Consider the following 143,750-nt stretch of genomic DNA (forward strand, 5'->3'; position numbering starts at 1 on the left):
CTCCATTCCAGGATCCTGGGATCATGACCTGAGCCGAAGGCAGACGCTTAACCAACTGAGCCACCTAGATAACCAAAACTGATATTTTTGAAAAGATGCTCACCATCACTAATCATTAGGGAAATGCAAATCCAAACCACAATGAGATACCACCTCACAGCCATGAGGAGAGCTTCTCTGAACATTTTTTTAAAAGAAAGAAAAGAACACCTGTTGGTGAGAATGTGGGGAAGCCGGAGCTCCTGTCCGCTGTTGCTGGGAATGTCAAGTGATGCAGCCACTATGAAAAACCACACGGCAGCCCCTCAAAAAGCTATCGATACAACTACCCTCAGGAGCCGACAACCCCACTTCTGAGTATACACCCAAAAGAAATGGAAACAAGATATTGAACAGGTGTCTGCACACCCACGTTCATAGCAGCACTATTCGTTAATAGCCAAAAGGCAGAAACAACCCAAATGTCCATGAATGGATGGATGGACCCACAAAATATGATATATACACACAGTGGAATATCAGTCAGCCTTAAAAAGGAAGGAAATCCTAACAAACTGAGGGTTGATGGGGGGAGGGGGGTTGGGAGGGGGGGTGGGGTTATGGACATTGGGGAGGGTATGTGCTATGGTGAGTGCTGTGAAGTGTGTAAACCTGGCGATTCACAGACCTGTACCCCTGGGGATAAAAATATCTTATATGTTTATAAAAAATAAAATTTAAAAAAAAAAAAGGAAGGAAATCCTGACACATTGTTGCAACATGGGAGAAACTTGAGGACGTTATGTTAAGTGCAATAAGCCAGTCACCGAAGACAAATTCTGCATGGTTCCGCTTATCTGAGGTACCTAGAGTAGTCACGTTCGTAGAGACAGAAAGTGGAACAGTGGGTGCCAGGGGAGGGAGGATGGGGAGTTACTGTTTCACGGGGACAGAGTTCCAGTTTGGGATGCTGTAAAAGCTCCAGAGATGGATGGCAGGGAAGTTTGTCCAACAGGATGAACATACTTAATTCCACAGAATTGTACACATAAAAAATGCTCTATGGCAAATTTTATGTTCAATGTGTTTAACCACAGTTTTGGGGTTTGTTTTTTTTTTTTTAATTTATTTTTTAAAAACCCTGAGGGGGCACTTGGATGGCTCAGTTGGTTAAGTGACTGCCTTCGGCTCAGATCATGATCCCGGAGTCCTGGGATCAAGTCCCGCATCAGGCTCCCTGCTCGGCAGGGGGTTCTGCTTCTCCCTCTGACCCTCCCCCTTCTCATGCTCTCTCTCTCTCTCTAATGGTCTCTCTCTCTCTCTCAAATAAATAAAATCTAAAAATAAACAAGTAAATAAATAAAAATTAAAATTAAAAAAATCCTGAGATTTTGTCAAGTGACTAGGGTCTCCTCCACGGTGAGGTGGCTTTTATTTGAACCTAGTAAAATAAGTCCAGACTAATGCTAAAGGAACCCTGGCAGGCGTGTGTCAGTCTCAATCATACCTCCTACCAAAGGCACCAGAGAGCCTGGAGGACATTCCACCATCTTCCCAAACAGAAAAACAATCTGCTAGGGAAAAAACTAACTGTAAGTGAAGAAAGCTGGTCGCAGAAGATCAGGTATCAATGAACAGCACACATTTACAATTGTGTTTTGCTCACTGACACCTTTGCGCTTTCATTCATTCATTTCCTCTTTCACTGGACAAAGAATTGCCAGGCACTGGGGCAGGAAGAAGCAAGAGGAGCCCAGAGCATAGGCTCTGCCTTGGTGAGCTCACGGCCCCGCAGGTCCTTTTGAGGAAAAGTGGCCCAATGTGGGGGAAGAAGGAAGAGGATGACTGAGGGACAACCAGAGAAAAGAGAGGCCGCAGAAGCTCTCACGGGCTGCTTCGAAGCACCTGGAGGGAAACAGAGGAGGAACCTCCCTGCGGGACCTTGTCCGGGGACAAGGTTTCAGGTGGCCTGAGGCTTTGTCTGGTGCCCTCTATAGCTCCCGCCCCACAGGAGGGACCCAGGGAATGTTGACTTGTGACCATGTTATGAGAAGTACCAAGGGGCCACCAAATCTGGGCCTGGGAATGAATTTAAAAAGCAGATCAAGCTGCTCATGCCTCTTGGCCTGGGTTTGGGGGTTGTGGAGAGAGACAGGGGAGGCCCCAGTCCCGCCCACTCCTGCGTGCTGGGAGGCCTCACTGCTCATCCGAGACATTTCAGAGGGCCGCCCCTCTGCGCGCCTCTCTCGTTCCTAAGCCAGCGATGGATTGTTCTCATTTCATTCAGAATGAACAGCAAGACTGAACTGGATCCAATTTCTGATCAGTGTCATTTCTCAGGCTTGCTCAGAAAAGACAAAATCCATTAAACCACCCCCCCTGCTCCCCGATGAGAGGCGCTGAGCTCCCCGTGGCAGCGCAATGGGAGCTCTTGAGGGTAAAGACTCATTTTCTGTGGATCAGTGGCTGGCTTATTGTAGGTGCTTAATAAATATTCAATCATAACAATCTTAATTACTGGATTACATCATGTCTGTCTCAGGGTGGGATATAAATAAATAATGCCATAATAATAATGAGGTTCTAACAGAGGGCTGCTCGGTTTGAGCTCCCACTACTTCGCAGGCGGTTTTAATAAATTTGGGTGGATTTCATATTTCATGAAGACATATCTGCTCACAGCAGGTAAATGCTTTTGAAGATAAGCCTTATTTAGTATTAATGCTGGTAGGACACGTCCTGGTTTATGTCCTGTTCAAGGTGTAATTCAACTCAGTGTGGCTCCTAGTTCTCCAAGGGTTTGATTGTATCCAGTGGCAAGGTGTGTAGCAGGGCTGGGTGTTCAGGGTCTGACCCCCAACGCTGGCTTGAGGGAAGATGCTGAGACAGGATGTCATGATCAGCTATCACTCTCCAACACCGTCTAGACCATCCCATGCTTAGAAAGCAATTGCACACACCATAGTCTTCATCCTGACAGCTTATGTGAATGAGTGAAGTTCTCAGACAGCTAGCAGAAGAGTGCAGGCCCTACGGGAAGGGGAAGCCCCTCCCCCTCCCCCCAGGCATGAGTGCCCCCCAGTGGTGCCCAATCTTCCATTAAATAGAGCCAGACACGCTACTACAGCCACAAAATCTCCTGGTCTTCAAATGCTGCTAACCAATCCAAATTCTTTGAAAATAAAACCATCCTGCAGCCTTCTGGGTCACATCTGGCCATCGGCTGCTTTAGGCGAATCTGGGGCTTGGAGCTGTACGCCAGGGATGTGTAAGCAAAGGTATGGGCTGGTCCCTCCACAAAGACCAGGAAAGAGCCCATAAGCCCCTACCCTAATTGTCGGGCACCTGAGCTCTGCACTCGCTCTATTATCTGCTGGACTCACCATGTGACTTCCATAAATCCCCAAGACCCTGCCCCTTCTGCTGGAAAGTGAAGGCTGACAAGGTTGCTGAGCCTCCCTCGGAAGCCTGCACTAAGAACCAATGTCCCATAATGTGATGGGGAGCCCTCTGCACACCAGACAGCACTATCTGTGACAGCAGAAAGGTGACTAGTGGATGCCCAGGAAGTTGTGCAAAAGCTCCCTGAAGTCTGGCCTCTGGAAGCCTCTGGAAGCCTCTGGAAGCACGGCTCGTCTTGGGGAGTTGGGATCTGAACCAGATAGAGAACCTGGAGGGGAAACGGCGACCTGCAAAGCTGCTCATCTGAGAGTGCAGACTGGCTCTGTCCTCACCTCACAGGTTGCTTGAGCTAGTTCCAGTCCTACTGTAACTGTCCACTTCCTGCTCTGTGCTCTAAACCTGGACAGGGGACTGCAAATGAACCTCCCCTGTTGGAGCCATGGTGCCCGGAGGGCCATCTCGGCATCTTCTGTTCCACAACAGGAAACTGGAGTAAAGGTACATGAGCTGGGCAGCCCATCTGTGGTTGTGAGAACCTTCCACCTGCTTCCCAGGCTCCTCTGTGACAAAGGCAACGCCTTAGGGACTTTGGGATCTACAGGGGTCCAAGAAGCAGTATTTGCCTTCAACAGGGTCATCACATCCCAGCACTGGCCAAAGGCGAGTGACCTCCCCAGCCCTTGGGAGAAAGTAGACAGCTACGGGCTTTCTAGAGAAACTCCTCCTGCACTGGGGTATTTTTAGCCCTACCATCCCATATAGCCATTCCAGGGGTGTTAACGTCATGGGTGAAATTAGCCACACACCTTTGCCAGGCAAAGGTGGCTCCAGCGGGGCTAGCGGAGTTGGGGAACTGACAGGGCCCCACGAGAAGTCTGCACTCAGGTTTCCTGCAAGCTGGTCCAACTATAAGCTTTTGTCAAAAGTAGGAACAGGTTTTCTTCACCCTGCTATAAATCATCTCAGTGGAAAATGCATCATCGTTATTTTTAAAAAGGAAAAATCAACATGCACATATTCTGCTTATAAAACAGTATCTGTTGGTTTTAGGTGTCTTTTTACCTTGTTACTGGAGAACTTTTCTTTACATAACCCCATTGTTACAGGGGTTTTTTTTCTTTCCACGAATAAGCACATTTTTACTTGGTTACTTAATAATCTATCATAAATATTTTCTTATATTTTAAGTTTTTTAATTGTTAAGCATAGCCTTAGCCAACCAGACTCTAAAATTGGACATTTAATTGTTTCTGATGTTTTGTGTACCTGCCAACATTTGTAGAGACGCTGGCCTCCTTGAAGCCACTTAATATCAAATAACCCTAAGTGAGGTTACCAGACAGGCTGGAGTCTACGGGATGGGCCAGGCAGACCCAGGTGCCACCTCCTTTGCCACGTGGCCCGAGGAACAGTCTCAGATCTCACCCTGGCTCTCGCAGAGCCGCCTGACTGCAGAGTTCTCGGACTCCCTGCTGTGTCTCTCTCCTTCCCCAGAGCTCCCACCTCCCCCTCAGCTCACCCTGACCCTCTCTTTCTCTCCTCCCTGCCCCAGGGAATTTTCTAGTTTGTTGGCTTTTTTTTTTTTTTTAATTACTGAACTTTTCAAATGTATACAAAAGTTGAGAAGACAGTATAACAAATGCCCAAGGCCAAAAATCCTGTTTCATGCACTTCAACCCATGTCCCCATATACTGTATGACTTAGAAGTAAACCCCAGATATCATCTCATTTTATTCATAAGTATGAGTGTAGATCTTGCTAAATAATAAAGATTCTTTCTTGAACATACCATTACCACACCTAAAAACAGGAGCCATGGTCCCTGAGTATCATCAAATACCCAGGCTGTGCTCAAATTTTTCAAGTTGTCTCACAAGTGTTTGCTAGGTTTGTTGAAATCAGGATCCAAACAGAATCTATAGGTGGTGTTTAATTGGTGTCTTTTAATCATGTCATCCCACTTGCCTCAACTTCAATGGTTTATGTGAAAAGATATCAGTCACTTGTCCCGTAGAGTTGTCCATACCCCAGTTTTGCTCCTTGCTTCCTCACGGTGTCATTTCATGATTTTTTTGTCCTTGTTATTCTTTTAATCTGGTAGTGAAATCCAGGGTCAGGAACTTGTTCTGATTTAGGCTTGGTTTTTTGACAAGAATACTTCATGGGTAATGTGTATTTTCATCGGGGGCCCGTTGGTGATTGTCATCTCGACCCACTGTTTCGCCAGGAGTTTGGAACTGATAATATTCTTGTTCTACCCTTCCTTCTGTATCAGAGAAACTTTCCTTCATCCATCACTTGGCTCCTTAAACTGTTTTGTATGGTTCACACAGGAAAGTCAGGTGAGGTACTCAACCCTGTTCCCCTTTTCAAAAGAAAGAGGCTGCTTTTTACATCAGGCCACGGAGAGAGGCTTGAGCTGTTATTTTTTTTCAGTATCATTGTGTACTCATGGGCTCAAGCAGTTTCAATGTGTCTCAGCCCACATGGTGTTTTCACACACTGTATCATCCCACTTTTAACTGTGGGGAAGTTCTTCGAGTTGGCCCCTGTTCTTTTGATATCCTCCCGAGGGGTTTCCTCTGCTTGCTTGCCCTTCAGTGTGACACAGGGTTCCAGACTCTTTCTTATACATTTTCTGCTCCAGCTCAGGGAATGCTTGCTTTTTTTAATGAGAAATCCTGTTTAAAGACAAAATCTTAGTCTAAAGAAGATTCATTGCTATTGTATTAGTTATTATGCTAGTTACTGCCTTTTTATTAGGAAATGTTTTCCTTTTTTAAGAGAAAGTATATTTTGTTGTGCTTTCTCTTTATATTGATTGTATGTTTGATTTTTTTATGTTTGATTTTATACAATCTTTATATTGATACTCAATATAAATGTGCAAGTACTGAGTTTTACTTACCATTTGATTTTATATTTGCATCTGTTGTCTCTAACACTAAAAAAAAAAAAAAAGAATACCCTTTCTTTAAAGACTTTATTTATTTGTTTGTTTGACAGAGGGAGAGAGAGTACAAGCAGGAGAATGGTAGAGGGAGAGGGAGAAGCAGGCTCCCCGCTGAGCAGAGAGCCCCTCTCGGGGCTCGATCCCAAGACCCTGGAATCATGACCCGAGTGGAAGGCAGCTGCTTAACCAACTGAGCCACCAGGTGCCCCCTGCTTTCTAATGACATTAACATCCTTACTCATTTGCTTTATGTCTATCTATCTATATTTCTGAGAACAGTGTAACATTTCACTTGAGAGTTAAATTTGTGTAAGGCTACATCCTGACCGCAGATATTAAGTCAAATTAATGTATTTTCAAATCATTTGAAATAATTCCCCTCTGTAAAATTATGCCCTTTACACATTAAGTTCATTTGTTTCATTCTGCTCTAATTTTCAGGGATGGCTTTTTTAAAGTTTTGCTTTAATCTAGTTTTATAAGCTGGCAGGTATGTACCTGGTCCCACACCAAATCTGCTAACCAAAGTAGACTCAGAGAAGCCTGGCTCCTTTTCCTTTTCCTTTACTTCCTTTACCTTTTCCGTTTCCTTTTCCTTTACCTCCACACACCTGTGCCCTCCCTTCCCCGTAGAGAACGATTCCTGGGTTTTTATTTGTCCTATTGGTTTCCTATAATATGAGCAAATATATATATAAATACCCACATATTTGCACGCTCTTCTTTTGAAGTGAATGGTAGCATAAGATCCCGCGGGTCTCCCCCTTGCCCTGGGAATGGCGGAGAGAAGCTCCTCGTGGCTGTCTACAGCTGTGCGGTGCTGCACCGTGAGGTGGAGCCCAGCTCATGGACCTCTGCTCCCCACCTGCTCGCCGAGCCCCTGGGTTTCCCAATCACTGTGAACTGCTGTGGCTCTCCTACCCAGCCCCAATCCAGCCCAGGTGATCAGAAACCTACCACGAGGGCTTCCTCAGCCTGTCAAACCTTCTGTGAGCCTCGACCTGTGCCAAGCGCTTGTGTCCTCTCGTTCACTGTTTGCAACGGTCATGTGAGGGAATGACCACACTGATGTTTGGAGAAGTCAGATCACGTGACGGAGGTCTTGGTAATCTGGCAATGGAACCCATACCTCTTTGAGGCCAAAATCTACAATCTTAGTCAGCTCAGCTACACGGACTCTCCTGGCCGTGCCTCCCAAAGTTCTGTCGAGTTCTGCCAAGCATCACCAAGATTACAGGTGAAAAGAGGTGGCTGGGTCCGCCTGGCACCTGTGACCTACATCCAAAGGCTTCTGGGAGGTTCGGCCGCAGCAAGGCGGCGGGCAGGTGGGAGTCTAACGAGGCTGAGGGCCAGAACTCCTGAATTCAAGCCCCAGCCTCATCTTCTGGTTATTTAACTCGTGCCTCAGCTCTTACCTGTAAATCTACCTCAGAGATGCAGGGAGGACAAAGCTTCACCTTGAGTGAGAAGCTTCTCTGAAACAGCAGCTCCCAGTGAGCCACCTGTCCCAGCAGTGGCATTGGCCTCGCTTGGCCAGTAGCAGCTCTTTCTTCTCGAGGGGGTGGTCCTTGGGCCAGCAGGGTAAGCACCACCTGGGAATTGCTAGAAATATACACTTTGAGGGAGGGCCACGGCAATCTGTGTTTTCACCAGCCCTCCAGCTGACTTGAGAACCGCGGTCCTGAGATAAGGCCAACGCTCCGAGTTTGTAATGCAGGAGGGAGATGCAAGGCGGTAAGGAGCCCCCTCACCACAGTGCTTTGCCACTCACCCACTAGCACACATTCGGGGCAGGGGACAAGAAGGCAGACAAAGTGAAAGTCCTCTTGGAGCTTGCATTCTGGAAAGGGCATCGACAGAGTATAAACCCATGACCAAAGAAGGAGATGGTATGAAGGATAAAAAAACAGAATGGAGGATGACTGGGGCTGAGAGTGAGAGTCTTTAGAGGGGATGGTCCCTGAGGAAGTGACCCTTAAGCTGACGCTTGAATGGGAAGAAAGAAGCAGCCTTATGAAGATCCAGGGCAGAAAGCTCCAAGCAGAGGATCAGCAGGGGCAAAGGCCCTGAGGCATGTTGGAGCTACGTATATGAAGAGGAGCAAGAAGGCAGAATGGCTGGAGCCAGGGTGAGAGAAATGATTCTTATGTCGGTCCATCTCTAAGGTCAAAGCAGTCATACTACTCCTGGATCAGAGGGGCATATGGAACCGTTAAATAGTGACCTTCCTCTGCAGCTGCTGCTGGGGGACAGAGCAGGCAATGCCTGGGGGTGCAGAGAAACAAGAGAACACATTTTGGCTTTGCACCCAGCCCTGCCTTGTGATCCTCTTCCTCCACAGCCAGGTGGCTCTCTGTGTTCCCTCTGCCACCTCTCTGCACTGTAAGGAGAAACAATTCCTCCAGGAGGCCCTGCTTCTACCAGCCCTTTAGTGATGATGGCACCAGGAAAAATATTCAGTCTGGAGATACAGGGCAACCTGACTTTACGACCAGCTCTGCTGTCAATTACACAATTTAGGGCAAAGGATTTTACCTCTCTGACTTCGTTCTCCATTTAGGAATTGGAGATGGGAATGGTCCCTCACTCCCCTGGGAGGTTGTGAAAACTAAATTATACACTGGGCATGAGACTGTTAACCCAGGATCCAGTAGGTATTCGGAAAATGGTAACTATCCCCATTTTTCTTCATCGGCAGAAAGTTTAACTACTTAAGGTTCACTATTTTGCAGATAATGGAAGAACCAAATAGAAATAATAACAGAAGTGATCTAGGAATACACAGTTCCTGCTTAACTTCCGAACTCAGAGCAGTTGACAATGGAGGAGTTGAGACATTTTCACCGTGACCACATCAGCCCTGATCCCAGGAACAGACTGTCCTCAGGGAAGCCGTTGGCAATGAGGGGCAGGGTCACAGCTGGGAGAAGAGCTGCCCCGCCCCGCCCACTAGAAATACACGGCATGAGCCACATGTGTCATTTTAAATTTGCCAGTAGCCACATTAGAAGATTAAAAAGAAATATGTGAAAACAATCTTAGTGATATATTTTATTAAAGCCATAATATGCAAAGTATCATCATATCCACACAAGACCCAATAAAATATTCTATACAGTAAACTTTTACATTCTGTTTTTGTTTTGGGGGCACTTTTGGGGAGCACTGTCTTAAAAATCCAGTGTGCATTTCCCCCCCTTACAGCATGTCTCAGTTCAGACTACGCGGGTTTCGGGGTGCCCACAAGCCCACATGCTTGGCAGTGGCTGCGGCAGAGAGAATGGGTCAGTACTCAGCCCTTACGGTCCAGGAACCAACCCATCCTGCCACTCCTTTTGGGTAGTCTCATAAGCTAAAAATGTTTTTGATGTATTTAGAAGGAAAAACCAAAACAGGAATATTTTTGTGATATGGGAAAATTATATAAAATTCAAACCCGTGTGTCCGCAAATAAAGTTTTATTGTCACTCAGCCACGCCCCTGTGTTTACAGATCAGCTCTGACCATCTTCCATAGGCAAGCTGCGCAGCTGTGACAAAGACCATCTGGCCCACAAAGCTGAAAACATTTTCTTTAGCCTCTTACAGAAAAAGTTTGTGGGCCCCTACATGAGAGAGGAAAGCACACCTCTCCACTCCCCCTGCTCCTCCCGACTCTCGACTTCCGGATCCCTCCAGGTGGAGAGATGGATTTCATAGACTCCACATGCCCTGGTGGCTGACCTCTCTGCTGGCCACCATGACCTTGTTGGTGTTTGATGGCATTTTTACCTTGTTTCCTAGCACAGGTTCTATTTCTTGCGCTGAAATCTTTCACTGGAGAGTCCGAAGCAAAGAATTCTGAAGCCCTTGGCCCAGGTGACTCTCAGCTGACTATGGCACCAGGCCAGTGAGGCTAGGAGAGCAGCAGCCCTAGGGAAGAGGTACCAGCAACCTCAGTCAGTGGGGCGTTTTCCAGCTGCAAGCCACAAGCAGGGTGTCCCCACTCCACCTCGATAAATCCGGCCCCTCTGAGCTAGGCACCAGACACGCATTACCATGTAAAGTCCCTTCACAAAGGAGCCAACTCAGAGTTCCTGGTGAGAAAGTCCATCGGAAGGGAGGGGTCTGATTGCTCTGGCCCCTCAGCAGGTGAGCAGCCCTGTGAGGCCGAGCTCCAGCAGTGTCCCCTACAGTGACGTCCCATCCTGCCATCAGCCCCGAGGATATGCTTTCACTGTGCCGACACTGAGGTACAGAATCCCCTCAGTTCCCATAACAAATCAGTAGCTAAGGAGGTGCCCTGGCCAGACTTTACTCTCTTGCCACGGAGAGGCAAGGAAAACAGGTGGATGGAAGGCAGCCATGTTCCCTGGACTTGGGCTGGGAGCACGCTTTTGTTGGAGGTGGGGGGTGCAACAGAGATATACAGACTGGACAGGCAGACAGACAAATCTTCATCAGCATCCTCAGGACCACTGTTAGCTGAATGACATCCAGGACCTCTGCAGGCCTCAGTCTACTCATCTGTAAAGTGGGGGGTATGAACAGACATCACACTGGGATAGCGTGAGGATTCGATAGAAGAACCCACAGGCAGTGCCCGGCACATAACGCATGCTCAGGAAATACTGGTTTCCTTATCGTGTCTTTGCTTAGCTCCCTGACAGGTGGCAATTTGTGGGGCCAGAACAAAACGGTGCCAGGCCCTAAGATAAAGAGTGTACAGCGTCAAGGTTAATTTAGGTAAAGACTCAGGACAGTGCAGGGCACCGAGTAAAGGTTGGTAAGTATGAGCTAGCATTTATTATTTTGTTGTTATTATTAAGCCCAGGAAATGCTCCACCATCCTGTAGTTTATCCAAACAGCTTGTAAAGAAAAATGAACGCTAGTGAAGAGAAGTCTGCTGAGCCCTCCTAACAAGAGGTCTTGTGTTGCCCCCACTATCAGCTTTTGAACATTTCTGAATAAGCCCGATGCAGACCAGAGCCAGGTTGCTGCAGAAGAAGGTTAGGGAGAACCATGCGCATCCGGGCAAGAGCGAGGCCATTTTCACCCATGCCCTCAGGCCGCTGGGCCTCTCCCGCCATGTTCCAGGGGTTGTGCCGCGAGCTGGGACCCGGGAAGTCACTGCGAGGATGGGCTGCCGTCGCCCGCTGCCTGAGGACAACTTTATTTATGCTCTTGCAGAATGTACACGCAGGCCTTGTTTTTCTGGATGATTAGAGAGCCAGCTCACATAGCGTCCGTGGTTCTACATTTAGAATTGTGTCTTCACTCACATTCTTTCCACGCAGCTCACAGCTCCTGGACTGGTAGAGTGTGGTCACTCTGCCTGGGTCCGGCCCCTGGAAAGAAGCCAGCTCACCTCGCGCTCCTGGTCTGCAGCGGGGGCTGAGTTCTCTGGCTGTGCTCTAGGCGGGGGTGGACCGCACCCGTGTGCCCACCATGACTGAGCCAGATGCGAAGTCCATGGCCCTGGGGGCAGGCAGGGCACATTCTGGGGCAGACATCGGATTCTACAGCGGTTAGCTGGGGTCAGGCCAGCCGGACACCCCCATCGCCCTCCACTTCCCGCCAAGCTCCTGCTCCCAGGCCAGACTCTTGCCGGGTCAACTGTGTTTTATTGTTCTCTCCAGACCCCTCCTGCTGACGCTGACAAGTTCCCTGAGTCACCCCCATGTTTTTCTTTTCTCAAGCAGCCACTTCAAGCAAACACCACGAGCTCCTGCCGCACAGCAAAGCTCACTGCCTCTGGGACCCCAAACCAGGCATGCGGTCAGGCTCTCCACCTGGGAAGAATTAAAAGTAAGCTGGGGAAGGGACGTGCCAAGGAGTGGGAGGAAAACAAGTGAGGAAGACCCGGGCCCTGTGAATGGGTTCAGCTCCTGTTACTCACATCCCAAGCAAACTGCCCCTGTAAAATGAAATTCAGTGATGCAGCCTTCCTTAAAGTCTGGAACAGAATGATTTGGGTGGTGCTCAGATCACATGCAAACTGGAGATGGATTTGTTTCAGGGTGTTATGGGGGAAACATGAACTAGAACATCCAACCTATGATTTTGCAGGTATTGCTAATTACCGCAAAGCTCTGTCTTTTAAGAAGTTGATTTAAATTCTCCTTACAAAAATATAGTAAGTGATGGTACGGATGGTTGAAGGTGTGGGAAAATCATTTAAAAAAAAAAAAAAAGTTAACATTTGAGAAGCTTTGCCATATACAAGCATACCCATGAACATGAATTCATTTGATTTTTAACCCAGCAGAGCTAAGCAGTTTGTCCCTCTTAAAGATGAGTAAACTGAGCCACGGAGAGGTTAAGTGATTCGACTGGTGTCAGATAGCTAGGAAATACAAGGGGCCGGGGCTCCGAGTCTTTTGTGTTGTTGTGTTGTTTTAATGCTGGCTTACATCTCAAGTTGATTCTTGTCATTGGTCAGGTTGGCTAGTGTTGGTTTTGACAAGCAGGGGAGCTGGTGAGGTCGGCTAATTCAAAGGGTTCACTTGGAGCCTTCCTCAACCTGTCTCTGAGTACTGATCAGGGAGCAAGTGTCCCTGCAGTCAGGTCCCAAGTTCTTGGGCAAAAGGCATGTTCTGAGGCCCCAAGGAGGAAAAGGGGCTGGGTAATCCTGCCGGTTAGGGTCTGACACCTCCAACTGCAGGGCAACAAGGAACTGTTCTTTCTGACTTGGTTCAAACTGAAGCACATAGACTCGCATCCCTGTGACCCTGGCCACCAGCAGATTCAAGGCTAGAGGTGGTGCCAGGCCCCAAGTTAGCACTGGGACACAGGTTGCTGGCCATGAGGAGCCCACGAGGGGCTGGGGCCAGGGAAGGGGGAGGCCATCCACAAATAGATACAGAGATACAATGCAATGCAGACTTTCAGGGACTCTGAGCACCTCGCAGAGCAGGGCACCTGGTGGGGACCAGCACCTCTGCTTTCTCAGGCAACAGGCCAGGGGAACATGAGAAAGGGCTCTTGGAAACAATGACAAAAACTTTCGCTTTAAATCCTCGCAGTGAACGGATTGTGTCACAGGGCCAATGTAGGGAGGGGAAGGGGGTTCTCCCAGGGCTTGGAACAGCATGAGCAAAGGCACAAGGGCTGGGGGTCTGCAGGCAGTTTGGAGAGCAGTCAACCCCAGGCCAAGGCAGAGAGTGGCCGTTGGGCCAGCCCCTCCCAGAGCCAGAGAGGGGAGCACTCAGCTGGCAGGACGAGACCTGTCCACCAGCACTTGGACCTCCACGCAACGGGGCCTGCCACGACCCGGCTCACCACGCTGGGCACTTACCTTGCCTCTTCCCTGATTATTTCCCATCCTTCTGAAACTCTCCCCTGAAATCCCAGCCTGGCCTTCCCCCAGCCTGCAGCTGGGCCTGCTATTTGGCTCCAGAAGCACAGCACAGCGCAGCTCCTTACTCGAGGAATGCAGGCCGCGGTCCTCCGAGGGGATGATGAAACAGGCTATTTCTGCCCCGGGACATCAGCAGGCCTCAGGCGGGCACCGGCTCCAAAGCACCCACTATCATGTTTTTTAACGTTTCCCTAAACAAAGGTTTTCCTTCGCACCTTGGGGGGTATCTGTCTTTGAATCTCGGTGCTGAAGTAGCTTTAAGAAATCCTTCTGGATGGAAGCTGGATTCACGGTTAGGGTCCAGCTCAGCGGCAAGCAATTTCTCACTCCCCAAGTTATCTATTACCAGCGGCCGGTCTGGAGGTAAAAATAGCCGCTGGGGCTGTTTGTTTAATCTGACTGTTACTTGACACCACGCGGGTGTTGCGGTGGGGACTGTTTGCCTCTTCCCCACCAAGAACACCATTTGGTTTCCCCCGGCTGGGTCTCTATTTAGGTACGTTTCACGAACGTCCGGCGTCTGGACGACTTCTGGGCACTGATTTTCCCCAGGTGGGCAGGTCTGTGAGAACGGAGAGGTGTGGGTCTTGCCTCCCACCCCGGCTGAACTTTGGGCAGCCCAGAGAAGGAGGGAAGAAGTTTCGGCGGCCAGGCAGAGCCGGGCTGCTGGAGGCGTCAGGGTTCTCTCCGGTTCCCAGGGAGGCCTGCAGAGCCAGCAGCTGGGCCACGCGGAGAGTGGAAGGTAGGCTGCGGACGGACGCTTGGCTGGTTTCTGAGCGGAGGCAGGGAGGCTGGAGCTCTCTTCAGCAGGGACCTTTGCTGGGGGACCACTGGTGGGATGGAGTTCCGAGCCCAGGGGGGTGGTGCAGGGTGGTGTGAGCTGCAAGGGACACACTGGGGGCTGGGGTTCTCGGTGGGCAGAGCTGAGAACTCTGAGTTCTCGGAGTGCTGGGGAGCCGGATTTCCGTGGGGAGCAGGAGGTGTACGCCGAACAGAGTGCACAGTATAGATGTGTGTGACTTTGTCCTTATGTGCGCGTGTCAGGGCACTTTGCTCTCACCCGGCGGGGCAGACACGAGCATGTGGGTGGGCCTAGGTCATGCGTTCCCAAACAGGAGCAACCCCACAGTGACAGGTTCTCAGGCAGGGGACTGTCGATCTTGGGACTCCAGTTTGAGGCTTGGCAGGATCGGGGCAGCTGTAACAAAATGGACGATTGGTCATTGGAACGTTGACTCTGAGAGTACGTGTGTCCTGAGCATGGAGCCCCCCCACAGTGTTCTCCCACACCGTGGGGGTTCTAAACCAGACTCAACGCTTGGCCAAATCTAATATCTTATCTTTCTTTTCTCGTGGAGAATGGATCACTGAGGAAAATACTAAATACGTGTAGAAAACTAGATAACCTTAAAAAAATCATTATTTAGGACTTTAAACCCTTCCCATGGATGCTGATCATGGAGGAGGCCATGCATGGGGCAGGGGGCGCCAAGGACTATAGGGGAAATCTCTGTACCTTTCACTAAATTGCTCAGTTTTACCGCAAACCTGAACTGTGCTAGAAAATCAAAACTATTTTTTAAACTAAATTATAGACAATTTCTTTCAATACATCTAACCCCATTATAATGAGCTCTATTTGAGGTAATATTCTTTAAAAACCCATAAGTATAGGAATCTTGGAGAGTAGACTAAACAAATGTTTGTGTTAAATGAGGTCCAATTCGCCAGCATTTGCGTTCCCTCTACAACAGTGGTTAGTAGACCACAGCTGTGAGCTGAGCACCCGGTTTTGTAAATAAAGTTTTATTGGCACACAGCCACACTTGGTCATTTACATTTTGCCCGTGGCTACAAAGGCTGAGGTCATTTGGCTAGCAAAAGCTAAAACATTTACTATGCTGCCCTTCACAGAAAAAGTTTGCTGACCCCAGCTGTACAAGAACACTCCTTGAGATGGGTCAGTCTGATACCCACACCAAAAAAAGCAGGAAATTTTCCAGCTGTTAAATCAGCCTGTAAGCTGGGCCCCTCAGGATCAGTACCTGGCTCTAGAGCCCCGGCCCCTCCCTGGGGCTGATTTTTCCAGTCTGGCTGGTACAGGAAATGTTCCGTTTGCCACTGGAAGGTTAGCTTTGCTGTGGAGTGTGGCCTGGGCTGAGCAGGGCAGATTGCGCTTATCAGTTTATAAATAGACATCTCCGGGTGACCCAAGTCCAGCTTCTGCCTCTGGGTCTTTAAGAGAACAATTGTGTCTGCTATTTGGTGACCAGAAGCTGGTTGGGATGGAAGCAACCATGACTACTGGGAGGAAAGGGGGCTGGTGGGAGGCTGGGTCCTAGAAACAGGGGCTTGGATCTCCTGAGGACCTGGGGAGACAGGTGTGTGTAGAGGAAACCGGGAAGGCTACAGAGGGCCCCCAGAGTTCAGAAGATAAATGCCTCCCTCCTGGAGTCTTTTCACCAGTATGCGGGCAAGTGTCTTGGCATCTTCTGCGTCCTCACTCCTGACCCTAAGAAGCTCTAGAGACCCTTACAGAAAGGGGAAGCCCCAGGTCTGGAAATAGCCCTTTTCCTCCAGGCTCTGCCAGAAATCTCAGTAGCTGACACCTGCCAGCCTGTGGAGACAGCGCTGGGCCACCTTCTTCCTTGTCTCTTGGGATTTCATTCCATCTGCTGAGGGTTACTGGACAAATGCAAAGGGCTTTAAGAGAAGGTGGCCCTTATGGAGACGTCAGAGTTGACGTTTCCCAACAGGCTACAGAGGATCTTGGTTTTATTTCCATTTGAGGGTTTAAACCACATTTCACCAAATCCAGCTAATCTGTAACCCTGCAACTAAATCATACATTTCATTGAAAAAACTGCTTGTCCAAATACCTCTTAATCTCTACTTGGTCGGCAGGGGTTGCATGACAAGCTGGTGAGGACAGACAGGGGATGGGGAGGACAAGGGATTAGTCAAGGCACACAGATCAAGACCCAAAAATGAAGAACATGGAGCACTGCTGAGATCTGTCACCCCCAATGAAAGTCACTGGCATCATTGCGGAGCATTCCCTGGAGGGGGCTGCGTGCGTGAGTACCACATGTTTCCTGTTCAAGGTGGAGGCAGAGCAGGTTCTCAGCTGACCTCGGTCCCCAGGTGGAAGACTGAAGACCCCTTGGTGCCAAGCGCATTCCCTTCCAAGCCTGCTCGGTCAGTCCTGGAGAGCCTGACCACAGAGTCGGAGTGTCTGGGAATCGGACAGCAAGAGAGTCCAAGGAGCCAATCCACCAACAGCAGCTTTCTTCCCAGGGCTTGACAGACAGACCTGCCTTTCCTAGTAGGAAAGGGCCAAGGGACCTCTGAACCACAGCACGTGGAAGTGGGGAGTTGCTGAGACCTCCATTCTCCGCATGGCCGTCCCTCAAGGCTCTGGCCCAGAGGAGATGAGCACAGCACAGGTGCCCGAGGCCTAGAAGGGCTTCCAAATGCCACGGAGACGCCTGCACATGGTGCCAGCAGGAGCCCGGGGCTCTGTCCCTGGATGCTCTTCCTTGCCTCAGTTGGTCCCTCCTGTCCCTGAGGAGCACCCTCCAGGGTGGGCTTGAGCTTCTGAGGGACTGCAGGGCTGAGCTAACAGAGGAATTTCATGTCAGTCCTGCCTTCGCCTGGAGCTTAAGGAAGGCAAGGGGGAGAGGAAACTCCAAGATCTGCTCAAATGACCCAGTGCTTTCCCCACTCCCTGCTGACTGCGGAGACCAGTTTCAGGCCTTGTGCCTCGGGGCCCTGCCTGAGACAGTGGGCTCCCGCTGGAGCTACCCCTGGGTCTGCCCTCTGCAGGGGCAGCCTGGCCATAGGCAGCACCAGCTGCTGGTCCCCTGTCAGCCCCTCTCTGAAGCAGGTCAAGGCTAACAGCCGCAAAGGTCAAGAGACCAGAACTTAAACCCGCTGGGCTAAAGCCACAGGCCCAGAGCCACTTCTGTCCCTGTGTGTTCGCCATTTTCATCAGGGCCATCCCTGGCTGCCTGCCTCCCACATGCAGAGGAATCTAAATTGTAATTGAACATGGAAGGTTTCCCCGAATTGCTTCGGGTGACTGCCTAGTGGTCGTTTAAGGGGAAACCCCAACAAGCACCAACGCCGAGAAGGCTCAGCCGAGATCCCATCTAAGAGTGAGGGAGCTGAGTGGTTTGCTGAGGCAGAGAAACCAGACGGAGAGGGCACTCACAAGGGCGGATCCCAACACAGGGTCGCCCTCTCCAGCACGCTGGCCAGTCACTGCCTCGCTTATGGTGGCAAAAGGCAATGTCTTCCTAGCAACCCTCGTGCCCCCAACCCTAAATGAGGCAAGATGCATGGTGGGAAGGAGAGCGACATTTACGTATAGCAGCTAGGTGCCAGCCACCTCACAGATACAAATTCATTAGGCCCTCACAGTGACCCCATGAGGCAATACGACTATTGGTCTCATTTTACCGATGAGGAAACCGAGGCACAAATAAGGTTTATGATTTGCAGAGGGCCACTGACAGCTAGCAGAACCAGGAGCCGTGCGGAAGGCGGTCTGGTGTGAGTCCATGCCCTTCCTGCTCTCCTACACTGTCCTGCTCTGGGGATGAGAAACAATTCCAGGGGGCATTTAGTGAGCACCTACTATGTGCTTTACACACGTGCACTCATTTACCACACTCAGTAGTCCTGTTGACCGGTGTTAGTACCGCCATGGTAGATATGGGATTCCTTCCCTCCACTGTCTGCTTCAAAAACCTCAGATCTATGGAGTGCTGGAAGCTTCCATTCATTGAGTCCTTATGCTATGTAACTCTACTCTGGGCTCTTGATAGTTTTTTTTAACCTCCACCTTCACAACCACCCAGTGAGGTGGATATTGCTGCAGATGAAGGATCGGAGACTCAGAGAGGAGAGGTAACATGTCAAGGTCATACGGAGTTAGGAAATGGGAGCCCTGGTCTGACTCTAAACCTCGTGTTATGATGAGCACTGGGTATTATGTGGAACTAATGAATCATTGAACACCACGCCAAAAACTAATGATGTACTATACAGTAGCTAACTAAACGTAATTAAAAAAAAAAAAACTCATCTCATGGGCCTTCCACCACCCTCCACTTGGTGCGCTGGCAGGACCAGGTGGGGGCTGGCAGGCAAAGCAGCCTTGGAACAAGCCTGGCCCCATGAGAACTCTCTCCTTCCACCTCCTGGACCCGCAGCTTGCACTTACCTCGGCCTCTCCTAGGCGATGGTTCCTTGAAGAGAGCAGCTTTCTGATTCACCTCTGCACTCCCCATAGGCATAGCCTGCCCAGAGCCAGCCCAGAGCAAGGCAGACACAGCCCAAACCACAGTGGTGGACAACCGTGGGGCCCAAGTGGCCCCAGAGCCTATGGCCTATCAGCACAACCTCCCAAAAAGGGATACAGTCTCCAACTTAGGGCAGCAGGGCTTCAAGTGTGGTCCCAGGACGGGCAGCACCAGCATCCCCTGTGCCCCAGCCCAACCTCCTGAGTGGGCATCTCTGCAGTGGGACTCAGTCCTCTAACAAGGCCTCTGGGGCCTTCAAGAAGGACCACTGGATGAGAGAAGGAAAGGCAACAAGGTCCCCACATTGTCCTCAAACATAGCAGAAGATGCTCCAAGAAGCTGATCTTTTCACATCAACTCAAGCTGTAGTTTTAAATAACTTTGCCTGTTAGAAAAGCATTTCTCAGTGTTCATTTTTAGAAGGATAACCTGGGTGGTCACATCTGAATTCTTTTTCTTGCCGCTATAAAGCATCCCGTGAGGAATTCCATGAAGAAGACAGGATGGTTATCAGTACCCCCAACCACCCCCACCCCTCCTGTCATGGAAGTTGTCTCTCTTGCCTGGAAGAGCTGGGCTTTCTGCTGCCACACCCCTCGGAGAAAGGACAGCTGTCACCTAGCAAACAGACTTCTCCCATCCACTTCCAACCTCCAGCGGGAAATGAGAAAGCCAGGGACAGCCAGTTTCTGACAAGTGTGTGTGTATGTGTGCCCTCGAGGGGTTTAGGAATTCCTGGGCTTAGGACTTCCCTGACTCTCCACGTGAGACCCCTCCCCAATCCCAGAAACACATGCACTCCTGGCTATGCAGGAACGAGGAAGCTGGCACCCTCCAGTATGCTTCCTGAAGGACAGTCAGGTACAACAGATGTCATCTCTAGCTTTGCCAAAGCAAATGCTCCATGAAGGGAAGAGGAGAGCCACTGAAGTTAGAAGAGAAGGTGTTAAGACAGAAGTTACTGCCCCTGACCCCGGCCACCGTGCATGGGCATCACGGCAGATGAAGATACCCCAGAAACCTAAAGCCTTGCTCTGCCTTGGCTGCATAGGAAAGGCAGAGCCATGTAGCACAGACACCTGAGCCTGAATCCCAGTGCTGGTGCTCTCTGGCTATGTGACCTCAAGCGAGCTCTTCAACCTCTCTGACCTTCCATTTTCCACCTCAAATTCCCTTAGCACCAGCCCTACCTAGCTGGCCTCTGGTTGTGACCGCTGAGCAAGATCACAGATAGCAAGTGTGTGGCAGGTAGCAGAGCTAGATAAATGGGATGGACGCCCGGAACTGCCCAGCAGGGCTGGGGCTCAGCGATGGCTCTTCTAGCTGCGCTTCTCCACCTTTGCCACCCATTCCCATGGCACCAGTTTACAGACGGGGAAATGGGGCACAGACGGTGAGAATGCTGTAGCACCCCTGACCCTGTGGTCCCAGTGCCGTGCCCAAGCCCGGGACACTCCAGGGCTGCTTTCAGGGGAGTGGGAGGGTCCCATACACAGGACCTTGTGTGTGTTGGGGTATGGGCATTAAGAGAGCATGGGACCGAGAGTCTTAAGATGAGCTGCAAAGAGACTAGAAGAGGAGAACCAGGAGTGTGGGGCTGCGAGTGGCCAGGGGGTGGAGTAGTCCTGAGCAAAGGTTCTCAGCCTGCAGGACACATTTCAGGAGCTCCTGGAGGAACCCTCTGAAAACAGGTTGCAGACACCCTCTCCCTCTCAGCAGCCCCGGGTTCAAACCCCACGCCTTCAGGCAGTAAACTTCTCTGGACTCCAGGTTCCTCATCTGTAAAGAACAAGAGCAATGTCCACCTCACAGGGCTGTTGCAAATATTAATTACATAATAAAAAACATGAATCAATGATATTGGAGTATGCAAAGTGCTGGTCTTATGCGAAGTACTCTGTACATGGGGATTTCTCTTATTCATTCATTCATTTGTTCCTTTGACAAAAGTGCAGGCACTGTGCAGGGACCGGGGATTGAAGCAAAGGGAAGGCCTGGCCTGTAAACCTGAGGTGGTCTCTTCCCCTGCCCCACAGGAATCTGGTCAGACCCTGTCGGTCACAGAGGTTGGGCCTCAGGTCCCCAATACTCCACCCAAATGAAAATCCAGCATTCCTGCTACACACAGGACAGCAGCAAAGGAGCCTAACCAGGAACACTACTAACCAGGAAATTCTAACCAGGAAAGCTACTGGTCCAGAGTACTTTAGAAAAAACACTGCAGATCAGAACGCATTATTGGGTCCGAAATCACTTACCAAATTGCAAATAGTTTTTTTTTTTTAATGAGAGAATAGAATGGAATAGAACAGAAGATATCAGAGTCGTACCAATAACCAGGGTGAGTTTTGTGTCATATATTTTCCTTGATCTACAGTTGACCTTTAAACAATGAGGAGGTTAAGGGTGCCAACACCCACCCCCATGTAGTCAAAAATCTGTATATTTTGACTCCCCCAAAAACTAGCTACTGATACATAAACAGTCAATGAACACACCGTTTGCATGTTACATGTATTATATGCTGCATTCTTACAATCCAGTAAGCTAGAGGAAAGAAAATGTAACTAAGGAAATCATAAGGAACAGCGAGCACACTTGCAGTACCGTACTGGATTTATTGGAACAGTCTCTGTATAAGCCATGTTGTTCAAAGGTCACCTCTATGTCTCTGCACAGTTTCTGTGCTGGGATGTAAATATTTCCTGCTGTGTGCTGAGGGAAAAACAAGCAAGGAGGAAACTACTCCTGGGACATGTGTAGCGAGGGGCACGCACATGATTCCCTTGGTGCCCGATGGCCAAAGGTAAAACACAGGTCTGTGGCCTCCGGGGCTCCCTGGGCCTCCTTCTGGGGCAGGCATTCCCTGGCCAGGGAAGGACCAAAAACCTGGTGACTCAGGCTGTGGTGACCGCAGGGACCGACCGCATGACAATTCCTTTCCTCGGCCCTCTGCAGCGTGGGGAGCTGCCCTGAGGGGGCGGGCAGAGCCAGGGTTGCTCTTTGTTGTCCCTATTCGACAGGGATAGGTGGAAGTGAAGTGACTTGCCCAAGACGACCCTGACTTGGTACCGGGTCTCCAGCACTTTCTACTGCCTAGAACTGCCCATTTGATAGCTATCTCATTTCGGTTACTACTGTTTCCAGAATTCAGGGCAAGATGTTCTTGGGAAATATGGAAGGGGTGACCGACTGGCTGAAAGAATGAATGAATGAATGAATGAACGAACGAATGGGTGAATGAATGAAGTTCCGGTGGCAGAGCTATCCTTTCTCCTTGATTCCATATCAGCAGTTCTCCACCTGGTGTGATTTTGCCCCAGGGAACTTCAGCGAAGTCAATAGTGCCAAAGTGGAGAACCCATGTTTTTTACACACAGGTGCATGGCATTGGCTCCATTTTACAGATGAGGAAGCTGAGGCTCGCAGACTTGCTATCGTTTAGCCAAGGTCATACCCAGTGAATGTAGAGGAACACCAGGACCTGGCTCAGACCCAGGAGGACCCACCCTTTTGGGTATTTCTGAAAGAGCTGTTTGTCCCCCTTCCAGAGGCTCCCTGCCCTGATCTGGGAGTAGATACAGCCCCTGGAGTTTGGGTCGGGTCTGGCCCCTGAGGCTGGGACCCTCAGCCTCTGTGAGAGCCCCTGGTGGAGTGGGGCTGAGAAGCCCAGGGGTACCAGGTCGGAGCTCCATCCTGGTGGAAGGGAGCATCCAAAGACACCTCTGGTCCCATCCAGCCCATCCAGCCACCAGGAGCTCCAAGGAGTGATCTCTGACAGCACCTGGCCTGTGGAGACGGCCAGAAATAGTGCTGCAGAAGGCCTTTGCAGAGTGAGACCCCTGCCCAAGTATCCTGATCCAAGCACCGGAGGATTCAAGGCTCCCAGAGCCACTGCACCACACAGCGGCCCACGGGCAGCAGGATGCCAGCCACTGAAATCAGCCAGGGCTACAAGGCAGGAACTTTGTCCCAGATAGTCAGCTGTTAAACTTTGCTCAGCCCCAGAGGGGCAGCTTGCTGGGTGTTTGAACTCAGCCCATCTCTCCACCTCTCTCACCTCCGCTTGCCTCTGTATCTTGCTCTTCCCCTTCCCCCCTGCAAGAGGGCCCCCCACTGGGTGTGTGATGCCAGGTGCCATCACCCTCGTGGTGAGCTTGCTGAGACTGGGCCTGGCCTTCCCTCTGTCAGGCTCCCTGACCTCTCACTGCAGACGTGGGTCATGCTCGGAAGCTCCCAAGGAAATGTCCCATCCAGACATGGCAGACTGGGCACCCAGGCGGGAAGGGGAAGCAAGCCGGGCTGAGTTCCAGGGAGAAAGCCCCTCTCCTCCAGCAGAATGCCCACAGTAGCTGTGATTGCCTGTCCACAAGTAGCTCTGTGAGCCCGGCTAGTCCAGACACGCTGCTTCCTTCAGCCACATTCCCGGGGACTCCTCGTCTCCTACATGCAACAGGGCTTTGAAGCCCCTTGTATGTGATGTGATTCAGGGAGGATTCCGACACGTGCCAGCCCAGCGCTGCCATCGGGATGCCCAGCACCAACCACACTGCGTTCCTGGGGCTGAAGGAAGCCGGCCTTGTCCTCTCCTAGGGCACAGGAGCCCGGGGGTCAGTCTGAGAGCCTGTGGCTTTCCCAGTCTAGCCTCTAGGTTGGAACCATTCAGCCAGGCCAGGATGGAGACCAACCTTCCCACCCTGCTCACAAGTTCCAGGCCCATGGAGCCAAAATGGCCCAAGCAGATGCACCATGACCCAGGTACAGATCAAAGCTGCATTTTCCATGCATGAGAGACGCTGCCAGTGGAAGCCAATCAGAGGCAGTCAGAGGTAAATGTGGCCCAGTACAATCGGCAACTCCCAGCAGCTCCCTGAGGCAGGGCCCAGGTCAGCCCCGCCGCAGCCCACACCTCTAGCCCTGGAGCAGGGCAGCACATGGTAATGCTCTGGGGAGCTCACCAAGTGAAAGGGTGCATGACAGACCTTCCAGCTGGCCTTGCGAGAGCCCCTGTATTCTTCCAGGAGAAGAACAAGGTCTTCCCATGACCTTAAGACTTCTGATTTCCAAGAGTTAAAAGGGGTTAACTGGATAGAGCCATCATCACATTGGGGATAGCGAGGAAGAGTCATCACAGGGCCAGGAAGCAGGGCCCTGGAGCTGAAGACAGGCAATCCCAGTGCCAGCACTTGGCAAGACACAGTGGGTAACCTGGGGGGTAGCCTCAGTTCCCACCTCTGTAAGGTGGGGACAGGGGCCAACCCTGATGGGTTTCCATGAGGAATGAGTGAACGCAGACACACGCAGAAGTGGGCCTGAGGCCTGAGACCCTGGACACGCACCTGCTCTCCACACCCCACCGAAGGACCCCAACTAAGGAAGTCGATGTGGCCATCACCGTTCACCTCGTAAAATATGGACGTAGACAAAGGCATTCGTTCTGAAACTGCCAGCCGAGAGGGCTGTTGGCAATTGCACAGAGAGGTCAAGAGCTTGGCCCAAGACTGACCAGCAGGGCAGGGGTCTGGAGCAAGGCGTCTGCCTGGGCTAGGGTGGGGTGGTGAAGGCTGCATGTGGGACATCTGTGCATTCACGAGCTGGAACAGGGCCCATCGGCACACAGGCAGGGGGCTGTCCTGATTCTCTACACTTAACCGCTTTTCAAGGCATGCTCACCTCCACAGCTCAAAAAACCACCCAGAAAGAAGACCAAAATGAATCAATTCTAATTTGTTAGAGCCTTCTGGGTGTGATAAAGCCAACCCCTGTCGTCTCCACCAGCTTCCTGCCTCCCCTTTACTGAGAAGTGAAAACATCATTCAATTAAGGTAATTAAATCCACCCAAAGAGCTCAGGCTCAAAAACCATACCACAGCCAAGCGGTCAAACCCAGCAGCAAAGCAAACCCCAATGGCTTCCTGTGCAAAGACGGGCAGGGGCCAGAGGGGAGTGAAACGGGCTCCTGAGCAGCTCGTGGGCATCCCTCCCGGTTCTGCGAGGCCCACCAGAACCTTCCTGCCATCTGCCGCCCCGGACAGGAGGGCCCTCTGCTCACCAGCTGAACCATCGCCTCCATTCCCTTGGCTGTCACGGAAACTTGAGCTGAGCAGATCCGCGGGAGGTGATTAGAAACAAAAACCCTCCTTTTCTCCATCACTGCCCTCAATTCCCCCCTTGAACTGCAGCCCAACAGCCCAAAACACACCCATCTGGGCCGGAGCCCGTGATCGAGGGTCAGGGTTGCCTCCCGGAGGAAGCGTGGGGTGACGGAGTGGTGAGACTGAGCTGAATCCTGGCCTGCGTTCTCTTCTCTCCATGCTGTGTGACCCCGAACGACATTCTGCCCCTCTCTGTGTCCTTCTGTCTCCTGCTGGAAAATGGTGACAGTAAGGCCTGCTGGTCCCATCTCATAAGGATCTTGGGGAGCAAACAAGATAATGGCCGCCAAGTGTGTCCTGAACTACAGTGTGACACGCAGACGTGAGTCACCCCGTACTGACTCACTGCACTGGCCTCCTCCGATGGCGGTCCACTTTGGGTTCCAAAAGTTGGTGAGGACCTCCGGTTGCCAGATTTTAAAAAAACAGGATGTCCAGTGAAATTTGAATTTCAAATAAACAATGACTACCTATTTTTAGTGTATGTGGTGATTAATTTTAGGGAGAACTCTGACTAATACGAAGCCTATCCCACTATTACATGGGACACGCTCATCCTCGTGGTTGTTTATCTGCAATCTCACTGGATGTCCTCTATTTTTCATTTGCTCCATCTGGCAACCCAGCCACGACAAGCCACCAATGGCCCCTCCCTTGCTGTGTCCAACTCCAGGACCACACAGGCCTGGGTCCCAAGCCCAGCTCTGTCACTCACCAGCTGTGTGACATGTAATAGTCACTTCCCCTCTCTGAGGGTCCACTGTCTCATCCCAGAAAGGAAGCAGAGAGGGCACAGCTGTGCAGGTGATCAAGGTGCTGGCCCTGGGGGTCTCCCGAGTGAGGCTCTGATTCTGCGGACCCGTCACACTTCTTCAGTTGTGGGACTTGGAGGAGTGGCTGTACGTGGAGCATCTGGAGAAGGGTGTGGGAGTTACCTCCTCCAGCCACTTGCTGTCCTCACTGACTGGGACAGACCAGCAGAAGTCCGGCTGCCTGTCCTCTCGGGCCTGGGCTGGCTCCCACCAGGAGCCCCGTGGGAGGCAAGGAGAACATGGGGTGCCAGGGCTTTCAGCCGTCCCCCTTCACACCACACACTTGCAGCAAAGCTCCATCTTCACAGCTCCGCAGGCCAGGAAGCGTACCAAGCAACAGCAGCGGGGAACAGGGGAGTGATCACCCTGTACCAGCAATCTTGTCAGTCAAAGACAAACCAGGTCCAGGTCGAGGGTCTCACTCCAAGGAGGCCAAAGCCTTGTTGGAAAGACAGATTTACAGCAGATAAACTGGAATAAAGCCATGCCAGTGGTTGAAAACCCTACAAGGAAGAGGAGAGCTGAGGATAAGCAGTCCACACTCGGTGGCCCAGGGAAGATAAAGACACAGCAGGCAGCAAGGGTAGCACTCCCAGGAGCCCAGCCAGGACCCACCTGGGCCCACAGCTCCTTCTCCGGTGCCCCACAGGCCTGGAGCAAGGGAGTGTGGACAGAGCTGGGGCTGCGTGAGGGTCATGCGGAGGTATTTATAAGGGACGGAGAGAGAGAAAATTGTATCTGCAAAGAGCAGTGGATTCCAGGCGGCGATCGTTCAACAGCATCCTGCAGCAGGACCCGGGGAAAAGCATCATGGGAGAAAACTTTTCAGAAGAGTTAGAATTTAGTGATGACTGTGTGAAGGATATTTTATTGCTCATCGGGAGAAAAAGCTGACCAATGAGGATGCGCACTCGCATTTGGTTTGTTTGATATACTCTGATTAAAAAAGCTGACCCTGGCTGGGACACCTGGGTCGCTCAATCTGTTAAGCATCTGCCTTCAGCTCAGGTCATGATCTCAGGGTCCTGGGATGGAGCCCTGCGTTGGGCTCCCTGCTCAGCTGGGAGTCTGCTTGTCCCTCTCCTCCCTGCTGTACTCTCTCCCTCTCTCTCTCTCATAAATAAATAAAACCTTAAAAGAAAATGGCCCTGGCAGTAAGGAAAAACAACGTCCTCAAGTGTCTTTCTTCCAGTCTTAAAACCACAGGACTGCATACACGCCCTCAGTTCCCCCACCATCTTTAGGATGGGTGTTTCACCAGACACTGTACCCCTCCCTGGTGGCTGAACTGGAAAGTCCAGCCCATCTTCTTTTTGCTGCTGTGCAGAATCTGCTCTACCTGAAGCAAGCTTGACCAGCATCTGGCATCTGTGGATGGGGCGTTGGAGGACCCGCTAACTGAGCACCGTGGGTCCAAGCTTGCCTGTACCACACAGGGCAGATGCCAGCGTGTCATCTAATGACACCCATAATTTAGAAAAGGTATTGGTTTTTGACCATTTGTACATGGCCAGAAACAACAACCCAGTTAGCGTACTCAGCAAATACTTGCTGAAAGATGGCCCTCCAGAGGGAATCAGAGTCATCCCCCAGCTGAGTGCAATTCAAAAAACAAACAGGAAAATGAAGAAGTCATGAAGCTGCTCCTTATTTCTCCCCCGTAACCCTGAAACTCAGTCCTAACTTAAAAGGTATATACCATGGTGCAAATGGACATCCTCCTCTGTGCCAACCTGGGAGCCATCTCTAGGACTGATCTGTTCCATCTGCTTCCACTTCTGACCACAGACAGATTTTACAGGTCAGGCCTTGGAATCAAAAAGTAAGTGAAATCCACTTGACTCCAAATTCACTAATGTGAAATTTGTGATCATTCTGGAATTATCCAGTTATAATCGACTTTCAATAAAATAAGTCCTGCTAAGCTAGTCGATAGTGTGAATAATATGACAGAGGTAGAATGATTTGCCTACTCGTTTAACAGATTTTTCTTGTGCTGTGCACTCTGCTCCCCGAGGAGAGCCTGGAGAGCCAGACGGGCATGGACGCAGCCACCTTGAAGCACCCAGGTTTTTGGGAAAGACAAACATTAAACAATGATCGCCCAGTTAACCACTGAAGTCAATTATTACCAGTGCTACAAAGGAGTGGGCATAGCCAGCTATGAAAGCATGTAACGTGGAGACTTATGATGGTCTGAAGAAGCAGGCTCATTGAAGGGTCATGTGAAGTGGGTTCTGTAGCATAGGTAGGAGTTAAGCAGTTAATCGGGGAAAGGTGAAAGTAAAGAATCCCAGGCAAAGGCAACAGTGTGTGCAAAGGCTCTTAGCCACACTCTGGAGAACCAACCATGGGAGGGAAGATAGTCCAAGAGGAAGATGGAAAGGAAGGCTCTTTGTTAAGGAGGTTGATTTTCATTCTTTAAAACTGGAAAGCCATTGAGGGACTCTAAGCCAGAGCCTGGCATGGACAGTGGGAATCTTACAAGCAGTTCCTGAATGCAATGCTGAGAATGAAAAAGGAATAGCCCAAGGGACTAACCCAAAGCAGCGCGCAAGACAGATCTGCCCTAGACTCTAAGAAGTGTGTTTCAGCAGCAATGACAGTGAGCCATGAAGCCAAGCACAGAGTGATAGTTTCCCCAAATGTTCACAAGATAAATGCCCCCACATCCTTCTGCACCCATGTCTCGACTGTGGGCAACTCGAATTGATTTCATCCTTAGCCCCGAGCTCCACCTCCATGGGGCCTCAGGCAGGGGAAGGGGCCCCCTATTCAGTGACACGAAAAGATCAGCCTGAATTTCTCAGATGGTCTTAATCCCCAAGATGCTTCTCAACAGAGTTGCTTCTCAACAGAATTTCTCCTTCTTTTCTCTGCCTCAGTTTGCCCTCCACAAAAATGGAGCATAAAGAAACCCAATTCAGAGCATTCTCACATTTATTCGGTTTCTGTGTTGGTGAGTTAACTCTACAAAGGCAAATGAGACTTCTTTTCAGGGTCAAAGAATTTTCTTTCTAGTTGAGGAGAAAATGAAACAACCATCAATTCCCAAGACATACGGATTTTGATAGGTGACCGTGACAATATGGCATGAGCTCTGGAAAAGGGAAACCCAGGGTAGTGTGAGGACAAGGGACAGCCTGGGAGTCAGGATCGAGGCCAGCCCAATGGTGGTAGACACAAAGTACTCTGTGGGCCTCCAAAGAAATGTAATCCACAAATCTGAGTTCGTATTATTATTAATATTATTATTATTAACAAACTATTATTATAGTTTAATAATTAATATTAATAATATTAATTATAATTGTACATATAATTAGCTAATTAATATATTAATTAATAATATTAATAATACTAATATTAATTATTATTATTAATAAACTACCATGAATTTGATTAATATCCAGGCGCTGTGAGATAAGGAAGGTCTTGAGGAAGCCCCAATGGTCGGCATTTAAAATTTGCATAATGGATTTATTTTAATTAGTTTACACTTCGTTCTGAGTACTCTTAAAATTCTCCTGGGCAGCTTTTTAGTTCTTTTAGCTGCAAAATAGATACTCAATCCTCCTGCCAACAATAAATCAAACATTGGGCTACCTCATGCTGAGTGGATTCAAGTTCTGCCCATTCTCTTTACTGCAAAACTTGAGTTATTAATCCATGTGGCAAAGGGCCTTTGGTTGGATTTGACTAGCAAAAACTAATTCACAACGGGGCCAACCGTATTAGAAATCCCAAAGTCTTAATGCAGGTTCCTAAAGATTTCTAGAACCAGAGGAGAATTAACAAATATTACAAAGGATAGATATTGGCTCCATATTGGTTTTCACCAAAAATGCCTATGTCTGGAATTTTGTTGAGTTCAAGTGCAGATTTAAAAGTAATATATCGTGGTGCCTGGGTGGCTCAAAGGGTTAAGACTCTGCCTTCGGCTCAGGTCATGGTCTCAGGGTCCTGGGATCGAGCCCCACATCAGGCTCTCTGCTCAGTAGGGAGCCTGCTTCCCTGCTTCCCTTCTCTCTCTGCCCATTTGTGATCTCTCTCTTTGTGTCAAATAAATAAATAAAATCTTTAAAACAAAACAAAACAAAAAAAGAAATATATCTTAAAGCCCGCTGTATTACTGACATTCAAAGACATCTTCTGCTCCTGGTGCGTGCTTGACCAGTTGGCCCGTTGGGTCCACTGATACTATTTTTCCTCTTCTTTCTAGATGGGCAGTGATGATAGCAAATATAAGCATGAGAAGAAGTTTTTAAACTACGGACTCTAAAACCCAGCAAGGCAGGCACCTGCAGCCCCCATTGCTCTAACAGGTACGGAACCAACCCAAGGAAACACCTTCCATTGTCATCTACCGTGCTGAAGAGCTCCACTGGGCATGGGGGTTCTAGGGCGTGGGACCAGATGTGGAGCCAACTTCTATGGACCGTCCCATCCGAACACAGGAAAATCAAATCAGAGTTGAAGAAGCCATCTGAATAAAGGTCTCTTTCCCAGGGCACAGAAATGTGGTTCAAGTACTTCCCCTTATCCTTGGTTTTGTTTTTTGCAGTTTTAGTTACCAACGGTCAGCCGTGGTCCAGAAGCCCATGCTCCTCCCTCTGATGTACGGTCAGAAGTCAGTAGTAGCCTAACGCTCCATCACCGTGCCCACGTCATTCATCCCACATCATCTCATCACACAGACATTCTATCATCTCACATCATCACAAGAAGGGTGAGTACAGTACAATAAGATTTTGAGAGAGAGAGACCACAGTCACATAACTTTTATTATAGTATACTGTTATCGTTGTTCTATTTACTATTGGGTATTGGTCATCTCTTACTGGGTCTAACTCGTAAATTTAACTCTATCGTAGGTGAAACACAGTATGTATACGATTCAATACAACTGTCTGTGGTGTCAGCCATCCACTAGGGGGGTATCCCCTAGAATAAGGGGGGACTACTATATTTTCTGAATACCCAATTTGGTGAACATCTTTTATGACTGTCAGGAATTATGACGCAAACCTCAGATCAGTTAGGGTTCTTTGGCCATGCACAAAAGAAACAGAAACTGGACGAATTCAACTGAAATAGGTAAGTATTAAAAGGAAATTGGAGCCCTTGCAGACTCAAGGTGAAGGTTGAAGTTCCAGGCTGGGAAAGGGTAAGCAGACAGCCCTGCCCCTGGAAAGAACATCCGAGCACGTTTCCATCCTACCATCCTCCCAGAAGAAACAGTACAAAGGGCCTGGCCTGGGTCTCACAGCTGCACTTGGCCCAGGGAGATCTCGGCAGGCACTGGGACTTTCAGCCCCACGAAGACTAAACACAGAAGGGAGAAGAAATTGTCCCAAAGTTCTCTAGTGTTCAAAGCTTTGTGTTCAAGAAAATGACAAGTATCTGCTAACAGTGGGAGGGATTTAATCGGCTGGAGGTCATGTACTTAACTCTAAGATTCTAAATTTAAATCTCCAATTATGCTATTTTCATCTAAATGTGCAAGTATAGAAACCCCCGTTTTACCATTACCAAGTACAATCATTGCCAAGATCAAGACCCCAGCACTCAGGACACCAGAAACCTCCCTGACTGTATCCGTAAGACCTCAAGATTCAGAAAATTTGACTCACAGTGGTTGAAGTCACTAAGGTCCCCCACTAATTTGTGGGGGGTCACTAAGGTGACCCCAATAACACAAATTCCAGGACCGGGAACTCAGGCACAGGCTCAGAGCTCAGCAATGCCATCAAGGACCCAGGGCTATTCTGCCCACGAGGCCATCCTCAGCAAACAGACTTCCAACTGTCATTGCTTGTTCTCCAAGACTGCAGAGTAAATGCCTTGGTGTTATGAGTTGAGCTGTATCCCCCAATTTTTCGTATGTTGAAGTCCTAACCCCCGGGGCCTCAGAATGTGATTTTCTTTGGAAATAGAGTCGTCGCCGATGTAATCAGTTAAGGGGAGCTCATTAGGGTGGGCGCTAATCCAAGAGGACTGGCTCTCTTCTAAAAAGGGGAAATTTGGACACAGAGACACAGATGCAAGAAAGACAATATGAAGACACAGGAGAAGGTGGCCATCTACCAGCCAAGGACAATGGCCTGGAACAGACCCTTCCCTCACAGCCTCAAGAAGGAACTAACCCCTCTGACACCCGATTTGGGACTTCCAGCCTACAGGACCGTGAGATACTAAATGTCTGTCCGTTATGTAAGCCGGCACCCTGTGGCACTTCACTAGCCCGAGCAAATGCACACACTCCGTCTCAGGCTTTGTGTCTGCCTTCGAAGCAGGAAGAAACAGCACCAACAGAGTGGACACACAGGGATTACTCCTTTGATCAGAAAGACCAGGACTTTCCCCAACATCTGAACACTTCTGTCTCTGTGACTGGCCCTATGCCACATGGAAAGAGAAGCCTGTGGGGAAGGGCATATGGCTTGCTGGCCAGCCAGCAGGGTCAGAGAGCTAAGGCAGATGCCCTCAGCCTTCTAAAAAGGCTGCTTGGTGCCTCTGGGGAGATGCAGCCCTGCTATTCAAGGCAGGGCTGAGGAGCACGTAAGTAGAGACTTTCACGGAACAAGCTTATCCAGTTCCTAGAACTCGGGGTCCCTCCTTTCCCCGGCATATCCTGCTCAGTTCTCCCATTCATAAAATCAGGTCAGCCTGCCAACGAGTCAGCACTGGAAACTCACTGTCGGGCTGTGGTCAAGACACAGGAAACAAACAACCCCAAAGAAGGCTGGCTTCCAGGACCCAAACACAACGCCACTAACCCAACAGCAGCCAACCTGGGCAGGACAACTCCTGCACCATCCCTGGTGCGGGGCCAGGATAGGACCTGGGACACCTGATGTGCAGACCCTACTCCCTGATGGGAGCCTCTTTGTCCTCCATCCCCTAAAGCCCCAGCAGTGTTGTTGCACTGGCCAGCCAGGCAAGGAGGGAAGAATGCAGTCTTGCTGGCTTCTGCTGCTGCTGTGACCGGGGCCACTGGGTGACAACGTCCTTTATCAGCTAAGGACCCAGAGCACCTGCCAGATGTTCACTGTCCCAAATGTCCACCACTTGGGCCCACTCGGGGGTCTATAGTTGCTATTTTATCTAACTTTTCATGCACTCGTGGACCTATCCTCTGTCTGTGCCCAGCACATTCTAGGCAGTGGAAGTATGTACCCCAGCAATAGTGGTCAAGGTCCCAGCAGAAGCAGCAGCCTGCAGACAGGACCCAGAAGGAAAGGCAGTGCCCCACCTCACACCCATTCGGATGGCTACCATTAAAAAAAAACAAAAAACAAAGAAACACGTAAAATAACAAGTGCCAGCAGGGATGTGGAGAGATGAACCCCGTGCACTACTGGTGGGAATAAAAATGATACAACCACCGTGAAAAACAGGATGGCATTTCCCAAAGAAATTTAAAGTGGAATTATCATATGATCCAGCAAGTCCTCCTCTAGGTATATGCCCAAAAGAACTGAACACAGCAGGATCTTGAACAGATATTTGTAGACCCATGTTCATATAAGAGCGTTAGTCACAGTAGCCAAAAGTGGAAGCAGCCTAAATGTTCATTGACAGAAAAATGGATAAACAAAATGTAGAATAAACATACAGTGGACTATTATTCAGTCTTAAATAGGAAAGAAATTGGATGGAAGTGGATGATCTTTGAAGACATCATGCTAAGTGAACCAGCCAGTCACAAAAAGACATATGCTGTATGATTCCACTCATATGAGGGACCTAGAATAATCCAATTCATAGAGACAGAAAGTAGACAGTGGCTGCCTGGGCCTGGGGTTGGCAGGGGGCGGGAGGAGTGGAGCTGATTGACACCTGATGGGTACAAATTTTCCGTCTGGGATGCTTTAAGAGTTCTGGAGATGGATGGCAGCCACGGTTGCACCAATGTGAATACACTTAATGCTCCTGAACTGTACACTTACAAGGTTCAGCTGGTAAATTTTATTTCATGTCCATTTCACCACAATTTAAAAAAAAAAAAAAAGGAAAGAAAGAAAGAAAAAAAATGAAGGGACCGTAACGGGAGTATAAGCATTAGGGAGACCCTTGCAAGTGGAGCCACTCAGGAAGAATGGGAGCCATCCTGCCCACAGTCCCAGGGGACAAGGGGAGCTGTGAGAGCCCAAGCCCAGGGGAGGGGCCGTCCTTAGAGAGGACTGCAGCATTGCCAAGACCCCACACCACAGAGGCAGGGTGGGGGAGAAATGCCAGGGAATCTGGCTCCTCCCCGCATATCCCACTGGTCACACCCAAGGGCAAGTCAGAGAGTTCAGGACCCCCAGGCGCTGCAGGCTCTGGGAGACTGTGCTCTCTTTTTTTTTTTTTTTTAGATTTTTATTTATTTATTTATTTGACAGAGAGAGATCACAAGTAGACGGAGAGGCAGGCAGAGAGAGAGAGAGGGAAGCAGGCTTCTTGCTGAGCAGAGAGCCCGACGTGGGACTCGATCCCAGGACCCTGAGATCATGACCTGAGCCAAAGGCAGCGGCTCAACCCACTGAGCCACCCAGGTGCCCCAGAGTGTGCTCTCTTGAGGTGGCTCTGGGACGAGCTCAAGCAGCAGACAGACAGCCTTGTGGCTCCTGAGCTCATGGCTCTTAACAGTCTCGTGATGGAACAGGCAACAAAGAAGTCACCTTAATTTTAGAGTATGCTCCATACCACAAAGTAAATAAACCAAACACAGTGAGAGAAAGCAGGGAGGGGACACCCCCTGAAATGTCAGGGAAGACCTCTCTGCAAAAATGACACATCAGAACCTTAAACCCTGTATCAGGCAGCGTTCTCCAGCGTGCCAGAGCCAGCAGGATGTGTAGATACGGAAAGAGACTGATCTTAAGGAACTGGCTCATGCAGTTATGGGGGCTGGCGCGTCTGACATCTGCCGAGCAGACTGCACACCCAGAGGGACCTAGGGCAGAATTCTCCCTTCCTCTGGGGAGCTCAGTCTCTGAGATTAGGCCCATCCACATTATGGGGGGGGGTGTAATCTGCTTTACTCAAAGCCCATTGATTTGAATGTTAATCACATCTACAAAATACTTTCATAGCCACAGCTAGGTGTGTTTGAGCAAACACTGGCCACTAGGGCCCAGCCAGGCTGACACATAAAATCAACTGTCACGGACACCATTACCCATCTGGACCAGAGTGTTGTTCTCACATGGAGCCACTAAACTGGATATCCCATTCATACCCCGCACGTGTTTCTTTTGCAGAGAAAAAAAAAAAAATCCCACTTTGCAATTGCATCTGATCAACAGGAAGCTCTAGTTTTGTGGGAAGAGGACTGCTGTTCCAGAATCGTCCCACGGAGGCACCCACCAGCTGACCAGGGACAGCCCTCCCAGCTGGCGGATAATGCAGGGCAATAAGAAGTGCACGGATGGGTTCAGCGACTCCTCAAGCATCGGCAGCGTGCTGGACGATGCCGACAGGGAGGTTAGCAGCCTCACAGACCGGGCCTTCCGGAGCTTGTGCATCTCAGAGGACACATCCTTCAACGACTCTGACCTGACCATGTCCCCGGACATCACCCGCCAGGTGCTGGGGACTTTTCACCAGGGAACGGTAAGCCACACCCACAGGAAAAGCAGCATCTGGAGCCAGTTACCGTCGCAAGGCACCGAGCATGCGGGCTGGGCGGCCACGTTCCAACAGCTACCCAAGTACGTTCAAGGGGAGGAGAAGTACCCCAAGAGCAGCCCCCCACTGACACCAGCCCAGAGGAGACTGGAAGTGCCCCTTTCCGGCCTGAGGAGCAGCAGCAAGCCGGCTTCGAAAGTGTCATCACTAATTAAATCTTTTGACAGGACTGAGAGCCAACGTTGTGACAGCAGGCCTCCGACTAGTAAGCCCCCAGCTCTCAAAAATCCCCCTAAATTTGCTCCTCTTCCAGAAAGTGGTGTCAACTTCTGCTTCGATTCTGCATTTCTGACCGTCAGGAGGGTGCCTGCTGAAGTCTCTAGCGCCCATCAAATTAGCCACCAGTCTGGAAGGAAGCATGGAGAGCAGGAGTCCCCTAAGAATCCCAAAATGGCCTGTCATGGCTCCAGCAGCTTCCTCCCAACACCCGATAATGCAGCCAGCTCGTTTGAGTCCAAGTTCCCATCCCCGCCCCACAAGCCAGCCCAGGGTGAGCCCGGAAGAGGTAAGGAGTGGCCTCGCAAGGGAACCTTTCTTCATAGTGAAAACAGTGCTTTTGAGTCATGGAACCCCCACCAACCGAGGCTGCCCGAGAGAAAGGAGGTCGCTGACCCTGTCCCAGAAAGCAAAACTCCCAAGCATTACGAGGATGCACCCATGTTAAGAGAGCCCCCTGCCCCTGAACACAGAGTCTCCCCCTGCCAAGCCCAGGCCAGCTGCAGCCAGGAGGAGAAGAGGTTGGCAGCAGGGGCTGTCACCACATCTGGACCCTGGGGAGCTAGGGATCCAGGAGCCCAGGCATTCGCTGTGGAGGGAAAAGCTTCAAGCTCACAGTCTGACCCTCAGATGAAGCCGACCCAGGCCCCATGGAGGAAACCAAAGCCTGGCAAAGGAAGGAAAGAAAGTCTACCAGATGCTTCGGAAGAGAAGAAGCAGGCCACCAGAAGGGGCCCAGCCTTGTATACAAAGCACAATCCCCAGGATCAATTTCCAGAAAACGAGGCTCTTGACCTGCCCATGGACCCCAATGAGCATTATAGTCCTCCTTTTAACATCAGTAAGCTTCTGACTCCCGTCATCCCCACCAAGCATGTCCTGGAGCCATCCAACAGCCAGCCGGTGGAGATGACCCCATCACCCCCAGGACAGCTGAATGGGTACCAAGAGAAGGAGCCCAGTGAAGGTCAGTCTCGGGACAGCTACAGATCCAAAGCCCCCAGCCTGCTGTTCAACCTCAAGGACGTGCGGAAGCGTGTGAAGAGCACGTACAGCCCCTCACCACTCCTGAAGGGCCTTGAGGAGAAAAGCAGAGGCAAGCAAGAACCCGTGAGCAATGGCGTCCTCCTTCCCAATGGGCTGGAGGAGAGCCCTTCAAATGAGCTTCCTAAGGAGAGACCAGCTGATGGCTCTTCTGGGTCGCACATGAGTACCCGGAAGGACCCTGACGCTGACCCCTGTGCACCCTCTTCAGAGACCTGTCTAACTCTTAGCTCACCCCCAGCTACCACCCAAGCCCCTTTCTGCATCAACGGGGAGGGAGCTGACAGAAACAGCTACGAGAAAGACGATGGAGACCCAGAGATGGGCATCATCAGGTCAGGCAAGAGTCCAGACGCCGGCAAACCCTGCCCCAGGAAGCGTCTGTCCCTGAGGCTTTGCAGCAGAGAGCCTGAGGCAGGGAAGGCTGCAGAGAAACCTAAGACCCCCAGCCTTGAGAAGGGGTTCCTGAGATCCGTGTCTCAAGAGACAGAACCTGAGAGAGACGCAGGACTGCAGAATCCCAACTTGAACCAGAAATTCTCCCCAGGGCCCCTCTCTCCCGAAGAAGAAGATGTGTTTTACAGTGACACCCAATCAGATTTCATGCCAGGCTTCAAAAGTAAGGCCAAGTTCAGCACCAGCTCTTCAGACCAGTCCTTTGCCTCATTTGAGGATCAGCAGAAAACGTGGTTCACCGAGAGCCAGCAGGAAGACAGGAGGAATGACGGAAGTGCGGGAGACAGTCGGAAGGACGAGAAGGAGAAAGCGATGGGGAGTGATGAGCTCCAGCACGGTGCCCTGAGTAATGCACCCGCATGTGTGCAGGAGCACAGCAAGGGGGAAACATTGCAAGGAGAAGGGGAAGGTTTGTCTGGATGTAGACCCAGGGGAGCATCGGGAGAGGAGGCTAACTTCAGAGGTACTTGGATGGGGGGAAGTAAGGATACAGCCAAAGAATTTACCCCCTCGCCATCTTCCACTTCAAACAAGCACATACTGTTTGCGATTAAAGACAACACCCTCAGGGCCACCCCCGTGATAAAACCCATCATGCTGCCCCTCCTGAGGACCATGTCATCAGAGGACTCACTGGGTGGCAGCCACAAAGAGGATGACTTGCCAAAGCCAGGCTGGGGAGAAGAGGCTGGTCTTGGTGGCTCTGAGAGCAAGGAAATGGCCAACATCCCAACCCCCGCTAGCATGCAGGACACACACTCGAAGCACACAGCCTGGGAGGGCACGGAGCACCATGGGCGAGTGCCCAGCATGGCCCAGATGGAGATTTCCCAGCCAGTCCCAACCAGAATTGGCCCATCTCCTCCACTCATGGGAGAGGGTGGAGGGCTGAAGCCACCCCCAGAGGAGGCACGTCACCTTGTGGCAAACAAAGGCAAGAACAGTTCCACGGACCAGGGGAAGCTGGATGCTCCAAGCGGTATCCCCACCATCACTTTGCCCCAAGGCGAGGCAGAAGACCAGCCACCCCCACGGCAGCTGGGAATGTGTTGGGAAGAACACACACAAGATTTCAAAAGTCACTTATTGTCTACACCCAGAGCAGGGCCCCCAGGGAGAAGACTGGTGCCCGGGGAGATGGCTGTTTCTCCTAATGCCAGCTCCCTGGATGAGAGCAGCGCGTGCTCTCCTGCCACCAGCAGCATCTGGGACGATGCTTCCCAGGCCCCCACTGAGCCGGGCCTGCTGCCAGGGCTGTCTCCTTACCCCAGTCCCTGCACCGGCCTCTACCCTGCCAGGGTCGCCCGGCGGGAGGACCTGACACACGCCCTCACGTGGGAGGCTGGCTCGGACCCCCAACTTGAGCCATCCGCGGAAGACCTCAGGACCCTTTCTCCAAGAGGTTCAGTGCTGGACATGGCCAGCAGCTCCGCAGGCCTCCCTGAGAAACCAGAGCCCCCTGCTCCACTCGAGAGGGCGGTCGGCAAGCCACCGGTGGTCCCACCCAAAACAGAGAAGGCCCTGCGGCGGGCAAAAAAGCTGGCAAGCAAGAGGAGAAAGACCGACCAACTGCAAGAGAAGCATGGTGAACCCGATGAAGAAAAGCCCTTCCTGGAGGACTGGGAGCGCAGGCCACCATCGCCTGGAGAGAGGCCCCGACCCAGGTTCCCCGAGGTCCGTTCCGTGCCCCCTCCCACCCACCGCCACTCAGTGTCTGCCTTCTCAGAGCCACTCAGGAGGCAGCCTGGGGGGTCCCAGTCCCTTATGCCTCTGGTCCCTTACCCTGCCACCCAGAAGGTCCTCCAAGACCCCCAATCTGGAGAGTACTTTGTCTTCGACCTGCCACTCCAGGTGAAAATCAAGACCTTCTATGACCCAGAGACAGGCAAATATGTCAAGGTCCCCATCCCATCCTCTGAGGGGGGTTCCCCTGAGCCGCCCCCACCAAACACACCTGCTTCTCCCTACATGCTGTATCCCCACTTCCGGGCCCTGCCATTGATGCCGCTGCGCTGCTCCTCTCAGCTCTCCGCCCCCACCTTCTTCAGGCAGGGCCCACACACCCCCGAGGTGGCCGGCCCGGGGTCCCAGAGGGCCCGTGAGGCTGGCATGCCAATGGCACCTCCCCGGCGCTCAGGGGAGGAGCGGGGAGATGCTCCGCGCCTGGGCATCATCTCTACCAATGACCTAGAGGACTTCGCCACAGAAGGCATTTCTTGAGAATTACAGCAGAATAACTCCCCCTCAAATAAACCCAGAAGAACTTATTTCCCCTTTCCCCCAAATGATCAGTCACTTATACACACACACACACACACACACACACACACACACACACACATCAACATGTACTTAGCCATGTGGGATCCCTAACGTCTCAAAGGAAGTGGGGATTGAGAAAACCCCACCTGAGGGGCTTCCTGGGGCTCTCCTCCCTGGGAGCGTGCTGTTTGCATAACCCTTCCTGGATTCTGGATCTGCTCCCCTTCCCCCTTTCTTCTCCCCTCCCTTTCTCCCTGTCCTCCTCTGGCCATGCCATGGGAGTGAGTCCCGCCTGGTTCCTAATGGCCACTCTGCTCAGGCACCCCACCTACTTCTTCTCAAGGGCCAACTCCTGCAGTGAGCCTATTCCCAAGCCCCCAGAAATGCTGCACTGCACTGAGCCCAGCCCTGCCGGGCAAGCAGACCACCCGGCACAGTCTCTCCAGGTCCAGCATGGCACAGAGAAGCACCTCCACCCTCGCTCCCATGCTCTAACCATTTCCAGCTCACTTCAGGCAGAAATGGCTAAGGACTGCCCCAAGGCAACTTTGCAGAAATGCTGATTTGGATAGAATGGGTTTTCTTTACTGAGGAAGATTTCCTCTGAAGGCTATTTTCTGATAAAGAAAAGGCTACCTTTTAAAAAGTGAAACAAGCTTGCAGATGTGGTTCTGTCCTGGACAGGTCTTCCATCAGTGGGCAGTGGCGGGTCTCCACGGGTGAGTAAAGGGCTTTGTGCTGTCCAGGCCTTCCATCACCACCGGCCACACAGGAGCATCACTCTGAACGGAGTAACCTCGACAGCTGCTGCTGTCCTGGCACTCCTCCTAGAGCCTTCGGCACTGTCCCTGCCTTGGCGGATTGGGGCTCTCCATTCACATCAGGGGACAAAGAGGAGGGAGACCCAAGCTCACCATCGTGGCTGGCCCAGAGAACTGAGTCAGGTCCCAGGGGTCCCAATTTCATGACTATTAACCTATGCCCCGTGCTCAAAGGGAAATTGTATTTTCCCAACTCCCAGGCCTTCGGGGATGTGGAGGGAATGTCTAATTCAGGTCAAGGGAGCAAAATGCAATAACCATCTCTGCACCTCTAAGAACAGAGGAGTCCATGAGCACATGCACACTGTGGGCAACTGTGCTAGGAAGGAAAGCAGGCTGCTTTCAAGGGCTTCCACCAAGGGCACCCACTGAAGCAACTTAATTCTTGTGCTATGGGAAAGACGGGGGCAAACACATCTCCCTCCTTGTTTGGAAAGGGCAGCTGTCGCAGCAGCTGCTGGGACTGTGCTGCCCACATGCCCAGGGACCCCACAAACTGCATCAGCCTTGTTCTTTTGGCGAAGATGCTATTTCCAGGCTGGAAAGATGGGAAGGCACAGAACTCACCAAGTCCCAGACTCTCACCCATATGAGGGCTCTATCTTAGTCTTGGTCATGATTTGGATTCGGGATTGTCTACCTATTCGTTTTCCCAACAAGCACAGCCTCACCTTAATTTCTTGATGACAATACTCCACAAATCCTCTGGCTGGACACCATGGTGAGACAACCAGACGAAGAGCCAGGAACACAGGCCAGCAACCATTCTAAGAGTCCAGTTCCCACGAGTCACGCATTAGGCTGCCAGTGGGAAGAATGATCTGTGATCTTGGCTCTCCCACCATGGCTAAGCAGCTTCTCACCTTGCTTTCATCTTACTAAAGATGAAGCGAAACAGTTAGGAGACCCAGACAGGAAAAGGGATAGCTCATTTAAAATTCTCAGGGCCCAGGAAAAGATTTGCCTAACAAAAATAGAAGCCTTCTGTTAAATGAAATAATAATAATAGTAATAATAACAATGTCCCCACAAAGAAAAATATAGTTTCCTTAAGGGGAGCTTATATATCAGAAGCAGTCATCTTCTGTCTTAGAAATAATATACGCTGAACTATTGATCGAGCTAAAAGCATCGAGGTAGATATTTGGAGATCAAGGTCAACTTCTTTGTGAATGCACAAAAGAAAGAGGGCGGCTGGTAGCATGCAGCTTGCACCCAGAGAGCAGGGGTTCCTGGGACACCTGGCTCCCCAGCAGGTCAGCCTGAAGGAAGGCCCCCATCAGTTACAGCAAGGTGCCTGTGTTCCTAGGAAGCAGAAAATGCTTCAAGGGGACAAAACCAATGAAGACTAACTCACCTGCAAATAATGTTCTCCTCTTTCCTTCCTCCCTTCCTCCCTTCCTCCCTTCCTCCCTCTTTTCCTCTCTCTTTTCCTCTCTTCCTCCTTTTCTCTCCTTTTCCCTATCTCTTTCTGTTTTCCTCTGTTCCTCCTATTACAAACATTTTCAGAGTTCCCGTTCTGCGCTGGGCACCTCACTGGTACTAAAGATATGCCATGATAATTAGATCTGGTCTCCACACCCAAAGAATTAAAATCTTACAGAGAAGAAAAACAATTATAGTCCCATGTGGTAAGTAATTTAATAGCATTATCTAAGGAGCACCTGACTCAGCCCGGGAAGAAAAGGGGCTTCCTACAGGAGACGGCACCTAAGCTGAGTTAGGAAACACCAAGTAGTACATCAGCTTATGAAGAAACCAGAAATTCCCCAGCTTTAATCTAGCTATCAAACAAAGATGACGTTTGTGAAATACTAATAGATTGGTCTTACCACATCAAAGTATAATGGCTTAACTAATTTTTAATTACCATTTTTAATCAGCACCAGAATGAAACCAGTGTAGCCTCAAAGGATAGACCTTTATTGATATGTCCCTTCAGCTTCTGAATTAATATTTCACTCCTCCAAGATCCCCCCCCCACCGAAAAAAAAACATTATTTCTACTGTTGCGTTTAATAGGACAGTGGTGAGAACTGTGAAAACATATTATTTGTGGAAATTGTGGGTCGAAGCCATGCCTGTATCTTCTATTGAGTGCACTAGCCCTTCTATGAGTTATGGCCCTTCTAAGTGTTTCCTGGGGAAAGTACATTAATGTACCTCAAGGGTACAATCAAAGGTCCTGGTGCTACTTGGTGGAAAGTGACCAAGAGCTCGTGGCAATCCACATGCTATGTACCAGCCTGGGAACCGGGAGGTCTGAGACTGGCCTCCACCCTCACAGCAAACCTCTGAGAGGTATCCTCGTTCGCAAAGGCACTGAGATGTTAAGTAACTTCTCACAGTCACACAGTCACTCAGTGAGAGGGCCATGCCAAGAACTCAGGCAGCTCTCACTCTCACTCAGCCGACACCCTCAACGCCACCCTCATGCTTCTTGAAATGTGGTCAATGGATCAGCCTCTACATCACCAGGGAGCTTGTTAGAAACCTAGACTCTCATCTGCATTTTCACCAGATCTCCCATTCATTCACATGTGCAGTAAACTTGGAGAAGTGCTGAGAGCCTCTGGCCTGGAAGGGAGAAGATTCCAGGAGCCAAACCCACAGGAAGAGAGGCTTACATGTGGGGCTGGGAGAGAGGCAGGGAGGCTGAGTCACACCCACTATGAGAAGGATGTGCCTAATTACTTCCCAGCTGTGTCCACCTGGCTAATGCAGCCTGGGGAGCACGAAGCTTCCCATTACTGGAAATGCCCTAGAAACTAGTGACCCCTTTTCTTTCTTCTTTTTTTTTTTTTTTTAAGATTGTATTTATTTATTTATTTGACAGAGAGAGAGATCACAAGTAGGCAGAGAGAGAGGGGGAAGCAGGTTCCTTGCTGAGCAGAGAGCCCAATGTGGGCCTCGATCCCAGGACTCTGAGATCATGACCTGAGTCGAAGGCAGAGGCTTAACCCATTGAGCCACCCAGGCACCCTAGTGACCCCTTTCCTAAGACAGGGATGGATTCAACGTGTCCTAACTACATCTCTGAGACCCCAGGCTGCACGTGAGGTCCTGTATGACAATGCTGTGGGTCCAAAGTCTAAATGGGCAGGGCCACAGGAGTGAAATATATGAATGAAACATTTGCAATTGAAAGCGGAGCTGGAGGCAAAACCCAAATTGTATGCAGGTGGAAAGCATTTGGGTCCTGATAACGATGTGACATTAGGCGCAATTGTCTTATGTGAGCCTTCTATGTTATTCAGATATAAAGTCCAAGGTAAGCAGAGAGGGCTCCAGACTGTGTCTCCAGAGCCTGTCACCACTTGCTTATGTGTCCTTAGTGTCACCCCAGCGGGACATCTGAGCAGATGGCTCCACCTTTGAGCGGGACTCTGTGTAGACCCAGAACTGCAGCTGATTCTGGAGGATTCTCTCCCTCACCCGCTGGCTCTCAGACAGGAAGCCAACGCCTGCCTGGGCTTGGCCATCACCTGCACTCTTGGTAACAGGACAGCCCTGGCTCCACTTCCCGTTTACCTCATCAGCCTCCCCAAGTGTGGGAAAAGGGCAGCTGTAAATGGAAAAGATTCCCGGGGAACTCGGGGACACCCAGATGCATCAATACCATCCTAAGCAAGTTCCCATTCAAATGGCCCAGCACTGCCTGGGCCCCAAGTTCCCACCAGCAGAGTCACTTCGGTAGAGGGAAATGAGGAGGAAGGGCCCATCTGGGTTTGCCCATGGGCAGGCACTCCTTCTCCAGGTGGGAAGCTGTGGACAAACAAAGGCATAGCCAGGTTCTAGAACAGTTCAGCACAGCCACCAGACCTCCCAGAGCCAGGCCCAGGCGTTCCCTGAAACTCTGAAAGGAGCCCATGGATGGATATCCTCAGAAGAGAGGAACTAGGGCTCCCTTCCAAGGGGGCAGAGCCAGTGCTCCCAACACACAAGAAGATAACGGGGGATTAAGGAGCTATGCGCATCATCATCACCAAGCAAAGCCAGTGTTGGCTGTGTTCATCATTCATCCAAATGCAGTTTTGTTTTCAAGTCCTCTCACTGTCCTAGCACTGTTCTCCAGCTCAGCTTATTCTGGGCACTGCCACGCTGACACCATTTTCCAGGTCCTTCCATGCCATCAATTCTCCTCCTGGGTCCCAGCCCTGACCTCCATCTCTCAGTTCCATCCTTCCCAAGCTCAGAAGTGTGCCTTGCTCTGTTTAGAGCCCTCTCGTCCCCCTTCATCATAATGCATTGAGGGACATTGTGAGTGTCTGCCATCCTATCTTCTATGGTCAGTCTTATGTTTTCCTCTGAATTTGGAAAATTTGAGGCTGATGTGCTCTTCTTTCACATTTACAAACTCTAGATGACATGGTCAGTCCCACTTGGCATTCCTGTGCTTTCAGCAGCCCATTCTTCCCTGCTGATTAAGACGGAAACTGCCAGCAAGCCAGGTCAAGAACTGACCAAGTGGTCTGCTTCTAGCAGGAATTCTCGGCCAACACTACCATAGTGGGACCCATCCCTGCTCTTCCTTGCACCGGTCGCCTATTGCATACCTGTGTGAGGAGTTTGTGGAGGGCTGATCCACTGCCCCAGGCAATGTGATTTCAATGGCTTCCCCATCAGTTCTGACACACACACGTTTACCATATCTCTTCTGCCAAGTTTGCTGACTTCCCAGAAGGTGGATACCTTCTGATGGAAACCTTTGGACCCATGTTCAACATCACTATTCATAAAGAAAATGCAAATCAAAACTACAAAGATATATCACAACACAGCCATTAGGATGGCTAGTATTTAAAAAAAGAAAGAAAGAAAGAAAAAGGATAACGAGTGTTGGCAAGGATGTGGAGAACCCTTGCTCACTGCTTGTAGGAATAGAAAATGTCGTGGCCACTGTAAAAAACAGTATGGCAGTTACTCAAAAAGCTAAACATAGAATTACCATAGGGGCTAGAAATTCCATGCCTGGGTAGATACACAAAAGAACTGAAAACAGAAACTCAAGCAGATATTTGCACGCCCCTTTTCATAGCAGCATTATTCGTAAAATAGCCATAAGTTAGAAGCAACCCAAATGTCATCAACAGATGAATGGACAAACCAAATGTCATCTATCCATACAATGGAATATTATTCAGCCTTAAAAAGGAAGCAAATTCAGACACAGGCTGCAAGGGTGAACCTTGAGGACACTATGCTGTGTGCAATAAACCAGTCACAGAAGGACAAATATTGTGTGATTCCACTTTTATGAGGTGCCTGAGTAGTCAAATTCACAGAGACAGAAAGTAAAACGGCAGTTGCCAGAGCCAGGGGCAGGGAGGATGGGGAGTTGATGTTTCATGGCTGCAGAGTTCCAGCTGGGGAAGATGAGAAAAGTCTGGAGGTGGCTGGTGGTGAATGTACTTACATGTACACTTGAGGATGGTTAAAATGGCCAGTTTTATAGTGTGTATATTTTGTCACTATTTAAAGAAAAGAACAGAAATGTAAAGCCTTCGACCAACACAAACAGCCCATTCATGTCAAGGCCTCAGAGAAGCACTGGAGTTCAAAGGAAACAGTGTCTCTCCTGGGGAACAAGAACAGACTGGGCTCCATCTTCTCCTGGAGACAAAGGCGCAGGAGCCAGAGGAAGGCAGGTTCTGGGCCAAATCGAGAAGGGGTGGGGGCCCGCTCAGACCCACATTCTGGTGATGGCAAAGCAGCTATGCCTGACTCCAGAGAGAAACATGGAGGAAGGAACAATTCTCCTTTCAAGCCAGCTCCTCTGCTTCCGGCCTTCCCAGCTCAGCACCACAATGCCTGAGCCACAGTCCCCATTCCCACTGCTCCCAGTCTCTTGTCCCCAATTCAATCAGACCCCGAACCTGTGGATTCTATCTCCAGACATCAGTCAATATGCATCCTTCATCTGCACCCCACCACCCCCCTACCCTGACTGCTGTTAGAGCCCCCCCATTGCTCCCACCCCTCGTATGATCCCCTTCCACTCTCCCCACAGGGAATCCAAAGCCCTGAATAATGCCGCACCCTGATCCAGAATGTTCTAGCACTTCCTGCTCACCTTAGCAGAGTCTGCTCCAGAGGAAGAAAATGCATGGCTGCCACATACTGGGACCTCCGTTCTCAGTGGTCTCATCACCTGCCTCCTTGGACTCCAGTCATCCTAGGCTTCTCTGAGTTGACCAAATGGCCCATTTCCAGCCCTTTGCATATTCTCTGACCCCCTCCACAGGAGGTGGAGGAGGTCAGGTCTGCATGTCCTTGCCCATTAGCCTGTGCCCAACAGGAGAGAGTTGGTGTGCAATGAATGCCAAGGCCAGGTCAAAAAACGCCATGCCACATTCCCCAGTCCCCTGAAACATGCAGTCCTCAAGTCTCCAGCACCCATGGAGCAGTCCACTTCCCCTGGCTCACTCTGCTGTAAGGAAGCCAACGCTGACCATGCGGAGATGGTCCAGAGAGGCCCTGAGGCTATATGGAGAGAGAGAGAGAGACCCTGGCCCTCTTGTTCCAGCTCCTGCCTTGTCCGCCTGAGCCCCAACCACCTCACCAAGATGTTTCCAGATTCCTGACCCATAAAACCATGAGAGATAATGAACTAACTGCTGTTATTTTAAGCCACTAAGCTTCAGAGTGGTTTGTGACCCAGCAAGAAATGACGGGAACTCTCTCTTTCTGTCAGCCTCCATTCCCTGTCCACTCTCACCGTGTCCCTGCCAGCCTCCTCTTGTCTAACTCCTGTGTGCCCTAAGTCTCCCCAGATTAGCCTGTGTCCTCTTGGAGGCCGTTCCCAATGCCCTTGCTCTTGACCATGCACCTCATTCTCCCCATCTGCAGGCCCAGGTGCTTCCCCCATCACATGCACAGACTGTAACTGTCTATTTAACTGTCTTCCTCACCTATCCAATGGTTGGTTCTGGAGGGAGGAATCTCGCCTATCCACATCATCACTGCATCCCCAGTGCCTAGCATGGTGTGAGGTCCAAGGTAGGCAACGGGTAAATATCTTGGAACTCAGCAGGATTCTCCTTTTATTTTGTTTTAATATTTTATTTACTTAAGTAATCTCTACACCCAGTGTGGGGCTTGAACTCGAGACCCTGAGATGAAGAGTCATATGCTCCTCCAACTGAGCCAGCCAGGCAAGCCACCCCAGGGATTCTTTCTTTATACTGGAAGAGTGGACTCGAATAAGAAGGAACTTTTGGGAAAACAACCCATGCCATTTTTATCTTTTTTCCTGACTTTCCCACCTAGTTGTTGACACCATGTAGATGAGTCAACCCAATCCCAAACCAGAGCAGTCACTCTGCTCTCCTGACCCTGTATGAGGTGCAGCCTGGCAGGCCGTGGCCCCACAGATGGGGTCTCAGTGACCTGAGGTCCAAGAACAGATGTCCCACAATGGACCCCAAGAGTCAGCGTTCACATTTAACTAATGTTCTTTGATGAGAAATTCACACCTGCCAATAAAAGGAGGCCAAGGCTTGCCCTGTGCTCACAACAACATCCAAAACCCAAATTAGAAACCAACTCTTACTATGGACTCTGAAAAACGATCTGAGAATTTTGAAGGGGTGGGGGGTGGGAGGTTGGGGGCACCAGGTGGAGGGTATTGTAGAGGGCACGGATTGCATGGAGCACTGGGTGTGGTGCAAAAATAATGAACACTGTTATGCTGAAAAAAATAAAAAAAAAATTAAAAAAAAAAAAAAAAAAAAAAAAGAAACCAACTCTTATTTGGTTTGGTGATGATGAAATGAGGAGGACATTAAACAAATTGCATTACGTGAAAGCAGTGAGTGGACCTGAACTCTGTGTTTACTGCCACGGGAAGACTCCGCGGCAGACCCTGGTCTTCTGAAGTCTTTCACATCGTTTGGCTGCCAAGTGGGAAGGCCAGGCTGGAGTTTAGATGGAGTTTAACTCTTAAGTCCCCCAAGGAAAATCAAGGTTGCCTTCCTTCAGGACAAGGAGGGTAAATTCAGCTGGTTGTCCTCTTCTCAATTCCCCTCAATCCAATGAAATCGTCTAGTTTCAGTTCCATAGAGGGAGCAATAAATATTATGACAGGGAAAAAAATGGCTCTAAAATTTAAATAGCATCATGACGTAAGGTGCCCACACATCCAGTTTAACTCTGTCACTAGGATTTGAATATAATCAAGCATGGAAAAGCTCTAGAAAGTCCTAGAGGAGACAATGCTAGATATCTTCATGTCTCAATTTCTCTATGAGGTTTTGAAACAAGGTGACTCTGAAGTTTCTTGGGAAGTCCAATCAGTCACTAAGATATCCCTAAAAGTTTCAACAGCTTCTTTGGAGTGTGTTCTTGAGGGTTCAAGAAGTTAAAATTAGAAGACCCCAACTAAGACCATGAGTTAAAGGACCCCCGAGAACACCATCTTCCCAGAGCACATTATCCTGCTGACAGGGCCGGCCCACCCAGCCTGGGGAAAGACCTTTCCCTGTCCTGTGCACTGCAGAGCAGGGAGGGAGGGGGCAGGGCAGAAGCTGCCAGAAGCCAGAGGAAGGAAGAGAGAAGCCATATGCTATTCCCTCCCCAAATGCCCATAACATACTTGAATCTAATCTGAATCCTCCAAGCTTTGGCAGAAGATGCTAAGGAAAAGAGTTCTTCTAAGTAAGTCTAAGCCCCCTTGTTGCTAGCCTGGGAGGAGATTTGCAAGGTCCAAAATGACCCTCCTTGCACCTTTCTTCTCACCCACCTTCCCTGCCACCTGAGGAGGGACTCCAGCAAACCTGAAGAGATGTGTCCTCCAAGGTGAGGTCCATAGGCCCATCCAATCTGTTTTTTTTTAAGAGATTTTATTTATTTATTCCACAGAGAGAGATCACAAGTAGAGAGACAGGCAGAGAAAGAGGGGGAACAGGCTCCCTGCTGAGCAGAGAGCCCAATGCGGGGCTCAATCCCAGGACCCTGGGATCATGACCTAAGCCGAAGGCAAAGGCTTTAACCCACTGAGCCACCCAAGTGCCCCCAATTTGACCATTTTTATTTAAACCAAGAATCTTTGGAATTTTTCATAGAAACTTGGTATTAACAGAAATCTGCCTAAAAAACTATTTTATCATATTCCACAAGTGAGCTCCTGAGTTTACCAAACATTGAAATCTGCCACTATCCCTACTAAAGTGCGTGTTGTGAAATCATACCTCTTCTGCCTCCCCTCTGGATAGCAGGGTTTCCTCTACAACAAGTGGCAGTTTTTAGACATGGGACAGCAGGCAGCAGAGGACCGCAATCCTGAAGAGAAGGGAAACAGGTAAGGTGAGCCGCAAGATTTCACCAGCCTATTGTCTAGAGACAATTTCCAGGCTTGCAGTTCAGGGAGGGGAAACCCAAACAGAGCCCAGCAGGGTGGATTTGTGGATACACAGATTAGAGTTTCAAGAGTTCAAGAATATCAGAATTTTCAGGGCAGATTTCCCGGGGGGGAGGCTGTCCAGAAAGAAAGTTCTGGAAATCTGCAAAAGGGAACCCCTTGAATCTTCTGTATATAAATATACATATGTTTGAGGAGAAACCACCAAAGCCAGCACAGAATCACTAGAAATGCATAGATAGCACAATTCCCAGAGCTCATGCAAAGTCAAGAATAGTTTATCTCCCACTAATTAGAAGAGAAATGCCTCCTGTGCACAGGGCATTAGGTAGAATCTTCAGGGGAGCATCAGCTTAGTAATGGAGATAAACACATCTTAGAATAAAGACTCACCAGATCTGCCCTCTGGAAGGTGGGTGCCTGGGTGGCTCAGTCAGTTAAGCAGCTGACTCTTGATTTTGGCTCAGGTCATGATCTTAGGTCCTGGGATGGAGCCCAGCATTGGGCTCCACACTCAGCAGGGAGTCTACTTGAAGATTCTCTCTCCTTCTCCCTTGGCCCCTCCTGCTGTGCTCTCACTCTCTCACTCTCTCTCTCTCTTTCTCTCTCTCTCTCAAGCGTGCTCTCTCTCTCTAAAATAAATAAATAAATCTTAAAAAAGAAAAAGCTAGAAGGCAGGCCTCTAAAGCCACAGTGTCCAATATGATAGCCACCAGCCAAAAATGACTGTTCAGTAGCCATATAGAAAGTGTGTTAAGAGCCACATGTGAGTAGCACCTATGCTTTTGAAGAACACAAATTACAGAACACTTCCTCATCAAAGTAAATTCTAAAGAATCCAACGGATTCCAAGTAACTTAGCTGTTTACCAGATACAACCCAACTCTATTTAAAGGAATGCAACAAAATCCAGGCAGCCGACAATATAAAAATCAAAATGTCCACTATCCAATCAAATATTACTGGGCATGCAAAAAAACAAAAACAAAAACAAAAAACAGGAAGATATGATTCGTAACAGGGGTGTGGGAAGCATCATTCCATAGAAACAGACTCTGAAATGAAAGGACTAATGGATGAGCAGACAAGGGCACTAAGCAGCTATTCTAAATTATATATATATATATATATATATATATATATATATATATATATATAGACAGCTCCCCCCAAGTACTCTGCCTTGAAAATTCTGATATTCTTGACCTCTTGAAACTCTAATCTCCATATCCACAAAGCCACTCTGCTGGGCTCTGTTTGAGTTTCTGCTCCCTGAACTGTAAGACTGGAAATTGCCTCTAGACAAGCCTCTAGACAATAGACACACACACACACACACACACACACACACACACACACATTCCAGAATGCAGAGGAAAACATAAGCATAATGAGGGGAGAGAGATGTAAGATATAAAAAATGATCCAATGGAACTTCTGGAGTTGAAAAATACAACAGCTTAAGTGAAAAATATACTGGATGAGATTAAAAGCAGATTATACAATCAGAAGAAAATATTAGTGAACTAAAAGATATAGCAATGGGAACTATGCCAAATAAGCCACAGGAAAAACTTCTAAAAATTAACAGAGTATCAGCAACTTGTGGGACAATATCAAGAGGTTTGCTTACATTTATCTCAAGTTTTTTTTTTTTTAAAGAGAAGAGGGAAGACAAACACTGAAGGAATAATAATAGCCTTTTTCCAAATCTGGAAAGATCCAAGAACTTCATCAAGCCCCAAGCAAAATAAATCTAAAGAAAACCATGCCAATTAATGTTTTTTTTTATTTTAATTCCAGTTAGTTAACATACAGTGTTATATTAGTTCCAGGCATACAATAGTAATTCAGGGAATCCATACATTTCCCCCAAAGCTCATCACAAGTACATTCCTTAATCCCCATCACCTATTTCACCCATCACCCCTCTGATAACCATCAGTTTGTCCCCTACAGTTATGAGTCTGTTTCCTGGCTTATCCCTCTCTTTGTTTCCTTTGTTCCTTTGTTTTGTTACTTAAATTCCATGTAGGAGTGAAATCATATGTTATTTGTCTTTCTCTGACTTATTTCACTCGGCAATATATTCTCTAGCTCCACCCATGGTGAGATTTCATTTTTCTTCTGGCTGAGTAATATTTCGTTATATACACCATATCTTCTTCAGCCATTCGTCATCAATGGACAGTTGGGCTGCTTCCATAGTTTGGCTATTGTAAATAATGTTGCTATAAACATAGGGGTTCATGTATCCCTTTGATTTTTGGGGGGGGGTAAATACCCAGGAGGGCAATTGCTGGATCATAGGGTAGCTCTATCTTTAGCTTTCTGAGGAAACCCCATACTGTTTTCCACAGTCATGCCAACCAATGTTAAAGAGAAAAATTTTTAAACAGCTGTGCAATGGGGCATCTGGGTGGCTCAGTCGGTTAAGCACCTGCCTTCAGCTCAGATCATGGTCCCAGGGTCCTGGGATTGAGCCCCACATTGGGCTCCTTGCTCAGCAGGAGACCTGCTTCTCCCTCTCCCTCTGCCTATCACTCCCCCTGCTTGCTCTCTCTCCCTCTGTGTCAAATAAATAAAATCTTTAAAAAATAAAATAAAATAAAAATAAACAGCTGTGCAAGAAAAAGACACGTTATGTTGAAAATATCAAGGCCTTTTGATCACAAACTTCAATAGAAACTAAGAAAGCAAGAAGACAGTGGAGCAACATCTTCCAACTCTCAACAAAAATACTCTGCCCAACTTGGAATTCCAACTTGGAATCTGCCCAGCAGAAATATCTTTTGAAAGGGAAGGCTGAATTAAGGCTTTCAGACAAGAAGCTGAGAGAACTCATCCCTGGGAAATCCATGCCTCAAGAGATATTTTTTAAAACCAAGATCTTTAGGGAAATGGTGCCAGGAAGGAAAGGAAAGAAAAAAGGAGCCAGATGGACATCTAGGAATCTGGGTTTACACTAAAGAATTATAAGCCCTATAACTGATTAATATGTGGGTAAATTTAAAAGACTTTTGTCTTATATTTAATATATTTAAGGGGAACTTGGGTGGCTCCATCAGTTAGTTTAAGTGGCCGACTCTTCATTCTGGCTCAGGTCATGAACTCAGGGTCCTGAGATCAGACTCCCCACTGAGTGCAGGGCTCTGTGCTCAGTGGGGAGTCTGCTTGAGATTCTCTCTCCCTCTCTGCTCCTCCCTTCACTTGTGCTTGCTCGCTCTCTCTTTCAAATAAATAAATAAAATCTTTTTTTGAAAAAGATAACTGTTTAAAGCAAAAATAATGTCAGTGTTGTGTGGAGTGCACAGCATAAGCAGAAGTAAAATACATGTCCACAATAACACAAAGAGTGAAAGAAGGTAAAAGGAAGAATGTTGTGGTCACGTTCTTATGTTATAGAAAAAGCAGGATAATCATTTTTTGAGAGAGAGAGAGAAAGAGAGAGAGCACCCATGAGCAGAAGGAAGGCAGAGGGAGAGGGAGAACCTTAGGCTCAGGTCATGATCTCCAGGTCCTGGGATCAAGCCCCTTGTCGGGCTCCCAGCTCAGCAGGGAGTCTGCTTCTCCCTCTTGTTCTGCCTCTCCCCTGTTTGCGCTCTCTCTGTCTCTCTCTCTCTCAAATGAATAAACAAAATCTTAACAAACAAAAAAAAAAGAGGGAAAAATGAAACAAGATGGGACCGGGGAGGGAGACAAACCATAAGAGATTCCTAATCTCAGGAAACAAACAGAGGGTTGCGGGAGTGGAGGAGGGTGGGAGGGATAGGGTGGTTGGGTGATGGACACTGGGGAGGGTATGTGCTATGATGAGTGCTGTGAATTGTATAAGACTGATGATTCACAGACCTGTACCCCTGAAACAAATAACACATTGTATGTTAATAAAAATTTAAAAAGAGATGCTTAACCAACTGAGCCACCCAGGCGCCCCAGAATAACCTTATTATTATGAATTAAAGATTGAATTGCAAGGCTTCAAGCAGCCAATAAAAAATAAAATGAGAAGAGTTAATAAGCCAATAGAAGAGTAAAATGAATAAATATTGTATGGCAAGAAGCATGAATAAACTTAAGGTACACATAGAAACACAGATGACTTACTGATTTAATGTTCACAGGAATAAAATCAAGTGGCAGAAGAATAAAAAATGAAAAAAGAAAACTGGAACGGCCATATTCATCTTAATCAAAGTAGATTTTAGGGGCGCCTGGGTGGCTCAGTGGGTTAAGCCGCTGCCTTCGGCTCAGGTCATGATCTCAGAGTACTGGGATCGAGCCCCGCATTGGGCTCTCTGCTCAGCAGGGAGCCTACTTCCTCCTCTCTCTCTGCCTCCCTCTCTGCAAGCCTGCTTGTGATCTCTCTGTCAAATAAATAAATAAAATCTTAAAAAAAAAAAAGTAGATTTTAGAATAAGGAATAAATAGGGATCTTTCATAGTAATAAAGGGGCCAATTAATCAAGAAAACATAACAATCCCAAACGTGTATGCCTCTAATAAAAGAACTCTAAGTAAATGAAGCAAATTAAAGTCACAGTGAAATAGCATGACCTACCCACCAGATTGGCAGAAGAAGAAATCCCAGGCGTTGGCTAGGACACAGAGCAATTGGAATTCTCATGTGCAGCTTGTGAGAAGACAAATCCTTACAAACACGGTATTAGTTATCTGTTGATGTGTAACAAAACACCACAAGACTTAGTGGCTTAAAACAACAAACGTTTATTTTCTCACTGAGATCATGGGTCACAAATGCAGGAGTTAAGTCATGGCTTAGTGGCATTTCTCTCATGAAATTGAGCAAGATGTCCGTTAGGGCTACACTCCACTGACCTTCCTCAGTCAAGGAGTCTAAGAGAAGGTAGAGACCCCAACCCCCAACCTCAGAGGGAACCCCTGAAGATCTTCCATGAAAGCATGTCAGGGTAGCCAAACACTACCTACCCCCAACCCATAGAGACACATCAAAGGCATTACTGAGAAGAGTCCCCCTCCCAACCCATGAAGAGCTCAGGCAGGGCCAGGAATCAGGCTGCCTGGATTCACATCCCCACAGGACTACTTATTCAGTGACTGAGCAGGTCACTCTGACCCTCAGTATCTTCATCTATAGGATGGAGATCATTCTAATCCCAGCCTCATAAAATGGTAGTAAGGATTAGGTGAGTTAGTACCTATAAAGCACTTAGCCCGTTGACCAGCCCCTACTACGTTCTCACCCTTCCAGTTCCCTCTGTCACAACCCCTCACTGCTCAGCAGAGGCCCCGCAGTCTGGGGGTGGCCTGGCAGCAAGCATCCCCCTGTGATCCTGGCTGGGCCGACCAGGCTGGGCCAGGAACTAGCACCCCTTCCTGGATGCTGAGGTCATTCGTTGACTTCCTCCCATCAAGCAGGCATGAAAAAGCTGTGAGAGGAAAACCTCCAGGAGTGCAGGGCCGCACAGCACCAGAGGGACCGCTCCCGATTCTGCTGCGGCTGCAGTTCGAGCCTTGCACACGCAGGAACAGCTCAAGTTTAATAAAGGATAATTCCTAGACTGCAAGACTGAAGGGGAATTGGATTCAGATGACAAAGCGAATGCAGCTTAATTGGAACAAAGTTACTCCCTCCTTCCTTGCGCCAACCCCAAGACCAGAATCAGAGAAGCCGGCATGGCAGGGGTGGCCATGACCTCCCAGTGCGGCCTTGTTCCCGATGCAGAACCGTGGATGCTGCGGGATCTGCCATCCGGCCAGAGCTCTTCTCCTGAGATTGTGTCCTGGCCTCGAGCTCAGGCCCCAGGCAGAGAACTTCCTTAAGCTCCCTGTGAGAAGCAGTCACTGAGGAAGCAGACCGGTGCTGTATCCAAAGCTCCTCGCACAGGCCCTGGACTTTGCAGTGGCTGGTGCGAGAAAAGCCAGATGCCAGGAGGATTCAGTCTCCCACCAAACCCCATCCCCCTACCTGGGCTCCTCAGCCCTTGATGTCACTCTCTGACTTTGTCTCCTTCCACTCCTCCATCCTCCCCAGCAACAGTGACCTCTTGCTGCTCCTCTAATGCTGCAGCCCCAGGGCCTTTGCACTAGCCACACTGGCAATGTCCTTTGCTATGAATGTTCTTCCTCAGAAGGTCATCTGGCTTCTTCATTCCCTTCCCTCAAGGCTTTACCTTCTGGATCAGACCTACTCTGATTACCCTGCTGACCGCCAAAATCTACCCAGTGCCCACCCCGTGCCAGGGCCCCTCCCTTATTCCTCTTTGTTACTTTTTCCTCATGTGTCTCATCTGCTAACATACCATGTACTTTAGGTTTAAATCGTGTTTATTATTTATTGTCTCTTTCCCCTCTCTGATAATATAAGCCACAGAACAGGGATCTCTATTTTGTTCTCGGGTGTTTCCAACGCACCTAGAACATAGCAGATGTGTGGATGTACACAGATGGGAATACATGTTGAAGAGAGAAGGGAGGGAGGGAAGAAGAAAGGAATAGAGACGAGGGAAAGGCGGAATATCTGCGACTGGGTTAGAGACACATCTCTAGGAGGCAGCATGGAGGAGGTGGCTGGTCAGTACCAGAGCAGCAGGAGAAATCCTGGGGAGCAGGTGTTAAAGCGCTAAGCTCTGGCCAGCCACCCCTCCTTACCTTGAGGAGCGGGGCTCACTCTTTAAGAGCCTGAATGAGCCGCTTACATGTAAGTTCTTATTCTCTCCATTGTGATGAAGAAAAATCTAAGGTCCAAACCTCTCAGTGCATGCATGGAGTGGAGCTGGGATCCAAATGCCAGACTGGTCCAGCTCCGAGGCCAGAGCCACTCCATCAACACTGTGGATCTGCAAGGAAGAGCCCAGCCATGTTGGGCCAGCTGCACCAGCGCCAGAAGCGACGGGGAGGAACCCGGAAAGGCATCTGGATGCCCTCTGGGGAACCAGCCTTGGCAAGGTCAGTGCGCTGCCCAGCAGTGGGAACCCCCTCCCCTTTCCCCGCAAGCAGACATAACTACATTCACCCACAGAAATGTGCTTCTCCCCACAGACTTCTCCCTTTCAAGCTGCTTCACACCTGCAGCTCTCCCCCTCCTCCAGAAAAGCAGAAGAGGTTCACTTCATAACTCATTCAGCTCTCAGAAATCCGATGGGGAATGAGGGCATCGGGAAAGATGCATCATGCCCCAGGCAGATCATGCCAGGGAGGAGAATCCCACCTTGGACCCCGGCTTTGAGTCCTGCGGGTTTTGGGCCAGGCCTGGAGGCATGGCTGTCATCAAGGGCACCGCACCAGAAGGTCAGCTTCGCTCAAAGTTAGAAAGCGTGCTCCCTGGGACGTGGGATGGTCAGACAGCAATTGTGGGTGAGAGGCAATAAGGAATCTCACACTGTGTGTTGGGACACCAGCAAATGGCCCACAATCCTGGTCTGCGACAGGGATATCTCCCCAGCTTGGAAAGTCTCCTAAGAATGTGATGTTACAAGATGGTGCTGGGAGAAGGGGAGGGAAGTTAGCCCAGGGGTGTTATGACTCTAGGTTCTCCTAAATGGAGGCAGGGATAGAGACAAGCCTCCTCATTCCAGATTGATCCCATTAGTAAACAGAGATGAATCTTTCCCATAAAGAAGGACGCCGACTGCTGCCATTACTAATCACTGGCAAGAAAACTACCAAATAAGGAAAGGATGGAATGATAAATCTACAGGAGGGATGCCCGACAGAACAATTAGACGTGGGAGAAAAACATTCATTCATAGACGTCACCATCAGGCATGTATTATTAATAAAATAGACATTGAGCTCCGTCAATAATAAAAGGAGAGGGACCCCAGCCTCCCCCAGCCCAATAAAGTCATCCACCATCCCTCAGCCTTGGCATTTAGCTCTAGCTGGTATCAGCTCCAAGACAGGGGAGGCTGTCAGATGATGCCACAGCCATGGAGAGAGACACATGGCTCCCTTGTCCCCCTCCTGAAGGCAGGCAGGACTCCTGCTATCCTGCTGCCAACGCACACCTGGGTCCTCCTTTCCATGCCTTAATGGGCCTCCCCAACTATTGCTGTGTAATAGATTACCCCAAAACTTAGCAGCTAAAAACAACATTTATTGTCTCACAGTTCTGTACGGCAGGAATTGGGCACGGCTTGGCTGGTGTCTGCCTCAAGGTGTCCCATGAGGTTGCCATCAAACTGTTAACCTGGGCTGTGGTCTCATCTGAAGACTCCTGGGGAAGGGTTTTTGCAAGGTGACTAGAGGGGTCTCTGAACCTCGTAGCTATTGCCCTGAGGCCTCCATCAGTTCCTCACCATGTGGCCTCTCCACAGGATGGCTTCATGATTCATCACCTGGCTTCCTCACACACACCCCCACACCCTGAGTGAGCAGTTCCCAAGATGGAAGACACCATCTTTTCATAGCCTACTCTGACAAGCCACATCCCAGCCCAAGTGTCCATCAATAGCCAAATGGATAAAGATGTGATACACACACACAGGTTTATTATTGAACCATAAGAAAGAATGAAATCTTCCCATTTGCAACACCATGGATGGATAGAGGGTATTATGCTAAGTGAAATAAGCCAGTCAGAGAAAGACAAATACCATATGATTTCACTCATATGTGGAATTTAAGAAACAAAACAAATGAACAATGGGAAAAAAAGAGACAAACCAAAACACATCCCATAACTTCTATCCATTAGAAATGAGTTACAAAATCTGGACCACACTCCAGGGAAGAGGATTAAATGGGAGGTGGGGATCCCTGGGGGTCTATTTAGAAGCTGCTTGCCATACTCCCTACATGTGGGTGAGGGGGGTAACAAGACAGGGCTGCCAGGCAGAGGATCCTGCTGACTGAGAGGAAGCCAGAGAGCCAAGAAGGTAAAGGAAAAAGGAGAGAGGAAGGAAGGGAGCGAGGGGGGAAGAAAGGGAGGTTGCGAGGGGGATGGAAGAAGTTCATTTACAAGATGTAATATTTTCTCCCAAGATGTGTTCCATTTCCCCCAGCCATACAAAATGCTCAGAAAGTAACAAGGAATTCAGGAATTTGTGTCAACCCCACATCTGCTCCTTAATTCTCCTATAAACATGGCAACATAGATTCAAAAAAAAAAAAAAAAAAAAAACAGTGAAGAAGATCCTTGGAGAAAATGGGGCAGTAGGTGTGGCTAGCAGCCCTGTCCTGTTATCGTCCCCTGACCTTCTTCTCTCCCAGGATTCCTCCAGCCATGCCCCCATCCCTGCATGCACAAGAGCGACTGGCCCAAGGAGACAGAGCAACAGGGAAAAAGACCACATTTTTCAGGACAAGAATGAGGCAGCCCAACTTGGATGGCAGTTGGGGTCCCTCTCTGTCCTCAGGGCTCCCCCTCCCTACCCAGGCTCATCCCAGAGCAACTGTTGCTCTACCTGGTTCCTGGGAGGAAGGAGCTCAGAAGGAACATGGTCCTCTGGCCCAGGACTAGCAATGGGGAGTCAGCTCTGAAGAGACATCTGGAGAAAGAGATAGACATTAATGAAAGCGAGAGAATAGTCACTCCATCCATTTCCATGAGTAATTGATGACCACTTAAACTGCAAGGGAAGGACAGGGCGAGCTGGAGGTCTGGAAACCAACAAAGCCAGGGTGCTGGACAGCCTCGGTGTGCCCCAAAGATAGGACAGAGGGGCCCCCAATGGCCCTTTTTACTCTGCTCAGGACCTCCCAGAAATCTCACACTCTCTTCCACATCTTGTCCTCATTTTGCTACATACATATGCTTCCCAGGAAGTCAGGAAAAGCCTGGCTAGGGTCAAGTTTTCCTCCCTGTGGCAGTGGAAACAGCAGGTGGCCCAGCCAGGACAGTGGAAGACGGAATCAGACCCACATGTCAAGGGCACCAGAGGGATGGCAGGCAGCCTGGTCTCCCACTGCCCTCCAACATCCTTCCACAGCTACATTGAGGAGCTCCTTTGCCCTCTGACTTCTGTTTGAGTGATGGAGAACCGGCAGGGATGGGGAGCAGAAGGAAAGTAGGCCAGGAATATTTATTCCCCTGGCTCTCTCGCTGGGAGACTGAGGGCTGACAGTGTCTGGACCCCTCTCCCCAGGCCCAGTGCTCCTATCCAGCTGCACTCTCCAAGTGACAGGACCCACTGGTTCCAGTGCCCTCCCATCCCACCAGGCCCAGGGGCAGGACCAGTCCCTCCAGGCTTCACCACCTCTTGTTGTCTTCCCTTTACCCTGCCTACATGCTTGAAAACAGTCCCTTTCTTCGGCTTTCCCCCATCACCTATGGCAGGGTACCTGCTGGACCCTGACTGCGACAGGGGCTGGAGTCTGCCAAGTGCCGGGAGCTCATGGCCATGGGGCAAGAGCGATAACTGGACCGAGGAGAGGAAGGCCCTGGTGACCATGGGCTGAGGCAGCCAGGCATATGCGACGGCTGTGCAGACGTTTCCTGTGGCCTCACAGGCTGGGGCCAATGCAATGCCCACACTCTGGGAAGCCCCCCAGATCCAAGCTTCGGACACCCATTCTGCTCCCAGGGAGGGGCATGATCCCCGTAGTAGCCTCGGAGGGATGGAAGGTGGGGTGCCTGGTCCCCCCATCAGCTGACAGGGAATCAAGCTGTCTGCCTTGGAGTGGGCAGGGCTGAGGGCCTGCCTCTGCCTGGAAAGTGCACCGTCCAATCCACTGACCAGCTCTGCAGCCGGCAGGATGCTCTCCTTCCCCCACCTCCTTGCTTTTTTCAAATGTCATGTGAGAAAAACAAACAAACCTTGACAAGATTTGTCAATCCATGTGAGCATTAGAAATAATATATGGGCAGCACCTGGTAGACTTCCTGGCTCATAGACGGTATCCACCAGTGATCATTATTTTTATAATAACAGACAACGTCAACCCAGCAAACTTTCAGATGCCAAGACTTCCCTGCCCAGGGTAAAGCTGACCTTGGCTCATATGTCCCTTCCGTCCGCTCTCAGCCTGTGTTCCCCACTCTTCTCCCAACATTCGAGTCCTCTCGGCTTTGCTCTTCTTTGCATTGGCTCTTGACATGAAGACATCAACACTCCCGTGAGCAAAATTTTCACACATTATACTGTAAACCTCCAAATCAATTTTCTTGTGCCCAAGGTAGGACCTTGGAACATCAGCTGATGAGTGGATATTTTAGTCTAAATAGTCGATTTCATAGCAGTATATTTAGCAATATAACAATATTTGTGTCATACTGGAGCACTGGACCTTATCATCTTCCAAAAACAAGGTGTAAAGGGGGGAAAATCAAGTTTCTAACTGGAATTAAAACAGGAGAAGTTCAAAACCAGGCACACTGCTACCAACAAACCTCTGGTTTTCGTTTCATACTGGTTTTCATACTGGTTTTCGTTGGGCCAGTCAAGGCATGGGATATCCATCTGTGCAAGGAATAAACTAGTAAAAAAGCATTGGTCAGATGCTGAAAGGAAATATCAATGGAGGGAATACAGACATAGGATTGAGAATTAGCTTCAGAAGCACATTCCAGAAGCTGAACCATACATGCTAATATATGATTCTCCCCAAAATATGTATTTAAGAGAAAAAAAGCACAGACTAAACAGTGTGTATGATACATGACTATGTGAAAAGAGGTTTGCGTATCTCTGTACATCTCTGGGTGGAGACACAGAACCAGGTAGCAATGGACACCTCTACAGAGAGAAACTATAGAGGAAAAGTCGGCAAGGGGGAGAAATACAAGGTACCTTGCTTCCTTTTTTTCTTACCATGTGATTGTAAATTGTAGCATAATGATCCAAATGCAGAGAAAATTCATGCACCCATAACTTGCCACAGACAAACAGACTGGCGTTCCATCTCTTCTTGACAACTATTCCAAAAAGTTAATAAAACATCACCAAAGTCAACTTGACATTCGCCTGCTCAATCCTTTCCAGAATCCCTATCAGCAAGGCTTTTTCACATCAAAGACAATTTCCTCCAGCAAGCACATAAAAAGATGGTCAAGATCACTAATCATTAGGGAAATGCAAATCAGAACCCCAATGAGCCACCACCTCATACCCATTAGGATAGCCACCATCAATTAAACAAATTAATAAGTGTTGATGAGGCTATGGAGAAATTGGAACCCCTGTGTGCTGTTGGAGGGAATGGAAAATGGAGCAGCCACTATGGTAAACAATATGGTGGCTCTTCAAAAAAAATCCAACCTGGCACTCCCATATGATCCAGAATCCCACTTCTGGACATACCTCTGAAAGGATTGAAAGCAGGGTCTTGACAAGACATTTGAATACCTGTGTTGGTAGCAGTGTTATTCACAGTAGTCAAAAAGCGGAAGCAATCCAAGTACCCATCCATCAACGGATGGACAAACAAAATGTGATGTATGCATACAACAGAATATCATTCAGCCTTAAAAGGAAGGGTATTCCAATACAGACCTACGATATGGATGAACTTATGTCTACATCTACAATATGGATGAACCTTGAGGGAATTATGCTCAGTGAAGTAAGCTGGCCACAGAGGGATACAGACCACATGACTCCACTTACATGAGGTTCCTAGAGTAGTCAGACTCATAGAAACAAAAAGTAGAAAAAAAAAAAAAAAAGAAACAAAAAGTAGGGCGCCTGGGTGGCTCAGTCAGTTAAGCCTCTGCCTTCGGTTCAGGTCATGATCCCAGGGTCCTGGGATCAAGTCCCATGTCAGGCTCCCCACTCTATGGGGAGTCTGCTTCTCCCTCTGCCTCTTCCCCTACTTGTTCTCTCAATCTCTCTCTCCCCCTCCAATAAATAAAATAAAATCTTTAGGGGCGCCTGGGTGGCTCAATGGTTTAAGCCTCTGCCTTTGGCTCATGTCATGATCTCAGGGTCCTGGGATCAAGCCCCGCATGGGGCTCTCTGCTCGGCAGGGATCCTGCTTCCCCCTCTCTCTCTGCCTGCCTCTCTGCCTACTTGTGATCACTCTCTCTCTCTTTGTCAAATAAATAAATAAAATCTTTTAAGTTAAATAATATAAAATCTTTAGAAAAGAAGCAGTAAGTAGAACCGGGTTTGCCAGGGGCTGGCGGAAGGGGGAGGCTGTTGTTTAATGGACATAGAGCTCCAGCTGTGCGAAATGAAAATTTCTAGAGATTATTTGCACAAGTATATGTCAAAACTGTGGGGATATACCTAAGACGATGGAACTGTGCACTGCAAAATAGTTAAGATGATAAATTTTATGTTACATGTATTTAACCACAATAAAAATAAATTAATAAAAATACATTTCCTCTGCCTCATAAATGTCACTATATGTTATCTGACAGAGCCCCTGAGAGGACACGTTGTATCGAGCTAATGTTTACTCTCTCTGTGTAACATTTTAAATCATCATGTTTAAATCATCATGAATAGCACATCATGTTTAACTCTTGGTTTTTAAAACACATGTAGTCACTCTATGAATCCATGTATACAGCAGTTTTGAAAGGAGAAAAGTATAGCAATGGCAAACATCAGGGGTTACAGGGGTTAGGGGTGGGAACCGTCTCCGAGGTGATGGGATAGTTCTGTACTGGACTGTAGTATGTGACAGGAAAATACACATGTGATGAGATTTCAGTAGCCACCCCCTCAAAAAATACTAGTACATGGAAAAACTGTTGGAATCCAAATCAAGGTCTGTAATTTAGTTAATAATATAGTACCAATATCAACGTCCTGTTTTGATCATTGCACGAGGGTTATGTAAACTGTGTCTCCGGTGTAAAATGGGCAACAGGTACATGGGAACGCTACTGTTTTTGCAACTTGCATGTAAGTCTAAAATTGGTTTATAACAAAAAGACTTTTTTAAAAGTCTCGAAGTACTCGAAGAAATTGTGCTGTAGTGTAGCTGTCTGGAGACAGATTCTGTTTTATAAGGTGGAAGTTGCAGTTCGACCTCTGTAGGCAGGACGTTCGGGCCTTCCGTGATACCTCCAGGGAGAAATCAGGGCGGGTCTGCACAGCACACTTGGTGCCCCAGGCTCCCTGCAGGCGGTCTTCCGTCCCTTTCCACCTACAATGGCTTCTCCCTCAGAACACAGGGCTCTTCTCCCTCATCAGTCTGAACCTCTTCATCATCATCACCTAGAAGAACTTTTTTTTTTACCCCCTTTGTAGCAGTAATCCCCAAGTGCCAGGCATGGTGCCTCATCCCGCCTAATCTTCAGTGCCCCCACTTTACAGATGAAGAAACTGAGCCATGGGGAGGGCAAGGGACAGGCCAAGGCCCCACAGCCCGTGGGTGCTACAGGGTTCTGGATTCAAGGCCAGGCCCAATGACGCCCCCCAGTTGGGTTCCCACACCCCTCCCCCCACCGGCCACCTCAGCTGCCACCTACAGACTGACAAGCGGCAGCAGGTGCGAGGCAAGCCAGTGGGGATGGGGCGCTCATTCAAGGCTGCCAGGGGAGCAGCTGTTCTCTGAGTCCTGGCGGCCTGGGGCCATGCTGCTCTTATGTTCCCCGGTAGATAAAGTGCTCCACTTAGGAGAAGCTCTCTCCACACTGCAGGGCCATTAGCTCGCTGACTCTTGGAAAAACCATTTGGCCAGTGCTGACAGATACAGCCATTACACCATCACTTAGCCCCTCTCGCTGCCCCATCCAGACCTTGGGAGAGGGAGGGGCCACGAGGCACGCAAAACTCAGGGGAGGATCCTCGGGATTCACTTCCTGGCCACAGGCTTCCTCTCCATCGCCGTTAGGCTGCATTTGGCCAGGCCCGAGTTGCTGCAACAAAAGGAGGCTTCAGGCAGTACGGTTTCGCTGTGCTGCCAATGACCTTGTTCTCCTGAGAGCTGTTCGCAGATGGCCTTCATAAGCATCATCTCCCTTGACCCACACAACCCCATGAAGTTGAAATTAGGATTATTATTTCCACAACACAGATAAAGAAATTAGGCACAGAGAGGTTAGGTCGCTTGCCCAATGTCACACAGCGAATAGTGTTGCCTGTCCCACACTGCTATGACCCCACTGGGGTGTTACCATGTATGGGGCACTGGGCCTCAAAGCAGAGTCTCCAGAACCAGGGGATGGGGCCAGGGCTGCTCCTCTCTGCCAAGTGGAGGCATGAAGCTACCAGAGGATGCGGCCTTGCCCCTTAGGAACACGTGCCCTGTTGGCACAGCCCAGACAGCCCTTGACCCTGTAGGTTCCCAGCTTGGGTCAATTCATCCTGCACCTCCCACGCTCTCTGAATCCTTTGCTGGAGCTGGAGGAGCCCCCAGGCGGGGCTTCAAAGCCATTCAACAGCTGGCAAACCTCTTCCCCACAGGCATCCCAGGATACGGGTTTCCATGACATCTGGGGCACCCAGTCGATCCAGGCCAGGGTCTGCAGCCACAGCCCCAGCACTGCCATGTGCCCAGGTCGCTGCCCCAGTTCTGGAGCCCAGATGGAGCCAGCAGAGTCGAGGGAACCCGCGGCAGACCGTCAAGACCTAAGGAAGAGCACTAACGAGCAGTAGCCCATCTCCTGCACAGAGCCAGGCTCTGAAGAGAAGGTGTTTGGTCCCTCGGGGGCCAACCTCCCAGCTCAGAAGGCTGAGAGCAGATGGCAGACAGCAGCAGCAAGAGAAGGCTCAAGTTTGAGTCCCAGCCTCCCCGGCCCTGTCCCACAGAATGCAAAGAGAAGACCCTAGCTGCTTCTAGGATGCCTAGATGATGATGCTTTCCACCAGCATGCCTTGCTTTGTTTTGAGGTGACTCAGAAAAAGGTGGTTTAAAAGTCCATCTACAGGGGCGCCTGGGTGGCTTAACACTGAGCGTCTGCCTTCGGCTCAGGTCATGACCCCAGGGTTCTGGGATCGAGTCCCATGTCAGGCTCCCTGCTCAGTGGGGAGCCTGCTTCTCCCTCTCCCACTCCCTCTGCTTATATTCCCTTTCTTGCTGTGTCTCTATCAAATAAATAAATAAAATCTTAAAAAAAAAAAAAGTACATGTACAAGCAAGAGCAGGCCCTTTTCTAAAATGTCCTTCCTGGTGGGCTCAGGAATGGATCCTGGTTCTTGCCATGGGACTGAGGGAGCATCTGGGCCTGGCTTGGCCAGGAGAACCGCTCAGGCTGTGAGAAGGAAGCAGCTACTCCTCTTGAACACAAAGACTGGAAATGCCTGGGGCCTACCAGACAGCACTCAGTTCACTGTCCTAGTACAGCACTACGGGGTGTTAGGGCCCCAGGGCCCAGATTTAGAGTCCAGAGCTTTGATGTCATTGCGGGGGGGAGGGCGGATTGGAGGGGGCGGGTTAGACATGGGCAGGTAGCTGGAGATGGCACAAGGGAACACCTGGAATGTTCCACAGCCCTGGGATCCACGAGCTTCTTGGGTATGGGGCCCAGGCATGGGCCTGGGCAGTGTTTCATGCTGCACATGAGATCATGACCAGGGTGCTTGGCCAAGTCCCGGAGAGAAAACCAACCCATGCTGGGTTCTCTGAGGTCTGGCTGTGTCCAAGAGTGGGGCCAAGAAATGGAGCTGTGTTATCATTTTTAAAACAAATATTATAAGTCTCTGATAGCCCCCGTCTCATCCTCTGGTTTGACCTGCCTCCGCCGGGCTTGTTTCCGCCACACCCGTGCCCTTCTGTGCCTCCAGCACGGTCTCCCAGAAGCGGGCACGCTTCGGATCATGCACCTCCCAACTGAGAATGCTGTCCCCGTTCCCAGGGCACAGCCAAGCAGACACAGTTAGCCACACCTGCTAGGACCCGAGGTGGATGCCTGGCCCAAGCCGGCTCAAGCAGATCCCTTCTCTTGGGGATCTAGCAGGGGCTCCAAAACCGCAGTGAACCTCTGCCTCAGGGCCAGCCTGAGCCAGGTGCTCTGTGAGCCGCAAAGCAGTGAGGGCAGAGCTGCAGGAGAAAGACAGGGAGAAGCAGAAGGGCGGATCTGATGGCCCGTGGTCCCTGGCGCCTGGCCCACTAGAGCCCAGGGCCAGAACCTGAGCCGTCCTGAGCTACATGGCCTGCTTTGTATCCTCCTCATAAGATCACTTTTTGACTTAAACTGCCTTCAGCGGTTCCTATTACTTGCACTGAAAGAGCCTTCACAGAGACGTTCTCTTTCCCTTGACCCCCACCCCTGGGCTGTCTACCTCTGCCTCCAGGCACCACGGGTTCCCATCCAAGTTCTCAGGACCCAAGACCCAGCCGGCAAGATGCACACCCACCTCCTTAGTGAATTCTGTGGGATGTGGGAGGGTAAGACCTCCAGGGGAAGGCATGTCCTCAGGTAAGAGCCAACCAGCCCTGTTTCCTTCTTGAGAACATGAGCTTCCTACCTGCCAAAGGCCTTCTAGCCCTTGAGATGTTGTCGGGCTTGGTGGGACAGGAGCTAGCATTTATACTGCACTTCCTCCGTGCCCGGGACCACTGAGCAATTAACTCATGTCATCGTCAAAGAATGCTATGAGCCTGGTTCCATTATCATCCTCATTTTCCATAAGGGAGAACCAAAGCATTGAGGGGTTAAATGACTTGCCCAGATAACACAGCCAATGAGAGCTGGGATTTTGAACAAGTAGGAGCTCTCTAGAGCACTCCAGTCAGGTTCTGAAGTCATGAAAGTTTCTCTTTTCCTGGTGAGGCCAGAAAATTAAGAAGAGAGAGTTTCTGTGATGAGGAACGGTTGGTTCCTTCTTGATGCCCTTCTTGCTGGAAAAGCCGTTTGAGGAGTCCCGAAGTTCCGGGCACCATCAACACTGGGAATCCCTGCTGGGCCTGCCCTTGGACAGGATGGTACAGAGGCAAAGGCCAAGCGTGCTAGCACAGGGGCAGATAAAATGGGGCCAGGCTAACCTCTGCCCCTGCCAGGATGGACCCAGGAGAGGGAGATGCTGGGTGGCTTGTTCTCCCCTCCGCAGGCCAGCCTAGGATAGCAGCCACAGACAGCAAGCAAAGGCAAAACCGAGTGACCTCAACTCTCCCTGTCAAACCCGCACAGACAAACTGGCCCTAGTTACCCCGTCTTGGGGCTTCAAGACTGAGCCCAGTTAATCTCTTTAACTCATTGATTTAGCTCTCCCTGTGTGACAGAGAAGGAAGCCAAGCTCTCTCTTTTCTCATTGGAGGCCACCACCCATGTAACTTTGGAAAACTTGTCCAACCTTGCCGTGCCCATCTGTGAAACGGGGATAGTGCTACTTGCCTTGTGGATTGGTCACTGGGATTAAATGAATGAACCTCTGAAAAGTTCCCAGGCAATGAGATGGTGGCAGAATTTAATAAACGGGGATTATTTATTAATAAGGAAGATCAACGCAATCGTGAGGCCAAGCACTGGGTATTCCTAAATAAAGCGCAACGGAAGGACAGAGAAGGGAGCTTCTGAGCCTCCTGTCCTATCCCAGGGCTGCCCACCTCCCGCTCCCTGCCACCCCCATGGCTGATCTGCACCCCAGCAGTTCATCATTCCCAACAAGGAGGGCTGCTGACCCTGTCGTGACTTCGATTCCTTTCCCATAACCTGAAGTGCATTAAGGAAAGCTCTTCGAAGGGCTGCAACTAATAAATGAATAATAATAATCAATCAATCAATCAATCCCTAGGACCCGTGCCTCCTTCCCAGCCTGAAGCCCAATGGCCTTATTGTAGTCATGTTATGAACTTCTGCAGATGGGACAACCTGCAGGGGCTCTATCGACGGCCGTTCTCACTGCCAGAAAGGAGACTTCACCCAGGACAGTCTGGAAGGGGATCCAGCGAGGCCGTGTTCATCCATTGGTCCGTCTGTCCCAGGACAGAAGGACTGAGTCCCCCAGGCACTGGCACTCAGGGGGAGGCTCCGGCCCACACAGAGCCCAGGTCTTGTCCTGGCATCTGCTCAAAGGTTCCTGAGCCAAGGCCGCAGAGCCCTCCACCTGGAAGCTTCAGAAAGATCTCCAGTTGCGTGCAGGCCAAAGCAGAGACGCATTCTCCACTCCGGCCTGCAGCCTGAGGGCCAGGAGGAACAAAGAGAGACCCTGGGCTCTTTCTGACTTTCTTTTTAACTCTTCTAGATTTATTCGGGTATTTCAACAAACAGAAACTACATCATGCATGGTTACTTTTTGCCTTTGTACAACAAAACTAAGTACTCGGTGTGTCTGCAGATTTCTCTCCTTTCTTTCAGTAACATCAGGCAGACTTTTCGATGTTATCCAGTTTTGCACAGTCACTAGAGTGTCGCCTCATGAATTATTAAATCAGTGCTTCGTGGTAATACATAATTTCTTATCAATTATTCATGCTAATGTGTGTGTAGTTTACTTAATTGTGTTATTGACGATCAAAAGTAATTTCCTGAAAGTCCTCAAGGACACAAAATTTAATCAGCGTAACTACTTCTCAGATGCAATGCTGTTAAGTATTCTTAATTTGCTCAACAGTTCACTTATTTATGTACCTTTCTGGAGGAAATACGAGTTTAATCAAACAATTAGATTGAAGAGTTAGTGTACATAAGGGCTTGAGCTTACAGCGTTCAACCCAACATTCGTAATTACAGGGAAACGGAAGCAATTCTGCCGCTTTTTGGCAAATCGTTTCATCTTGGTACTCAACAAGCAAAATAGAGCAGGAAGAAGGATCTGACTTTTTTTTTTTTTTTTCTTTTTAAAGAGACAGTGTATTTTATCAAATGCTTTGCGGTCATCAGAAACGAGGCGCACTACACTCAGGGAGTACCAGTGGGGGGCTTCTAGGTGGGGAGGGTGACAAGGGGAGCAGGACAGTCTGAAGATGGAACATGTTGATTATAATAACTGAGAGGAAAATAATTGTCATAAAACCAATAACAGTTTGCATGGAAACGCCATCAGTGAGCCGTTCAAGACCGCAACCTTTCAGGTACCAAACCCCCTGCCAGGGAGTGACAGAGCTCACGCTATTGCACATTTTCCCTTGGATCTCTTCTAGTTTACTATCCACATGAGAGAAAACACACCCAGGAGATCAAAACTGAAATCTCTATGAAATTTGGCCCTTTGGAATGAATTCTCTTCGCACCACAAGGAAGCCCTCTTCCCCGTGCTCCATTTCTCCACATACACCATTCTCCTCTTGTTTCCTACCTTTTTTTTTCTTCTGTAAAAAAAAAATAAATCAATAAATAACACCACTGGGGAAGCCCCTCCATGTGCCAGGGACTTGAGGAAAGGTTGTTCATCCAGATGTGTACAGATGTCGGAGATGTTCGTGGGAGCTTTCTCCTGCTCCAAGGACCCTTGGTGTTCTCTAGATCAGAGGACTGCTTTCCACTGGTTAACTGTCCACCAACCTAGAGGTCTGGTCCAGAGAGGTGGGGCCAGCAGGGGCACTTCATTGTGGGAGCCCACACTGGCTCGGTGGCTGCTCGTCACAATGGTGGCCCCAGTTCACGGAGCTGGTGGCCTGTCTGATAGGCCAGCCTCCCTGGCCGGAAGTGCCCAGTGGGGCGCCCCCCAGGACAGGCTGTGCCTTCCCCTCTGCACCCTATGTCTTCTCACCCTCTATAAACTAACTCAGCCTACAACTAATATCCTTCAACAAGAGAAAGGGCGGGGGGCACATTGCTGCTAATTTCGGTGGAGGGCCATAAGAGTTCATTGGGATTACACCAATTTCCTGGTTCTTCATGGAAGGGGCACAGTCCCACTTCAGAGCACAAGACTCAGCCTGGGGCGTCTCTCAAGGATGACCCACGCCACAGTTCTTTGGGTTGGTTAAGACCTTCAAAGGTGGCCCAGGAAAGGGACAGGAAAGTGAGGGGGTGAGCAACTCTACTTCCTTCCAACACTTCTGGGCCCAGATGGAAACCCCAGGGGTCTCACCACAGAGTGGTCTCCGGTGCCCACGAGTTCCATCTGGACTTGTCACCGGAAGCCAGGACAACGCAGCCCCACCGGTAGGACTCCAGAGGTACTCTTCCAGATGCCAAGGGAGCTGTGGGTCTCACTTCCCTTCCTGAGTCCGTGAGGAGGCCCTGGGCTGCAGGCTTCCTTTGCTTTTTGGAGAGTTTTCCACAGGGGCTGAGGCTGGGAGAAGCAGGGGGCGGGGGGAGGGCACCTCGGGCCTGGACACTCAGCACCCTCATACACTCTTGTCCCCCTCACTGTGTTCCTTGGAGGGAGGGTTCTTGTCCTGGCTGCCATCAGGGGGCGCCGGCTTGGCCGCGGGGCTGGGGCTGCTGCTGGCAGAGGGCAGGAGATTGGCCGACTGCAGGACGGCCTCGGAGTGCTCGCGGGCCTTCATGCGCAAGGCGGCCACACTGGCCGTGCGGTTGCTCTGGCAGCCGTAGGTGGGAAGGAATGACAGCCCCATGGGGTCTGGGACACAGCAAGAGCACAGCGGGCCCCCTGAAAGGAGGAAAAACAACAGGCTGCCATCAGTGCCCACATTCTGTCTCCCGGGACATGAGGTGGGGGAGAGGGGGCCAACCGATTCTGTTTTGGTTCAGGATCTTAAAGGGAGAGGTGACATGACAAGTGCTCAGGACCCCAGAGATGGGCCCAGTGCAAGAAATCTGGTTGATAACCCAAGGAATCATCAGTGCGCTGGGGAGACCTGACCAGTCCTGCTTCCTCACAGACCAACTGGGTGGCCTTAGGCCAATGTCTTGGCTTCACCTTCTGCAAAATGGGAAGATACCTACCTCCCAGGATCGTTATTAGGAGCCAATGAAGAAATCCCACACTCCCCAAACTAGTTGCTGAAGCACCCCCAAGAACTCACAGGGGCATTGCAGGGACGTTTTCAACCTTTGAAGACAAAAGGGAGCCCCACCATTTTTCAAGCGGCTCCCAAGTTGCCAGGACATTAATACTCACTGAGCTGCTTAGACCTAATCATTTAATGAACAAAACTGTTAGGTATTTCCAAGGGCCCAAGAGAGTCATGAAAAATTAACAAAGACCCTCAGGGCACTGTGAACTGAGTTTTAAGAACCTCTGAAGGAATCAGTTTGGAAAGCACTTAGCATAGGTCCGATGCGTGGAACGGGGCTTGGGAGCAATGGCGTGGCCCCCGACCTGCTGGCCAGAGGGTATAAACCAGCCCAGAAACACACTGAGCTCACCGCTCTGCCAGGCTCAGTTTGAGGATCCTCCCTCTTGATGGGCCACCCTCAACTGTGCATTTATTCAACGACTCTCCGTGAGCACCCGGCACTCTTCTAGACCCTAGTGACCATCACCAGGAACAACGCAGCAGGACCCAACCTCACGGAGTGCAGGTCTAGTGGAGAGTCACACCGGAGCCCTGAGTCCCTGATACAAAGGCAGGTGGTAACACGTGCTATGGAAAATACAGATGGTGCTTGGCAGAGACCTGAGGGCAACCCATCAGGGTGACAGCCACGGGAAAGAGCACGCAGCCAGGGAGAAGAGCAGTGCAAAGGCACGGACGTAGAACTAGAAGTCACCAGTTCAGGGAATAGCAGGGTGTTTAGACTGACCAAAGCCAGAGACCACAGGTGAGGGCAGAAGCAGGCAGGTCAAGGTCATCAAGACCAGACTGCAGGATTCAGGGCAAGGAAACCTCAGCAGGTCAGAGTAGAGAGTGCTGCAGGCTTCTTTGCATCAGGGACAGGGTGGGAAGGCTGGTGGGTAAAGCAGTCCTCGGGGAGAGTGGCTTGGCCCAACTCCACATCCAAATGAACAGAGGGGCCATTCCTAAGGTGGGGGCAAACAGAGAATGTTGTGTGCGGGGAGGGGGCATGCCTGTGGAGGAGGAGGATGGGGAGAGTCTGGAACCTCATGGTCCTGCTGCCCCATCTGAGTTCTGAGGGGAGAAGAGAGCAGCGCTCAGCAGGGCTGGCACCACCCCTGTTCCTTGAGGGACACCCGTGTGTTCCATCTGCCGACCCCAGGCAGGTGTGGGGGCAGGAGTCACACAGACTTTGCCCAGGCCAGCTTCAAAGCCAGAGTCCCCCAGGGAAGCCAGAGATGGACCACCATGACCCTGCAAGGGCAGCTGGGTGTTAGTGCCTATCCCTAAGGCCTGAGACCTGGGTCCGCCATGCCCACTGGCTGCACGTGGGTGGGCAACCTTCTGACAAGGGAGGGCACCACAAAGCCAGTCCCTCACCTCTTTCTGAAAGTGCTCACCGGCTTTGGAAGAAGCAGACCCAGAGATCAGTTGTACCGGGGAACCAAAATTCCTATTTGTCAAATGAATCCGAATTCCTCCCAGTGGCCTCCAAGCCCTTGCATGACTGGGTTGGCATTGTGTTCTCCTCCTTCCCATGTGCTGGCAAGCGCTTCCTTCACATGCTCCCTGAGCGTCACAGCAGAGCCCACAGAAAGCTGTATTACCCAGAGTTCTCCCCTTTTTCAGATGAGGAGACTGAGGGTGAATAGTAAGTGGCCAAGTGGGACCTCACCAGGCAGGGGGCCTCCTCCTCAACCATTGTGTCCCTCTGTGTGAGAAGAGCGCTCGTTCTGCTCCCGCTTGGACGCTTCCCTGGGCTTAGCCTGTGAGTGAAGAGCCCTGCCCTGTGCCTTGGAATAGTCTCCTCACACCTCTCTCTCTTTAGAGCTCCCGGTCACGTTCCAGTCTGCGCAAATCCCACAGCATTGGCCACAAATGGTAGGAGGATCGTTGATGGTTTCTTGACTTGTTTGTTGTCTGTCTCTCCCCCTTAAGAGACTGCAGACGCCCAACAGGTTAGGTATCTTCCTGTCTCGTTCAGCACTCTGTCCCCAACACCTGGCATAGTACCTGTAACAGGCCAGGCCCTTGGAAAATACCCAGGGAAGGAAAAAGTCAGGGAGGGCCATCAGCCCTAGTGTCCGTTTGTAGGATCAGTGCTCATGAGGCAGCCTCGGCAACATCCGCGGGGGGGACGTTCCCACCTCCTTTCCTGGGGACAGGCTTCCCCATGCCAGGGCCAGACCCCTTCCTCTCCCCTCAAACACACTGGGGCAATTCTCTCTTCCTTTCCAAGCCTGCTCAGAGACAGAAGGACGCTCACCTTCACCAGCCCCCATGGTGGCCCCCTGTCCCCATCCTGGCCACCCTGAGGGGTGTGCATTACTCATCCCCACTCTCCAGGTAAGGACACTGAGGCTCCAGGACTAACCGGCCTGAGTTTGTACAGTTTACTGAGAGGTGGGACCAGAACCTTCTGGCAGTGTTTCAGTCCCCCGGCACAATAACAGGAGGTGGAAACAGAGCTGCGGCCTCCTACCTCAGTTCTGACTGGGGGTCAATACAGCCGGTAGCAGACCCTAGGACAAGCATAGGACAAATCACAAAGGCCAACTTTACAAAGGGAATTCTGAGATCCCAGGTCACAGCTCCCACACCCCCTGGTGGGCTTCTAGCCTCGTGTTATTTCCAGCAGCAGGAAACAAACAGAAAGTCACGCTGGGTCAAGTCCCGAGTCCATTTTCCCATCGGCCCTCACGAAGCACAGCCACACACAAATAACACCAGTGACGGCTCAGCAGGGGAGGGGCAGCCTTTGTGGGGACAGTGTCTGTGCCATGAGCCCCAGGACCCATGCAAGGACTGGGGTCCCCTCAGGTCTCCTTCCCAAAGGGAGCTCATGTGTGAGGGGACCATACACAAAGAACGATGGGAATACTGGGCATTTTCCTCTCTGTGTCTGTTTAGAATCCTTCTCATTTTTCTACAAGAAATGTGAAGTTCTTTGAAAATCAGAAACACTACTTTCAATTGTAAATGAATGTTAAGATATTTGAGGAGGGCCAAGGAGGAGGCTGGGGAGCCTGATCCAGGTCTGTACTGAAAGTCTGAGGGGAGCTTGCCTGGAGCTGTGGACCGTCAGCAGCCTGGGAGGGACCACAGTCCTCAGGATCTGCCCTAGGCAGCCTGCCCCAAGTCAGAGCAGCCCGAGAGGGTCAGGCTGCTTCTTGCCTCCAGCGAGGCTTTGCTCCAATGTAAGCATCCAGCAGGGAGTTAAACAGTCTGTGACTCGGTGAGGAACATGCCACCTACGGAACGAAGAAGGGCCACTGGGACAAAACAGAGCCTCTCTCCCTGGGATCCACGGCCTACAAGGTCACACGGTGGGCTCCCAAGAAAGCCACCGATAACTACACTCTTGGTCCTCGAAACGCAGACTCAGCCATAAGAGAAATACATTAACTCATAGAACCAAGGCTATGGGAAGGGGCAGAGTCTGTGCCCGTGATCTGGTTCACCCCCCACACCATCATGGATGGATGGTGAAACTAAGGACCATGGATGGGGAAACTAAGGACCAGGAACCCAATGACTCTGGGATGATCTGTGGTTAGCTCTCAGGGCTATGCATACAAAGGAGAAATGTTGAATCTTAAAAAGGAAGGAAACTCTGACACATCTGTAACATAGATGGACCTCAAGGACGTTATGCTGAGTGAATAAGCCGGTCACGAGAAGACAAATCCCGCATGAGTCTCTTTCCATGAGATGCCCTGAGTAGGCATATTCATAGAGACGGAAAACAGAACGGTGGTCATCAGGGGTTGAGGAAAGGAGAAAATAAGAAGTTCTTGTTCAGTGAGCAGAGTTGCAATTTTGGAAGATGAAAAAGTTCTGGAGATGGATGGTGGTGATCGTTGCCCAACAAGAGGAATATATTGAATACTTATGAATTATCACTTAGAAAGAGTTAAGATGATAAATTTTATCTTCTACATATTTAATCAAATTAAAGATAAAATAAAGTAAAATACATTGTTATAAATAAAACTGTAAGAGCCAAAAGAGAGTTTGGGTCAAGGTCATCAGGATCATGAGGACTGCCCGTGGCTCTCGAACTTCTTTGTGGCTCCTCCAGTGAATGAGGACCTCCAAAGTCCCTTGGGCCAAGCACTCCCACACCAGCCACATATCACCTCACATCCATGGGCTAATGCCCTCAACCCACCTCTCCAGTTGTGTCTTTGGCTAAGGAAGCAATTCATGGCTTATACAACCTCCTTAAGCTGGGCTTCTGCCCCAGACTCCGCTTCATGCCTGTGGGGTGGGCATTTCCACAGCAGGGCGGCAGACCCTGAGACAGGCATTTGGGCCAACAAGATTCTTTGGCAGATGTCATCCTCCTTCCTCATCTACACCCCAAGTCTGAACTATAGTGAAAGTGTCCTTCCAAAGGGGTCGATGTTTATAGGTGAACTCCTACCCATCCAAACAGCCACATCAAGGAATGCCAACAGAGGCAGAGGAACCATTGGAAATCACTCTCTTTGCCCTACCCTTACTTGGAAGACAACTTGGAAGATGTGCCAATCCAGAATGTAGATATGGGCAAGACAGAGAGGCAATCTGTACAACAGAACAAGATCAAAATCAAACAAAGAGACAAATCTAATATGCCAGGTTTTATCAGGGAAAGGTGTAAAGTCTATGATCTGTGCCCAAGGGTCCAACTGTACGAGAGGGTGGGGCTCAGTGGAGCATGTGGTCAATATGACTTCTCGGTAAGCTCAATGTGACACCATATGGTTATGGGTTGCCTTCACAGAGGCAGAAACTGTGGGGAAACTGTGGGGAAAAGATAAATTCTTTCTCTTCTCTGTCATGGTCAGACCATCAGACTAGAGGGAGGGAAGGGGGGAAGGGAAGGAAAAAAGAGAGGAGGGAGAAGTAAAAAAATGGAAGAAATGTGGCTACTTAGCTGAGGTGACCTCAGGGCACAATGGACATGAAGTAACTGTCTCTGACTATCTCTCTCTTAATGACGGGGGTAAAAGAGAAGAAATGGCCAAAAGTATGAGAAAAACGAAGTTTTTCTTTCTTTACCATCAGATGCTGTACATATGCAGAGGGCTTGCTAGGTTCCTGGTCATCAGACCCTGAAGCCCCCAACAGGACGTTAGAGAATCTTCATGCACAATATGGGCTATTGGACAAGAAAAAGCTTTAAATCCCTTTCAACAAAAAAGAAGTGGTTTTAGAATGGAAGGTGAATTATAAAGTTGAGTCCTTCCAACTTTAACATGTTTTCAGAATTTCAGTTCATGGTGATAGAACTTAAATTGTCCAACCACCAGCATCTCCCTTAACTCCTATCACCCTTTTTTTAACAAAGAAAAAAACGATTTCCACAAACAGGATTCTCATAAAACTAACTCTTGATTTCTTCATGATTCCACAGTACCAATGGCATCACCAGATTTCCCCAAATGCCTCGTGCCCAAATAACTTCAGCAACCCAGACCCTGACTGAAAACCAGAAGTAACAAAATGGAGATTTGTCCTCTGACATGCTCAGGACGGCAGGACGGCAGAAGAACCAATAGTTACCAAGTAAAACCCCAGACCCCAAAGCGCATGCAATTTGTCCCTGAAAAGCCATACTCAAGGCCCTCACTAGAGTATTTAACGATCCTTTCAAGTGCACTTCTGACATAAATGGTTCGGTTTGAAAGACTACCACAAACTAGAGAGAAATGTGCCTGCTAATGGCAGACACACTGGTAATATTGAGAAAAGGCACACAAACTTATGACAGCCAAAAAACTCAAAATGCACAGTAACGTGGAGCCAGCCAGTACTGGGGCAAGCAAGCAAAGGGGGACACCTCAGGATGGCCTGACAGCTCTGACCCACACAGCAGGAACCGCCACAGAGACATGACATCTGAAAATGTTTTGACAACTTCCTGTGACTGTGAGTGATGGGGAGACACTGAGCCAACAACAAGAAGGACCAGGTGCCCCCCTTTATTATGTCAGGGAGGTAACCAAGACCCTCAAGAAAATGTCTACCCCAAAATCGAGTCATCCATTATCAAGTTTCCATAAAATGAGAACCACAACAGGCCTTCTCTGGGACCTGAAAGCTGGATGCAGCCTGTATCTGAGGCAGAAGAAAGGGGAATTTGAAGTTTGGCCCCCCCCAGCTCCACTGTTCACCTGTCATGGGGTTTCTCGCCATCCGTCCACACTTCAGGTTCCTCGTCTGTGAGGGGAGGTGATACACCCACCTTTGGGAGACATTCCATGGCACACCTAGTACTAAGGTCTCTAACAATTACTATTTCCCTCACCTCATACAAACTGAAGGGTAATTCTAAGTCACAATTCACAACTTATTTCAATTACCGATCCATTTTAGTCACCCGCTGAGGAACTGATCTTGTGAGCATTCCCCCAGGACACCCAGGATGACCCATGAGCTCTGCCACAGCTGGGGAGTGTGGGGGGACCATCCCACCAGCTCTGCTCCCAGGCCTGAAAGATGCCCAACCGACCACCGCACTGTGTCCTCGGATGTCCTGTGTCCTCAGCGGAGCCTTTCCCATCAGACCAAAAACGAAAATAATTTATTCTGCCAACAGAATCTTGAGGACGAAGATGAACTTTAAAAGTGTCCTTTTTTTAACTACTGGATTTCCAGAGTTGGGGCTCTAGGTTCCCTCCCTTTTTTTTTAATCTTTCAAAAAGGTATAAATCATGAATGGGCTAAAAATTAAATTAGCTACGATGTAAGTCAGTCCAGTGTGGCATACGGTGATGGTAACTGTGACCAACCTCATGGCCCAACAATAGGGAGCTGAGTAAGTTGGAGTCACCCACAGAGAACACGCTAAAGCTATGACAAAATTATATTATAGGAAGATACTTAGCACCATGAAAAAATTAATCATAATGACATATAATAATGAAATATTAAGTTTAAAAAGTAGGTTAAGAAACAACTAAGTCAGTAGGATTCTATTTTGGTACACATATGTATGTGTTATTGTACATATCCATGTGTACATAATACATACATATATACACATTGTGTGTATATATGTACACATCCATGTACAACCATATGTCGTATCCATGTAGGATTGTAGGTATAACACATGTGAAAATTTATAAGCAGAAAATACTGATAAGTTTAAACATTTTGGTTTAAAATTTTTAATTTCTAAATAAGTTATAAAATATATGAATTCATTAGAGATATATATTTATAGATGGGAAGACAACAAATGTACCAATACCAAATATTCATAGCAGTTGATTCTGGGTACCAAGGGTATGAGTGATTTTATATGTTTCTTTGTGTTTTATCGTATTTTCCACTCTTTCTAGCCTGGCCAGGTATTAAGGTCATGAAAATGGTGTGTCCTTCTGTGCCTTGTGATTTCCAGCCTTCTTCCATTCAGATGATGAGAATGGATGCTCTCCTTTAGGACGGAGTCCCACTGAAATTGTCAAGGAATAAGGGCCATGGCCTCGGCACCCAGGTGCAGCTCCATAACTATTAATGGCCTGGGTCTACACTGACCAGTGAAACTGGGGTGGATGAAGTGTCTTGGAGGAACACTTGGTCAGTCTCCCGTCCTGTGTGGTCCAAGGTTAGCAAGTCCCTAAGCACCCCAAGCATGGGGTACAACCAACCCACCAGCAGACGAACCTCCTCAAATACCACAACCTCTCCCCTCTGGCCCTACCAACATGTGCCATGGCCAGCGTCTGCGTGAGAGCATCTGACCTTAAAACGCAGCCTGAAAATGATTTTGTTTGGAGAACACACTACCTCCTGGACACTAAATTAAAACACACAATTAGATTTCCATTAAGTTACAGCAAATTCTGCTGAATTGATCTAATCGGCCTACATTCCTACATGACATCATGCTTTAAAGGCTTGGCCTGAACATAAATACTTAATGTAATAAATACAGTCTGAAATATTTGATCTTCTTGGCAGTTTAATTGATCTACTATAGAGACTGACAGGAAAAATTAAGTTAGTTCTGTCTCGTCTCTGTCGATAGCACATTTTCCTCATAAAGGCACGTGAACTACAATGTTGGTTACAAGTAAAGCTCTCGCACACTGATTTCTTGATGAAAGTTCAGGTTAAGGGTAACAGAGTTGAACAAGGAACTGAGTGTGTGGATTTATGACACCTTGCACACAATATCATAGTTGATGTCTTTTGATAGATAGATAGATGGTAAATATATTTTGTGATTTGTAATAACAGCCCCTGGGCATGAGTGCAGTGTTGGTAGGTGCCTACCACATTTAAACACAGATTTTTAGATGTTGTAGCTATGCGTGCTCACCGATAATTAAGTGCACAAGGTCAAATTCATACCCCCATATCTTCTACCTCAGAAGGCCTGACATGCTTTGTCCCATCTCCATTTTATGGTTTATATTGCCTTTCACCATGACTTGTGTTTATTATTATTATTATTATTATTATTATTATTATTATTATATTGAGTTTTGTACCCAGCTCACCTCCCAAACTTGCCATAAGCGCCCTTCCCCCACACTCACCCCCACACTCCTGAGGCCAGAACTGAAATGTACCATTTGGGTACAAAGTAAAGACTGAATAGTTGGGGAAGGCAGAAAAGGAGGAGGAGTCTCTCCTTCCTGACTGAGCTGGCATACCTTAGGTCCTCAGAGTTACCATCCCACAGGTTCTAAACTTCCTCGGTACCTCGTAGAGAGAAACAGTGCTCATGGCAAAGTTGCTCAATCTGATTCATGTCAAAATCCCCAGGTTAATTTTGCAGGTTATTCTGCTAGAACTGACGCTCAGTCCCACCCCTGCCTGAACTCCACCTAGCACTTGTACACCCACACTCTTGACATCTGCTCATCTGTTCAGCAAATGCTCCTTGACGGGAGGCACTGCAGCCAAACAGTCCTTGCGCTGGGACAGTCTCAGGGCCCAGCACCAGGGTCCCCTTTCCATTTGGACGTCTTTGTAGGGGCAAACAAAAAATGACAACACCGAGATCCAAGAAGCCTGGCGCAGCCCAAGGAGCAGAGGGACACGCGTTCTGGGCAGCCCGATGTCAGTTAGCCCTCCCTCCTCTGAGTGGCAGCCAGAACTCGACACGGGCAGGCTGCTTCTCCTGCTGCCTCTGGGCACAAGCCAGAAACCTTCTGCTCAGCTCCCTGCACTCCAGGGCCCCATTGATTAGCAGGAAGGGCAAACCCATCAGCACCAATAGGAAATGGCTTCTGGAAAGTGAGTTGCAGCTTTTAAAGCCAGAGAATGACAGCAGGTGCCTGTAAAAGGAACAGAATCGATGCAGGGTGTGGGGAGCTGGACAATGGGACACCTGGGTCCCTGACTTGTCCTACTTCTTACAGATATACTACGTGACCTTGGACAGTCCTGTCCCCTCTCTGGGCCTCAGTTTCCCCACTATACTCAGGAAAGGTAACATACTCTTTAAGAAGATTCCTTACAAATCTTAGTGCTGGGGTTCTCTACCCCTGTCTTCCTGACAACAATTAGGCACGGAGAAGGCTAGGGCTGAACCAACCACTTTCCCCATAAGAAGTGGCTACCTTCTGCCCCTTGGGTTCCCTGCTCCCCAAATACCTATATCCTTACAAACAAGCCAAGGGCCCCAGAAGGCTGTGCTGCTTTCTTGGAGCTGCACACACCTCAGAACTCACTAACTGTGCCTTGGAGGCTGAGAGGCTCTCCCATTGAGGAACAATCCTGAGCAGTTCTGGGCCATGGCCAGTCTGACTCCAGAACTTGGGTTCACCTTGAGGCCATGCCATCCTCTCCTGGGAATGTGGCCCCATCCAACCTCATGCTTTGCCGTTTCCTCAACACACTAGGCCTACTTACCTCAGTGCCTTTGCTCATGCTCTTCTCTTGCCTGGGGTCCTTTCACCCACTGGGCAACTCCTATGCTTCCTTCAAGCCCAACTGAAACATTGCTTCTGGAAAGGCTTCCTCATTCCTACAGGGAAAAATGTCCTCTCCCCTCATGGCTTCCCCCATATCTTCCCAGCCCTTATTGATCTCTATGAGAGCATATGACTGTGTCACATGAGATGAAATTCTTTGTTGACTGTCTCTCCAAGCCCACACTTGGCCTGTCACCCCCTTGAAGTCAGTATGTGTCTAATTCATCACCAGAGGTTTGGCCTCTGCTTTAGAGTCTGACAAAGTGGGGTACTCAGTGGGTGCTGAATGAAGAACAGGAGGGCCCAGTTATTTCTGGGGTCCCACAGATGGCCAGCCCTGCAGGCTGGTGAGGTCAGTCTCCCACACCTGGAGCAGCCTCACCTGCTTTCCTTCTTTAGCCAAACCTCTCTACCATTTACTCTGCACCAGACTCTATATTTGGGGCTGAGGTGAGTGGCTTGGAAGGACCTAGAGGTGAGTCAGATAAGGCCGTTGCCTTTAAAGTGCTTGTAGTCAGAATTGGAAGCAAGGTAGTCTCAAAAACAAACACCCCAATTCATATCACGATACCAGAGTATCCTTGATCTTTGTGTCACTCAGTCTCCAAAGAGGATCTTCAAGGAAGCGACCTGCTAGCATTCACACCTGTGTGCAGGCCCCTCCACTCAAGCCTGGGTTGGCCCTGGGACCAGCTTAAATCAATAGAATGCATCAGAAACAACACTGTGCCTGTTGTGGGTGTAAGCCTCAACAAGGTCTGGCATCTTCTGCTTTTCCATGCTTGGGAATCAACTACCATTCAACTCCACTCCAAGCTCACCACGTGGAGAGAGAAAAAGAGCGCCCAGCCTCCCAGCATCCCCGCCAAGACCCCAGACAGGGAAGGGTGACCCCATGTTGCAGGTGCCAGCCCCAGCGGCCGTGTGAGCACAGACTCATGAGAGAGCCCCGACCAAAGCAGGAGCAGAACCACCTGGCTGCGTCCAGCCAGTCCTTGGAATCAGGACAGAGAGTAAAATAACCAGGCAGCCCTACGGCTGCTTTCATTATACTTGGTTTGGGGGCAAGGAAAACAACACTGACATCTGGAATGGAAATTCTAAGAAAATCCCAAGCCAATCTCCCCAAGATCATAGATACAAAACCCCTGAGCAAAGAACCAGCAAACAGAATCCAGCTCTATCAAAGAAGGAGGACATGTCACATCTTATGTGGGTTTATTCCAGGAAGGCACAGTTGGATTAACACTAAAAAAATCAATCAGTGTAACTTACTGTCTTAATACACTTGAGAAAGAAAAAAATCACGTGATCCCCTCAACAGCAGCAGAAAAAGTATTCAATGAAATTCAACGTTCATTCACATTCATGATTTTTTAAATAATAATTAAAATACAACTCTTAGGAAACCGAGGAGAGAAGAAACTACCCTTACTTGATAAAAGATATCTAAAACAAAACAAAACGAAAAGACAACAAACGTGACTGTGAAACCCTGAGATCAAGAACAGGCCAGGGTCGGTCCCGAAGACCACATATGGTATGATTCTGTTCCTACAAAAAGTCCACGGTAGCAATTGCAAACATGTTCATGACCGATAGAGACAGCGAGATCCATGGTGTCCTGAGGCTGGGGACATTGGGAGCAGGGGAAAGTAACTGCTAACAGATACAGGGTGATGGAAATGTTCAGAGGTTGATCTTAGCGACGGCTGCACCACTCCCTGAATATACTAAGATTCATTAAGCCAAACACTTCAGCGGATGAATGGGACGGTGTGTGAATTATATCGCAATAAAACTGTTACAAAAGAAATGGAATAAGGCAAGTATGCCCGTTGTCACCACTTCTATTCAGTACTGTGCTAGGGGTTCTGGCTGGCACAGACAAGAGAAAAAGATAAAAGGCGTAAGGATTTGAAAGGAAGAGACCAGCTGTCTTTATCTGCAGATGGCCTCATCATACACATATCATAAAGAATCTACCACTAAGCCTAATTACAAGAATAAATCTCCCAAACATTACGTGGAGCCAAAGAAGGAGACGCGAAGAATCTGTTCTCTATGATTTCATTTATATGTAAAGTTCAAAAAAGTCCAGCCTAAATAGTAATGTCTCAGGATGCCTGCTTAGGTGGTGGGCAAAAGTCAGCATAGTGCTCTCATTTGGGGGAGGAAAAGGGGTCCAGGATTGGAGAGCTTCTGGGGTGCAGGCAAAGTCCCGGAGGGTCCCTACATAGGTGCTTGAAATAGGTCACTAAACTCTAGCTGCATGTTTTATGAATTTTTCTCATGAATATTATATTTCATAATAAAACAAATTTTAATGTTTTTTCATTGCCACAACCCAAAGGAAAAAGAGATTAAGGAGGAATAGTGGGGAGATGCTGGAGAGGGAAGAGACGGCCTCCAGCCCGGAGTTCAGCCTTGGTGGACAGATGTATATTGGGCCATAAAGCCCCTGCAGTCCCAGAATCCAGACATTTTGTCTTGGCTGGAGCCCAAGGCCAAGGCCAGTATGAGGCAGGGAAGGCACGTTCTTGACTAATGAAGGTGCCTTGCTCTCTGGAAGGATATGGCCAGACCCTGTCCCCCACACCCTGACACCCTGCCCCTCGCCTTCCCCTGTTCCTTGTACACACAATGTGGGACCAGAACTGCTATTCCAACTGCTAGCAGCTTCTGAGTGCCCGCCTCGTGCCAACACGGAGCAAGTCCCTGGCACATAACAGCTCCCGAATCTCCCAGCCTGCGAGGCCTGAATGCAGCAGCTCCACTGGGGAGGTGGGAGCCGGGCTGTCTGCCTCCAGCCCCTCCAGCATGGGACGGCTGGGGCCACCTCAGCTTCCCAGGAGGGGATGGGATGGCAGGGTAAGAGGAGGTCAGACCTCATTCCCTTGCTCTGCTGCTATGCCCATCCCTCAGGTCTGACTCTAAGGACCAAGGGCCTGCCTTGCCCTCAGGCTTCCCCACCCTCCCACTCACCCCCTCGAGTTTCAGAAAAGTTGGGCGGGATGCCCCCACCCAGTGCAGGAGAGTGACTGTGAGCCCCAAGCGTGAGCACAGCCTGAGTTATGAAAGCTCTCCGCTGGCAGCTGTAATTAGCTTCCACCACACACCCGCTCTCCCGATCACAGGTTAGAGGGAGCCCGGCTAAGTGCACCAGGGAGAGGGGGCCTCCGTGGACTGTGGCTCGCCTGCCCCCATCACGCTTCTCATGTGGCCAGCACTTCCCCAGAACAAACCCAAGCGCCTCCCTCAGCCATTAATAACCTCCTCTGCATTAATGAATTGTGAACACAAGCCTGGCCATTAAGACATAGCAGGAAAATTCTTTGTGTTGCAAAGGCTTTTTCTCTGGACACCCATTACTGTGATGCAAACCCTCCCTGCTGGGGTAGGGAGGGTCCTGCTGCCTTTTTATTTGAGAGTGTCCGTGGAATACTCAATAAGGAAACACACGAACAAACGGCATGCTTGGCCATGAGGGGTCCTCTCTGACTATCCCGAAGTACAAAATGCATCACCGCCCCCTGAAGCCCCAGGGAAGGAATGGGTGTCCTGCCCAGGGAAATCCTACCAGGGACAGGAAGGAACCCCCTCGTCATGGCCAAATCTGGAATGACAAAGGGTGCAAGGGAAAGATAAGTAACAGCTTCCGTAAAGGTCAGGGAGATGGGAGACGTTTGGGAGATGCGTATGTGCCACGGGCTCCTTTAAAGGTGAGTGGGACCCAGGGACTTGGAAACGGGAATAAAGGGATCTGGTTCATGACGACAGTATTTACTGAGCCCCTCTCACGTGCCACACACTGTTCCAAGAGCCTCAGATGTTCTAGCTCCTGTGCCCCTCATCCAGTTCTCTGACTTCAGTCTTGTTACGATCAAGATCTGAGAGAGAGACCCCCCAGTGCTGTACTCAAGATTTACACAGCCTGGGAACGGAAGGATGAGGGTTCACACCAGGCAGGCCACCCCAGAGTCCTTGCTTGAGGCCACTGTGCTGGTCAGCTGCTTGATAATTAAAGGATAATTAAAGGAGGAAACCCCCACAAATGCCTGGTTTTCAACTACGTCGCTCTGTCCCCGGTGGGCAGTTTCCGGGCCTGAGGTAGCCAGCTGCCCCACTCCCTGATGGACACAGTCCCCTGACTGTTCGGGACCCTGCCCAGCAACCTGGAGGCTAGTCGGCCACTCGTCCACCTACGGATGCTTTGCTTGATCAGCCACCCCAGAAAGGCTGTGACCTCCCGCCCTTCGAGGGGGCCACCCCCACCACCCACTCCCCTGGCTCCCTAGTGCCTGAGCAGCCTGCTGACCTCTCCAGACACAGCCCTCCGTGCACACGGCACCTCACACGCTCCCAACACTGAGCCCGCTGAACAAGCACCCCCAGGACTCCAGCCCTGGACCTGGCTGGCAGAAGAGCCCACCCCACCCTCCACACAGGATGACTGTGGCAGAGGGCAAAGCTCTGGAAGATCTCTACCCTCTCCCAGGCCTGAGGCAGGAGCACCAAGTCGAGCTTCAGGGCCATGGCTGTTAATGAGCCGTGTGGATTGTCCACATACTGGGGTAATTTTCAATCTCATCTTGGTTTCCCTGGCTCTCTAGGTGCTTCCAAAACCCAGACCCCTGCTTTCAACAGGCATCTCCAAGGAATGACAACTAGTCCTTCTAATTTTCTAAGAAAACCATATTTCAGAGTTTTCTGCTACTGACTTCTCAGTCTGTGGCCAAAGCTCAGCAAAGTGGCTGAGAGACCAGCTCCCCCTCCCCTTTTCTGGGCCACTTCCCCCCATAATCCACAGACGAAGAAGCAGTCTACAACCACTGGCATGTTCTGGGCCAAAGCCACAGAGCTTCTAGGGCCCAGCCTGTCCTCCCCACTCCCGCTGGGGACCGGGCTGGGTGTTAGCACACAGCTCTGCGTTCCGGGAGCCAGCACTGCAGGGGCCCCGGGAGCTCATTCCCTGTACAACTGACGTCCCTGCATGCCCTTTTCCTTCCCCTAGTGCAGCCTGCTCCAGGAGCTAACAGCCAGTATCCAAGAGCACTCCTGTTCTCAGAGCACATCCCAAGTCAAAGAATTTCCAGGCAAGGAAATAGCCATAAAGCTACGTTCAAGGACAAAGAGTCCTCAAGGGCCACTACTTAGAGGAACTGAGCAAACTGTACCTTAGCAACCCCCAAGCTCTCCCACAAACACCCCTGGAGGGGTGCTTAACATTTCCCAGGCAAGGACTCCACCTCTGTCACAACAATGCCTGGAACCAAAAGACAAGGACCCCAGCTCAGAGTCCTTGGCCTTCTCAGCTTGTTAGCCCTGGGAGCAGTGGCTGAGGTGCTCCATATGCCCCATGGGAGAACCGATCCTGCCCTGGAGCACTGGGAGCCCTGCCTGCTCTTCTCACTCTGGCCAGCTGTTGGCTGTGGCACACGGCAGCTTGGGCTTAGGTCCTCGGGCCCTGGTCTGGGGGGGGGAGCAACCTGGTGCTGTCTAGGGTTGAGCCAGAACCTCGGTGGCCTACACAGGATACTTGCTGTCTTCAGCCCGGGGCCATATGACCCCACTAGGACCACAGAGCCTAGGGAAGGAGACACGAGCACTGGTTTGAGTCTAGGAGCTGACACTGAGTTTGATTTCTTTCTTCTGGATTATTTGCCTGTTGCCACAGCCCTGGAGAAGTGGGCTGGGATCTCCGGGCTAGAAGAGACGGTGGTATTCAGCTCATAGTGGTCCTGGTCTCTGATAGTCTTGGGTGAGTCTAGACCCCTCACCAGGGCTCACACCCAGCAGACTCATAGCTGTCCTCTCTTGTGGGGAAAAAAGGAGAGTAGGGGTCCAAGGTCCCACCAAGAACAGGTGTCCATGCAGAGGAATGCATGACTACATGGTGTCTGGAGGAAAAGGCACCTCAGGATGCTGTGGAGGGCAGCCCAGACCCTGAAGGAGAAACCTAGCTGAATAAGTCATGTCTGAGCAACTGACTTCTCCTCCCGAGCTTCAGTTTCTCATTTGTGACCAGAGGGATGGGCCTAGAAGCCCAGACAGGTGACTTCAAGCACCAACAGACACGAAGGTCCTCCCACTTACATGAGGCCCATCCCCAGGTTGGCCAGCACCCCCCTGGGAAGCCAGGCTCAGGCCACCAGCTCTGCCAGCATCGCTTACCCAGTCACCTGTGGGGATTCACAAAGGTAAGGGAGGCAAGGTCACGGCCCAGAAGTCCCTGCATTGAGCCAGGCAATAGGAAATGGGGCTGCTCCCCTCTGAGGCCCATGGACTTAATTTCTGCAGCCTGGGGGAGCCTGGGAAGAAAAGGTGGATTGCAAAAGACAAAAAGCTGTCCCATCCCACGGTGCCTGGGTGGCTCCGTGGTTTAAAGCCTCTGCCTTCGGCTCAGGTCATGATCTCAGGATCCTGGGATTGAGCCCCACATCGGCTCTCTGCTCAGCAGGGAGCCTGCTTCCTCCTCTCTCTCTGCCTGCCTCTCTGCCTACTTGTGATCTGTCTGTCAAATAAATAAAATCTTTAAAAAAAAAAAAAAGAATGTTTAAAAAAAAAACCTGTCCCATCCCTAAACCACTTAACAAATGTTCCACAGAACAGTCAGATGTTGAACCCCATGGTATCTAGAAACTGACTCGTGGGCAGACACTTATGATGCAGGTCCCAAGCCCCGAGCACACCCCCAGAGAAAGCTGAGCCTACCTGGACTGGAGCCGGGCATTCTGACTCTGAGACTTCCGGCTCAGAACACCCGGCTCCCAGAAGGGCCACCAGATGGGGTTAGGCCCCTTCGGAAGGCATAGACGCCCCCACCAAAACCAGCAGAAGGGCAGGCCATGGACTGCTCTGACCAACTGTGTGCCGGTGTGGCCTGAAGACTGAGAGCCCACATTTAAAAGATGGGACTATCTCAAATGAAAAGCCAGCTGCCCAGCTTCTCCAGAAATTTCAGCAGTGCTGGCAATGCTGCGTCCACACACCCGCTTAGCCACCATCAGCCAGCCTGAGCAGCCGCTGACCCCTGAGTGAGCGAATCCTCCCCCAGCCCCACCTGTGCCCAGCCCCACTGTCTCTGACAGTGGAGAAATGGGTCCTTTCCCCATGTCTTTCTCAAAAATCTCAAAATGACAGACAGACCAAGAGGGCTCTGTACCTCAAGAGAAGGGAGCAATGGCTCGTTAGTATATGGTGACATATATGTGACATATGACTATATGAAGACAGTGCCAACACCCAGTCACCTTGCTCGCTGTCTGCTCGACATCTGAGCTTGCCACCCACCCCAGCACGTGACCGCAGTCAGGAAGACTTCCCATGGCATACACAGGCTGCCCGAGCTAGTGCTACCACAACGCGCAAGGACACACCCGAGTTTGGTGAGCACACTGCGATTTCTGTCACAGCCACGAGCCCTTGCTCACCCCAAGCTCCACTCCCTCGGCCCCCTCAGCAAGGGCAGCATTGAAGGAAAGCCTGTTTCTAATGAGGCAGACACAGGACAGGCCCAGGGGTTACAGTCCAGCCGGAAAAATCTAGGCAAGCGCTGGAGGGGAGTACACACCAGGGACAGACGAAGAGGGGTGACACATTTACATTTACTGACCCCTGCCACCAGCCCCTGCCTCTGTCCTGGATCATAACTCAAAAGACACAAGACTCTGCTCCGTCTCGCTCTCGCCACTGCCCTGGGCCTCCCAGCTGCAGGCACTGTGCCCTACCTGCTCAGTCAGCTGCCCCCTCACCCTTCCTCGAGCCACTGCAGTCCTCCTCCAGCTTGGCTAGCCAGAGAGCCCGGCCACAGGCGGCCACGGCAGAGACACGGGAGTCACATACAACCCATGAGGCTGGAGTGCGACAAGCAAGAACATTTCTAAAAGAGATGGTTGCTCTCAGGAACCGAGCTGGCCCCCACCACAGCAGAGGATTGAGACACGGAATTGCTCCTCTGCCCAGACTGGTTCCTTAAATGATACCGAAGTCCCAGTGGTAATCTCCTTCCAGAAGCCTCCTCCAATTGGGACTCCACCTCTGTTGTTCCCGATCAGCGGACTGTGTCCTGTGAATGTGTTCCAAGGCCACTCTTGGCGGGGGTGGGGAGCGGCTATACTTGGCCTCTGGAGCACCCGGGCCTGGAGCTGAAGGAAGTATAAGGAAGGGCCTGGGCCCAGAGATGGACAGAAGTGAGCCTCATCCACTCATGCCAGCTGTCTAAGCGAGGGGACTTGCCCAGCTACCTGGACGGCTCAGAAGTGTTCTGGGCCTCAAGGCCCCACCTCCTACAGGGGAAAATCCAACCCAGGAGCACGGCTTCCAGAGCCTTGGCCCCTGCCAAGCATCTCCACCTTATCTCTGGGCACTCTCCCATGGACACCCACCATACCAGCCAATCTCCAGACAAACCTGGTTCTCCTGCCCTCTCCTGGAACCCTGCATGTGCTGTTCCCTAGGCCTAAAATGCCCTTCTCTCCCTTCTGGAGGCTCCCCAGGGAAGCTACTTCATGCCCTCATTCAGCCTCCAGAAACCACATTTGTGCCGTGGATTGCCACTGGGTGTGTGTGTGTGTCTGACTTACTAGCTGGAGGGAGACCCCTCAAAGGAAGGAGACCCCAGATCCTAATGCAGAACAAGCAGGGGACCCTCTAGGAGGGGCCTCTCCCACTGCCTATTATCAGGCAAAAGCCTACAGCCTACACCTGTGTCTCCCCTCCCAGACCCCGTGTGACAGGCCCTAATAAGCACAGCATTGCTCTTCAATGCCCCAGACCCCATGCGGATGCCAGCCCCGCTCCCGGCCAGCACAGCACCTGGCCTCATCCCAGAAGGAGTGAGTTCAAGGCCAAGATGCAGAGACGGTGGATGGGCACATTCATCCAGCGGGGAATGCCCCAGAAGTCCCCAAGGAGTTCCTCTTTCTGGGTCTGACCAAACAACCCTAATGGTTTGCAGCCTTCAGACAACAACAGCGATTAAGAACACAAACCCTGGAAAATCACCAATCCTAGCCCTTCAGACCTCTGACGTCAGGAGTCCCCAGGGAGGCAGGTGGGCACGCTGCACAGATGGAAAGGGTCCTCCATCAAGGCCTCTCTCAAACCGTTACCAATGAGAAGAAGCCACCAAATTGTGATAAGCAGAGTGAAGGCAGAGTGGTCCCTCGTGGCACAACCACTTCTGAGAAGCCCTTGGCTGGTGTGGTGACACTTAAAATCTTAGGCCATGTAGAAGTCAAACAGGACAGCGTGTGGGGGAACTGAGACTGTTCACGCCCCTGGCTGCAACCGACAGAAGGGGTGAAGGAGCAGCACTGCCCAAGGTACAAGGATGGGCAGAACTGAGAAACCAGGACTGCCAGACCATCTCCGCGACACCTTAGGGACAGGCCCATGCCCGAGAAACCCCAGCTCCACCCCACCAGCCAGCAGAAGCAAAACATACCTTTCAGGGAGGCAACGTGGGACAGGGCCTGGGCATAGGTGGCCGTGTTCAGGAGGGTTCCCGGCAAGCAAGAGGGGAAGAAAGGTCCTGTGGGACCCACAGTTCTCCCCAGGCTGCTGGAGATAAAAATCACACTGAGTTCCCAATCCTGTGTAGCCGCCAAGCCTCCAGACCTCGGGGGACTCACCCTCCTCACCTCTGCTGGGCTTCCAGGGCCTCCTTCTTGCTCCGGGCCTGGTCCCCTGGGGGCGGGGAGTTGATGTTTCTCACGGGCGGTGGCGTCACCTCTGCCATGGGCTCCTTGGCTCCTGGCTCTTGGTCGGAAGCCCCTCTCTCTGTTTTCCTCCATTTGGCCCTTCGGTTCTGGAACCAAACCTGAGTGGCCCATGGAAATGCACATGCCAGGGAGGCAGAAAATCAGATAGGAGCAAAAACCCAAACACCTGGGTTTCGGCCCCCATGCTCACGGCTCACCTTGCAGCAGCTGCATGGGGGACCAGCCTCCTCTCTTCAAAAGATCTCCCAAAACCGTGCCCTCTGGACTGCAGCTTCAGACCCAAAGATGGGTCAGAAGATCGGTGTAGAAGGCATGACAGGCATTTTTCTTAAATAAACGTTAAATCATAGAAAGTATCCAAATGTATCGCCTACAGTAAAGGTACAAGCGTGGAAATTTTTGACGTATCCAAGTGCGTTTATTTGAAGTGAAACATATTTGCTATGGTTGGAGGGAGGCGGACTCATCATCGCAGCAGTTTGTAAAACACTGTCCTGGGGTTTCCTCAGCAAAAATACTCATTCCCTATTCTCAAAGATTTGCCTTAGGCAGGGAATGTGTCTGGCCTGAGACTCATGAAATCATCTCTGACACGTCATGAAGCTCGTGACTGGCAGCCCAGCACACCCATGAGGCACGATTCCTCTGGAGTCAGCCTGGCCTGGTTTAGAATCCACCCCGACCCTATAAGGCAGGTGAGTCTATCCCTGCTTTACAGATGAGACTGCTAAGCACAGACAGGTTAATTAAATAGCCCAAGGTCATTCAGGTGGTAGGTGGCAGACCCACGATTTGAAGACCGGTGGCCTGGCTAGGAACCAAATCCAAACTCCTTGGGAGTAATAACGATGGCCACCCCCAAGCACTGTCAGCACAGAGACACACAAAAAATGCGGCTCACTGTCTCCTGACACACAGCCATCAGTCCCTCGGTCAACATTAAGCAGCCTTATCCCTGCCACCCTCAGGTTAGGAGGACACTTATGATTCACCTGCCCTAAGTGCCTTCTTAGAGCCTGGTGTGGACTTCCTCAAGCCTTGGCAATCAGGACGGCATCTGCGGAAGGACACCCGCATGACAGCCGCACAACGGGGCCCAAGGTGCTCCCAGAGGTCAGTGAAATCCTACTGCTCTTTACCCAGCAGAACCCCATCCCTCCTCTCCTGGGAGATAATTCTTGGCTTTCAAAAAAGGCTGGGCTAGATTGCCTCCCACTCCCCCGGGGGTAGCCTCTCCTCCTCCTGCCTCACATTGGCCCAGGAGAAAGCCTGGGTCCCGGGGCTGAGCCCTCCACCAGCCTACCCCGCTTCTGAATTTTCATTCTCCTTTAACTGGGTTTCTTTCTTTTTTAATCTAGTTGGCTTTTAATTGCACATATCAGCAACCATTGAATAATGATTTTATCTATATTCTAAATTTAGGGCAGTTAAATGCAAAGCAAAATGCAGACACTTTCTTGTGTCTTAATTGAATGAAGGTCACAGCTATAACAACATTTAATTGAGCTATTTTTCATTATCATATTTTAATGACTTTGCACTGACAGTTCGCCTGCTTCTGAGGAAAGAGCATGATGGAGTCGTTTATTTCCCTATTTAGTTATTGTTTGACAACATCAGCTTCGATTAAGACCCTGCTTTATAGAACATTAATCATATTTGAATGAGCAAGGGGTATAAATGTAAACACATCTCCCTTCCCGCCACCGAAGCCCACGTCCCCACACGGAGGCTCACTAAACAAATGCTTCACAGCCATTGTCTGTTTGCATAATAGCCAACAACAGCCTGAACAACAATTCCCAGACTTAATTGTTACCACCCCTATCTCACCCTTGCACCTTTCAGGGAGAAGTTATGATCTTCCACTTCTGAATGCTCAATAATTGTGTCATTTATCTCAATTTGCAGTTCGGTCTTTAGGCAGCTATTGGCAAGCTAGCATTAAAAAAAGAAGGGATAGACAACATCCTGGCCAAAGGAGATTTTCATTTCCAAATAATAATCAGTTTAATTTGCCCGCATATGACCAATGATTCATGTTCAGATTTAATAATCAGGATCACATAATCTGATTATAGGGGAAATAATTTGTTTACAACCCCCAATTTACTGCTCAGAATTCCATTATCTCTCTTCAGCCATTGGTTTTTAAGAGATACTAACATGACCCAGGGGAACCGAAAGCAAACTATTATATTTCCTACAATTAGATCTTTGCATAGTCTTAACCCCAAGCCCCTACATAAAAAACAACAGAAACAGCATGGAGGAAACCCCATAAATAAAATGAATATATAATTGTGTTCAAAGAATAGCTCTCCCGGAGAGGCAGTGCTGTGAATCTGTTCCTACCACACGCAGGCACATCTGCTGGGCTCGACGGGTTTGTGCACTTAAACGTAATCACCGTGTGGCTTCTAAAAAGAACTCCTGCTTAGAGACGGTCACCGCGGGCCATGCTCGGCTCGGAGGCAGCCCTCTCGCCGCTGCCCTTTAAAGATTTTTAAATTGCACACGTTCTTCGGATCCACTTCACTGAAAGAGTCCGCGTCCAGGGGAAAAGTTGGACATGATGCAATTTCTGGAAAGTAGATCCTATCCTGTTCCCATCTGAAAACATAGTTCTCTGCAATTGACCGGCCTTACCCCAGAGCGGTCAGAGCTGCTTTGAGAATAGCATCTCAGCTCTTTTTTTTTTTTTTTTCCAAAGCAAGGAAATGGATGTGCATTGATGTAATTTAGTACCTTAGAGACGCGGACAAATTAGTGTAGAACATTATCACTAGTTAATTATGAATGACCGATTAATCAACCTAATCTAATATTCCACATTATGTTGATGTTATTAAAGTGCATCATGAAAATGACAGATAGTCTTCATTTGCTTTCTTTGGCCAAATGTGCACTCTGCAGTCATGATGTCAAAAAAAAAAAGTTTGCCAGTTTTAATATTAGAGAGTTAAATAATTAAAAAGAAGGTTTACCTGCACTCTGGCTTCTGTGAGGTTTATTTTCATGGCTAGCTCTTCTCTGGTGAAGACATCGGGGTAGTGTGTTTGGGCAAAGACTGCCTCAAGAGCTTCCAGCTAGTAAAAGGGAAAAATATTTATTGGTGAGAGGCTGCGGTGAGGTGAGAGGAAGCAGATGCCTGTTTCGAATTTGCGCGATGAGTAGGAGTTGAGGAAGTAGCTTCACAGATCAAATGGGGGAGGAAGAGGGAGAAGAGAGCTCTTTGAGAAGATCCCACAGAATTCAAATTATAACGACGGATGACTTAGATGCTAAGACTCGCTAACGCCATCGCCATCGATAGCCAGACATCCATCCACATCGGTGCTCCCCCAAGAAATAAGAATAAGAAGAGAAGCACAAATATTTATGTGCTTTTGCATTTAAACAGATTCCTAGGAATCAAAGGCTCTAAGGGTGGCCTTATGAGACAGAGCAATCCACACAGCTTTCCCCAGAGGACGTAGGAGAACAGAAACAACTTGCAGACGCCCTCACTGTGTCAGTCCCACAGAAACTACCAAGAGGTATTTGAGCCACCTTCATGACTCCTCTAGTTTGCACAGATCTAAGGGAAAGAGCCCAGGTCCAGGAAACACAGTAGGAGGGTCCCCCTTGTAGCCCTTCCATTTATGGATGGCGATACCTTCTACAAGTCAGTCAGTTTCTTGGGCCCCAGTCTTCCCATTTATCTACTGGGATTAAGAATGTCCTGCCTGCATTTCCCAAGGTTCAGATGATATTGCTGGCAAATGTGAGCGATCACTATTGCCCCTTCCCTTCCTATCTGGGATCAGAAGGTCCAAGTCATCTGCTCTCTCCCCAAACAGATTTCTTAACACATAAAGTGTGCAACAAAACGGAGAGATCCAGTTTCCATAGTTGGCTTTATTTTAAAAGACAAAGAAGAGCTGCTTAAACTCTGATATTTTGGGAAGCAGGACAGAGCTGACTCTCAGAAAGGAAGTGCTGTCATTACCTGTTGAAGAGTAAATGTCGTCCGGTTCCGGCGCTGTTTTCTGCGCAGAAACCCATCATCGAAATCTCCTGGAGAGTGGTTGCCAAAGGGTGCAGTGCCTACTGGGAGTAAACTCAGTCAGCCTGATCAGAGGGCCTCCCTGGCCTCACACTGACCCTGGACACACACGTTCGTTGGGAAGCATCTCCAGGGAGAGTCCTGTCTCTCCCAAAGCATTTTCCTCTGCTGCAGTCCTGGGAGCCCCTCCTTTTCCACTCTCTCATGCTCTCTCTCCCCCAGTAACCTTTGACTTTAGGCCCAACTATGCTTATTTTGTAGGGCAGGTGGCAACCTTCTCCCCTAAGAAGGCCAAATCTGCTTCTTGTGAAATTCTGGGCTCTGGGCCAGGAAACATCACTGGCTTGGGGCAGTGCGTTCCCCTGTCCTTTGACTTCCAGCTGCACCTGCGTCCAGTGTGCCTTGATCCCATCCCCTGACCCGGATTCTTTCATAGAAACCTCCATGTCTCCTGTTTGCTCACCTGTTCGTTTGCTTTCCCTTGTTTCTATAAACAACAAAGCTGAATGGCTGGGGGAGGGGGAGGAAAGAAAATGCCAAGAGCTTTCACTGTACATTTCTCCTAGAACTTCAGGACACAAGGAGGTAAGAAATTTGTAAATGAATATTAATTACTGTTGGTCACAGCTCATCAGCACCATAGTGGATCTGTTATATAGATGTCAATTAACAAGAGGTCTACACCAAGAAGCTAGTGTCCTGAATTCCAAGCAGACTTAGGCAGGGCCACTCTCAAAGGGCACCCCACCCTCTCTGGCCAGGCTCATAAAAGATCCACTGCTCTCGCTTCCCTGAAAAGAAAGGCATCCTTTCCACCGTCCTCCCCAGCAGCCTCCAAACCTCCTATAAAGCCAGAACAGAGTTTGGCCCCAAATGTGCATTCAGGCCGTTTTCTGAATATGCACCATTTACTCGACAGTGTGCAATGGCTTCTTAGAAAAACAAATGAGCAAGTTCCCATTAACCAGTGAATGCTGTACCTGCCATGCGCTCTGGTCTCAGAAGGACTATAGGTTCGGCATTAGGACCTGGCAAGCCACACAGGCAAACTCCCTCAGAAAGACCTCAGTCCCAAAGAAGCAGAGTCCTCTGGGCTTTTAAAAATTCTGTCTACTAAGGGGGTCCCTCCTGCTTATTATTCTGCTCTCCACTGCCCCATCTTTTGCCACAATACCCCAGTCTCTCCTGAAGCCTTCCCCTCCAGCTTCTTGTCCAAATTGCACTCTTCTTCAAAACCCTAGTTACAAAGATTTCTCTCCAGCTGTTGGCAACTTCAAAGGGATAGCCTCAAAGCAGCCTTATTTCCATTATTTTGCAGGAAACCAAACTGTCTCCCTTTGATTGGTGAGGATGGAATGCAGACTCTGAGATGCTCCAAACATTCTATCTGCCTCAGCCTTCTAACTTACACCTGCTGGTCCGAAATTTTTCTACAATGTGTGGATATAATATCTGTAATTGAAACACTGTGAGCCAAACTGAATCCTAAAAAAGGCTGATGGGCCATCAAATTAATAAGAACAAACAGAAAAGAGGGAAAAAAAAAACACGAGAAGAGGCTTTTTATTTAAAAATAAGTAGAAAATTTAAAAAAAAGAAATTAAAAAATAAGTAGAAATGTTGATAGTATGAAAATGTTAAACCCTGCCAATAATTAAACAGAACAGAACAATGAACTATTATTTTCAACATTTTAACCAATAAATAAATAAATAAATAAGGTACATAATGATACCTAATACAGTTAAGAGTGTAAGAAAATGTGTGTGTCCATTAACCTTTTGTAGGCACATTAGTGGGTGCAGCCTTATTAGAGGGTGATTTGACAATATTCACCAAAGATTTAAGTGCACATATACATATTTAATCTATGAATTAGATAAAGTGTGCCAAAATAGAAAAAAAGAACATTCCTGGCAACATGATAATAAGAAGAAAAAACTGGAAACAGCCGTAGTTCCCACCAATACAACATATAATGGAATATTACACAACTGTTTAAAAGAAATCAGTAGATCTGTATATATATATAGATAGATATATAGATATATGGATATGGAATAATTTCCAAAAACTATGTTACAAGGTAAAAAAAGCAAAGTCCTAAAGGACATGGCAGTATGATCTCAGCAGGAAAAAAATGCATAAGATATAGAAAGAAAAAGTGTGTTTTTCTTGAAGGAATCACAAGAAACCAACAATAGTGAGTATCTTTAGAAAAAAAGGGGAAAGGAAGGAGGATTTCACTTTTCAATGTGTAGGTCTCTGTTCTATTTGAATTTCCTAAGCAGGTATAGGTAGTACTTTTTTAATTCGATATTAGTACAATTATCTGAGAAGTGAGATGATGAACCATGCTTTGCTTTCTTCTTTATGTCTCTCTAGATTAATAACAAATAAAAATTAAAAAGCTCCTGGACTAAGGGAGATGTCATATTCCAAAGGGCTGTTCTCACCCTTTCCATGTGCAGCAGACCACCTCCTCCTCAGCGCCACTAAACTGGTACAAAAAAACAACAACAAAAAACCCCTTTCTGTAAAACTAGATCAGAAACACATTTGCAGAGGGATAAAAAGGTTCTTAAAGATCCATCTCCTTTTCTTCTGGTCCTAGCACTCAGAATCAGCAAAGAGGGGTGAACGTGCCTGGGGCGTGGGAAGGAAAGGTGGGCCGTCAACGGCTCAGTGCCCTGGGACCATGATCAGCCAAGCCAGGACTCATCCTAAGTGACTTCTGCAAACCCACCCTGCAGACAGGCTTTTCCCCTAAGTTATCTAAGCAGCCCACCACCTGCTAAATACTCACATGTTGGCCTCGCCCCAGCCCTTTAACCTAAAGAATGGGCTATGTCGTACCCATCAGTCCAAACCCCAGGTTCAGAAGCACAGAGATGGTGTGTCCTCCACACATGCAAAGGTCCCTCTGGGCCTGGGGTGTTCTCAGGACATGCGCCTCATAAAACGGGGCAGCATGGGTCCTTGGAGATTAAAGGAGGTAAAGTGCAGGCAAATATCTGATCTTGCCTTCTTCGGAATGCTGACTGAGCTAGTAGGGCTTAAACACGGATCCTTAGCCTCCTTTAGAAAATTCTACTGAACTCTTAAAAGCTTCCATGGTTAAGACAAAAACAAACTTCCTGAGATCCCTGGGCATGCTGGCCAGCCGAGGCTCAGCAACTACTCCTGGTAAATGGAGACAACGTGGACAGTGCTTCACCGCCTTTGCCCCCCACATGCCTCCCTCAATTTCCTGGCCTCCCAAATTCTCCCACCCCACAAATAAATCAAAGGAGTAGGTTATCAAAGCTGAGTCCTGGTATGGCTCCCAGGTATAAAAGTTCTAATATCCCACTGCTGAGATGCCTACTCTGAGGAAGATGCTATTAAAAGTCCAGAAGGTGTGGTTTTGCATTTGTCTGATGCCCATGCAGGGGGTCCCTCCAGGTCCTGGGGGGGGGTGCACCAGAGAGCCAAGCTGTCCCCTTCTCACAAACCTACTCCCACCTAACAATCCAGTGCCAACACCACATGAGGGATCTTGAGGCAAAAATGCCTTCTAAGGCCTGGGGACCCTCAAAGTCTCAAACCCTGGCCATGGGGCTTCCCCTGGGACTGGGGAGTGGTTGGCCACTGGGCTCAAGAAACCCAGTGAGTCACAGGGGAGGAGCCAGGCCAGGGCACTTGGGGTGGTGGTGGGCAGGGCCACCTAGTTCCAGAGGGCAGTGGTGGCCCAGAACAGATGTTAAAGCTTTCCTGAGCAGGACAGCTCCGTCCTCCAAGCCAGAGCAGCCTAGCCATGGGTCCTTCATAGTTCATGGTCGGTGACAGGACGATGAGACCCAACTCCCTAGTCCACCTTGGCTTTTCTGGATGTTTGCAAAACACCGTGAAAGATTGATGCGGCCCCCAGGGCGGGGGAGACCCGATTAGAGGCGTGACACCAGCATCTGTGCTGGGAGGACCCGACGGGTCCCTGCTGTGAAAAATAGCCTGGGGCCAACCGGCCCAGGCGGGGAGGGAGGTGGGAGGCAGGTGGCGACAGGGCGGAAGGCTGGAGTGGGATGTAGGAAGGAGGCCACGGGCACCCGTCCGCTGCCTGGCGGCTGCAACCCTCACGGAACGGGAACCCAACCATCCACCCGCCACGCAGCCGCCCGGGAGCTTTCTGGCCAGTGCCGGTCGGTTCGGAGCAGCCCCAGGAGCGGCGCTTACTCACCCTCTAGCTGCGGCGGACAGTGGAAATAAAACATCGCCGACGGCCGGGTCAGCTGGACCGCGGGGCCTGGGGAGGGTGCCCGCTGGACCGACAAGGCGCGCGTAGCTCCGGCCTGGCTGCAAAATAAACAGCGATAGAGTCTAAGTCTCCCTCTGCCCGCGCCCCAGACTGGCCCTAGTGAGCACTGGGCGCCCTCGTCCCAGAAGCCACCCCCTCCCCCGTCATGCCTTAAACCCACTGTGGGGACTGGAGGCGACAGGGCAACGCCGTCTCAAGCCCGGTCCCCGTGGGACAGCCCTTCGGTTCGTGTCCACCTCCCAGATAGCGATGCCCCCACCTTGGCCCCAACACCAAACCCAGGCAATCTGGCTCCCGGCTCTCTGGGGTCCCCGCCGCAAGCCGGGCACCCAGGCCGCCGCAGCCGGGTCCAGCGAGCGCGCCAGGCCATCTGTGCGAGCGGCAGCCTGGGGCCGGAAAGGCAGCGGAGCCCGAAGGCCGGGCGCGCGGGGCCGGGTGAGTGGGTCCGGAGCCGTGCGTACCTCGGCGGGCTGCGGACGAGGAAGGCCGGAGCGTGACCGCCTCCGGTCCTCACGCCGGGATCGGCTGGAAGCGGGCGGGGCTCGGCGCGGCTGGCGCCCGCAGGACCAGAAAGTGACTCGGGAAGTGGCCAGATGTCTTGCTGTCTGTCTACAGCGCGCGCCGCCGCTCAGCACTCGCCTTTATAATCTCACGCATAATTGGCCTTAATCTGATTATTTCCAGCGCTGTCTACAGCGAGTAACTTGGATAGGTCTATTGGGCCTTACAAATGGCCCACGTGGTGTAAAAAAAAAAAAAAAAAAAAAAAAAAAAAAATCCATCATTTCTCAGCAAACATCAAAAATGTTTTTCTTCTTTTAAAAGAGGATAGAAACAAACACCATTGCCACCACCCCAAAAAAAGGCGTTATTTTTTCAACACTCCACCCACACCCACCCCTCGTCCCATCTGACTCAAACCTTCTCTCTCCGTGAAAGCTTGGATTTGGGCTCGCCCTTGTCAGAGGCCCCGCGTCTCTCGGGCTGCGAATTGACAAAGCGCTGCGAATTGTAGCCAGCGGATGGGTTTTTGGGGGGACTTTTTGCACACGGCTTCCCTTTCCAGGCGACCGTACAAAAGGAAAGTTTGATTTTGTTCTCAGCAAGGGGTCCCTGAATTTATGTTCGTTTCTCAATGCAAATGATATGCGGTGGGACCCTTCGCAATTACTTTTAAAATGCATCCGAGGCAGACACTCAGCGGAGAGAGACCGCCCTTCCCTCTGCCTGGGTGAAAATTAAACTCTAAAGTACCGGGCTGAAATTTTCAAGTCAGGGGCGCGGGATTGGATCAAATCACATAAACTGCAAAAAAAAGCAAGTCTAATGGCGCATAATTGGTTCTGTAATAGCATTACACCAGGATAATAGCCCGTTACGGCCCCCTGCACTATTAAGTGCTTCCCTGGCGGAAAGCCTTTATGATATTAAAGGGGGAATATAATGATATTTTGGTTATTAAATGCGTGTAATTAATTTATGCACCACTGAAAATAAAGTTGGTATTATGACCCACTCAAGATGCATCAGAAGATGCAAGTCAGACAACTGTTGATAAGTTCTGGTGTCTGTGTTCCGTCTAGACTGCTGATTTTATTTTGGGACGATGGCTTCTTGGACAGACTGCATAAATTGAATATTTTATAAACATTCTAATGCTGCGTTCGGGAGCCCTGGCGAGGCGGTGGGTCGGGTCCCAGCACCGCCTGGGATCCAGCCTTGATCTTAAAGACACAGCGTGTTAGAAACAAAAGGCCTGGAGGGCCCACACGCGGACACCGCTGCCGGCGAGGCTTGTGGAACTGAAAGGCAGAGTGCCTCGGAACTGGGCGGCCGATGGACACCCCTCAGGAAACCAGTGAGAGGAAGACGGGGCACTGCTCCAGCAGAGGCAAATTAGGGCCCGGGGCACTTCAGCTGTCCTTCCTGGGCTCAGCCAGCCCCGCGCGAGGAGTCGGCCGCGACACAGGGAAGAAACCGCTGGAAACTCTGGCTCAGTTCAAGGCGGAGAGAGCCCGCACCGCCAGTTCCGCCAGGGTCACCGACTCCGCCAGTCCAGGCGGCGAACCCCAGGGAACACGCCTGCAGGTCTAGGAGGCCCGTGCGGTAGCAGGAGGGGCTGGTCGGGCAGCAGAGAGCGCCGTTTTCCACTTCATCCAAAGAAAGCTGGAGCCCCAAGTGCGGACCCTGTGTCATCCCAGGCCAAGAGGCTCTGCGCACTATCTGTGTCCCTCCCTGTGTCACTCAGAGGACCCTATCCTCTGGAGCTATTTCAAAGAGCCTGAGGCTACCCTGGCGTTCCCGGGTCTGCCAAATCTCCCTCAGGTTCCCAACTGCCCTAGGCGGCAGCTCCCCGCCTGCGCACCCTGTGCGCTCCAAGAGCGGGTGCTCGTCAGGCGAATTGAGGAGGGCTTGGCCAAGATATTCCAGTCGCACCTGGGTATCTGTGCGGGAACCCGCAGCACCAGGCGCCCGGGGCGCCGCATTGGCCCCCAAAGCTAACGAAGTCCAAGCCCCAGTCTCAGCTCTCCATCCCTCGCATCCGCCGGAGCAGATTCCCAACAAGTCTCAGAGATGTCCCGGGAACTGGACACGCTCATCCTGGATCTGAGGGCAGCACATTCCCCGCGCCTACGGACCAGTCAGAACCCTGGACAGCGGCACCGTACCCTCCAGGGCTGCGGAGGGAAAAGAGGCGGGTCCCCAAGGCCCCTGGGGCTCTGGGCTACGCGGCAGTGGGACCCGCCCTGCCGGATCCCAGGTTTCGGGGGACTGATCCCAATCCTGTCCTGAGTCAAACCTGAGGAAGTTAACTTGGGACGCGCTCTCCGCGCTCAGAGAAGGACCGAACTCGGCGCCGCAGCCCCACGCGCTGCTCCTTCCCCGCGGCTCCAGCCGGGAAGGGGCCGGCCGCAAGTCGCTGCCTGACCCTAGCCTTACGAGCGTCCCCGACGCGCCCCTGGAGGGACAACTAGCCAGGCTCCCGGAAAACACCCACCTCGCGCGGGACTTGTAGTCAGCTCGGGACCGTCCGCCTCGCCTCGCCCAACTTCCCTTTCCTGAGCCGCGAGACCGGCTCCTTTCTGTTGGCAAAACAGCGAATAAACAAACAGCCAAGCAAGGTAGAAACGAAAGCCTACTGCAAACTTTGATGACGCGAGCCCCCTTTTTGATTCCGATTGTCTCTGACACTCGGCCTCCAAAGGTGACTAATATGTATTCGCTACGGTCCCCCTCCCCCACCAAAAAGGGCGTTTGAAACGAAAAGGTTATTTTTCCTTAATTCTTGTGCGGTAAAATGTATTTTTCAATTAACCAAATTCACCGATCTGTCCCGCTTGGACACTCTGATAATTTACAACCTAAAAGTGTACTTTCTTTATCTAAAGACCAAGGTGACTGCTTTTAATTTTCTCTAACCTCTTTACACTTGATGTTCACCAGACTCATAATGTTAATTGGCTTCATATACGGATCATCAGTTTAATGAAGAAATAAATCCTGTGTTGCTTTATGTTTTAACAGTGATTGCTTTAATGAGGAATGTGACGTGTTCCAAAATCAAAGCTGCAGGAGACATTAGATGGGGCTTCTATTAAGACGGAAATGCTTATTTAAAGTTAAAACCACGGGTCATATTTCAACAGATTCTTACATCGCTGGCCCTCCCCACCCCCACCTGGGTTGCTTCCAGCCTCTGGAAGGAGACAATTCTGTGGTTGGTCCTCAACGCTCCTTCTTCTCCCTATTTAATTCACAACAGCCACAGAGTCTCCCTTCCTTCTGAGTCATTTTCTGGTTACTAAACAGGCGAGCTACTCCTGTCCAGCAGAGCACAGAGAAGCCAGAATAGGGTGGATTGCTCAACTTTGAAGGTTGTTCACTTTTTAAAAAATAAAACAAAGTGGGAAGAGAGTGTCACACACTCCCTAAGATGTGTGTGCAGATGTGGTTTCCGCGCCCCCCTTCCCAGTGCGTCTCTACCACTGAAAATTCAAGCCTCCACTCCTAAAAGCAGACAGCTCCCCTTTAGGCCAAGTGGGCTGCTGCTGACCCACTGCTCCCTGAAAATGTCTGCAGGGGATGTGCTAGGCTCCCGCCTGGGTGATGGAAATTTTACATCTTTACATCAATTAATAGCAGAGTAAATCTGCTTTCTCTAATGGGTGTTTGATTTTTCTAATTTTAAGCTTGTTCTGTGAAGGGAAAACTGTCATCTCAAAAACACTGAGAGCAGCAATAAAATGTTAGAAATTGGAGCATCTATACCTGAAAGCCCTAAATTGTCTTTCAGTTCAATTATGAGTTATTTTAAATTGATTCCTGAAAAGAATCCCAAATCCTTAGAAAATGCAGAGATTTGAGACTCCAGGTTATGTCTCAACCATCACACATGGTACTCATTTCTTACCATTGTTCTGTTTTGGGGAAACTGGAGGAACACTTCAAGTGCCACTGTCAACATCTTTTGAGCTGGAAACATGAACATATGTTGGATTTGACATCTCAGTTATGCTCAGAAGAGATTTTCCCCAACCTTCCTTTTAAATTTGGCTTAGCAGAAACAATAAACAGTAAACATGGTTTAAAACCATAACAATATCTCTATTTTCAGGGAGGGGGGAAAAAACCACACTGAATTCCTAATTATGTGATTTGGAAGGGTCTGGGTGATTTGTAATGTTGTTTTTATTATTAAATTTTTTTAAAGCCCCCCTGGTGTAATCCCCAGTGGTCACCCAGCTCTCCCAAGGCAGAACGTGAAGCGTAAGCGTGCTCGGTATGGACATCACATATTCTCTACTTGTCAGCTAATCTATTGTCATTTTGTAGTTTTGGAAATTGCCAAGAACACTTGAGTTAGCTAAACATGATAGGATATGGGGGGTGCGGAAACAGCAGCTAATTGAAATTCCAGATAAACAGGGAACTATGAACAGAAAAAATATATATACAACAAGAGATAGATACGCATTTTATTATCTTGGAAATTTCCTATCATTCATTAGTTTTACTGTCATGTAAAAGTAATAGCAACCACAAAAACGCAAGCCAACTTCCAATAGCTTCATCCACGATGACCACAGGACCAAGCATATTCCCACGTGTTTCCCAGGGAGCCTTTCTGCTCAGCTCAAAGCTGTCTAATCCTCCCAAGTTAACAAAGCACCGTACCTGACTCAGCCCCACCACCTCCGTGGTCCCTGCAGAGTCCTGCATACTAGCTTCATAAACAGGGCACACTTGAGAAGGCCACTCATTCTTGCAGGAACTCCTTGACTTCCTCTGAGAAAGGACTTTGAAAATGTCTACATCAAGTGCTGGTGAGGGGGTCCAAAACAGCGCCAGATGATGTTCAGGACAGTGAAACTATCCTGAATGAATCTATGGTAGTGGGTACATGCCATTATACTTTTGTCAAAACCCATCGAATGGACAACACCAGCAAGGAAACCTAATATAGACTATAGGCTATGGATGATTATGACATGTCAACGCACAGCTCTGGTGAGGGGTGTTGATAGTTGGGAGGCTGTGCACATGTAGAACAAGGAATAGATGGGAACTCTCTATAGTTTCCGCTCAGTACATTGTACATTGAAAACTGCTCCAAAAAAATAAAGTCTATTTTTTTAAATAAAAGGAAAAAAAGACAGTGCTGAAAACAATGCCCACCACGTAGTAAGCACTCAGTAAACACCAGCTATGATGGTTCTACTATCATTATTATTATTGCTCTGCCACTCCTTATAGCCAAGCAGGGGACACGTGCGTGGAGAGGGACTCACCGGTGCTGCTTTGAGTACTTATAGATGGCACATGCCTTCTCTGGCTGTCTCCAGGATGGGTCCACGTTGGGCCAAAAAGCACCACCCTGGGGAGAGCTTCTCTGCAGCTCCCCACCCTACCTACCTGGCAGTCGGCCACACTTCCTTGTATTTTTTCCTTCTTCCTGCCTCATTGTCAGGTTTGTTGAGTTGCACTCAGTACAAAGCTATTTTACTAGAAAACTTAAGCCAAGGGCCTTTAAACTGAATCAAGGGTATTTTCTTTGGCCAACAGAAATTTTTTTAGAAATTCCAGTGGAGGGTGCCTGGGTAGCTCAGTGAGTTAAGCCTCTGCCTTTAGCTCAGGTCATGGTCTCAGGGTTCTGGGATCGAGCCCCACATCAGGTTCTCTGTTTGGCGGGGAAGCCTGCTTCCTCCTCTCCCCCTGCCTGCTTCTCTGCCTATTTGTGATCTCTGTCTGTCAAATAAATAAATAAATAAATCTTTAAAAAAAAAAAAAGAAATTCCAGTGGATTGCCTTAGACTGAACATGTCAACCCTGCTTAGCCACAATCCCTACTCTTCCACATGTCCTCCATGTCACTTTTTGCATTTGTGTGACTCACCTGGTTCCTGTAGGCATCTGACTTTCTTACCTCTCACATAAATTCTGCATGAGTCTATCATGATTTTCAGACTGATGATGACTTCTTGTCGAGTGTTAGGAAGAGAGGGGACACAAAGTCCATTGCCTCTTGAGTTCCAGAGTTTAACTCAGTCCAATTCAACAAGCCTCTATCTAGCATTTATTCTGTGTTAGGCACAGACAACACAGACAGGAACTTTTGGCTTTGGGAGCCAGCCCCCAGAGATTCTGGCTAGGAAAGATGAGATAGCAGGAAGAAAGGAATCTGGCACTATCTGGTACCAAAGGAAAAGCCACTGGATTCCCTGGGCCCTCTTTCCCCTGCCCTAGAAACCTTTCCGGAAGGGCAGCTCTCAGAATACAGGTTACCCCCTAACCCTAACCCTAACCCTCACTGGGGGAAGGATCCTCACATTCATGTATCCTTATGCAGCTTCCAATGGAGAAGTGCCCTCCTTCCCCCAAGGCCCACAGATAGTCTCCCCTCTGTCCTCAGGGGACCCAGAAGTCTTGCCAAACCTCAGCATCAGCCTCCAGCTCCCTGCTTCCGAGTTCCAGCTTCAGTGAGAACCCTGGGGGACTAGATCACACATCTGTCTGGGATATGTCCTACAGGTGCACCTACAGTTTCAATTTCTAAGATCCCAACATCCAAGACTATTTTGATGGATCTCCTGGAGTTCCTGACTTGGAGCAAAATCATTTAATAAACATTTGGTTGGTAAGCCTAGCTGACTATTATTAAAAATGTAATAATGAATTGCAAACAAGAAAATGAAACCAATCCAAGGAAATCTCAAATAAGATCCAGCCAAAAATAGAAGCACGATCTCAGTCTCCAAGTCTACATTATCTCACCAATAAACCTAGGAAAAATAGCTTTCAAGGTCGGCTCTTTGGTGCAAAACAATTCCCCATAAGAATGAATAACAGAGCTCTAGAAGGAGAAGAGTGGGAGCAGAGAGTGAACAACGTGCAGGTAGGAACCAGCAGAAACACGACTGGAGGCCATCCTCAGAGCCCAAGCCACAGCGCTGGTGGCTACATTCTCTTTAAAAAGACAGGCTTCTCTTGAAACAAAACACACAGTCAATTGCCCATGCTAAGTGCTCAAAAAATGTGCAGAATGTAATTTTGTAGCATAATATCAAAGAAATGAAATAAGTTAGCTACATGAATGATTAGTAAACACAATGAAAACCTTCCAGTTTCTAAAAGATTTGAATTATGTAAACACCTCCAGTGGGAGGGGAGTGGGGTTTTGATCAGGTAGACTGTCAAATCTGGCTTCTTCCTAAACCCCCCCTTCTCTCGTCTACAAAGTGGGACTGACCTGGTCTACCCTGCAGTTATCCGTCCCAGCCATCCGTAGCTTCTTCTCCACTTTCCACCACCCACACACACAAAGTAGGTACCTCATAATTGTGACTTCCCTGTGATACCTTTGCAAACCTGGATTTGTCGGACCCTACCTCTTCCCTTCGACCAGCCCACTCCTACCCACGATCAGAACCCATGCCTCCAGGACACTGGTCCCCCAACCTGCCCGCTCCACTGTTCCATTTGTGCTGTCTGGTTTTCTCTTCGTGACTTGGTTTGCCATCACCTTGCCTAGCACAGCCAGGCCATGTGTATGCAAGCCGGTGCACTTCTCTGCACACACTAATAAGGTACTCACTGCCTCCCTTTTCTCTTGCCGGCCTCAGTTTCATCCAAATGCAGGCTCTCAGGGTATATTTAAATCCCAACGTAAATATTTATTGAATGAAATTGACCGATGTCTGAGCAAGGCTGGTGCCGGCAGTTTCCACCTCTCAGCCTCGGGACCAGTGTAGACCACAGCGCCCCGCAGGCCAACCAGGTAAGGGGCAAAGCTCAGCACCACACGCTGAGACACACTAGGAGCCTTCCCTGTTTACCTGTCTAGACACTCATTTCTTCATTCATCCCACAAATAACTGTAGAGCACCAGTTTTGTGCCAAGTAGCCTTCAGGGAAGGCACCTGTAAACAAGACCCCAGAGACCTAGGAGATTAGCCTGTCAGGAAAGCCTCTCATAAGCCCTATAGCAGAGCTTGCCAAAGCCAGGTCTCCAGGAGACAGGCTGCACCCCTGAAAAGGACCCCAGGTGTCCACAATTGCCCCCACCATCTCCAGCGGCTCAGCCCAGGAAGTCCCAGCCAGGAGGAATGAGCTCAGGCAGCTGGGGCAGAGACGGACGGGCGTCCCCTTTGCTGGGAAGGCAGTGGTCCCCAGCACAGCCCTTCACCTCCCAGTGTCCCTCCTGTAGCCTGAACGTTCCTGTTCTCCTCCAACAGATGCTCACTGAAATCCATGCTGTGTCAGCCTGATGCTAGGAACGAGAGAAAATAAATGTCTTTTCTTTCACCATTCTTAAAAACTTTTAATATGATATATGTGGTGGTTGTTGTTGTTGTTTTATTTGCTAATATAGTAATAGTAATATAGTAATCAAGTAGATGCTGTGAAGGTAGAGAGCAGGTCAGCGTGGGCTCGTCATGATATCCTAAGCACTTAGCCCAATGTCTGGCACCCAGCAGACAGGCAGGAAAGATCTGTTGGGTGCATAAATGAATAAGGCAAGATCTGCGGGCTCAAGTCTAGAGGGCAGAGACATGAACAGACATTTGGCAATCAATGCCTCTCCCTGCAGTGCAGTCTTACGTCCTTCGATGTTCTCTGGGACAAGTCGGAGCATAAATAAGTACATGAACCAAGAGCCAATCAATCGTCTCTTCTCTCTCATATCTCTTACCAGATGATGCTGCAAACTTCTCAGCAGTCCCAGCGGTCACCTCCAAGGTGGTCAGAAGTGACTCACAGTTTGCAGAGCAAGGCGGATGCGTTGCCCAGTCTTGCAGGAGTGGCTACGACAGTATGGGAGCGCTCTCCTAGGCTGTGTTGCCAACCTTCTCTCACACCCCTGCTGCTAGAGCCTTCCTTCCGTCTCCCCACCATGCAGCCTGAAGTAGTAGAAGGGACATGGCATTCTGTGTCCAAAATCCCTGTTGCTACTTTCCAGCTCTGGAGTCACCTGAACTTTTTGAACATCCGTGTTCTCGCCTGCAATAGAAAATGATTCCCATCGCAGAAGAAGTCATTTATGGAGTGGTAAAGCGCCTTGTGAATGTGGTGATGGCAGCACACATGGTCTCCCTCTCATTAAGCTAAAGGGGGGCGGGGAGGGGAGCGAGTCACAACCTTCCCTCCTGCTCTTCTGCCAAGATCCCAGCAAGCCTGACTTTGTCCCTACCTCCTGCCCCCCACCCCAAGTCCTGCCTCCCCCTGGCAATGCCGAGGCTGAACGCTGCCCTGTCCAAGGAAGGGACGCCTACCTCCTCCCCGTCGGCTGCAATGAGTGGTGTGGTGGGGTACATGGAAATGGAGAATGAGTTTAGGGGAGGGAAACCCTCGTGTCTTACTTAATGCAGAGGTTGTCACCTGTCTATCACTGGAAGAGCTCCTGTGTTTGACCAGTATTGATACTGGCTTTATTTTATATTACATTTTATATTATTTAAAATGTGAAAACAACTGTACGGAATCCAACTGGCCAAGGTCCAGACCCTGCCCCTTCATAGCATCTCACCCCTTCACACAGTGATGATTTCTGTCTGACCTCTGAAGGCATCTGAATTTACAGCCCCTGGATAGATTTTTTTTTTTTTTAAATAGTGGGCTTATGGCTGACTTGCCTTTTACTGTATTCTTCAGAAAAAGTTGTCTAAAGGGAAAAAAATCAATCCATCAATAAATTAAATGTTAAAATGTTTTCTAAATAGCACCTAAGACACTAAACCCAAACCATCAATAATCACACAACCTAAGCATAACCATTATTAATATGTCATTCTATAGCTTGTGATATTTTACCTGAATTTACTGTATGCATACTTTTTAAAGAAAAAAAAATGGGATCATACCATTATCTGTTTTTTTAGTGTCTTACTCACTTAGTGATCATTGTGAATATCTTTTCATGTCACAGCATGTTTCACAATATTCTTTGAGGTTCTATACGTAGTTAGGACTTATGTCCAGGTGCTGTAATAGAAACCCAACATAGTGGCTGAAACAAGACATTTTATTTCCCTTCCATGTGGACAGCCAGTCTGGTATAGTGGCTGTGCTCAAGGAGATAAGCAAGACTTCCCTTAATCTGCTTTCTCCACTGTCACTTTGGTGTGGCCTTTGTCCGCATGGCCCAGGAGGACCCCTCCCCACATTAGCAGTGCAGCTGCCAGGCAGGATAGAAAAGGAGAGCAGATAACACAGCCTTCACTGGAGGCTCATGGCCTACAGATTGCACCTGTTACCTCTGCTCCCAACCCATTGGCCAGGACTGTGGCCACACCCTGCTGATCGGAGACTTAGAAACAGTTCTTATCTTGACATCTATGTGCCAGATACATATCACGGGTTCTATCATTATGGGGCATAGATATTGGGGGACAACTGTCCATTACTGCTACTATTTTACTTTAGGGACTATTACAGGTTATCCACACCCATGATAAATTTTCAGTAGACCAACTATTTCGATCAAAGAATAAGCATATTTAAATTTCATAAGAGCCATTCACACTTCTTCCCATTTCTGCGAAAGGTCATACTCATAAATATTTTGCTTTCTGGCTTCCCTTCGACCTTGAGCACACTTCAGGTCTCCACCCTTTAAAAGGGGACCAGCCTACATGGGTGGTAAACATCAGTGAGCAGAGCCCCCAACTGAAAAACCACATCCATCAGCCCCCTCTAGATGGGGGTGATGAAGTTGGAGGTCCACAGGGTGTCAGGGGCAGTCTGGAATGTCAGGCATCCTGGTGAAAAGGCCTAGGCCAAGGGATGGAAGTCTGGATGGAGCCCCTGATCCTCTGGACAGGCTCTTAGGTAAAGAGGCTGGTTGGAGGCAGAGGTCACAAGCAGGAAACCTTAGGCAAAAGGACAGTGGGATGTGGGCTGGAATGCTGGAGAAGCAGGTCCTGTAACAGGCAGGAAGTTAGAGCATTTTTTTCCCAGGGCGGGGGCGAGAAATATTTACAAGATCAAATACCAGGGGAGTCCAGATCCCAGGCCACAGTCCCACTTCTCCCCAAGACAGGTTCCTCTAGCAGTGGTCCTGAGGACCTCCCCTAAATCCACTGCACAACTCTGGTGGGTCTTAGAGGGGCTGCCACCAGCAGATGGGGCTCTCTATTTACACCCCTACATCCTGGGTCACTGGTCAGCACAGCAAACTCTACGAAAATCTAAAGTCAGATTAGCTCCTGGTGCCCCAAAAGAAGACTGGGGAAGTGGAAGGAAGAAAGGTGGAGGAAATCCTGGCAGCCCACCTTGGGAAGCAGGGAAAGGATGGGGAAGATCTCTGCATGCCCAGTTCTTCCAGCCCAATTTTCTCAGGTTTCTGCTTTCCTTGAGAAAGAGTTACCAAGCAACTGGGCGACTTCTGAAATGACTGCTGTCCTGAAGTCACATGGAGTCCCCCAAACCAGAATCGCCCATCCATGTCAGCCAGAACCAACAGTGGCCATCAGGTGGCACCAAACCGAAGAGGAGGGTAGCTCCTTCCTCTCAGGCAGGAAAGAGTCCTGAGTCAGCTTCCTGGTCCATCAGCAGAGCCCTTTCCAAAACCCTCCCAGCCCCAGCCTGGCCAGCCGTCTTCCCGCCCTTGTCGTTGCCCTTCTCTCTGTGTGGGAAGGCTTCGGACTCTGAGCCACACTTCATCCATCTTCAACTCAAAGTCATCTCTTCAAGAGATGTCCAGGGCCACCAGAGTCCCCCACCCCACTCTCCCCAACTCTCTGCCCATCTCCCGCTTTAATTTCCTTCTTTAGCCATCAACCCCTTCTCACAAGTTTTAATGGTACGTGCTTCGTGTCTTCTCCCTGAGAGCGCGCGAGCTTAATGGCACCGCCAGCCTCTGGCACAGTACCGGGCACATAGCACTTGGCTGACTGAACAAACCCCGCTCGTCCCCGGGCTGGACCAGCCGCCGGCAGCTCTCGGGCCCCTCGGCCACCCCCAGGCAGAACTGTCCACCACCAGAAGTTTGTTGCCCCTGAGAAATGTACCTTCTTCCCACAAAGACAACTTCTTAATTATCCTGCTAATGATAAGCCCTCGCAGTCCTAGCTCTGCACCACCACCATGACAAACCTCAGAGCCTTATGAAGTCCAAGATAAACAAATCCAATATATTTTGTTTTAATTATTGCTGTTTAATGGGCCATAATGAAACCATGGCGAGGGTGCACGAAAAGAGATCATTTAGAGCAGGCGCCGGTACCGAGCTGCTGGGGAGCGAGGGCCTTGCTGCTCCGATTTCATTTACTGTAATCCCGACTGCCTCCCCGTGCCCAGAAACCCATCACTTATTCATCCCTCTCTGCCTTTGGCTCTGAGCCTGCCACCCCAGCAGGATGTCTGCCCTCATGGAGAGCAACCAGGAACACCGGGACCAAAGGGACAATGGAAGTTCACCCTGGGCTGGGTGCTTGGGCGTGTTCCCCATACTCAGGGAGGCAGCGGGCAACTCTCAAAATAATTTCTGACAGTCTGACAAGCCACACAAAAGACATCTTTTTCTGTGTTCTCTCTCTCTCTTTTTAAAAAGATTTTATTTATTCATCAGGGAGAGAAAGAGAGAGCACAAGCAGGGGGAGCTGCAGGCAGAGGGAGAAGCAGACTCCACGGTGAGCAGGGAGCCTGAAACAGGGATCGATCCCAGGACCCTGGGGTCATGACCTGAGCAGAAGCCAGACACTCAGCTGACTGAACCACCCAGGCGTCCCTCTCTCTCTCTCTTAATCATTTTATGGGGTTAAACGATTTACCATACCCATATCACTTATATTCTATTGCATTTCTTTTGGGGTTCTTTTTATAGGGGGTCTTCTCATAGGCACCTGTTTTTCTGTTGGAGGGTTCATAATTTGTCCTGGAGGATTAGTGATTTGTAAGAACTCTAGATGCAATTAAGATTTTACTCTTCTGCTCGGTATCCACTTTGCAAACATTTTTCTTCGTTTATCATGAGCCAGTGGCAGGCAGTGTGTCCACTCACAATCCCAACCAACTGCTCAGTGAGAGAATTAAGGGGAAAGGAAACATCCAGAAAAAGGACAGCAAGGAGCCCTGGAAGCACTCTGCGTGATGATGGCTGGTCCTCGCTGTGTGCTCACAGAGAGATTTCTCCCCACCCTGCAGCCCATCAGCAAATGGAAGAGTGGGGCCCCCTTTCCGTCCTTGCCATCCCACAAGGCAGTGTTCAAAGGTGAGATCTGGGTGCGGGTGTGGGGGCGCCAGCTGCAGAGGAGCTGGGGGAACTGTGGAAACAGCCGAGGCCTCAGGGGACACTGGGATCTCCAGAGCCACACCCGATCCTGGAGCTGGAGTCCTAGAGGAAAGGGCAGGCCCCCTCACACAGGATTTCCAGAGGCAGCCCTCCACTGGTCCAGAGCACACAAAACCTTGAAGGAGCACTGAGGCAAGTCGGGGGCTTGTCTGGCTTCTAACCACAGCCAGGGAATTATTTGAAAACAGCGGGTGGTATGAGTCCTGCCATCCAACCAGTTGAATATCTGGACCAAGCCAGAGGGTCCGAGACACGCCCGGAGGTGTCCCACTGTCCTGGTACCAGTGGAATGAAGCAGCAGCAGGCTCAGGAGGCCCATCCCCATCGTGTTCTGCAAATGGCCAGTGAGCCCTAAGACTCCCTTCCGAGCAACTGGGCTTTCGCTGCAGGATCATGAAGCTTCTGTTTGGGATGGGGGCTCAGGGACACTGGTGGTTGGCCCCAGACTCACAGAAGGCAGGACAGGAGGGTAAAAGCACAGGACAAGGGAGGGACAGACCGAGCTGGGCCAGGGTGAGTCACTGCCAGTGGCCTCCAACCCCATCAGGATGGACTGGCAGGAAAGCAGCCGGGGCTGGAACGCTGGCTCTCCAGTGGGCCCTGCAGGCAGGACTGAATGGGGTGGGGGATGGGGGTGATTGAGAGAGCAGGGAGGGACCAAGCCCAGGGGTGTGGGAGGAAGACTCCGAGCACTCCTTCCACGGCACCCACTCCCCTTTCACCTTTAGGAGCTCCTCTTCATCCCTCTAGACCCGTAGTTTTCAACTGGGGCAACTTTACCCCCACGGGTCATTTGGAAACCTCTGGAGATGACTCTGGTTGTCGCAACCTGTTGAGGGGAGAGGTTGCTGCTGGGATCTAGTGGGAGAGGCCAAAGCTACTGTTAAACTTCCTGCGATGCAGAGGACTCCCCCCAACACACAACCAAAAATCATCCATCTGGCCCCAAGGGTCAACAGTACTGAAATTGAGAGACCCTGTTCCAGACCCAGCTTGCTCACCCATCCATCCCTTCCTCCAGCATGTACGTAGTCACTGAGTGCTAAGAGGGACCAGCCTTAATGACCTCTCTGTTGAAGAGCCTCTCTTCCCCCAGGCACACAGAGGTCCCCTCGCTTTCTCCTCTCCATCCCATGGTCTCCCCACATCTTCATTAAGTAGCAGACATGTCCCAAACCCCAGGTCTGGGCCAGGCTCGGTCCTTCAGAAGAGGGCCCAGGGAAAGAGCTAGATGCTTCTAGCCTGGCCCAGCACCATCTTCTCTGCCACCTTTTATGTGAATAGTGTTTATTTCATCTCCCTTGCTAGAGTGTCTCTCTACTTTTAACTTCCTTACAGCGCATTTACTCCTCCACTGACCCTGAGAGATGTGGCATTTCTGCTCTTTATGAATAAGGAGTCTGCCATTCAGAAAACTTGGAGGACTCTCTTAAAGTCACACAGCCAGCTGGCCAGGGGTAAACCCAGGTTCAAACATAGGACTTTGACCACATTCTCAGTGTGCAAAGGACTGGAAGCCAACAGCCTTCATATGTAAGTCTGCAGGTCACTGAGAAATAATCCTTGAATGGGATCTTAATTTGATCTGGGAACCCCAAGTTGTGACAGATCTCGGAGGTTACCAGAACCTTATCTGTACCAGGCAGGAGCCCACAACAGGCTTGTAGGCAAGGCCTTAGGATGTCACAGTTTCCCTGGCCCTCCCAACTTCTCCCTGCCAAGACATGCATCTCCCCTGATCAGTGTTCCATGCTGCCTGAATCAACAGTATATTTGCTTTAAGAATAGTTATTTTTTTTCATTAATATCTTCATTGTAGCAAAGGTAGAAAACATATGTGAAAAGAAAACAAAAAGCCCACAAGATCTCATGAACCAATTTTGTAACCAATTTTTGTAACCAGTTTTTTTTTTTTTTTTAAAGATTTTATTCATTTATTTGACAGAGAGATCACAAGCAGGCAGAGAGGCAGGCAGAGAGAGAGGAGGAAGCAGGCTCCCTGCTGAGCAGAGAGCCCGATGTGGGGCTCGATCCCAGGACTCCTGACTCCGGGATCATGACCTGAGCCGAAGGCAGCAGCTTAACCCACTGAGCCACCCAGGCGCCCCTGTAACCAGTTTTATAAGCAATTCTTTTTCATCCAATGATGTTGTGAACATCTTGTTATGGGCATCATCTTCAATGTCTTCTCCATAACTTAGACAGAAAAATGGATGGAAGATGGGTGGATGGAGGAAGGAAGAAAAGAAGGAAGGAAAAGAGGGAGGGAGGGAGCAAGGAAGGAAGGAAGGAAAGAAGGTCATCCTTTCACCCATTAGTTCCCTATAGATGGACATCTAGTTCACACCCATTCTTAAATTTTCAAATAAATGATTTCTCCTTGACAACACACTAAAGAATTTGCTGGCAGGAATCTCTTCTTTCTTCTTTGGTTCAATTTTATCTAGGCAGCATAATGCATCAACAGTGGACCACAGAAGAAGACTTCCTTCTCTTTCCATTACCTGCTTGACAGTGGTAGCTTACTAGCAAGGCAAAGTTCTTGTTCTGATTTCATTACACCTCTGGTGATCTCACCTGGGATCCAGGTGAGTGTGTCAAGGAGAAAAGGGAGGATCAGAGACACCTTCTGCTTTACCACAGTGTCTCAGCTGCATGAGGATGCAGGTGCCCCTGGCTCGCTGGCTATGCAAGGTCACAGGTGTGCCAGGAACCTACCTCCCTAAGGTTGATCAGCACCACTGCTCAGCCACCTCCTAAGGCTGACTGCTGCCACCATCCACCGTCCAGCCAGCTGGGAGAGGTGAAAGCCCCAAACTGAGACTCAAGACCCAAGCTCTGGGGGAGATGGAAGACATGAAACTCTTCCTCCTGCTTCTTCCAGATGTGGCCTTGTGAGAAGAATGACTACAGAAGCTTCCAGTTCACTTATTATTGATTCAGTACTATCAAGGGCTGACTCTGTGCCCAGCCTGTGTGGTCCCCAGGGACCCAGCAGCAAATGACCCTGCTGGAGAGGATGACACGAGCAGTAACAGCCCCTCGCAGAATGGAACCAGCCACCCTTTCCTCCCCAGCCAGTGTCATTCCCAAGTCCTCCGCTCAGCCTGTGAGGTCAATCAAGATTCAACATCACTTTGCAGATGGAGAAACCGAAGCCTAGGGAGCGTCTGTGCCTCATCGGTCACAAAGGGAGTTCGACACATCCTTAGACAAGATCTGATGCTCTGGGCTTCCAAGTGGATTTTTTCTTCCCCTCCCAGCTTCCTGCTCCCTCTACTCCATGGAGCCAAGTTTGGGCCAGGGCAAGGCCCCAGGAAGAACTGCCACTCACGCCTGTCTTACTGGCAACCACAACTCTCCACCAGCATGTCTGCATACTGCTGCAGCGCACCTGTGTCTTCTGCTCCTTGACACAGAGGAATCTGACAGCATTGAGCTTGTGGGAGACACAGGAGGGGCTGGAGGCATCGGGGTTCACCTTATAACAGGAGGGGAAAGACACGAAGGCGGAGTGATGAGACGCATTCATCTTGGTAGGGACTGTCCCCTGCGGTAGTTGACCTGGTAGCCGGAGGGCAGCATGATCCAGCCCCTACTTGCTGACATCCTGGGGTTCCATGTGGAGGAGGGGTTTCTGGCAGGCCACAGGTCCCTCTGAGCTGCCCCTCACACTCCACAGCCACCCGGGTGGCCACTGGTGACCTGAGACAGTGGCTCCCACTGGGCACCAGCCAAGAGATGGAGGTGTGAGCCACCTCCCTGCACCTACCCCTCAGCCTACACCTCCGTTCGCCAGGGGGTGGTAAGTATAGGCAGGGCTTTACCTGGGACCCACACCCAGGCACTGGCCCACCTCTTGCTGGCTGGGCAGCCATGAATAACAGTCAAGTGTCAGACATGATCCCTGTGCTTGACCCACATGCTGGGGTCCAGCTGGGTAGGAGTTAAATAGGCTCTTCCTACAGCCACACAGCCTGGGTTCACATTCTGGCTCTGGCTCTTACTAGCTGAGTGGTGTTTTGTGCCTCAGTTTCCCCCACTGTACAATAGGAATAATAATAGCATACTGCCTGCCAAGAACATTAAAGTCACTTGACTTGGTATGGGTGAGCTTAATTAAATAACTCCTTCAACCCTACAGGACCCCAACCTGACCCAGTTTTTGCAAAAGGAAATGAAGGTTAGAGCAGGTGAGTAGATTAACCACGATGTCAGGAGGTCAATGGCAGAGCTAGAACTTGAACCTAGGCAGTGAAGCTTCAGACCCCGTGTTCTTGACCACTCCGTCCTCCTGCTGGCCTCCTGGTGCCTCTGCTTCAGATGTGTAAAATGCAGACAGCACCACCTCTTGGCAGTTTCCGTGCTGGTGTGATCCAAGAGGGGTTCTTGAAGGGCCTCGTGAATGTGCATTGCGGCCCATGGACCGCGGCCGGACAGCATCGCAGGGGCCCCCTTCCTGGCCCACCCAGGCCCCTTCCCGTCGGATTTCTCCCCTGCCTGTCAGAGGGGCCCCAAGACACCCAAAGCACTGTCAACAGAATGTTCCCTTGCTCAGGCTGAGCATGGTTTGTCCTCACTAGCCGGCAGGGGCAGGGGCTTGCAGTCTCCCCCGAGGGGCTTCTTGTCCCTACTGTTGGTGTAGGCGGCCTGCAAAAAGGCCCCCTTCCCTTTCCTGTCCCTCCTGGTCAATCTCGCCTTTGCTACCTTGCAGCTTGCACATTCTTTGTGCCCAGGACCAGAGAGCTCCTGGCCGAGGCTTTCCGCTGGGTCCAGGCAGTCTCCAGGGGTCAATGTCCAAGTGCCAGGGGCCAAACAGGTAGGAGTTAAACAGATGGTCCTTCAGCCCCACTGCGGGGGGTCCAAACTCTGACTCTGGCCCTTATTAGCAGAGTGATTTTTTTTTTTTAATAACTAACATTTACTGAGAACTGACTATGTGTCAGACACTTGGTATTTTATGTGCATTATCTGAAACAATCTCCCCCAATAGCCTCAGAAGTAGGAACTATATTTATCCCCATTTTATATATGAAGAAGCTGAGACTTACAAGGTATGCAGAGATAAGTAAAAAGTCCTTATTATGTACCAATTCCCCTTAAGACAAACCGAGAAGGCAAGTCATGGTTTTCTGCTTAAACAGACCCAAGCCAGCATGTGTTTTTAATGGAAAGACAATCCCAATGAACATTTTATCTTTGAATATGAGCAACAGAAGAGACCTTAAATTTCATGCAGTCGCACATCCGACACCCCAGGTTAGGAAAGTGGAGTTCAGCATCCCTGGTCACCATTATAGACTTGAATTACCAAGGAGACCTCTTCACTGAGTAGCCTTTCGTGCCTCAGTTTTTCCATCTGTACAATAGCAATAAGAATGGTGTAGGCATTAACGGTCTGTTAAGAGAATTAACTCGTATGACTTGGTATAAAGGAGCTGATTTCCTTAGCCTAAGCCAACTTTCCCTTGAGTGGGGCCTTCTCAGTATTCAGTGTTTTGAGGGGGGTTGTACTCCAAAGTGTCCTTTGGTGTTCAAAGCCAAGTCCATACGGTCTTGGGTGTTCCTAACTTCACTGATTCATATCCCACTTTTATAATGTGTCACAACAAATACAGGGCTTACTATTGACTTTTTTTTTTCTATAAATTGCCTTATATTGATAACCCAAAATTTATTTTCATTGAACATTTTAAAGCACTATGCTAAACCACATTATTTTTCTGTTCATGAGGACAGCCTTAATACAGAATAAAAACAATATTCCAATAGCAATAAGCAAATATAGTACTTGGTTTCTAAACAGCATTCTGACTTGCAAATGCTTATGTAAGTTTGAAGTTATTTCAGAATAAAAAGTAAAAAATAAAAGGGAGAAAGAGAGAGGTGCCTGGGTGGTTCAGTCAGTTAAGTGTCCGACTCTTGATTTCAGCTCAGGTCATGATCTCAGGGTTGTGAGATCAAATGAGCCTCGCTCATCAGCTCATCAGCCCATCAGCCCACCTCATGCTCCTGTGCTCTCCCTCTCACTCTCTCTCTAAAAAAACAGAAAGAAGGAAAAAAACAAAAGAGAGAAAAAGAGAGAGGAGCAGATCTCCTCAGAGAAATGGCTGGTTCCAGCTAGGCAGGGAGAATACACAGTGAGCCTGAGACATCTTGCTGTGCCAGGAGGTAAGGAATTGGCCAGAAATGTTGGGAGCATGTCAAAAGGCCACACAACCTCACTTAGAGCAGCTCCTGGCCAGGACAGGGACTACCTGAGTATCAAACTAAGTGAGGATACTAATGGATTATAATCTACTGAACGAAGTAAAATTCTAGGAGTCCGTTCTACTGTGAATAAATATGTAAACAGTGACGGCTCTTCCTTCCAGTAAATGCCAGTAACAAACGTGGAGGGAATGGCAGAGTTAGAACATCTGGCAACCGTCAGAGCCATCATGGACCCAGACAAATGCCATCAGTGAAGGGCAAAAACGCAGGGCAAAATTTGATGAGAAACGGCTGCATAATCTGAAAGAATTTCTTCACAAATTACTTACTGAGCCCAAAGAGGGAAAGACAGAGTAAAGCAGAATGGAGGAGCCCACCACCCCTAGGCGGTCAAGGTCAGCACAACCCCCGTGGGGCCAGAGGCTCCTTGTGCTTGCCCCTGCCATGCCTGAGGGGACACCACACCAGCTCGGCTAATAGTGCTGCACCTGCCCCTAACCGTGAGGAAATTCCCCACAGGCTCCAGTGGAGAGAAGCCCTGCAGAGTCCGGGCTGGGGAGGTCACAGAGGCAGAGGAAAAACAGGACTTCCCAGTTGAAGGAAATTAAAAGGCTGGAGGACCCAGGGCAGGGTATGGTCCTGGACAGGTGGGCAGGGAAGCTGCAGGGGACAGTGCAGGGCAGCCGACAAGATTTGAAGATGAACTTTCCCTTGGGTGACAGTAGTCTAGCAATAGGACACTCCTTGACCTTGATAAGTATACTGAGGATAACGGAGAGATTTTCCTTTTCCCTGGGAAAAACAACAGATGTATTTAGGGGTAAAGAGGCATGAGCCTGCAACTTACTCTCAAATGTTCAGGAGCAAAAGTGTGTGTGTGTGTGTGTGTGTGTGTGTGTGTGTGCGCGCGCGCGGAGAGTGCACATAGCAAATGGGGCCAAAATGTCAACAGTTGGTGAATCTGGGTCAAAGGTCCATGGGAGTTTTCTGTTATTCTCATAACTTTTCAGTCAGTTGGAAATTATCTCAAAACAGAATTTTTTTTTTAAAGATTTTATTTATTTGACAGAGAGAGAGACGGTGAGAGAGGGAACACAAGCCAGGGAAGAGGGGGAGGGAGAAGCATGCTTGCTGCTGAGCAGGGAGCCCAATGCGGGGCTCAATCCCAGGACCCCGGGATCATGACCTGAGCTGAAGGCAGACGCTTAACAACTGAGCCACCCAGGATCCCTAAAACAGAAATATTTTTAAATTAAAGGTATTTATGTACTGACCCAGATTCTCTGCATGGGTCACGCTTGAAAGAATGAAAAGGGGGTATGGCTGACAGGCACCCTGAGGCCCAGCACCCATGACCGGGCACCCCCACTCCTGACCGCACCGCCTGGGCACTGGAGCCAGAAAATCCTGGGCTTCAGGCTGGAGAGGGCTGGGGGAGACGCGTCTGAGCCAATGCATACAGAAGACTGGTGTGGGGCCCCACACGCTGCAGGTGCTCAGTAATGCTGCCTCCTTTGCCCCAAGCCACTCTAGCCCAGAGACAGGAAGCCCTGTCCCCTTCCCGTCCAGAGGACATCAAGTACCAGCTGTTGTCAGAGGCAGGTTGCAGGCTGAAAGGAGGCCCCCTCGCTCCAACTCTGGGGTGGATCTCAGGACCTCATGGTCTTACGTGTGAGAATGTGGCATCCCGCCGCGAGCCGTGCTCACAGTCCCAAAAGAGAAGGAGGAAAGCTGCCCTCAGTGCCAGTAAGAAATAAGACCCAGATGCCAAGAAACGCCACAGCATGGACCACCAGGGAGCTGTCCACCTTCTTTCTGGGGAAGTCGAAGGGCCGCTGACCTGGGAATCCTTCCAAGAAACTAATCCAGAATGAAAGGGGAGAAAAAAACCTTTGTGCCTGGAAAGGTCCATCAGTATTATTTGTAACAGGAGAAACTGGGAAAGAGATATTAATTATGACCCATCTGCATGATAGAACATTATGGGACCAAAAGAGATCTTACCATCAGAAAATATTTTAGAGAAAACATCAAATGAAAAATATATTTATAAAATATAATCTGCCATCTGAATGTGACATCAGAATCTGACATCAGAAAAGTCAGGAGAGAAAAGGACTGCATATGAATACATCTAGAAGTTGTACTTACCCATGAGAAGTATGATCCTGGGTACTGTTACTAGTTCTTTGTACTTCACATAACTTCCCAAGTTCCTCCAGTGAGCGAATGTCTCCTTGTTACCTATGAAATAAAGTCCAGTGCATTCTTCTCATTCCAGGCTTTCTACGATTACTTCCAACCCACCCCCACCACTCCGGTTCCCACACAACCTTCCCTACCCCGCCCCCGCCCCTGCCCCCGCACCCACAAGACCTTCCCTTTGCTGCCCAGGAGCCCCTGTGCATATCTCTGGGAGCCCAGAGGGCAGGAACTTCTCTAGGGCCGCTGCCTGATAGAGGACTGCGGGATGCATGAGTACAATGCCAACCTCAACACCAGCTCCCTTGACATCCTTGCTGAGATCCATCCGCCTGTCTCTTGAGACCCTTACCAGGGTGTTGGTTCGTCCAACTTCTTGATAGTTTATCGAGAGCCTGTCTCCCCTAGGATTAGGGTCTCTGAGAACAGAGTGTTTCAATGGTATATACAGTTGACACATAATAAACATAACCAAATGAGAGGAAGGAGGAGAGAGGGGGAATAAGGAAGGAAAGAAAAGGTGCATTTGGGGGTTTGCTAAATTCACCCCAGAAACACAGAGAGCCCACCCTGTGCCATCTTGATTTCTGCTGTTGAGGATGCCCTTCCTGTCTGCTGCAGGAGACCCTCCATGGCTCTTTCCCCCTGCAACCTCCCCCAGAGGCCTCCCTAGTCACCTGAGAGTGAGGGCATTCCCTAGACAGGCTTAGGACCAGAAACCTCAGTCCCAACATGTGGGCCCATGGGCTGTGGGCAATCTGAGAGCTCAGGGAAATGTATTCAGAGGGGCCAAGGCCGGCTGTCCCTCCCTAGACATGCTCCCTCTGGCTCAGCTGGGACCAGTGCCAAGAAGCAAGCTGTCTCCCAGCCTATCACTGGTGGGTGGCTGCCCAAAGACCCTGCTCACCTGTGACAATGGTTCTCCTCACCTTGCTCCTCTCATGACTGTTTCCAGGCCATACTCTTTCATAAGGAAACCCTCACAGATACCCTCACCCAGACCTAGTGTGCTACACAAGAGGGACCCCGGAAGTCAGACTGGGCCCCTTCCTGTCCACCCTATCCCTCACCCGACTACCTCACCGCAAGCTCCAGAGGAAGAGAAACACACTCAGCCTCTCAGCTCTTCCCAAGAGCCCAGCGCAAGCCCTATTCATGCAGGTGGAAGGGGCCGGTTGATGAGGAAACCAAGCAACCATGGGGGAACCTTAAGATCAGTCTTCTGGGGCCTCTCTTGGCTTCTCCATGCACCATCAGCCCCCATTTGGGAATGTAACCAAACCAACAAGCCCCTGGGCCCTAGGTTTCCCTTACAACCCTCACCACTAGCCCAGCCAAAGTCATGAGACCCAGCCCAGGTACCACAGGAAGTGGGACTGCAGACACCACATCCCTTCTCCATCCTCCAGGCACACTTGGATGGAGCCCCAGGGGTATGTGACATGGCTCTGAAGCTGTGTTGGGGCCACTCATTCGAGGGAGTCCATGTGTGATTGGAGGAGATGAAAGTTCCTCAGAGCAATTGGGCTCTTTTTATCTTTCTTTTATTTTTTTAACAAAGCAGTACAAATATGTTTTAAAAGTCAAATGCTATTCCAAAGCCAGTCATTAACCAGTGGTACCCTATGCCTTGACTGGGGTGGGACTACTACACAGGTGTACACATTGTCCTCAAATGCTGGATCCTTCCCTCCCTGCTCTTACTGCATAAGGAGGCATCAAATGTGAAAGCTCCATGTGCAAGGACAGAGCTGGCAGCTTGATGACCTTCCTGGGGGTCCCCCACTATTTGGAGTCCCCTCCATCCTCAAGGTCCTGAAGAGTAAAGTCTTTTCTCTTGGTTATTCAGTTTTTTCCAGAAGAATCTGCCAATTTCCTAACTAGGGGATGAAATCTGGTCACTGGGATTCTGGGCCCAGGATGGAGAAAGTGGCTTGGCTCTCACCATCTCTACAGGCGTCCACTTGATTTCTATCTTGCCGATGTCTCTGTATCCCTACTCTCTGCTGTCCCCGCTGCCCGAAGCCCACAGCTCCCCCAGTTCACTTCTGCAGAGGATGCACATTCCTGCACTGCCTGGGAAGCAGAAGGGATCTGGCATTTCCAGACTTGGAGGAGATTCTGCCGCATTCAACCTCCAGCGAGCCCTTGTGTCTCTAATTCTGGCTTTCTGGCCTTCTTCAGCTTGTTGTCTTCCTCCCCCTTCAGATTTATTCTGCTAGATTATTGACCCTCCTTCGTCTGTACTGTCTTTTGAAAATATTTTTGGTATTCTCATCTCTTTCCTCTTCTGTTCTCATGCCCTTGTGGACCTACATCATGGTTCAGGAAGGAAGGGAGATAGCTATGACCTCAACCATACTTTCTAGCTAGAGGGCTCTGATCCATTTTCTAAGTTGTTATATTGCTTTGAAGTTTCTTAACTTCTCTGGGCATGAGTAACCACCTTTGAAAGCCAAGAATGATAACTTTTGGCAACTTCAAGATCGCAGACTGCTCGACGATCCAAGTGCCTGGGTGTGTGGTATAGCCAGGATTCAGCTCTGTCTTTGGAACAGCAACTTTTCACTCATCATGGAACAAGGCTTAGGAAATGGCAGCATGGGGTGAAGTTGCTGCACTAATGTTTGATGATGATGCTGAAAGGAGGCCCTAAAAAGAGGGAAGGAAAGCATGCACACTCTGCCCCAGCACTAGGTGAGTCACTTCCCTCCTATAGCCTCAGCTTCTACATCCTTCTGTTAAGAAGAAACCCTATATGCGGGCTGTAAGGACCAAGAGAGTCTTCTCGATGATGAATGGAGAATGGTGAGTGGAAGTGGATGACAGATGGTGAGTGGAAGTGAATGGAGGTAAATGGAGGTGGATGGTGGTAGATGGGAAATGGAGGTAAATAAAAGTGAGTGGAGGTGGGGAGACTGGGTGGCTCCGTCGTTAAGTCTCTGCCTTCAGCTCAGGTCATCATCTCGGGGTCCTGGGTTCGAGCCCCGCACCAGGATCCCTGCTCAGCCGGAAGCCTGCTTCTCCCTCTCCCACTCCCCCTGCTTGTGCTCCCTCTCTCGCTGTCTCTCTCTCTGTGTCAAATAAATAAATCTTAAAAAAAAAATTGAGTGGAGGTGGATGGTGGTAGATGGTGAGTGGAGGTGAATGATGTGTATTGAATGGAGGTGGATGGTGGGCAGGAAAGGAGGTGGGTGGAGAATGGAGGGGAGTGGTAGATAATGAATGGAGTCTGGGAAGCTCTTTCCCATCTCTGAGCAAATGGAAGACTTTTTCACATTCCTATAATTTTCATATCTACTTTCAAAAAATTTTTTTCTCCAATCCGTTGGAAAGAGTAGGGATTTAAGGTTGGCTCTCAGAGGGCCTGATAGGAAGGAGCAGAAAGACGACAGCATCCCACTACTGGAAGACAAGTTCCAAAATAACTAATCCCCAGAACTTAGGTCTAACCCCTAAATTTAGGTCCTAGGGACATATCTGGTTGTTACCTTCCAGAATATAAAGAGAGTAGGTGGCTCCCAGAGTGAGGTCCTTAAAAGCCTCAACACCATCCAGGATCTTGTGAAAAAAAGCAGATTTTAGGTCCCACCCCAAATCTACTAAATCTGGACTTCCAGAAGTGGGGTCCATTGATCTAGGGAGCCCTCCAGGACATTGCAATGCCCACCCAAGTTCAGAACCACTGATCTCTAACACTCACACAAATCGTAGAGATCTTGTCAAAATGCAGGTTCTGAGGCCTAAGGCCCTGTGCTTCTCACACGCTCCCAGGTGATGCCGATGCTGGTGGCCCAAGGACTTCACTCTGACTCGGAAGGCTCTCAAAAATATAATCTGAGCCATGGATTGAATTATAGATTTTTTGGTAGCCACATTTTTAAAAAGTAAAAGGACAGGATGCCTGGGTGGCTCCCTCATTAAGCGTCAGCCTTTGGCTTAAGTCAGGACCCCAGGGTCCTGGGATTAAGCTTTGCCTCAAGCTTCCTGCTCACCGGAGAGCCTGCTTCTCCCTCTTCTTCTGCTGCTCCTCTTTCCCCTTCTGTTTATGATCTGTCTCTCTCTCAAAAAAAATAAATGAAATCTTTGAAAGAAAGGAAGAAAGAGAGAAAGAAAACTCAACACTAGAAGTGGTTTATGAGGCCAAGAAGAAATCATATTGAAAATTAGAAATTATAACCAAGTAATGATGACACACAAGCTTAGAAACTATCAGATCCACCAAAGAAGTATTTAAAGGGAAATTTGTGGGGGGAGGAGTCAAGATGGCGGAGAAGTAGCAGGCTGAGACTACTTCGGGTAGCGGGAGATCAGCTAAATAGCTTATCTAAAGATTGCAAACACCTACAAATCCAACGGGAGATTGAAGAGAAGAAGAACAGCAATTCCAGAAACAGAAAATCAACCACTTTCTGCAAGGTAGGACTGGCGGAAAAGTGAATCCAAAGCGACGGGAAGATCGACCGCGGGGGGAGGGGCCGGCTCCCGGCGAGCGGCGGAGCAACGGAGCAAAATCAGGACTTTTAAAAGTCTGTTCCGCTGAGGGACATCGCTCCAGAGGCTTAACTGGGGTGAAGCCCAGGCGGGGTAAGCGAGGCCTCAGGTCCCGCAGGGTCGCAGAAGGATCGGGGGTGTCTGAGTGTCGCAGAGCTTACCGGTATTAGAACGGGGAAGCCGGCTACAGAGACAGAGCCGAGGAGTGACTCTCAGCTCGGGGTTGCCTTGAACCGGTCACAGGCTCGGTCAGCTCGGAGCGCGGCCGGAGGCCAGGGTGACGGGAGTCATTCGGCGCTGTTCTCTGAGGGCGCACTGAGGAGTGGGGCCCCGGGCTCTCGGCTCCTCCGGGCCGGAGACCGGGAGGCCGCCATCTTTATTCCCATCCTCCGGACTCTACGGAAAGCGCTCAGGGAACAAAAGCTCCTGAAAGCGAACCCGAGCGGATGATTCAGCGCGGCCCCGGGTAAGGGCGGCGCAACTCCGCCTGGGGCAAAGACGCTTGAGAATCACTACAACGGGCCCCTCCCCCAGAAGATCTACGGGAAACCCAGCCAGGACCAAGTTCACCTACCAAGGAGAACGGCGGAATTCCAGAGGAGAAGAAAGCAAAGCACGGAACTCATGGCTTTCTCCCCATGATTTTTTAGCCTTGCAGTTAATTTAATTTTTTTTTCTTTTTCAATTTTTTTTTTCTTTTTCTCTTCTTCTGCTAAATTTTTTTTAACTTTTACCGTTTTCTTTTTTTAACGTTTTTTAAATAGTTTATCTAATATATATATATTTTTTTTCCTCTTTTTATATTTTTTCTTTATCGGCTTTCTTTTTTTTAATAGTTTTTTTTTTCTTTCTTTCTGAACCCCTTTTTATCCCCTTTCTCCCCCCTCACAATTCAGGATCTCTTCTGATTGGCTAAAGCATATTTTCCTGGGGTTGTTGCCACCCTTTTAGTATTTTACTTGCTCCTTCATAAACTCTTATCTGGACAAAATGACAAGGCGGAAAAATTCACAACAAAAAAAAGAACAAGAGGCAATACCAAAGGCTAGGGACCTAATCAATACAGACATTGGTAATATGTCAGATATAGAGTTCAGAATGATGATTCTCAAGGTTCTAGCCGGGCTTGAAAAAGGCATGGAAGATATTAAAGCAACCCTCTCGGGAGATATAAAAGCCCTTTCTGGAGAAATAAAAGAACTAAAATCTAACCAAGTTGAAATCAAAAAAGCTATTAATGAGGTGCAATCAAAAATGGAGGCTCTCACTGCTAGGATAAATGAGGCAGAAGAAAGAATTAGCGATATAGAAGACCAAATGACAGAGAATAAAGAAGCTGAGCAAAAGACGGACAAACAGCTACTGGACCACGAGGGGAGAATTCGAGAGATAAGTGACACCATAAGACGAAACAACATTAGAATAATTGGGATTCCAGAAGAAGAGGAAACAGAGAGGGGAGCAGAAGGTATATTGGAGAGAATTATTGGAGAGAATTTCCCCAATATGGCAAAGGGAACAAGCATCAAAATCCAGGAGGTTCAGAGAACCCCCCTCAAAATCAATAAGAATAGGTCTACACCCCGTCACCTAATAGTAAAATTGACAAGTCTTAGTGACAAAGAAAAGATCCTGAAAGCAGCCCGGGAAAAGAAGTCTGTAACGTACAATGGTAAAAATATTAGATTGGCAGCAGACTTATCTACAGAGACCTGGCAGGCCAGAAAGAGCTGGCATGATATATTCAGAGTACTAAATGAGAAAAACATGCAGCCAAGAATACTATATCCAGCTAAGCTATCATTGAAAATAGAAGGAGAGATTAAAAGCTTCCAGGACAAACAAAAACTGAAAGAACTTGCAAATACCAAACCAGCTCTACAGGAAATATTGAAAGGGGTCCTCTAAGCAAAGAGAGACCCTCAAAGTAGTAGATCAGAAAGAAACAGAGACAATATACAATAACAGTCACCTTACAGGCAATACAATGGCACTAAATTCATATCTCTCAATACTTACCCTGAATGTTAATGGGCTAAATGCCCCAATCAAAAGACACAGGGTATCAGAATGGATCAAAAAACAAAAACCATCTATATGTTGCCTACAAGAAACTCATCTTACACCCGAAGACACCTCCAGGTTTAAAGTGAGGGGGTGGAAAAGAATTTACCATGCTAATGGACATCAGAAGAAAGCAGGAGTGGCAATCCTTATATCAGATCAATTAGATTTTAAGCCAAAGACTATAATAAGAGATGAGGAAGGACACTATATCATACTCAAAGGAACTGTCCAACAAGAAGATCTAACAATTTTAAATATCTATGCCCCTAACGTGGGAGCAGCCAACTATATAAACCAATTAATAACAAAATCAAAGAAACACATCGACAAGAATACAATAATAGTAGGGGATTTTAACACTCCCCTCACTGAAATGGACAGATCATCCAAGCAAAAGATCAACAAGGAAATCAAGGCCTTAAATGACACACTGGACCAGATGGACATCACAGATATATTCAGAACATTTCATCCCAAAGCAACAGAATACACATTCTTCTCTAGTGCACATGGAACGTTCTCCAGAATAGATCACATTCTTGGTCCTAAATCAAGTCTCAACCGGTATCAAAAGATTGGAATCATTCCCTGCATATTTTCAGACCACAATGCTCTAAAGCTAGAACTCAATAACAAGAGGAAATTTGGAAAGAACCCAAATACATGGAGACTAAACAGCATCCTTCTAAAGAATGAATGGGTCAACCAGGAAATCAAAGAAGAATTGAAAAAATTTATGGAAACAAATGATAATGAAAACACAACAGTTCAGAATCTGTGGGACACAACAAAGGCAGTCCTGAGAGGAAAATATATAGCGGTACAAGCCTTTCTCAAGAAACAAGAAAGGTCTCAGGTACACAACCTAACCCTACACCTAAAGGAGCTGGAGAAAGAACAAGAAAGAAACCCTAAACCCAGCAGGAGAAGAGAAATCATAAAGATCAGAGCAGAAATCAATGAAATAGAAACCAAAAAAACAATAGAACAAATCAACGAAACTAGGAGCTGGTTCTTTGAAAGAATTAATAAGATTGATAAACCCCTGGCCAGACTTATCAAAAAGAAAAGAGAGAGGACCCAAATAAATAAAATCATGAATGAAAGAGGAGAGATCACAACGAACACCAAAGAAATACAGACAATTATAAGAACATACTATGAGCAACTCTACGCCAACAAATTTGACAATCTGGAAGAAATGGATGCATTCCTAGAGACATATAAACTACCACAACTGAACCAGGAAGAAATAGAAAGCCTGAACAGACCCAAAACCAGTAAGGAGATTGAAACAGTCATCAAAAATCTCCAAACAAACAAAAGCCCAGGGCCAGACGGCTTCCCGGGGGAATTCTACCAAACATTTAAAGAAGAACTAATTCCTATTCTCCTGAAACTGTTCCAAAAAATAGCAATAGAAGGAAAACTTCCAAACTCATTTTATGAGGCCAGCCTCACCTTGATCCCAAAACCAGACAAGGATCCCAACAAAAAAGAGAACTACAGACCAATATCCTTGATGAACACAGATGCGAAAATTCTCGCCAAAATACTAGCCAATAGGATTCAACAGTACATTAAAAGGATTATTCACCACGACCAAGTGGGATTTATTCCAGGGCTGCAAGGTTGGTTCAACATCCGCAAATCAATCAATGTGATACAACACATTAATAAAAGAAAGAACAAGAACCATATGATACTCTCCATAGATGCTGAAAAAGCATTTGACAAAGTACAGCATCCCTTCCTGATCAAAACTCTTCAAAGTGTAGGGATAGAGGGCACATACCTCAATATTATCAAAGCCATCTATGAAAAACCCACCGCAAATATCATTCTCAATGGAGAAAAACTGAAAGCTTTTCCGCTAAGGTCAGGAACACGGCAGGGATGTCCGTTATCACCACTGCTATTCAACATAGTACTAGAAGTCCTAGCCTCAGCAATCAGACAACAAAAGGAAATTAAAGGCATCCAAATCGGCAAAGAAGAAGTCAAACTATCACTCTTCGCAGATGATATGATACTCTATGTGGAAAACCCAAAAGACTCCACTCCAAAACTGCTAGAACTTGTACAGGAATTCAGTAAAGTGTCAGGATATAAAATCAATGCACAGAAATCAGTTGCATTTCTCTACACCAACAACAAGACAGAAGAAAGAGAAATTAAGGAGTCCATCCCATTTACAATTGCACCCAAAACTATAAGATACCTAGGAATAAACCTAACCAAAGAGACTAAGAATCTATACTCAGAAAACTATAAAGTACTCATGAAAGAAATTGAGGAAGACACAAAGAAATGGAAAAATGTTCCATGCTCCTGGATTGGAAGAATAAATATTGTGAAAATGTCTATGCTACCTAAAGCAATCTACACATTTAATGCAATTCCTCTCAAAGTACCATCCATTTTTTTCAAAGAAATGGAACAAATAATCCTAAAATTTATATGGAACCAGAAAAGACCTCGAATAGCCAAAGGAATATTGAAAAAGAAAGCCAAAGTTGGTGGCATCACAATTCCGGACTTCAAGCTCTATTACAAAGCTGTCATCATCAAGACAGCATGGTACTGGCACAAAAACAGACACATAGATCAATGGAACAGAATAGAGAGCCCAGAAATGGACCCTCAACTCTATGGTCAACTCATCTTCGACAAAGCAGGAAAGAATGTCCAATGGAACAAAGACAGCCTCTTCAATAAATGGTGTTGGGAAAATTGGACAGCCACATGCAGAAAAATGAAATTGGATCATTTCCTTACACCACACACGAAAATAGACTCAAAATGGATGAAGGATCTCAATGTGAGAAAGGAATCCATCAAAATCCTCGAGGAGAACACAGGCAGCAACCTCTTCGATGTCAGCCGCAGCAACATCTTCCTAGGAACATCACCAAAGGCAAGGGAAGCAAGGGCAAAAATGAACTATTGGGATTTTATCAAGATCAAAAGCTTTTGCACAGCAAAGGAAACAGTGAACAAAACCAAAAGACAACTGACAGAATGGGAGAAGATATTTGCAAATGACATATCAGATAAAGGGCTAGTGTCCAAAATCTATAAAGAACTTAGCAAACTCAACACCCAAAGAACAAATAATCCAATCAAGAAATGGGCAGAGGACATGAACAGACATTTCTGCAAAGAAGACATCCAGATGGCCAACAGACACATGAAAAAGTGCTCCATATCACTCGGCATCAGGGAAATACAAATCAAAACCACCATGAGATATCACCTCACACCAGTCAGAATGGCTAAAATTAACAAGTCAGGAAATGACAGATGCTGGCGAGGATGCGGAGAAAGGGGAACCCTCCTACACTGTTGGTGGGAATGCAAGCTGGTGCAACCACTCTGGAAAACAGCATGGAGGTTCCTCAAAATGTTGAAAATAGAACTACCCTATGACCCTGCAATTGCACTGCTGGGTATTTACCCTAAAGATACAAACGTAGTGATCCGAAGGGGCACATGCACCCGAATGTTTATAGCAGCAATGTCTACAATAGCCAAACTATGGAAAGAACCTAGATGTCCATCAACAGACGAATGGATAAAGAAGATGTGGTATATATACACAATGGAATACTATGCAGCCATCAAAAGAAATGAAATCTTGCCATTTGCGACGACGTGGATGGAACTAGAGGGTATCATGCTTAGCGAAATAAGTCAATCGGAGAAAGACAACTATCATATGATCTCCCTGATATGAGGGAGAGGAGATGCAACATGGGGGGTCGAGGGGGTAGGAGAAGAGTAAATGAAACAAGATGGGATTGGGAGGGAGACAAACCATAAGTGACTCTTAATCTCACAAAACAAACTGAGGGTTGATGGGGGGAGGGGGTTGGGAGAGGGGGTGGGGTTATGGATATCGGGGAGGGTATGTGCTATGGTGAGTGTTGTGAAGTGTGTAAACCTGGCGATTCGCAGACCTGTACCCCTGGGGATAAAAATATATGTTTATAAAGCTGCAAAAAAAAAAAAAAAGAAAGAAAGGATGAATCCCCAAGTTTTGTAGCAACATGGACGGGACTGGAAGAGATTATGCTGAGTGAAATAAGTCAAGCAGAGAGAGTGAATTATCATATGGTTTCACTTATTTGTGGAGCATAACAAATAGCATGGAGGACAAAGGGAGATGGAGAGGAGAAGGGAGTTGAGGGAAATTGGAAGGGGAGGTGAACCATGAGAGACTATGGACTCTGAAAAACGATCTGAGAATTTTGAAGGGGTGGGGGGTGGGAGGTTGGGGGCACCAGGTGGTGGGTATTGTAGAGGGCACGGATTGCATGGAGCACTGGGTGTGGTGCAAAAATAATGAATACTGTTATGCTGAAAAAAATAAAAATTTAAAAAAAAAAAAGTTAAAGGGAAATTTGTAATTTTAAATGCATGTATTAAAATACAAGGAAGATTGAAGGATAATGAAACAAGAACCCAGCTCCAGACATTATTAAAAGAATAACAGGCTAAAACTCCAAAACCATAGAGGGAAGAAAATGATTTTTAAAAACATGTTCATTTGGAGAAATAAGTAAAATTGAACCTCTACCTCACACTGTACATAAAAATGAATTCCAGGTGGATTAAGTACTTAAATGGTGAAGTGAAATTTTTAGTAGAAAATATAAGTAAACATCTTTCTGAATTTACAGTAGGAAAAGATTTTTTTAAATAGGAGACAGCAAGTACTGGCATTAAAATTATGATAAATTTGACCGTATCAAACTAAGAATTTATGTTCAATTAACACCTTAAAGAAAGAGCAAAGACAAGTTAAACACTGGGAGAGCATATTTGCAACATGGAAAACCTACACCAGATTAGTATCAAGAACCCCTACAGATCAATGAGCAGGACAAACAACCCCATAAAAATGAACAGGAAAAAATGAAGAAGGAAACAGATATTGAAAAATGTACAATAGCATTTGTGAATCAATGATCAAGGGAAAAGCAAATTAAGATTAGGAGGAGAACGGTGCCTGGCTGGCTCAGTCCAAAAGACATGTGACTCTTGATCTCAGGGTTGTGAGTTTGAGCTTCATGTGGGATGTAGAGATTATGTCATAAAACTTAAAAAGAAAGATTAGGGGGAGATTTTACTCATTTGATCCACAAAAACTATGAAGTCAATAGCATCAGCTGTTGAAAAGAATATGAATCAACAGGATTTGTTATCATTTTCTTGAAAGGGTGATTTTTGGAACAACGGGTATAATTGTATTCCTGGTTATGTCCAGTAAAATATGTCCCAGAGATGGTCTTACTCATGGAATACCAGGGAGCATATATCAGAATGTTGATAACGCAAAAACATGGAAAGAACCGAATGCTTTTCAAGAAGTGAATAAATAGATAACTTACAGAATATCCACCAAATGGCGTATCATACAATGGTGAAAATGGAAGAAGTAGAGCTACATGCAGCAACACGTATGAGACGCAGCAGCGTGATACTGACTTTACAAAACAAGTCCTGGGGGCACCTGGGTGGCTCAGTCGTTTAAGCATCCAACTCTTGATTTTGGCTCAGGTCATGATCTCAGGGTCGGAGATTGAGCCCCATGTTGGGCTCCACACTGAGTGTGAAACCTACTTAAGATTCTCTCTCCCTCCCCCTCTGCCCCTTCCCCCCACCCCCACCACTTGTTCACACTCTCTCTCTAAACAGACAGACAGACAGCTCTCGGAATATCATGTAGTACAGAATGCCCTTTATTATATTAAGAATACTGAAAAATAAACAATGTACGTTCAGAAATACCCACAAATACAGAAGCAAGGAAATGAAAAGCACAAGATTCAGAATAGTGATAGTTGGAGGAGAAAGCTGAGAGAAGGGGGAGGAATGAATGGGTAGATGTGAATGGTTGTGGTTGTCCTTTCTCTCACGTTGAGCAGTGGGCTCCCACATGGTTATTACATACACAAGCCAATAAAACAGGCCTTGACAGCATAATGATGAGAATCCTGAGCTAAGAATTCTCGCTTATCCCATTCTGAGCACCTGAGGTCTGTTAGAAAGTTAATAACATAGTAATCAAAGAAATAATAGAGAGAATGACAAAACCTAAAAGCTGGTTATTCGAAGAGACTCATAAAAGAGACAAACCTCCAGCATGATAGTGAGAGAAAAGAAGGAAAAAACACAAAAACAATCTTGGAAACATAAAGGAAAAAAATTACAGACACAGTCAAAATTAAAATAACTATCTGAAAATAAGTAAGTTTATGCCAATAAATTAGAAAACCTGGATAAAATGAAGCATTTTCTACAGAAATATAAGGAAAGTCATATTCCAGATTCATTTGTGAACACATAGTATAAAAATAATACTAAAGGAATGAAAACGCAGAATAGATTCATATCTATTTCTTTAAGTAGAATCAGTAGTTAAAACTCCTCCATAAATACAGATACACGCAGTGAAACAGGTGGGTTCTTCCGAAATTTCTAGGCACAGATAACTTTATGCAAATTTCTCCAAAATGCTGGGAGAGCAGGAAAACTCTCCTAACTCAACATATGTTCTAAACAATGATAGTATACAAGAGGGGCGCCTGAGGGGCTCAGTCAGTTAAGTGTCTTCCTTCGTCTCAGGTCATGATCCCAGGGTCCTGGGATCCAGCCCCGTGCGTTGGGCTCCCTGCTCAGTGGGGAGACTGTTTCTCCCTCTTGCTGCTGCTCTATCTGCTTGTGCTTTCTCTTTCTCTGTCTGTCAAATAAATAAATAAAATCTTCAAAAAGAAAAAGAACAGTACGCAAAAGGAAAATCATACTCCAGATTCATTATGAACACAGATGCAACTACCCTTGATAAAGCAGAGGCAAATGGAATCTAACAGTATATTCAAAAATAGTAGGAAAGTAGGATTCATCACATGAAAAGATCAAAGAAAGAAATAAAATCATCACCTCAATAGATGAAGAAAGAGCATTTGATAACAATTAACACCATTTGTGATTATGATTCTTAGTAAAATCAGTGAAGGAAATTTCCTTAGTCTGATAAAGGCCAGCTATCAGAACCTAAAGCAAAAACCATACATAATATTATTACCTTTTAAACAAGGATTAAGAATTTTCTGCTAAGGAGAAAGTAAGAGAACTTAATGGATAGAACTAATAGGTCTATGTTCATCATCACTAGCCATCAGGGAGATTCAAATCAAAACCACATTGAGATACCACCTTACACCAGTTAGAATGGCCAAAATTAACAAGACAGTAAACAACGTGTGTTGGAGAGGATGTGGAGAAAGGGGAACCTTCTTACACTGTTCTTGGGAATGCAAGTTGGTACAGCCACTTTGGAAAACAATGTGGAGATTTCTTAAGAAATTAAAAATAGAGCTTCCCCATGACCCTGCAATTGCACTAGTGGGTATTTAGCCCAAAGATACAGATGTAGTGAAAAGAAGGGCCATCTGTACCCCAATGTTCACAGCAGCAAGGGCCACAGTCGGCAAACTGTGGAAAGAACCAAGATGCCCTTCAAAGGACGAATGGATAAGGAAGATGTGGTCCATATACACTTTGGGGTATTATGCTTCCATCAGAAAGGATGAATACCCAACTTTGTATCAACATGAACGGGACTGGAAGAGATTGTGCTGAATAAAATAAGTCAAGCAGAGAGAGTCGATTATCATATGGTTTCGCTTATTTGTAGAGCATAACAAATAACACGGAGAACATGGGGAGATGGAGAGGAGAAGTGAGTTGGGGGAAATTGGAGGGGAAGAAGAACCATGAGAGACTGTGGACTCTGAAAAACAATCTGAGGGTTTTAAAGGGGCGGGGGGTGGGAGGTTGGGGGAGCCTGGAGGTGGGTATTAAGGAGGGCACGTATTGCATGGAACACTGGGTGTGGTACATAAACAATGAATTCTGGAACACTGAAAAGAAATTTAAAAAAAAAAAATAAAAATTAAAAAAAAAAAAGAACTAATAGGTCTAATCAGAGGATTTAATCACCTGACAAATACATTAACAGGTAACAAGAAAATGTAAATTGTTAAAAGGTATGAATCCCAATAGCAACAAAATCTGTAGATATCTTTAACTAAATCTAACAAAAGATGTGTATGAATTTTTATTGTTAAAACTATAAAACTTCATAGTAGGATATAAAGGACCTACAAAAATGGAGTTTGAATAGACTATTCAAATAATAAATATAGCACTTCTCCCTAAAATAATCTATGAATTCCATGCAATTCTAATTTAAAAACAAACAAGATTTTTCATAGAACCTGAAAAGCTGATCTTAAAGTTCCAATGAGGAAAAAAAGAGAGAACAAGCCTGTTCTTAAGACTGAGATGATAGGGGCGCCTGGGTGGCTCAGTTGGTTGAGCGACTGCCTTCGGCTCAGGTCATGATCCCGGACTTCCAGGACCGAGTCCCGCATCGGTCTCCCAGCTCCTTGGGGAGTCTGCTTCTCCCTCTGACCTTCTCCTCTCTCATGCTCTCTCTCACTCATTCGCTCTCAAATAAAAAAAAAAAAATCTTAAAAAAAAAAAAGGCTGAGATGATAGACTCTCCACTTCACATGTCAAATCTTGCCATAATGCTACAGAAATTGAAACAATATGATAAATATACATGTCATATATATAAAATCATATACACACACATTGCGTGTGTGTGTATGTGTGTGTGCAAAACCTGTTGTCTGACAGAGGTAAAATTGTAAGTCAGAGAAGAAATAAATAAATAGTGCTGGGTCAATCAGCTATCTATATGGGAAAAGATAAAATTAGATTCCTAGTTCACATCCTCCACAAAAACAGATTCCTCACAGACTGAAAACATGAATATGAAAAATAAAACTTTAAAGGAAAATACAGATGATCTTTATGAGACTGGGGAGAGGGAATGATTTCATAAACAGCACAATATGCTCAAACCATAAATAAAGAGACTGAGGGCTAAAAACTTCTCTGATAAGAGATAAGTTATACAAAGTAAAAACACAAGCTACTCAGAGGCAACTTTTGCAACATACAGATAAAAGACTGATATCTAGACTGTGTAAGTCATGAAATCAGTAAAAAAAAAAAAATTGTGGGGGAGGGTAATAGAAATAAGCAAATGATACAAGCAGGCAATTCACAGAAAATGAACATGATGAACAGCCTTTTGAGCAAATAAAAAAATGTTCAACTTTTCTAGTAATAGGAGAAATGAAAATAAAACAATGAGATACAATTTCACTACCCATTTAAAAGACATTTTAAATATGTATTACACTTAACAAGTTGAATTCAATGAACATAGGTAAATATCCACAAACGTAAGGTTTTCACCAACAACCCTCCCACAACAAAATCATTCACAGTAATTCAACTGCTTTTGCATTTGGCAGTAATGCCAGACAAGTGAATTGGCTGATGACTAGCAAAAATGACCCCAAGGCCACATAATCAAGAGTCTTCGCAACAACGAAACCCTGAGCACCCATGTCAGGACAGGAGGTTGGAGCTGGCCCCATGTGATATTATTTGCCTAACTTTCACTTAGGTCTTTGCTACAACAAATGAAATGTATGTCCTTTAAGTTACCAGAGAAGAAGAGATCAGAACAGATATTAGTTATCACCATTCTGTAACGATGAAATGAAGATATTTCCTGACTGTATAATTAAAAGGAAAAAAGTCTTTAAAAAGAATATTAATCATTTCTATGTATTCATCATAAAGCTCTATTTCTGAATTTAAAACATTATTTGGGGGGCGCCTGGGTGGCTCAGTTGGTTAAGCATCTCAGGTCATGATCCCAGGGTCCCAGGATTGAGTCCACATCAGGCTACCTGCTCAGTAGGGAACCTGCTTCTCCCTCTTCTCTGCCCCTCCCCCCACTTGTGCTCACTCTCTCTCTCTCTTAAATAAATAAAATCTTTGGGAAAAAAAAAACATTACTTGGTATTTGCTTAAGAATCACATTTAGATAATATGGCGTTTGACATATTAAAGTTCTACTGGAAAAACAAGACATCTTTTAATGTTTTAATATCAAAGTAAAAACAAATAAATACTTTTTTGACTGTATAAAGGTTCTCAAAATCTAACAAGTATTGGTAAGGGTGTAGCTCTCATAAACTGTTGGCAGGAAAGTAAATCAGTATGTTTACAGAGAGCAATTTGTTAGTTCTTAAGGTAAGCTGAAAATGCAACCCCACAGCCAGACACCTGTCAGAGAGAAGCCCTTGCCTTGTGCGCAAAGAATCTGGAACAGAGCTATTCACAATATTATTCCTAATAATAGCAAAAATGTCTATCTGTAAGGAATTCGATCACAATAGATATTACACAGCAGTAAAAATGAACAACCAAAATACTACATTATACGTTAATTAAAAAAAGATATTGTGGTGTAAAAATTTTTAAAAAATGAACAACCAAGAGCAATGCATTACCAACAAGGAACGTATCTCAAGAGCATACGGTATGTTAAAAAGTAAGTTGCAAAAAATATGCACAGAATGACACTATTCTGTTTAATTTTTTTTTTCTAAAAATTACTCTATTTAGTGTATGGCTAGGTATAGAGTCAACGAATAAAATGCCTAGAATAACATATGTCAACTTTAGAAGATCAACGTATGTCAACATTAGGTAGCTAGTTACCTCAGGGAGAGGAAGCGAAAAGGAATGGAGATGGTTGGTTCATTTTGTCACTATTATTTCTTTAAGAAAAAAGATCAGAAAAAAAATTTGCATAACCTTCATATTTTGAAAGCTGGTCAAAATATCATTTAATTCTGCTTTCATGAAAGAGCATAACTTAAAAGGCACTTCATTGAAAACTAGTAACTTAGAAATAGGAGAAAGGCAGGGGACAAAGGCACCTTACAAATGAAGATTTATCCTCAGGAATGAGAAACTTGAGGGTGGAGGACTGAAATGGCTGAAGAAAGAGGTGAGCAGTAAGGCGGGGAGTTATAGGCCTGGAGAGACGGGAAGCAGTTAGAAACCTTATTAAAATATTACCTTCCTGCCTTGATATCTCAGGGTGTTTGAGGTTCCAAGAGGTTGTTATTAAAAGAAGGAGGGCACCTCTTTTTTAATGCAAATTAAAATTATTCTGAAATGTAACTACTATAGAAGGAGGGCTAATGAAAAAGAATTTTAAACCCACTTTGTCCTCTTAAAGGCAGAACAGTTGTTTACATCTTTCCCTGTTCCTTTGTATCTTTACAAGATACAAACTCATTTTACACAGTGTACAATTCTGCATCCTGGTTTCTTAACAGTAAAATGTGTTGTCCCACGGAGGGTGCAGCGCGGGGGTGATGGGGGGAGGGGGCGGTGCTCTGTGTGCTGCTGGCGCCTCGCCGGGCTTGCATTTTCCACCCCTGGATGCCCCAGAGCTGATTCCCTCCCACAGCACCAGCAGCCTGTCCAACCCTAGTGCAGCTTTACAAAGCTGTTTTCCCAGTTTCGTTGGTTTAAAACTGGAGCTTTGGTTATTTTGATTACTGGTTATGAGCCACTAAAAACCAAAAGGAGATGAGACGGGACCGTGAGAGAATGAGGAAGGAACAGGTGAAGAGAGGGAGAGCTGGTGCTTCAAATTTAAAGTAAAACTTCATCTTGTGAGATAAGCCAGGAAAGGCTCCCAGGAGCCAGGGAAACCTGGGGCACCTAGGTCCCTTTCAGGGAGATCTTCTCCCACTTCAGGGTGTTAAGGACTCCTGCCCTAGAAGCATCCCCCTCTGGCCCGGAGAGGGGGAAGAGGGGGTACGCGGATTAAGTAAATAGCAACAGTTGCAAATGTACAACTGCCTTCCCCCGACCCCTTGCCACCCTCCCCCCGCCTCCCAGGCGGAAGAGTTAAACTCTAGTTTTCCTAGTTTGCATCACTGTGGTCTAGGTTACCGGGAACTATGGACTATACCCCTCTCCAGGCCTCCTCCCTCTGCCTGCCCGGTGGGAGTCCCCATGCTGAGCAGGAGTGGCCTGGTCTACCCTGATTGCTGAGAAAAACAAAAAGAAAGCACATTTGTAGACTTCCTCCTGTAATACCTACAAGGTTGAGGGTACCAAATTCACTGTCCAAAAGAAAACGATAAATGGCGGTGGCCAATAATCAGATAACATAGTTTCTCAAATCACGGTACAGGTTAAAGCGCTGTCCTATCTCCCACTCCAAAGAAGCAGAGGGTTCTAACAAGCAACTTAGCAGTTCTTGAAGGCAACAATACGAATGAGATGCAGTAGTCAGTTGCAGAGATGCATTTGTCTTGACTCGGGGCTATCCAAAGCAATAAACTAAATTTTAGAAGCTGGGGTCTAGCCTCTTCTTCAAATCCGAAATCCACAACACAGGTAAAGGAAATATGCAGAACAAAGGTTATCAGATCTGAAATCTGAATACACAAAAGAGGAAATACGCAAAACATAAGGTTTGGGGCAAAGGGTGTCCAGCACTCTTGCTGGGTTGGTCTTGCTAAGGGACAGGTGGTCACAGAACTACGAAGGATTTCTTCTGTTAAGATGGACTGAGATTACGATGCTGTTACATGCTTCACCTCCAAAATTTCATTTCTATATTTACTGAAAAATATTATCCATTTAATCTCAGACTACTTGCTCAGCAAAATGAAATTTTTATTCTCCTGAAAAAAAAATTCAAAATTATACTCCATTAATTTGAGGATGAAAACATATCCAATCGACTAAGAATATTAGTGATGCTCTTCGCCTGTCGTTCCTTTGTTTGCATTCACTTCATACACTTGTGCCGGTACAGGTATAAAATGTCCCCTTGGTGTGACTGGATCATCAGGAGGTTACCTTCCCGGCCCTCTCTGCATAAATGAAGTTCCCAGAGATTTAACAGCAGAGGACACTGAATGCAAAAGTGAAACTACTTCTAAAAGAACCTTTCCCACTTGGGCAGTAAATTAAGATTCAGATAAAAAATATGTTCTAAAATTACTCTCATGAATTAAGTGTTAATACATTTAGGTTAAAGAAGTTAAATCAGAGTCATTATATGAAGACTGATCAAATGGTAGACTGAGCATAAATGCTTGACACCCCTTCCAGACAAAATATATATACACATATAAAAACAGTCATATATAGTTGTATGATATATATACATAATCAATATCAGTAAGTGTTGGAAGATGAATAAAGGAGGGCCACTGTGAATCAGAAATCATGAAGCATCCCTGAAGGGCAGACCCCAGGGACGAGAAGGCAAGCTTGGATGGAGAGGTGGTGGCTGCCATGGTGGCAGCTGCTGGGTGTCGAGCCCAGAGGCAGCAGGAGGTCATCGTCTTAGGATCAGCCAGAGGTTGGGCCCTCCCTCCCCCACCTTTGTCCAGTCACTGCAGCCATGTGGGCAGGCACTTGGACAGGGCTTTGCCATGCCCTCTGCTAGAAGCAGTGAGGAGAAATGGGGTGTCCTCATGCACCTAAGACTTGCTTTGGAACTCTCTCCCCTACAGCAGAGCCCAGGTCCCTCCCTCTCCAGGCAGGTTCAGATCAACAAGAGCATCTCTGAGCAGAACCACAGAGGAGCTCACACGTATCCATGCAAACGTAACTAAGAATCAATCATCAAAGAGGGAAACCAACACCACAAAAAGGAAATACAGAAACAACCAGCTGCAGCACTGGAGTTCCCAGAAATGAACTGACTAGAGGAAATGAAAGGAGGTATTAAAGGTAATGAACACACCTGTGGGACAAGAAATCCTACCGCATCCCTGACAAAGGAAAAAAGGACGAATGACAAGTCTTAGAGACGAACAATATATTGTGAAATTAGAAGAATCACAGGAAGGCGTAGACAGAGGAACAGAACGGATACTGTTAAAAAATCAGTTCGATGAGCATTCACCCAAAGGCACCAAACCCAGAGCTTTACAAGCATTCTGTCAAAGGTTCACGTAACTCCTATGTGGTACGAACTCGTCTTAGAACAAGGTGAGAAGTGTCCCATCTCATTTTCCAAAAGTAGAATAACCACCCCCCCACATACACAGAGCACATCAAAAAATGAGAGAAAAAAAAATCTATAGACCAAATTCCTTTATGAACCAAAGGGTTAAATCAAAATATTAGCCAGCTGAAACCAGCAATATATTAAAAGCAAAATATTCGTGACCCAATAGGGATCTCCCACCTCCAACCCAGTATTGAGAACATCCCAGGAATGACTGAATGAGTTGACTCAATGAAAACGAGATCTACTTTACTAAACCAATTCAGAACATTAGCAGATTAAAGATTTATCTTTAATCTTTAATTAAAGTTATCATCTTAGTAAATGCAGAAAATGCAACTGAAAAATTAAACATTTGTTCTTAATAAAAAATAATTTGCAAGCTAGGAATAGGAATAAAAATTCTTAACTCATTAAAAAGTATCAACCAGGCTGCCTGGGTGGCTCAATGGGTTAAGCCTCTACCTTCAGCGCAGGTCAGGAGCCCAGAGTCCTGGGATTGAGCCCTGTGTCGGGCTCTCTGCTTGGCAGGGAGCCTGCTTCTCCCTCTCCCATTTGGGCTTTCTCTCTCTCAAATAAATAAATAAAATCTTAATAAAAATAAAAGCTATCAACTGAAACAGTGCAAATATACTTGACACATGGGAAGTATCATTCATTCAAGTAGGAACAAGACATAGGTGGCCACACTGTTCACCATTCCTGGCTAGCAGAACTAGTAAGAAAAAAAAAAAAAAAGGAGGTAATAGTATTGAAAAGCAAGAGACAATCCTGACATTATTTGTAGATGGTATTTAGAGTACTAGAATATATAAAAGAATCAGCTGTAAATTAGTAAAATATGTCAGCAAGATTGCTAGATACACACCAGTATGTAAAATCAACAGTATTATAGTGAACTAGAAAACGTCTTTTCTTAATGTCATTTACTATAGCAACTAAAAACATAGGATAATCAGGCATAAATGTAAGACGTGTATGACCTTATTATAAATGAAAGATAATAGTGCAATTATGACTTCATAAATGTGTTAAAAAAGGGGTAATATCTCCCATTCCTTGATAAGAAACTCTAGATCATCAACAGTCCTCCCCAAATAATCTGTATAAATCATTACAGTTTTGATAACAAGAATCTCAAAGTGGCGATCTGATCCTCAAATTTACATGGAGTCAGGAACTACGGCATCTTTGGAAGATGAGAGGAAATGTTCTACCATATGATAAACAATTCTAAGGCTACAATGACTAGAACAGTGGTTTATTAGCAAAGGTAGCTAAGTGGACCAATTGTACAGAATACAGAACCCAGAAATATTCCCATAATCATATGAAAATTTGATATCATAGAGACAGCTTCACATCAGAGGGAAAGAATGGGCATTTTTTTAGAGGTGTTAGGAAAAGTAACTATCTATATGAATTTATAAGAAAATTTATGAGAATGTAATCATGACCTCAGATTAGGAAAGGGACTCTTACATAAGGAAACAAAAAAAAGGGAAAGACTGAATTTGGCTATACTTAAATTTAAAACTTCTGTATGATAAATGACATCATA

At 48.4% G+C, this 143,750-nt stretch overlaps 2 protein-coding genes and 1 long non-coding RNA gene across 8 annotated transcripts; 1 reads left to right on the forward strand and 2 right to left on the reverse strand.

Moving 5' to 3' along the window:
* Positions 1 to 5,032: 5,032 nt before the first annotated feature.
* LOC125084733 (uncharacterized) lies at positions 5,033 to 11,739 on the reverse strand. The gene is made up of 3 exons (XR_007122687.1): positions 10,106 to 11,739; positions 7,751 to 7,937; positions 5,033 to 6,063 (listed from the first exon to the last, which is right to left on the reverse strand). It is a non-coding gene; the product is annotated as an uncharacterized LOC125084733 (long non-coding RNA).
* Positions 11,740 to 11,984: 245 nt separating this feature from the next.
* C14H10orf71 (chromosome 14 C10orf71 homolog) lies at positions 11,985 to 65,081 on the forward strand. 6 transcript variants are annotated; one of them, XM_047702480.1, is made up of 4 exons: positions 11,985 to 12,122; positions 30,170 to 30,272; positions 30,512 to 30,676; positions 35,196 to 40,256. In XM_047702480.1, exon 4 carries the CDS (start codon positions 35,338 to 35,340, stop codon positions 39,556 to 39,558), a length of 4,221 nt encoding a protein of 1,406 aa, XP_047558436.1. In that variant the 5' UTR covers positions 11,985 to 12,122; positions 30,170 to 30,272; positions 30,512 to 30,676; positions 35,196 to 35,337; the 3' UTR covers positions 39,559 to 40,256. The 6 variants fall into 6 exon arrangements, 3 of the variants coding, with proteins under 3 accessions (XP_047558436.1, XP_047558435.1, XP_047558434.1); XM_047702479.1 differs by lacking the exon at positions 11,985 to 12,122 and adding an exon at positions 14,069 to 14,170; XR_007122686.1 differs by lacking the exons at positions 11,985 to 12,122; positions 35,196 to 40,256 and adding exons at positions 14,128 to 14,416; positions 65,063 to 65,081.
* A 5,751-nt stretch (positions 65,082 to 70,832) lies between these two features.
* On the reverse strand, positions 70,833 to 99,390 carry DRGX (dorsal root ganglia homeobox). The gene is made up of 6 exons (XM_047701345.1): positions 99,357 to 99,390; positions 95,084 to 95,181; positions 94,080 to 94,181; positions 91,012 to 91,190; positions 90,816 to 90,928; positions 70,833 to 71,098 (listed from the first exon to the last, which is right to left on the reverse strand). The coding sequence occupies exons 1-6, from the start codon at positions 99,388 to 99,390 to the stop codon at positions 70,833 to 70,835; spliced, it is 792 nt and encodes a 263-aa protein (XP_047557301.1).
* Positions 99,391 to 143,750: the final 44,360 nt, after the last annotated feature.

Source organism: Lutra lutra, chromosome 14 (genome assembly GCF_902655055.1).
Source record: "Lutra lutra chromosome 14, mLutLut1.2, whole genome shotgun sequence".
Classification (NCBI taxonomy): Eukaryota; Metazoa; Chordata; class Mammalia; order Carnivora; family Mustelidae; genus Lutra; species Lutra lutra.

Excerpts from the sequence above, each read along its gene's own strand:
- C14H10orf71 (XM_047702480.1), top strand. The coding sequence starts at position 35,338 with ATGCAGGGCAATAAGAAGTGCACGGATGGGTTCAGCGACTCCTCAAGC.
- DRGX (XM_047701345.1), bottom strand. The coding sequence starts at position 99,390 with ATGTTTTATTTCCACTGTCCGCCGCAGCTAGAGG. Across the intron at positions 90,929-91,011 it reads GCCCTGGAAGCCCAGCAGAG|CCTGGGGAGAACTGTGGGTC; the intron begins GTGAGGAGGGTG and ends TATCTCCAGCAG. Across the intron at positions 71,099-90,815 it reads CCACGTTGCCTCCCTGAAAG|GGGGCCCGCTGTGCTCTTGC; the intron begins GTATGTTTTGCT and ends TCCTCCTTTCAG.